Source organism: Macaca mulatta, chromosome 3 (genome assembly GCF_049350105.2).
Source record: "Macaca mulatta isolate MMU2019108-1 chromosome 3, T2T-MMU8v2.0, whole genome shotgun sequence".
Lineage (NCBI taxonomy): Eukaryota > Metazoa > Chordata > Mammalia > Primates > Cercopithecidae > Macaca > Macaca mulatta.
The window spans coordinates 139,246,198-139,390,376 of NC_133408.1; the positions used below are offsets into that span (position 1 = coordinate 139,246,198).

The window sequence follows — 144,179 nt, forward strand, 5'->3', positions numbered from 1 at the left end:
CTCGTTTAAGTGTCTTATATTTTTTTTTCCATTTTCCAAACCCTCAGATCCTACTAGCCCTTTGACATTTGGAGTACGGTCAGGAATTAACTGACTTCCTTAGCTTGGGGCCAACTACGAAAACCTACCCGCACATTTGTGCTACGTTGTATATTGGTGACTGAACACCATTTTCCCTCTTCTAGCCTCCAGTCTAGCTCCAGCTGCACCCAAACATTGTAACAGCTAGAAGCCTGGGAACTGCATACACCAGAATCTCTACCAGGAGTTTCCAGTTTGGGTTCCACTAATCAGAAACACCTGCTTGAGATTTGGAAGAAAGAAAAGAAGTAGAGGGCATATTATTGTTCTTAGACAACAGGAGGCAGATTGTGGGTTTTGGCAGAGGTATTGCAGCAACTTGTAGGCACTTTCCTATTAATTATCTGCTTCAGGACAGCAACATCTAGCCCAATTGTTCTCAAAAGTGTCATCCTTGAAACATCAGCAGCATTGCCTGGGAACTTGGGAGAGATGCAAATTCTTGACCCCAGACCTACACATTCAGAAGCTCTGGAGTTGGATTCTAACATTCTAGGTTTCACAGATCCCCTTAGTTAATCCTATAGGTCAAAGTTGAGAACCACTGAAACATATTCCGATATAACAGATCATGACGGGGCTTTCAAATTGGGTGAGTTAACAAAATCACCAGGAGTGATTCTGAAAACTGGAGATTTGTGTATCCCACCGTATATCTTCCCATCAATAAGACTCTCCAAGAAAAGGGCCTATGAATGTGTATTTTTACAAGTGATTCTGATTCTTGGTCAAGTGCGGGAAGTGAGTCAAAGGTACTGCTCTAGGGTCTTCCATGCTTCTTGTTTAAACAACATTCCCTTTTCCTTAGAGTTGACAAAGGAAGAGAAAAAGCAACATATTTGAATAAGAAAAAAAAAAAAAAAACAACTGTGAGTTGTTTGGAAAAGTGTGCTTACTCAATGTAAAATCCCTTTTTAGAACTTTAAGATTCTATAGTTCTGTATTTCCCTAGTACTAGCCAAAGATGACTTGCATCACAATCACTATGAGTGCCTATTGAAATTGCAAATACCTGGGTTCCATTCAGATGTATTGTATGGGATCTCTGGGCATTAACAAACAACACCAGCACACAAAAACGTCAAAGCCAGGAATAAACTTTTTCCAAGTTTATGCTATACTATATGAGAATGTGTCATCAGATGTGCTATCTGTACTTCAAGCGTAGATACGACAAAAGTATACCTACCAGCATTACTGGTACTAGCTCTGCGCTTCGTGGGTAAAATAAGAGTGTGGAAGTAGATTATCTCTAATTTCTCTTCCTGTTCTAAAGTGCTATGATTAAATTACTTATTTATCAATCTATAGCCACTTCCAAAAACCATAAATAATATTATACAGCTTTTCTTGGAACTCCAGCTTCACCATGCATTTGTCGTATTGGCTAGAGACAAATATTTCAAGTTTATCACCATTGTTGGCATAAATACTTAAAATATCAAAAAGTAATATCCAATAACATCCTATTTTGTCTCAATGTCTAATTCTAGTCATAGATTTTCTTTATTCCTTATTGTAAAAATGCAATCTTTACATTCTATTAATGGCTAATTTGGAAATATGTTTAACCATTGAGGCTTTCTATTATTGTTTTGAGTTAAAATATATCTTCTTAAGCTATGAATAAGTAATGATAAATAATGTATGTACTTAGAATGAAATTAAATCTATGTCGAAAAGTATCTAGCACAATGTCTTGTACTGGTACTGGTAGTAAATGTTTCTTTACTTGGCTGGCAATTAAATACTCCACAAATTCTGACACAAATAATAATTTAAATAATCAACAGTAATGTTTTCCAGGAGCTTACAGAGGCTACAGGGTTTTTGTCCACAATTTTAAAGTATTTTAAAATAATTTTCCATTACCCTGATATTTTGAAACTGCTCTGGATAAATTATGAGTTCTTAAGTGCATGTTTTCACAATAGTGAGAATGTGGAAACAATATTGTTTCTTTCATAAGGAATCTTGGAGGTTACAGGGACCAACTTATTAAAGACGGGAGTATCAAGAAAATTTGGGGTAAAGATGAAATTCGGCAAGCATCATGATGAAAACTTCTCATGTTGTTTGGTGAAAATCTGGAATGATAAGTAATAAAAAGTATTGGTTTGTTGGCTTTTCCTGTCAGTTTTTATGATGCTCCCAAAAACTCATATAATAGTTACCTTATTTTTAGAATATTCCAGTTTGGTAAAGTAATATGAGTTAACAACAAGAGAAGGGCAAAGCTATGGCTAATGGTCATGGTCCAATAAAGCCAAGTCTGTTGGCCTTGGGGCTCTCAGTACAGGATCCATCTGCTTAGCCAGATTTTTTTTTCTAATTGAGAAGAAGTCAGTTGGCTCTGGAACGTCAAAATTTCAACATTTCATTTTATTTTGAGAGTTTTGCTTTTATATCCATACTTCCTGTGATATTTCATATTGGTGTATTTTTAGAAGTAAAATCTATAGTGATTATTATGTTTTGGGGCATTGAGTAGATTTCATTTTGTTACTGCTAAAAATGATATTGGTAGAAAAAATGTATGGTATGTAAAAAACATGCCAAACTTATTCTGAAAAAGTGTATTTTTGGTAAATTATTCAGTATGAAAATTTCTTCCTATCCATAAGGCTTCATTCACCAATAGGCACAAGAAATGTTACATGCTAAGCAGAAAGGGTAATGTTAAGACCTTTGACACTGTGGCTCTTATATTCCTTAAGAATTAATTTTATGAAAAATTTAAATTTCTAATAATTCGTATTATAATTTAATATAGTCGTGTGCCACATAATGACATTTTGGTCAATGAGGGACCACATCCACAACAGTGGTCCCATAAAATTATAATGGAGTTGAAAAATTCTGTCTAGTGACATCTTGATGATCCTGACCCTGTGTGTAGGCCTAGGATAATGTGTGTGTTTGTGTCTTAGTTTTTAACAAAAAAAGTTTAAAAAGAAAAAAAAAAAAAAAGAAATTTAAATTTAAAAATAAGAAAAGGCTTTCAAAAATATAAAGAAAGAAGACATTGTTTCTACAGCTGTACAATGTATTTTAAGATAAATGTTATTACAAAAGAGTAAAAAATTATAAAATTAAAATGTTTATAAAGTTAAAAGTTACTTTATAAGCTAAGGTAAAATTATTGTGGAAATAAAAATATTTTTATAAATTTAGTGTAGTCTAAGTATACAGTTTATAAAATATACAGTAATGTACAATAATGTCCTAGGCCTTCACATTTACTCACCACTCACTCATTAACTTTTTTTTTTTTTTTTTTTTTTTTTGAGACGGAGTGTCACTCTGTCACCCAGGCTGGAGTGCTGTGGCCGGATCTCAGCTCACTGCAAGCTCCGCCTCCCGGGTTTACGCCATTCTCCTGCCTCAGCCTCCCGAGTAGCTGGGACTACAGGCACCCGCCACCTTGCCCGGCTAATTTTTTGTATTTTTTAGTAGAGACGGGGTTTCACCGTGTTAGCCAGGATGGTCTTGATCTCCTGACCTCATGATCCGTCCGTCTCGGCCTCCCAAAGTGCTGGGATTTAACTTTTTTTTTTAGATGGAATTTCACTCTTGTCGCCCAGGCTGGAGTGCAATGGTGCAATCTCTGCTCACTGCAGCCTCCACTGCCCAGGTTCAAGCAATTCTCCTGCCTCAGCCTCCCGAGTAGCTGGGATTACAGGTGCCAGCCACTGGTGCCTGGCTAATTTTTGTATTTTTCATATAAGAGACAGGGTTTCACCATGTTGGCCTGGCTGGTCTTAAACTCCTGACCTCAGGTCATCCTCCTGCCTTGGCCTCCCAAAGTCCTGGGATTACAGGCGTGTGCCAGGCCTCACTCGTTAACTTAGCCAGAGCAATTTCCAGTCCTGTAGGCTCTATTTATGGTAAGTGTCATGTATAGGTTGTAATGGTTTGGCTTTGTGACCCACCCAAATTTCAATGTTGAATTGTAATTCCCAATGTTAGGGGAGGAATCTGGTGACAGATGATTGGACCATAGGGTGATAGATTTCCCCATTGCTCTTCTCGTGACAGCGAGTGAATTCTTACCAGATCTGGTTGTTTAAAAGCGTGTAGCACTTCCCCCTTCATGCTCTTTCTCCTGCTCCAGCATGGTAAGGCATGCTTTCTTCCCCTTTGCCTTCTTCCATGATTCTAAGTTTCCTGAGGCCTCTCAGCCATCCTTCCTGTACAGCCTGCAGAACTGTGAGTCAATTAAACGTCTTTTTTTAATAAATTACCCAGTCTCAGGTAGTTCTTTATAGCAGTGTGAGAACAGATCAATACACAAGCGTACCATTTTTTATCTTTTATAACGTATTTATACTATACCTTTTCTATGTTTAGACATAAAAATAGTTGCCATTGTGTTAACATTGCAGTATTCACTACAATATTCACTATAGTATTCACTACAGTAACATGCTGTACAGGTTTGTAGTCTAGAAACAATAGGCTATACCATCTAACATAGTGTGTAGTAGGCTATCTAGGTTTATGGAAGTATAGTCTATAATGTTTGTACAAAAAAATCCCTTAACAGTATGTCTCTCAGAACTTTTCCCAATTTAGCAACACATGTTTGTATATAATTTCTAAATTATAATTGATGTGATTAATCCATGAACAGTTTTTTTAAGGTAGATTTTACTTTTAATTAAAACTTTGAAATGATTGTGTGCATTTGAGAAACATGTCAAACTTGACTATGAAATCAAATTTTTCTTGGTAATATTTTGCTGTTAAGAAACAGTCTTTTATAAACTAACCAAGGTTCCTAAAAAATCAGAACAACAATAATGTCACATAAAAATAACTAATTAGCACAGACTACGATGTAGTTGATTCTGTGAGTTGTGAGCCAGCCAGCTCGCCCCAGGTACTGGGTGTTGCCATAAGCTGTAGACTCATTTCAGAGAGAAACATAAGGCAGATATGCCACTCTAGTAACTATGGTGGGCAAGCTTTTGCTAAATCATGAACAGTGGTGAATCATCAGATTATTTTATATTTTCTCCCACTGCATATGCATCATGTTTAAAATGTGGGTTTCCTTCCTTATTTGAATCAGAATAAATTTTTCAAAAGAAATTTCAGCATAGAAAATATTTTGAGGAAATTCTTCTAAGCCCTGTATTTACTTCTCATGTCTATAATAAAATAAAAGCATATCATAGTTTCTCAATTTTGTTTCCATTTTGGTGTGCAGTGCACAGGTGTGAAACTGAAACAATTCCAAATATCTACATAAATAAAAGAATAAAATAAGAAAATATTGTTCCACTAGCAAAAAGGAAATTATGAAGTTCTTATTTCTGACTAGTGGTTCTTAGACTTATGGTTCTGAAATCTTGGTGTCTGGAATAATAGCAGCAGCACCTGAGTACTCGTTATAATGTATATTCTCAGGTCCCACCCAGGCCTACTGAATCATAAACTCTCAGAGTGGGGCCCATAGATCTGAGTTTCACAAGCCTCCCATGTAATTCTAATGCCTGCTAAAGTTTGAGAAAAACTATCTTTGACTATGGAATATAAATTAACAAAGCTAAAATAGATAGGTCTGAATTTATCTGTAGACTCATTGGTTCTTATTGGATCTCACTCATGCCCTCTAATCCTACCTGGGGATGTTTATAAGACCCCAAACCAGATAATCAGAATTGAATTGAATCAGAATCTCTGTCCTAGTATCAGAATTTTCAAAAGCTCTCTGGCTATTGAGCAGGCAGGATAGACAGACACTGGTATAAGCTACACGTATTTGTTCCACAGATCAACTACTTACTGTTGGGGTCCGCGTGTTTCCTAAACAAAGGAATGAACACACAAGAGAAGACAAACATGGCGGCCGCCTCGAATGGCGCGCTCTGCTTTATTTTATACAGTCGTTTGTGGAATGTTGCCAAGTCACAAGACACATTGTTGTTTTTCTGACCTTTCCCTGACTTTCTGGATTTTCAAGATGTTTACACATAAGCCCCCAATGCCCTGCTTCGTTTACAAGAGCAGGACTTAACGGGAATGTCTCGTTTGCGAGACTTACCATGTCTTAAGCATATACCAATGTGTGGTGATAACTGTTGCCCCTTTTTGTTGACCCTGCTTTCCTGCTGTTCCTCACTATTTTATTAGCTGAAGCTACGAGAGCCAGAAAGAGGATGAACATTAAGAAGATATTTTCATATATCTACTGTTACTTTTTCATTCCCACACCTAATTACTAGAGTGGCATTCATATGAATTGTTCCATTTTAGAAACGTGCATATTCGATTTAAAAATCAGCCCACTATTCCTTGGATTATTAAACACACCCCTACTACTGATCTGCTTGCTTTGTTTTATCCCTTTTCAACCCATTCTTCACATTGTAGAAAATGTTATCTTTCTAAAATGCAAATTTGATCATGTCCAAACTTTTTTAAATGACTTGCAAAGCACTACATAAGCTCTGTGTGATAGCCCTGCTTCATCTATCTTCTATCTACTATTCCCCTCCCTGAATCCCTTCAATGATGTAGCCATACTAAATGTTAGGTTTCTTGAACCCAGCATGTGTTTTCTCGCTTCTTAGCAGAACACGTGTTGTTCTCTTTCCTTGGAACGCTGCCTCTGACAGATGGTCACCTCACCATCACTCATTCATCTTTCAAGTCTTTGATACGATTTCTTCCAAGAAAACTTACCTGATTATTTGAGCTTGAGACAGCACTCTCTGGAAAACCCTAGCATTTTTATAGCTTGCAGTAATTACTTACTGAAATCCCCAGTGGGTGGAAAATTAGGGAGGTATTTTCACATATCTGTTGTTAATTTTTCATTACCACAGCAAGCAGAGAGGTTACATGTTTTCAAAAAATTTTATTGAGTAAATGAGAGGATGAATTTAAAACAACCTAAACACAGGTAATACAACCAAATAACAAATTAAAAATCATGAAGAAGTGAACCAAAGAATAAAATCAATAAGGTAATATGGGTCAGGAGTGAAATTGCACAATAAATGTGCTGTGATAGACATAGGGCCCAGATAAATTGATCTCCCAGGTAAATGTCCTTTTTCTTATATCATCCTAACACTTTAATCCCTTTCTTTCCATCATACATGAAGTAACTCTTTTCTGATAAAACAATTGAGATGCAATTGATGTATTTTAAAAAGTCTACATCTCTTAATATATTAGCACTTCTCATACTGTGCTCCTCAAGCACTAAATGTACAAGAGGTTAATACATGTTTCACATAAATTCATTTCTCTGGTGGAATAAGTCTGTGAGGTGCTGTGTTAAATTAAGTAGCTTTCTCTAACGCAGTCATATTCAGAATCTTTATTAGGGTAATGTGCTTTGTAAATCTCCCAAAGGGAGAAATAGTAAACATTTCTTTGGAAATACTTTGAGACACGTCTTGCGGAATTAATTGTCAGTGAAACCGTTTGAAAAGCATTAGTTTAAATGAATCAATAAATATCTCACTCCAAGAAAGTTGAGGAAAATCATGGGGAGTGTTGCAGGGAGCTTTCCTCTATCTCTCAGGAAATTGATTGGTCAGAATTATTTTCTGAACTATGTGAACTTGGTGAGCTTAAAAAATTTATATATAAAATGAGTGACCGACGTGTATATCTTCAAGACTATTGAAAAGTATGTATTAAACACATACAGTATGCAGTATTGTATGTATAATGTATGGCTCTTTTGATAACTACACATTCTTGTTGAACATACAATGACTGTGCTGGATGGGTGTTCTGAATTGTAAGGACTATAACAGCCTAACAGTTCAGGAAGACTGTATAGCAATGTCAGCTGAAATAAACAATGGAAAAGTTAAAGATACAGGAGGGATCTAAATGGGCCTCGGGAAAATAATATGGGACCTTATTGGAATTTTGAAACGTGGGGCTCAGATTATGTTAAACAGTGTTAAACAGTGAGGCACCATCTATTTCCAAAGCTAGGACTTGGGTGCTAGTGGGTGGATTTAGGAGCAACTCTACCCAATGTGTTCATTTATATTTAGGAGCCTCCAGGAGGGAAAGGCACTGACGCCTTGATCTCTGAGATTTAAATGCATAAAAGCCTAACTGACCCAAGTGGAACCTATTAAATGAGGTTCATGTTTCCTCAAGCTTCTCTTCCTCAAAAAGAAATTTACCTCAGAAAGGGAAGCTGGGCCAGTGAAGCATACTTAGTGCCAAGGTCTAGTTATTTGAAGAAAGCGACTTTTCAGGCACATTACACACTTAATTCCGGAACTTTCTAAACAGTCCTTCTAGCATTGAGGGAAAACTTAGAGAATGACAGTTTGACAAGTCCTACTGTAAGAAAGATAGAGCTTAAACCATTAAAAAGCTCTTATACATAGGGCCATGGAAGTCTGTAGTGTAGGACTCCTAACTGGGCTTAGTCAAGAAGACTCCATGGGACATTGTGTGTATATGTGTCTGCATGCACACACATGCATGCACGCATGCTTCATTCATCACCATTTCCTTAGGAAATGTTCCTCTTCCGTCTGGTGTGATTCTGAGGAAGTCTGTCAATTACATAGTTCACCAGCTCTAGCCACAGGACTCTGTCCCAGACCTGGCCTAGTTTATCACAATAACTTACCTTTCTGATCAGCAAGGGGGATAATCAAGGGCTAGACATATGATCCCAGAAATACCTATCTGAGTCCCTCATGAGATTAGCTAGACAATGGGAAAGAGAGAGACTCTCTTTTGGTTAGTAAGTTACAGAGAATAATGACTTGAGGCTGACAGGAACCATTTTTCATACCATGTGGAAAAAAAGCTTGCATAAGAATGAAACCATCACACAGAGGAAAGCAGAGCCCAGAGTCATAGAAAAACTGAGTATGAATGACAGCTTTGTTAGAAACTCTAGATCACAATGTGCTCAAAGTCTAGCTCATGCTCAGACTTGCCAGTTACAGGAGTCAATACTTACTTATTAAACTGTCTTGAATTTATGTTTGGTTTCTTTTACAAAGAGGGTGTTGACTAATGGATAATCACCCCGTTTTCACAAAAAGGAGCCAGGAAATGGATGGAGCCACTGACAGAAGTTTGCTTCAGGATCCTGGAGAGCATGCAGGACAGTAGTAGTACTAGAAATTCAAAAAGAGATGATTGGTGCTCAGGTGAGTCAAAGACTTGCAGAATTATTAGGACTTCCAGCAAAGTTATCAGTGATAGTTTATGTCCAGTTTCACCACTGGGAAGAACGGCAATAAATCATTGGCAATGCCACATGGATCATGGTCACCTGTTGGAGGAAAGGGGTTTGGAAATGAAGTTTGACCTCTGGGAGCTTTGAGGTACTGCTTCTTTGGAATCATGAAGTGTAAGACAAATGAGAAACATTTCATAATTCACCACAAGAAGATACTGGGAATATCTAGAAAAGGAAGGTGCTTAGATCTATTAGAATTTCTATAAGCAAGGTTGGTGAAGGCTTGCAGGTATTATGATTTAAGGAACAGTTGTTAAGTATAACCTCAGACTACTTACATCAGAGAAGGAAGTGACAAGGTCATGCCAGAAAAAGGAAAATCTTGACAATAAGCCTTGGCATATTCACAAGGCTTTGAGACCAAACTGATGAGACAGGATGAAATTTTGGAGGGTGTTGTGAGAAATAAAGCTGGCTGGTTATGAGAGTTTTGGGTTAGGGTACAGTTTATCAGAGAAATTTAAATTGGATTTAGTATGAATGAAATAGGAAGCACAATAGACTTGGAAACACTTGTTAAACTTGTCTGCAGCATAAACACAATCACACTTCTTATTTTTCAGATAGTCGCTTAAGCTTTCAAGTTTTCTTCCTTATACCTCGTGAGATTCTCTATTTACCTTTTTGAGATAGTCCCCTATACTCCCACCCACACTGAAATGTCCAAAAACCAAGGGGCTAACTCTCTCTCTCTCTAAATATATATATATATATATATATGGAGATTAGTTCTGTTTCCAAATACCAAATAGGAAAAGGGAACGATAAAGTTAGATGAGTCCCCATCCACCATTGATTTGATCATGTACATCTCATACAGTCAGAGGTTTCTCCCCGTCTTGCAGATACCTGCCCAGGTTGGAGTGGTGGCTATCTTTCAACTTCAAAGATACATCTTAAGCAAATCTTTCTGTTCTCAAACATTGTTTCCTAAGACAGGACACCATACAGAGACTGGCTGGGGCTGAACTCATGCTGACTCACAGAGACGGAGTGCAGATGTGTTTTTAGAGAGTATGCTCAAAATTTCACAAGCTGTCTCCTAGCAGCTGATCATGGCGCAAATTTTGCTGCCCTGCTGCAAATTGGATATGACTTTAACAATACCAAGTGTTCTTGAGTGTAACAATAAACAGCAAGTTTTATAAAATGTGGGTAGGAGTATAAATTGCTATGTCCACCTTGAAAAGTAATTTCACATCTAGCCAAGTTCAAGATATAAGTATGTTTTATCAAATAATTCCATTCCCCAAGTATAAGCTCCAGATGAGTGGATTCATGGCAGTATTGACCAAAGCAGGGGAAATGATCAAAATGTCCAATAATAGAGAATTACCAAATAAATTATGATATGATCATGCAATCAATTAAAATTTACCAGTGAAAGTATATGAAAAGTAAGACATGCCAACATGGATAAATCTCACAAACAATGTTGAACAACAAAAAAAGCAAGTTGTAGAAGGACACCTCCAGTTGGAGGTCATATATCTAAAGTTCAAAAATGAATAATAGGGCTGGGTGCAGTGGCCCACACCTGTAATCCCAGCACTTTGGGAGGCCAAGGCCGGTGGATCACCTGAGGTCAGGAGTTCAAGACCAGCCTGGCCAACATGGTGTCTCTACAAAATACAAAAATTAGTCAGGCATGGTGGTGCATGCCTGTAGTCCCAGAGGCACTTGGCTACTCAGGAGGCTGAGGCAAGAGAATAACTTGAACTCAGAAGGCAGAGGTTGCCATGAGCTGAGATCACACCACTGCAAGACAGCCTGGGTGACAGAGCAAGACTCCGTCTTAAAAAAAAAAAAAAGAGAGAGAAAGAAAAATATATAAAGAGTATGTAACTATGTGATAAATTTTAAAAACTCACAGAGGAATGATGAACACAAACTTCAGGATCCTGCTTAGCTCTGTAGGGAATAGAGTGAGCTGTGATCAGGGACTGATCAGGGACAGACACATGGTGGGCTCCAGATATTGTAACTTTATATGTCATAGAGAACACAAGTGTTTGCTTTATTCTTCTTTAAGACCTACATACGTATATTACATTTATTCCATATGCACACATGCATGCATATCTTATATTATGTGTTGTGCATACAGATTCACAAATACACATACAATTTCATAAACAATTTTTATAAGGACTCACTTAGGTGGGGTAAGTTATGTAAGTGCAAGTCCATAAATCTCCATGGCTGTCCCTTAACTCTCTGGCTGACAAAACTCTAGGGGGGTGAAGACTCATTTGGATAAGAATCCAAGAGGCTTTCTGAGAGGAAGGACCAAAATACCAACTCTTTCTTAGCTGTTCTCTGCAAACAACCACAGACATTTATTACCATATCCTTAAACACTGGATAGCTTCCTCCTGAAAAAGCCTTCCTGTGGATGACAACCACCCACCTCTTCTTCAGCAGTTTTACTGTCTCTCCTCTCCCTGCAACCCTGGCTCCAGAGCACGGCCTCTTGTTCACCCGTCTGTATTTATTGAACATTTCCACTCTTCCATCTTTTTTTTCTCTTCTTTTCTTCACCTACTTTTCTATTTTTTCCCTCCATTCTCTACTTGCCAAGTTCTTAAAACTCAAAATAATAGACATGGCGTGGGAAGAGGCGAAAAATTCGGGAAGTACTTAAAAACGGTTCTAAGTATACTCATTGTGTCCTTGTTGGTATCTGGGGGGCAGGGGGAGTTGAGGTCTCCTTATCAAATAAATATAGCCAATGAAACATTTTTCTTTTTTTTGCAGCAAGACTTAGAGAACTTTAAGAGGAGGGTATAGTATGTTGTTTATTTACAAATTTTTTGATGAAACAATTTCCCTGTTCTCCAAATACCTATCTTGGATAATACTATGTTCAGTGGAAAAATATGGGAAATGCTGAGTTTGAATTACCACCAAGAACGTTCTTCAAAGTATAAGGAGAAGAAATTATACTTCTTTCTACATTAAGTCTTAGTGACCAAATATTTTTATTGAATTCTCCCACTTTCTACAATGAATTCTAGGCTCACATGGATATAACAAGTTCTCTATAGTAAATATTATAGCTATAAGTGAGTGCTTGCTCAACATAACCATCTTTTAGAACAATTTACATCTTACTTCCTGCTTGAAAATTGAACGACTGTCTACTCTATAACAGTATCTTAGTGTTTGGGACAAAATTGTGAATATTATATACATAATTACTGCCATCATGGAGTTTATAGGTAAGGAAAAAATTGTCAGAAATTGATCACCACTCTATTGAATGTAATTATCATAATAGTAACATAAGAAACATAATTTTGACAAATTAAAAGGAGTTTTTAGTCCCAACTTTTTTTCCCCCAAATTATTACATCTCTACTCAAGTGAAAGGCTAGATTGATTACCTGGGTATTTATTATTTGATTTACCCATTATAAAAAAGATTGCATGGGGAAGAAAAAAGCATCATATAATGAAAAATTCATTTGAAACTTTGAATTTAATCTCTTAAGCAGTCCTCTTCTGTTAATAGGAGTACACAGCCCTAGCAATGACAGCAACATCTTTGCCCATCCAAGTTTTAGTATCCTATTTTCATTGTGTGATTTGATGTTCAATGCAAATATGATTTCAAATAAACTATTAGTGAAATTACAAATATTGTGAATATATTGTTAATGTAATTGATGAAAGTAATATTGGAGAAATTCTTTAATCAAAACCCATAAAAAATGAAGGCACAGAATGAGAATTGTTAAAAAATAAAGAATATAATAAGAATGACAACAAAATTATTCAGAGGTGAATTGTTAAGAGAGGTCTTTGAAAAACCTGGAAAGCCCTCAAATGTATTTTCAGAAATAACTCTTTATGATCATTCTGTGAAAGCCAAATACGAAGGCAGTCATGATCTGTCATTTTTGAAAAAATACCATACTAAAAGAATCAACTTACTTTACTCTTTGTTCAACAAATCAGAGCACAACTGAAATTGTAATTTAAATGTTGTTAAGCACAGAAAGCATATTTTTAGAATGTTACACTTCATTTGTCAAAAAATGAACCAGTCAACCTTGTTTATGATTATTTATTGTGAATTTCTCTTCCTATTTTAAGGGGTCTAACTTTAAAATCCTTTCCATTACCAGCTGCTCTCAGATAATGAGGACTTCTTGCACCGATATTCTCCTAAACATACAGCTAAAAACTCACATTAAAGTTTGGAGCCCTGTTTTCTCAGTTAGTTCCTGATTCTGGTTGGAAACTGCAGTTAGCTGACAGCACTGTGCCTGAGATTGTTAAAATATTGAACCTTTCATCTTTAATAGGATGACATTTGACATTAAATATTGTACTGTTGATACCAGAAAAATGAGTCTCGGTGGTAGGCTGAATAACACACCGCCTCCACCAAAAGATGTCCATGTTCTAATTTCTGAAACCTGTGGACATGTTACTTTTAGGGTGAAAGGGATTTTACAGATGTGATTAAATTAAGGCTCTTAAATTGCAGAGATTATTCCGGATTATTCAGATGAGCTCAGTGTAATCAAAAGGGTCCTTATAGGAAAGAGGCAGGAGTCAGAACATATGTAGAGAAAACGTAAGGACAGATGCAGAGATCGGAGAGAAGAGGTTAGGCTTTGGGTCTTGAAGACAGCGGAAAAAAAGGCTTATGAGCCAGGGAATGTGAACAGCCTCTAGAAAGAGGAAAAGGCAAAGAAACAGATTCTCCCCTAGAGCTTCAGATGATGTGCAGTCCCATGGACCCATTTTTGACTTTTGACCTCCAGAATTTAAGTGAATAAATTTATATTGCTTTATACCAGTAATTTTATGGTAAATTGTTACCATGGCAATAGAACACTAATATAGTCTTGTTTGGAATTCTTTTCTGATCTGCTGAAAACTAAAGGAAAACGTAGCTTTCACCCTTCTAGCTCCCCCTTCACGAAAAGCCAGGCAATGGACAGAGAAATGACTTTCCCTCTCTACCCCTGTTCCTTTTATGGGTCAGTTCAGAAGTCTTTTCCTTCATGAAGCCTTAAGTCCGTCCTGTGACCTCTCATATCAGGTTGCTCTTATTTACAGGACCGTAGATCCATTTTGAGACTGCAATGGGATGAAGTTAATAACCATGCTGTGACAATAGGGGTAAACTGGAACTGTGCTGGAACAGACCGTCACCAAACCCATTTTGTTTTGCCTTGAATTACAATTAGTTACTTAAATGTCTACCTCCCTTTTCTTTTCCTCTCTGTTCTTCATAATATATTCATCATCATCACCAACATCACTATGATGAGAATTACATTTAAAAGTTCCATCACACTTACCATGTGTCTGGCACACATCATGCACCTTACATTAATAATTCATGAGTCCTTGCAACAGCTACGGGAGGACAGCACTAATGTTATCCTCATTTTATAGAGAAATCATTGAGGCATAGAAAGGCCAAGTAACTTATTCAAGGTCACACAATCGGAGGCAGCAGGGCCAGGATTCAGTTTCAGACAGTCTGGCCTCTTCATTACTATTCCTGTTTTGTGTCCCTAAATAGGACTTTTCACAGCAAAGGTGCTAAGTTGTCATTTGAAAAGTAAATGACCCCGGGTGCACACACTTACACTCCTGTCCCTAAATACTAGCGGAAAGACAGGGTTTGGAATACAAATAATAACGTCAATATAATAGTTTTTGTTCTGTCCAAATCTCTGTGGCAAACTTTTTAAAAACCTATCCACACCAAATGTTGTCCTTAGTCTTTTCAGACCTAAATTAAAGTATTAAACTGATTTGGTGAAATGAGTTATTAGAAGAAACATATACATTTTTAAAGTTGCTTTTTCATTAGAGCTTTGCCACAATGTCTATAAGTGGAGCTAGCAGCTGTATTTTCCTTAACAGGTCAAATGCTTCCAAACTGTCCTTGACAGTAGCTAAACACAAAGGGCATTTTTGCCAAAGGTTCATGGAAAAGAGAGATAACACTTAATTAGAAAAGATGAAGCATTGATGTGACTTAAGTGAACTTTATTGCTAAATTTGAGATAAGTCATGTTTAAAACAGCCCTGGCCTGAGATTGCCAAATATGTGGTACTCTGTTACTTAGTAAACAGAATAACCATTGATTTTGATTATCCACATACTTATGCCAAGAAAAATCACAGTCCTAAAAAATAAACTTGGATTCTAAGAAATTAGGTAGCAGGACTGATGCTGCTTTTCTTCCATGTAAAGCTCTGCTTTCCATGTGAACCATAATGTATTTAAATAAAGATAAATGCATTTGACCAACTTAATACAAGAGTTATAAAAATAGATAAAATTACCTTAATGATGTGTATAGATATGAACATGATGATTTGATTAAAAAATGATTTTTTAAACATTGGATTATTAAAAATAATATGGATATAAATATACTTTTTAAATGCCTTTATTGGATACATAATTTTTAACCAAATGACAAGTTGATATAAGAATCTAGTTTTTTTCTTCATAATTGTCAGAAAGACTTAAATCAGGTTTAATCATTCAGCAACTTCCAAACTTAAAACAAAAATGAATATGTTTTTCTAAAATATGTGTCTGGACAATTTCAACTAATTATAAATGAGTTTATTCTCATATTCAAATATAGTAAACTTTTATTTGATGCACATTGTACCAAGTAGAAAATAATCATTTTCACAGATATGTGTGTGTGTATACATATTTGAAGGATAAGGATAGCTAAAATCTGCATATAAATACAGTTTTTCACAGATTGATCCCATTAAACTAATGAACTCAAATCTTGTGGAAAGTTTGAGAATCTAGTAAACTTCAACTATATAGATTAGTAGATATGATTTTATTGACCCTTAAAGAGCAAGTCATTTGCAATCTTCTATCTTTATCAATAAATGAAATGGGCATAGAAGGCCTTGGAATATTTGATACTCTATCCTGATTTAAGTCCTACAGATAGCAAATTCCTGTCCTCCTCCACACTCCAGGGAGCTACTCTTTCCAAAATAAGTTCAGAAGCTTTTTTAATGCATGACTGTGCTCAGCCCAGTCCTGTGGGAGGTGTGGAGAAAGAAAGGAATTTGGCTGGGGGAATTGAAACATATTTTAAAAACACAACACAACACAATAACAACAATAAAAAAAAAAAAACACTAATCTTTTGATTTGGCTGCAGAACACTAAAGAGATGAGTCTGTAAACCAGGATTTAATAATTTTCCAGTATCTTGAAGGGTCGACTCCCACTCCATGTATTGGAACTAAAAATAAAGAGCTGCTAATTTCAAAACCCTGTTTTAGAGTATAGATCTTAAAATGTGTATGTCTCTCTTTTATTATAGCTGACATATTTAAAGTGAAAATGAGATGGGTTTTCCCCCCACAGGAAAGGCTGTATTACACCAAACTCAACCATAGCATTTAAAACTGGAATAGTCCAAGTCTTTACTGAGGCCCACCATTTCCCAAGAAAGTCACTGAAGGTGTGATTTATTCAAGACACCAAGACCCAGATCTTCCACATTCAAATTTTAGCATTTTATCCTTTTTATTTTTTGTATGTGCTTCTCTAAAACTTGGGAACATTTCCACGCAATGCAAATAGAGTTGTTGTGGAAGAAAAACAAAGCATTTCATTTCCCAAATACAAACATAATGCAAAGACACAAGAGTACCTATTTTCCAGTAACCCATTAAAAATGTAAAAAAAAGGTAGAATTTTAAAATTATATAACCCACTATATGAAAAATCAGTTCAACATGTAATTTTTTTATTCTGCATATCTGAACTCTTGTATTTTACACTAATAGGGCCACTCACTTTGGACTAGCTATGTTTCAAGTGCTCTACATTCACACCTGGGTAGTGGCTGCTATGTTCGTGCAATTGCTATGTTTGTGAAATGGAGGGTTAACACATAGAGAGCTCTTTACTTCTTTACTGCACTGGCTTTTCATAGCCATTGACATGCTAATGTGCATCATGCATACTTATTAACATCTGTTCAGGCCATGCTGTTGGGCATGCTGTACTACACCATGTGGCACCCTTGGGAAAAACTTCTTTATGCCATTGGATTTTGAAGATATGGCTAACAAATGACACTGGATTTTGAAGATATGGCTAACAAATGACACTGGATTTTGAAGACACGGCTAACAAATGACACTGAATTTTGAAGATAGGGTTAAGAAATGACACTGGATTTTGAAGATATGGCTAACAAAGGTCTTAACTCTAGATTTTACTCCCAGCTCTGCCACTTCCTAGGTAGCCAACATTGCACAAAATACTAACCTCTCTTGAATGTATTTCCTTATATAGAAAATGGAAATTTTACCAATATTGCAGGACTGCTCTGATGACTAAATGAGAGCATTAGTAATGTACCCAGAAAAGTACCTAGCACACAGTAGGCACTAAATAAATTACGTATGCATTTTCTCTATATATTTATGTATTTCTAACATATTTTAAATAATGTAGGAGTTCGTGGTTTTGAGTAAATCTTACTACATTAGTACATCTTTCAAGGTCTTGATTTAGAACTATTGTATAAATCTGCATCTAGAAGCCTTAAGTGTAGGAGGATCAGAGGTGGGGGCTCTCAGAAAGAAGAAAGGGCACTTTTTATGGCCTTCCTTATGCCAGCTTCATACTGAAGCTTTCCATTGCAACTTCAGCCAGAAAAATGCTTTATTAGATTTAGACAAGATTCCTTTTGAAGAAAAAATTCATCGTTAAAATGTGTAACTTACTATGTTAAGGAATTCAAGAATGGTGTAAATCATTTAAATGTATGCTGAAGTCTGCAAAAAAGTTCTATTTATTATAGATAAATTGCCTTGTGAAGTAGATTGCTAGGACAATTGGTCACTTAAAATAGATAATTGCTTATATTTGTAAACAGGAAAACATGTTATACTAAAATGGAATACTGCAAAGTGAGTCCTGTACAAATCATATTAATGAATTTGCTGCTGGGATAGTCCGCATTGAACAAGCTACAAAATTGATACCTCAGTACTATTTAATAGAAATTAAAGATAGAGCTGTTTAGAAGTAGCTTTGACTTACTTCATTCTTGATTTTCAAAAGTGAAGGAAGGAACAAAGTTAAAACTCTGTGAAGTTTCCACAGAACATAATTAAATTTCAAGAGTGAATAACAGAAAATCCAAGGTAATATCCAATCTTCACAGTGGTTTATTTTGAAGACTAGCTTTACATTGAAATTGTACAAACATTTGTCAATTTAGTAAAAAATAACTGCAAAATTGTATGTCCAATTTAGCAAAAACAAAAAATCCTGGTAAAATAGAGAATACACAGATAGTGTGTTTGCACAGGAATAAAATTAATTATAAGAATCCCTCCATAGACACTGCAGCTGGAAAAGGAATTTCTGTGGCCCTTAGGCTCTCAAGAGTCCTACTCTATGTACAGGTGGTCCCCAATGTATGATGGTCCAACTTAACAATTTTTCAACTTTACGTTGGTGCGAAACTGGTATGCATTCAGTTAGAAACCATATTTCAGTACCCATGCAATGTCTGTTTTTCACTTTCAGTACAGTATCCAAGAAAATTACATGAGATATCCTTTATTGTAAAACAGGCTTTATGCTATTCTGTCCCAACTGTATGCTAATCTAAGTGTTCTGAGCACCTTTAAGGTAGGCTAGGCTAAGCTACATTTGGTAGGTTAGGTGTATTAAATGCAGTTTCGAAGTAAGATATTATCAATTTACAGAGGGTTTCTCAGGACATAACCTATGGTAAGTCAAGGAGCACCTGTACTTTCTTCTAGGTGACACCTTCCTTTACTAAAAGGGGCACTCTTATCTGCTAAAAATAGTCTCTGCCTAGTATTCTATGCATGTTTCCTCAAATTATCTCATTTTTAATCAATTAAAAATATTTTGGCTGGGCGTGGTGGCTCACGCCTGTAATCCCAGCCCTTTGGGCGACCGGGGAGGGTGGATTACCTGAGGTCAGGAGTTCGAGACCAGCCTGACCAACATCGAGAAACCCCGTCTCTACCAAAAATACAAAATTAGCCGGGTGTGGTGTCGCATGCCTGTAATTCCAGCTACTCAGGAGCCTGAGGCAGGAGAATCACTTGAACCCAGGAGGCGGAGGTTGCGGTGAGCCGAGATCACGCCATTGCACTCCAGCCTGGGCAACAAGAACGAAACTCCATCTCAAAAATAAATAAATAAATAAATTTAAATTTGAAGAACTAGCTCCTTCAATGACAGTGTTTCCATCCACTTTATGGATGGAGACCTAGGAAGATGGGCAGTAAAATCAAAGAAGCTGGAAATATTTGACCTTATACACAGTTCTCAGGAAGATTTATTACATGGTGGGACTATTCCAGTTGAGGCCTAATCAGCTCTGGCTTGGACAATTGCAGCCAATTCCTGTCTGTGAATATTTGGGTGTCTCTAGCCTCTGGATGTGATGAAATGTGAACTTTCATAACTTTTAAAGTAACTACAAAATCCAACTAAATAAGAGAAATCACAACAGACACCAAAGCAAACACAAAAAAAAATTGGTTTAAAAAAAAAAAAAAAGCCTGGGAAACAGGCCAGTGGGATTGTGAAACGTAAACTTCTTTATATAACTACATTTCAACTGTTAAGAAAGGGTTTTGAAAAGAACTAAAAAAGAAAACTGGCTGGGCGCGGTGGCTCACATCTGTAATCCCAGCACTTTGAGAGGCCGAGGCGGGCGGGTCACAAGCTCAGGATGTCGAGACTATTCTGGCCAACGTGGTGAAACTCAGTCTCTACTAAAAATACAAAAATTAGCTGGGCGTAGTGGCACGTGCCTGTAGTCCCAGCTACTTGGGAGGCTGAGGCAGGAGAATGGCTTGAACCAGGGAGTCAGAGGTTGCAGAGAGCGGAGATCACGCCACTGCACTCCAGCCTGGCGAAAGAGCGAGACTCCGTCTCGAAAAAAAAGAAAAAGAAAATTTTCCAACCTAACATTAAAATATCGAATCTCTCATATTATTGGTTACATTAAAATGACAGAAGTGTCAAGTTGATTAGAGATTGCATTGTTTTTTTTCCAGTATCAATATCAATGTGAGACACTTAGTTTTAATTATGAAAATGAATTATGAGTTTTGTTTTTGAGGCATTTCATTCAAAGCTCGTATCAACAACCATTTGTTAAACACTGATTATGATTTTAAAGGCCCATTAAAACTATTATTTGTAATCAAATAACAGCAAAATTTATTGAGGGCTTATACATTCCACACTCCCTTCTAGGTACTTAACATGTACTGTGAACTTAATACTGACAACCACCATTAAAATTAATGGTTGGATTATTTAATCCTTATTTTTTTCAGATGATATAAATGGAGGCAGACCAAAACTAAATTATTTGCCCAGATTTTCCCAGTTAATAAGAAATTGAGCCAGGATTTGAAGCCAGACTGGGTGCCAGAGCCTATGATTTCCATCATCACTTTCTACTTCCAACATAACACACTAAGCAATGATGATGCTACCATCTGTAATGATTACAGTATCAAATTCATTTAGGTAAGGTAGTTCTGCAAACAACAAATGATGTAAAAAATGGTAACTGTTTGTGCTCTAAGTAGCTTCAAATCTAAGGAGTAAAAAATAGCTCTGATGAAAGACATTAATAAGTATCTTTTTTTAAATCTGAAAAAGTATTATGGCTCAGAGGAACTCAGAAGGGCAGAGTGGGACAGGTGAAACACTACTTACACATTTTCTGGAAATAAGGTAGCCTCTTTGGGGTCCTCTGACAGACACGCAGTCAGAAGCCCTAGGTTTAAAACCTTGATCTGGTCTTGCTCAAGTTAATTCACCTCTTTGAGCCTTTTTTGATCTATCTAGTTACTGTATTAAATGAGAGCATATGGATTTTAATCAGTACTTTTTCAGTAACAAACTGAATTTGATTAAACTAGATTAGGCATAAAAGTAGACTTAAGAAGGGTACTGAAATGAATGAAGGAAATTTTAGAAACCACAAGCGCTTTAGGGACTTTAAGAACGGCAACTGGGACGACGATTGGCTCACTTGTCCAATGCTGGAGGACTCGGATTGGTCAGGTCTAAGCCTACAGACTGAGAAGTGAGAAATGCGATTGGCAGCTCTATCACAATCATGTAGTTCCCCAAAGGGCACCCTGAAGAACAGATGCCAGAGGAGTCTAAAAGATACATCACAACCAAATTTCAAAGTGCCAATGAATTTTACATGCCATTTTACAAGTCCTAATAAAAATAACATTGACAGACACAAATGAACACTTAGGCACTGCTCTAAGCATATCACATGTAGTAAGTAATACAGTACTTGGAGGAAAGCCCAGGCTATGCACAGGACACTATTTGGATACAGTGTAGAAAAGAATAAGAAGTAGTGAAGAGGCCTCAGGTGATGAAGAGCATTAAATGGGAGGCTAACATACTTAACTTTATTAAATCAGAGTCAATGCAGATCAAGGCACCGAAGGAGATAGGGCCACAGTTCTGTATTAGAACAACCTACCTAGGTTTTTCAAGAAGAGAGAAATGGGAGGTGGGGAATTTAATTAATAAGTCATTTCAAGAGGAAGTTTAGCAAAGACTTGAATAGGTAGTAGTAGGAATAGAAAGGAAAACAAACAAAAAACAGATGTTAAGGCTTTGTAGAACTGTCAGTAAACTGAAATGGAGACGAGGAATAACAGTTCCACCTGATGCATGCAGGGCTTAAAACCTAGATGATGGGTTGATAGGTGCAGCAAACCACCACAGCACATGTATACCTATGTAACAAACCTGCACGTTCTGCACATGTATCCCAGACCTTAAATTAAAAAAAAAAAAAAAAAAAAAAAAGTTCCAAATGGCTAAAAATTTCCCCATTGAAGGAATAAATGATGATGGTACTTAGTAGAAAAAAATGGCCAAGTCAGGGATGAGAACTGGTTTAAGGGGAGAACGATGATGAATTTAGTTTTGAATATAATGAGTTAAAGCAGGCAATGGATTCTCAGAAGGGGATATCAAGAAGGCAATTCCACAAGTGGCATCACATCTCATAGCTTGGAGCAGGGAAAATTTGAGCTTCTGAAGTAGCTGAAATTGTAAAGAGCACAGAAAAAGAAGAAATGAAGATACAAGACTGATACTTAAATTCTAATCCAAAATGTACTTAGCCAATAGGTTTGTAAAATTTTAAAAATTTAAATTTATTAGGATTTATTAACACAATTACACAAAGTTCAGGATTTCATTAATGATGGTCACCAATATGTGCTTCTTTGTGGCTTTTTAACCCATAATTCTCATGATTCAAATTTATTCATATTATAGTTGAATTTCATACATAGCTTCACAATGTGGATTTACAGGTCCATCAGTAAAATTAAAGAAAACATATCTTTCATGAAAGGCACATAAAGAATCTAAGCTAACACATTTAAGGTACTTCGATAACTTTGAATTTCTTTACATTACAAAGAAGAAAATCCTCCAAATGAAACAGATACGAATATAGTTTATGGTTACACACACACGCACACACACACAATTCAACAAATATACTTCAACCCAGGGACAACATATAACTTGGAAACTACTTACCAGCAACATGTACTGAAAGACTAACTTTTTCCAAGATGAGTAAAAAAAGGGGGCGGGGTAGGGAGTGCTGTTTACTTTGCTGAAACAAGGTCAGAGATGACACATCATGAATAATCAAAAGAAAATTATTCTATCAAAGCTCAGTATCTAGTGATATGTAACACTTATTTGAGCATAATCACTGACTTATTAAATACTAGTACTCATTTTCTAAGTGTAATTGTCCATTTCATTCTCAGAAATAATAGTATAATTGAAAAAGAAATAATATAAACTCAAGCAAGTGGAGAAATCTGAACATCTAAGGGAAAAAAAGTAATTTTAACATAATGTGATAATCACATTTGAAACTAGTTATATGTATAAATTTAAATCTTGTATTATATCAGCAATAGAGTATTCAAAGATCCTTCTTGTTACCTTCCCAACGAGGAGCTATCATGTATGCTAGGTACAAGAGACGCCTCAAGGGAAATACACAAAAGCCTCACCAATGTCTCAAAATTCATTATGCCCACAGGTTTTTTTTACCCACAAAAACGCTCTTAGGATCCCTCAAAACTTAGTTATAAACAAAAATGTAGTTATTTAAAGTGTATAAAAATGAAGATGACATCACCTTTGAGGCAATGCATTAATATCAGCCAAATATTAAAATTCAGAGTGAAAACAAGTGAATAAAAACTAAGTGTTTACAATAAGTCTAAGACAGTATATCCTCAAAAATCTGAAATTTTAGTTTTTCAAACCAAATCTAATGTGGAATCTAATGTAAAATTAAATTATTTTATTTTCTTAAAGTAGGAAAAATCAAAATGCACACAATGTTTAAATAATTGATCCAAAGGCAGGTGTATTCATCTTAAGAACATTTCAATAAAACACATAAAATTTAAAGAACAAATCATGTTATTAAAATAGTCTGTGCAATGTTTGTACAAATAACATTTTTATTAATACAAGTATACATATAATCAAGATAAGGGTTATGTTTCCTAATATTAATTACTGTACTTAAAAATTTACAGGACATGAACATAAATAAAGCTGTTTAAAACTGGCAAACATAGTAATAGTCTGTCATTCAGTACAAGGTATTATTTATGTTATTTCCAAAGCCATCACCCTAGAATCCTAAGTTGCCACTCTAAAAACCTAAAAATAATGTCAAAAACTAAAGTCATAAATACATGTATACATACATTTGCATATTTACACTTATGCAGAAATCATCAATATACTAGAGCCCAGCTTTAACACTGTCCTTCAGTTTCACACTGCAGGACCATCTGTCACATTTAAGAAAGGTCCTTCTGTTACTTTCAGTTAAAAAAACAAAACAGAACAACTTTGGTCAGGTCCCAGATGCATTTGCCTTATATTACATTCTGTGTTGCTGCAAGACTCTAGTCTACAGAGATCCATATATAAGTACTCATTTGGTTTGAAAATGCATTTTACCATTAACTGCAAAACTTAGAAGAGACCACAATCTTTTAGATTATTTTTTATGATGACATCTGTTACAGCATCAAAAACAAACTGCACATTCTTAGTATCTGTGGCACATGTGAAGTGGGTGTATATTTCCTTTGTGTCCTTTCTTTTATTGAGGTCTTCAAACTGACATTGAATATATGCAGCTGCCTCTTCATATGTGTTTGATCCTGAGATGGAAAAAGGAAAGAAATATAATGTAGAAAGTTAAAATAACTGCTTAAAATACTGAAGTCAGTTTCATACAGCTTCATTCATGGACTCCTTAACTGTGCTTTCCCTTCTAGAATGGGAGACACTATTTCTTCTACATGAAAAACACTCCATGTTAATTACCTTTAATGACTGTAAGTTATCCCTAAAATTAAACAAAAAATTTCCTCTACATGGCATTCCGTGTTCATCATGATCTTTGTTCCTGCCTCAATCTCCAAAGGCTAGATCTTTTATCCTCTTATCTTCTGTCCTCTACACCCCAACTCAGATGCTTGATGACGGCATGCTATTTCAGTTCTGGCTCAACGGTGGATCAAAAAATGTTGGCTGAATGCTGATCAGTATTTTTTCCTCCCTTTTCTATATATACATTAATTAGCATTCTTCACTCATTTTTCTTTATTCAAAAATTGTACCAAGGTCTACAATGATGTTTAGGAGTATGAGGTTACAAAAAAAGTGAATGACACACTCCAGCTTTCAGGTTACTGACTAAAAAAGACTCCCTCTGAGTACAAACACTCCAGAAATTGTTTGGCAATATCTAAAGATAATCACACACACACTCTGACCCCGCAATTCAGTTTCTAGATATACACTTGACAGAACTGTGTATCACTGAAGACACAGAAGAAGTGAGAATGAAAGTACTACTGCTATACTCAATAACTGAGTTCACTCATAAGTGAACTATTGAGCAAAAGCAGCTAGATGCAAAAAGATCATATACTGTATGATACAACACTGTTTGAAAAATGAATTGGTGAGGACAAAAGTCTCACCAATTAATAGAGTCTGTGGCACATGTGAAGTGGGTATATATTTCCTTTGTGTCCGTTCTTTTATTAAGGTCTTCAGTGATTATCAGTGAGTAATCAGTGATTACTCTGTGTATGGGATGTGAGTGTGTACGTGTGTGTTGCGGGGAGGTTTTGATTGGTTAAGACTCGGAGGAAGCATGATGGGACTTTCAGGGGTCTTGAAACTGTTTGGTTTCTTGACCTGAGTGGTGGATACTGGTATGTTCACCTTTAAAAATGCACTTATGCTGAGGGTGTGTGTGTACATATGTACGTACATAATATACATAATGTATACAATGTAATGCTATATGTAATGCTTCAATAAAAAAAATTAATCATCCAAAATTATCTGCCAGGCTTTCAAGGTCTTCTACTATCCAGCCTGCTCTGCAGTGCCATCATTCTGAGATCCTCTCCTCCACACTGGTGCTCAACCCAGGTCCATGTCATGAGGACCCAACATGCAAACTGCCACCTGTGGTACTGCAGTACTTCCTCTTCATTCTACTTTACCGGCTGAGATCTCTGCCTGCCTTCACATTTGCTCAAAATTGGCACTCCATCTAACTTTTCCTAATTAATCAAATCTAGCTGGGTTCTCTATCACTTAAAAACTTTTGTCTCCTCCTAGAAATAACTATTTCAGTTTTTGTTATACTGCTTTAAAGTCTTAAATTCTTTTTCAGTGTTGAGTCTCCTAAACTAGAATGTGAACTCCTCAAGAGTAAACATCACACCCCACCAGCCCCATACTCCTTTTATATCTTACAGAATCCAGTATAATACAATGTGACAAATGCCCATAGGAATGTTGTGTAATGTGCTATGATACAGATTATGAGATTTTTATTAGGGATAAAAAGGTAATAAAGTTATTGTCTTTAAGTTTACATTTTAACTATTTTATATCACTAGAAATCACATACTTTAAAAAATCAAATTTTATTAAATCCTAAGTTTCGTTCTCCAAAATTTTAAAGCAATTAACAGCATCTTGTTGGCCCACAGAAGCTAATGCAACTGCTAAATTAAAATATATTTCAGCCAAACAGCTTACATTGAGTGCCTACCTCAATTTGCTCTACATATCCTAGGCAGCTAGCTAGATTACCCTCAAAGTACAAACACATATGAATGAACATTCTTCATTCTGATTTTAAGTCTTAAGAAAAGAATGGCAATGCAGGGACACGAGAGCAAATATGGTATTTTTTTTTATGTGAGATAGAATTATCCTGAACAAAGGTAAGCACAGGTGATAACCAGGTTCAAAAATGAAGAACTGGGAGGCTGATGACACAATCAAAAAGGAAAGAGAAGAGATCTGCGTTTAAACAAGAAGAGGAGTTCTGTTTGAGCTTCGGGTGCTAAAAAACCAACCAACCAACCAAACAAACAACAAAAAAACATGTATGTTCAAGCAGTTGGTAATGCAAATCTAAGGCTCCAGAGATAAATTAGGGCTGACCATAAAATTTAACCTATTGAGAATAGCTATGACTACGAAAGGATAGAGAGCTAAGATGACATGACTGCAGATGAAACTGGTAAAGTGGCAACATACAGTAAAAAGAAGAGGAGGAGAAGGATGACACATGAGCAGACAGACAGGAGATAAATCAAGCAAGTTGCTTAGGCGCTACACAGGGTTCTTCCATAGCCATAGGAAATTGAGAGTTGCGGCTGAAGCAAGAAGCAACTGAATCAATACTTAGGGCATGCCATGGAGATCTTAAATAATAATCTTAACTCTGGAGATGTGAAAGAATTATGTAATATTCTTTTTGTGCAAAGATTCTGAAGTCAGGGATTATTAAGCAAAACACAAGCAAAAATTCCTAAACACACTGTCTACTTGGCAAGGAAAGAGCTAACAAGTATATTCTTAGTTCTTCTGAAATCCCTGTAGCTATACAATATTTATGGATTCATTTGGGGCTCTGGTACTATGAATTAATACAAAATGGCTACATCATAGAATATGATAAAAATAAACTAAAAAATATATTCAAATAAGGGAAAAAATAAGCCATCTTGACTCTGGATAACTTATTTCTAATAAGCACAAAAAAATGTTCCTGAACACAGTGATTCAGGACTATGACTTCCAAAAAGAAAGCAAAGTTTTAAAGTAACTGTGTGAAATTAGTTTGAACTGAAGTATAATTTCACAGTACGCAAAAAGAGCTATAACAATTAACATGATTATATTTACCAAAGAACCCTCCCCTTTTGGTTTCAGTGAATGTTTAATTAAATGTAGCCTAGCCATGAATGGTCGAGGAGCAGGAGGACAATGGATTTGGGTCTGGAACTGCACTCTGGCTTCACTAAGCCTCGCTATTCTCATTTGTATGGGTAGGGATACCCGAGCACTGACATCACAGGGTTGTCTTAACATTTCCTGTAAAATGGCAGTGAATACTCATCGTACAATTGACTCAATACAAGACTCAGGAAAACGTTGTTTATAAAAAAACAAATCCTTGAGACTTTTTTAAAAAAAACAGGAAGAGTGGAGTGACGGTAAATAACTAAACTCTTCAAAGTAGATTTGGAGATTACATACACCAGTGGTAGTCAAACTCCTGTTTTTTAAGGCATATTGAATGCTCTTCACTAAAATAAAACCTTACTTGATATGGAAACCAGATGAAAGCTGAGTTCCTCTGCTTTAATGAAAAAGTTATAAGGTGGCGGGTGCGGGGGGCAGTAATTAGTTCTGTTCCCTCTCCCATCTCCACCTTCAACAGCAACCCAGGAGGTGCTCCAAGGAACTAAACTAAACCAAAACTAATGTTTTAGCCCAACTCCTGACTTCACAGATGGAATACTGAGACCTAGGTGAACTAACTGCCTTGCTCAAGATCAAAGAGCTAATTATGGAAAAGTCAGGACTGTACTTCAGGTCTACTTTTCTCACTCCATGGAATTTTCCACTGTAGTAAAATTAAAGCACTATTAACAGTCTCATTACCAAAGCTTAGGCTTCTTGCGAAACCTTCCCTGCCCTTCTGGAAGAGTTAGCCGCTTCAATGATCCCATCTTCATTTTCCCCCTTACAATAATGTTCATGTTCCTTTTTAGCAGTAGGATGCACTGCTATTGCTTGTTGTTTAAGTATGTCTGTCTTTGAGATTAGATGGTGGGCAGAGACATGTCTTATTTATTGTACATCACACAGTACTGATATGAAATCTGTTAACTTGGTTTAAAAACAGTATTTTAACTTGGAGTCATCACTAAACATTATCTAACAGCTTTTCCATAAAATGAATACATTATTTTCAGTAATTTCCTCCACATCTTAAGGAAATTTCTGTGCTCAACTGCAGTTTGATAAATAATATCCCTTAAAGGTCTAAGAATCACTAAGCCAAGAGATTTAAATTAACAACTGAATTCTTGCCTTAGGGAAAGTTTCAATTAGAAATATGTAACTTGACAAGTGATTCCCAGAAAAGTAAAATACCTGCATATTCTGGATAGCATATAGTGAGAGGGCTCTTCTTGATTTTTTCTTCAAAGAGATCCTTCTTGTTGAGAAAAAGTATAATGGATGTATCTGTAAACCACTTGTTGTTACATATGCTGTCAAACAACTTCATGCTTTCATGCATTCGATTCTATAACAGAAAAAAAGAAAACCAATGGTCACTAACAGCAAGGACTTTTAAGGAGTATTTTAAAAAATAATAGGTGTTGTAATAAAACAGAGTTTAGTCATTGAAAAATACATAACATATCACAAAAATACATTTCTGTCATTTCAGAACACACTTTCACTTTAGGTGAGAGAAGTGTCTAACCATCTTTCATCACTTTCTGCATCCAACTTTTACTTGCTAAGTGCCCACTATATGTCATGCTCTATGCCAGAGAACATCCTGCTACAGGACAGTATAATCTAGGATGTGAAATGTGAACTTGTGAAAAGAAATGACATCGTCATAGAGCTTATTTCATCTAAGTTTCCATTAAAAGATAAACAGAGGTTTTTAAAGATTAATAAAATTGAATTGAACAAGCTAAGACCCAATTAGCCCATTACTCTAAATATTACAATAAATATAAATACTGGAAGAACACTTCCAATTCCTGTTTCTGGAACTTCTAGGATCTGTGCTCATCAAAGAGGGCACTGATACATTTTGTAGTGCTGAAATAAGAGAAATGAACATGTGGTGTTGCATTGCACTATAATTTCATAGACTTGATTTTAAAGATATAATCGTCTCTCGGTATATTCAGAGGGATTAGTACAAAGACCCCCAAAGGTACCAAAATCTGCATATACTCAAGTCCAGCAGGCGGTTCTGTGGAACCCACGTACAGGAAAAGTTGACTTTCTGCATACTCAGGTTTTGCATCCCATGAATGTGCTTGGTTGAAAAAAATTCTCATATATGTGGACCCATGCAGCTTAAACCCCTGTTGTTCAAGGGTCAACTGTACAAAAGACATTTCTACTCCTTTTTCCCCACTTCGTAATAAAGTTAACTTAAAGTTTTACATTTCTATTTAAAAATACTTCCCCCATATTAATGGTACATTGAAACCTATCTGAAAATTACAGGGCAGCAACAAAGTATAACATATATTAAAGATTTACTGGCTGGGTGTGGTGGCTCAGGCCTGTAATCCCAGCACTTTGGGAGGCTGAGGTGGGTGGATCACCAGAGGTCAGGAGTTTGCGACCAGCCTGGCCAATGTGGCGAAACCCCATCTCTACTAAAAATACAAAAACCAGCTGGGTGTGGTGGCACGTGCCGGTAATTCCAACTACTTAGGAGGCTGGGGCAGGAGAACTGGCTTCAAACCGGGAGGTGGAGGTTGCAGTGAGCCAAGATCGTGCCACTGCACTCCATCCTGGCAACACAGCAAGACTCCATCTCAAAAAAAAAAAAAAAAAAAAAAAAAAAAAAGGATTTACTAAACTAATAGAAGTAACAAATTAAGAAAAGGGATCTTGAACTACTATGTAAATATATTTCCATGTGCTATGTTGATATCAGATACAGAAATGCATAGTTAAGCTTACAGGCTTGAGGTGAGATTGACTCTCCATACTTTCCTTTTCCTCAAGATCCACCTGTGCTTCTCTAGTATATTTCTCTTGTATTAGGCAAATAGAAAAGTTAGAGGAAAGACCCTGTACTTTCAAATTGTTATAGACATTAGAAAGAATTTAAGAATTTTTCTCAGAAAAATTCTTGGCAACACCTTCAGCTCTTCATGTTTCAAGCTCAACTCTTAAAGTAGTTCTACTTGCCATTTCTTCATCTTCAGCTAGAACCAGATCGTAGTCACTCAGTGCTACACAGAAGATGATCGCCGTCACTCCTTCGAAGCAATGAATCCACTTCTTCCGCTCAGATCTCTGACCTCCCACATCAAACATTCTGTTAAGAGGAGAAATGAGTTAACATCATATTAAACGTTCAAGAAGTTCTGAGAAGTTCTTTAACAAAAAAAGCTCTGAATAGTTGTGGAAATGTGTGATGAAAAGGAAGGAGAGAAGGACTTTATGGGAGGAAAACAATGTCACAAACTGGACTTCTCAAAAGGGGAAAAAATCTGCTAGTTTTTAAAAGTTTTGATTGAAGGGAGGGTATCTCTAAAACAAAAGCAAAAACAAAAGTACCCTCAAAAGACAAGACGTTAACACATGGAAGAACACTTAGAACATTAAAGCAAACAAATGAATGGACTGCACTGTGTGTAAACACTGAGAAGTCACATGAAGCAACTGGGGAATGCAGAGATCAAAGAGTAAATATTCCATTTGCCACAGTCACGGACATCGAAGGCAGAGAACAGAGAACCCTCCTCCTACTAAAACATGTTGTTTTAGCTCAGAAGTAATAAGCAAGGCTTTGATGTAAAGAAGAAGCCATTTCAGGTAAGAAAATGTAGGGCAAGCAAATAAAACTCAGATAGGGTAAAATACGTTTGCATAAAAAGTAAAATCAGGATACATTACAAAATGAGAGAACTGAACTATGACATAAATGAGTGATCCTACTGAATGGCCTCAAAATTTAGAATGGAAAAAAACTCAATTTTTATACAATATACAATAGTGAACCACTGTAGGTTACTGAACAAAGTAGTAGCAAAATCAAACAATATAAAGACAATAGTCTATTCCTTTTCTAAGATCTTCTAAAGTTAAGCAAAAGTTAAAATTTGCATAGACTACATTATACAACCTAGAAATAACCACTTATATAATGAAAACACTATGCAAACTGGTACATTTTTAAAGGCTCCATTTATCTAGATGGTGCACTAATTAAAATAGTCCCTATTTAATTCCCAGGCAAAAAGAATTTTCCCTACAGAGCAGTACTGGCCTATAAACCAAATCTGAGTACATCAACTAGTATTGTTACTTTTATGATCATTTAAGCAGCTTCATTCTTTTGGCTTAGCTGATACCATTGTTCATTAAATTCAGGTAAGTTATATAATAAAATGTTTCTACCACAAAATAAATCAAAGAGTTAAGATGTAAAACGCATAGCTGGGTAATAAAGATCAAACAAGAACAAAATAAATGATAGTAAATTAAAATGATTTAAATTGGGTTACCATTTGCAAAAATGCCCAGGAACACAATTTGAAAATAACTTTACTGAAAAGATAGCATATCTCAGTGATGACCACACTCAAGAGTTCCCAGTAGAATTATTCTAAATGCATTTCTGCTCTCATTCATCTGAGGCTCATTTAACCTATAAAAAGCAAAGTTGAAACCATATGCTAGCAATGATAGTAATTCAACAGAATTCAAAATCCAAAATAAGACAAAGTTTATCTGAGGTTCCTGACAAACCTGTGTTTATCTTTAAGTCACCGAATAAAAACAGCAACTAAATACATCAATCTCAACCAAGAAGCTTAAATGGAGTACGATAAATGAACCTCGTGGAAGGATAATGGTGAGAGTCAACTTTACTCAATCCCAGTATTTGCTGGATGCTGAAATGACAGGTTTGAAAAACCTAGGAGGGAAGTGAAAACTATGGTCCTGAAATAAATGTTTAAGAGTGCACCTAAACAAGATGAAAAGTGAATTTTATACAGTCAGACCGCCTTAAGTACCAAATAACTGATTTAGTATTTGCCTCTGCCACTTATTACTATTTATAGAGTTCTCACCTTTACAGCATTTTTCATAGGTAATAACTCATTTTATTTTTAAGCCTCTAACAGAGCAAAACTGTAATAGAATGTTAAGAAACTTAACCAAGTTTACCCAACTACTTATTAGGGGAACCGAGGTCTAGAATCTTTACTTGCTAACTCCAACACCACACATTTTCTCCTCAGACAATATTGGTTAGAAATACAGTAGTTCCCCCTTATTCCTGGTTTCACTCTCTGCAGTTTCAGTTACCTGTGGTCAACCAAGGTCCAAAAATACAACAGTATTTTGAGAAAGTGAGACTACATTCACATACCTTTTAATTATAGTATGTTGCCATGATTGTTCTATGTTATTATTAGTTGTTAGTCTCTTACTGTGCTGAATTTATAAACTTTATCATAGGTATGTATGCCTACGAAGAAACACGGTGTATACAAGGTTCAGTACTATTAGCAGTTTCAAGCATACATGGGGGGTCTTGGAACATATCCCCTCAAATAAGGGGGGACTACTGTAAGCCATTAGCTGAACATAATTTAAGTTTGCTTTAGAACACAATCTTTAAAACAACGTGAACAAAAACCAAAATCAGAATCTAAGGTATACTAGGTTAAAAAAAAATTCTAAGTCCCAATCTATTAGTGAACTTCCTTGTCATTAAAATCACTTCTTAGTTTTAAGATAAAATGATTATATTCTCTGGATCAGACATACCTGATTATTTGAAATCAGAGTACTCAGTTTGTTTATTTAATATTATGGAAATAGTAATAAGCAGACTAAAAGAAGTTAAACAATTTCAGTAAGAGATAATGACAGCAGTATAAAATGTCCACTGAGGGCTTTTTTTTAGAAAAGAATGAAAATGAAAAAAAAAAAAAAACCCTATGCAAAACCATAGCATGTATTAAAGCACAAAGCTAATGCTGCCAGATAAATTAATTATGACCTATATCTTTGTTTAAGAAAGCAGGTCAATGTTTGTTTCTTGGGGAGAAGTAGCCATGAAAATTGAAATAAAGCTTTAGTTTTCTGGAAAATTCAATTACATGAACCACCTGTAAATCAGTGACAAGTGATAGCAACAAATGTATTAAATATAAAATATTTATGGAAGCAATCAGAAGTATTGTTGCATATAATTTAACAGTGCTCACTACTTCTAACAGTGAGATTTCTTTATGAGATGAACCGATAACTATTTTTTCTCTCACTAGGAACCTTTATTCCAAGATGATTTTAGAAATTCTGCTTTATTATCATGACCATTTCAGAGCAATAAAGTTAGATGAAGCAAAGCCTAATCCGTAATTCACAGTAAAGATTTATTTAGAATGATTATGTTGAATCATATAATTTTTAGTGAAAATAAAAAAGACAAAATAATTTCAATAACGATATGGGACACTCCGTTTGCAAACCAAATGCAGACAAATTACTTTTTGGCAAACAGAATAATATAAGTTTATTGTTCTTTTGCTTGTGTAATCTTTTAAAAAATTCTTTTTGGTATTGTGGGGATAGAGTTGGGTAAAAGTTAAGGAGATATATACACAGTCTTGTAAAGTTTGAATTTCTACAAAGACACCAAAAACCTCCACTAAACATAATCTTAAAAAAAAATCACAAACTGATAACAAATGATTTATCTAACCCTTCACTGTATTTAAAAGTTGAAATTTAGAAAAACATGAAATATTAAAATTTTCCTTAAAAAAACAGACCATAAACACCTTTTCTAATCCAATCTCCTGCAGTGACAACTGGAGTGTGCTCAATTTGGGTCAACATATCTATAAAGCTCTGCAGCTGTGCGATGATAGCTACTTGATGCCCATGACTACAGTGGCAATCTTAAAATCAATCTTAACCTTGCTGGGTTAAAAACAAACAAAAATATCCCTATCTGTTAAATTTAAAAGAACAACAACAATAAAATCCCTATAAGTCTACAACTCACTTAATTCTAGCATTTTTATTATTTTCATTTCCAGGAATATTTACTAGTGAATATGTGGTGTAGGACACGCATAGGTTTTAATACTGTGTGAATAATGTGACTCTATTATAGTCATATAAATTAGTCATTGACTTCAGAAGGGCCTCCCAAAGCTATTGAACAGCTTTGTGTTTGGTGTTCCTTCAGCTGAACACTCAACTGGCACTTGGGACATGTGACATTTTAAATGAATGTGAATTATAAGAAACTAGCAGATTTTAAAAAAAGAACTTCTGCCTCTTTATTTAGCTTCAATGTACTGAAATAAAAAATACTAAGAAGGAAAAAAGGAACATCTGTATTTTTTAATGAGTATTTTTTAACATCAAGTAACACTACAGTGGTCTTAGATGTCTATGACAATACAGAAGTTTTGTTTCAGTAGAATATCCTGTGATGTTATCTTATTAATGTATATATCTTTACATAGGCTACATACTTTCTCTTTTCATGATTTTACTATTACTTTAATAGAAATGATGAATAACAGTACAGACTTAAAGGCAATTTTGTTTGAGTGAACAATGAAATGAGTAAGTGGAGCAAATTTTTAGAAGAAGTCATGGTAACAACTAGCAGATGACCTGGAAGGGAAACAGATGAAAGTAACTGACCAGGAAGGCTGTATAATAAAACAAGACTCTGCAAATGAAAACATCATATTCAGTTGTGTTTAAGTCCAACAGTTTTCCTCATACCTTGGAAACTGTTATTTACTGGAAAAAGAGAAAAGTAGTTTTGTAAATTTGAATATGATGTTTTACTAAACTTTCCTGAGCCTCGTTCATTATAAAATGAGGGAACTGGGAAAACATTCACTCCAAGACCCCTTGCATTTCTAAAGACTACAATTCAGTGCTCTTCTGCTCAGACCTCAGTAAGCGGATATTCAGTACACTTTAAATGTGTATTTCTTATCATGAAATAGTGCATAAGGACTACCTTCACAGGGACGGCAAGTTCCCTAGGAAGAAAACTGTTCATGAAAAAATTTTTAAAGCTGCTCTTAGTATTTCCATAAATAAGCATTTATACTATCAGTAAAACTTGCTCTCTTTTTACCTAAAAATAGATGGCAACACTTTCCGAAAACACAGTAGATTAGAGCAGAATTTTCTGTTTAGAAATAAAAGCCAAAAACTATTTTGTTTGAATCACTGTAAAAACTACAGGCAAAACAGAATTTGCCTGGATAGATTTTCTTAAATAAAAATATTCCACTTAGGAATGCTTTTTTTGACTTCACCCAAAAATTATTTTGTATAATCATCTGAAGAAAGTTTTTTTCCAATTGTAATTTCCGACTGTAAAAATGTTGTCAACTTTTATTATACCTTTTATTTCTAAAACAATGTGTTTTATATCTAAAATTAGAAAGCTACTCACTTAAAATGAAGATCTTTGAAAGTAAAATGGGTTTCAACAATTCCTGTAGTTTTCACTCTAGTTCTGAGAACATCTTGTTGAGTCGGGATGTAATTTGGCTGAGCTATTCTGTCCAAGTCATTCAAATAGCTGAAAAAATTAAACAAAACAACGTATTAAATATAGCCAATAAAGATCATCCAAAACAAAAATTAAAACACACTGCAATATAAGCGATAATCTGAAATCACTAAAAGTTTTTAAAATTCTGTGTAAAGATACAAACGAGTTTAAGTTGGTATCTTCTTATATAACTCCCATGGAAATAAAAATGTTTACACCTCTGCAACCACAAAGCTCTTTTAGTATGTTTTAAATATATTCTTTATTTCTAAGGGACAGTTAGTAATTCAAAGGAAAAAGAACAACTTAAAAAAAAACAGAAAGCTAGTACACAGCATGAGTTTGTTTCTTAGAATTCTTTATCACACTTTTTGGATATAGCACTGTGTTTATGATCCAGACATCACTCTTTTTTATTGAAGATTTTTAAAGTCTTAATTTTGGAGCAAGTAGTGATGAAAGCTCTGCCCAAAGGCTGAATGAGATGTTTCTTTTCAACCACTCTTACGTTACATACAGGAAAACAGCAAATACTCCTCTACGCTGCACTTTACTGCTCTCTAAATCAATACATGTTTTAGTCACTCATGTAATACTCTGCCACTGGTGCTACATATGTTGTGATATAAAAATGTAGTGGTATCATACCATGCAATGTAAAAGAGTAAGTTATTTTGTGTCAAATTATACGGTATAGTCAATAATTCACAGAAAGTATAGGTATGGAGAGATTAATGTGGATCTAGGTGATTAAAGAAGGATTCATGGATAGTGAGGGGTGTAAACAGAATAACGGGGATGGAAGAAAAGGAATGACACTGCCCCAGGAGAAGCTGTAAATTAGTATGGAGATGAGAACAGTTGCCTGTTCTTTCTTGGAGAGTAAAGCCACTAGTAAGCTATACAAAGCCTTAAACGAGGAGTTATGGAATGAGTCCTAAGGTCAGCTGAATGTAGAGAGCATCACCGCAGTGCTTTTATTACGAGAGCTATAAGGTGACTGATAACTTGGAAATAAAAAATGTTTTAGACAGTCAAGTGTATGTATGTGGTAATTATACTAGAACACATAGAGAGATGACAGCCTGAGTTACCTGTATTGTATTTACTGAAGTTAAGAGAATCTTATCACATTGGTGATAATACTCCAGTACTTTCTCTGTGCTTTTAATTCCAAATGTTCTACTTTATTGTAAGAAAATCCGACTTAACAAATCAAACAAGCCATGGCAAGATTTTACTGCCTCTTTAAAATAATGAGCTACTCTTATTTAAAATGTTCTTTGATTACTCACAGATTTCTTTGCTTAAAACTGTTATAGTTTGCTGGGCACGGTGGCTTGCGCCTGTAAACCCAGCACTTTGGGAGGCCGAGGTGGGCAGATCACGAGGTCAGGAGATCGAGACCATCCTGGTCAACATGGTGAAACCCCGTTTCTACTAAAAATGCAAAAATTAGCTGGACGTGGTGGTGTGTGCCTGTAATCCCAGCTACTCGAGATGCTGAGGCAGGACAATCGCCTGAACCTGGGAGGCCAAGGTTGCAGTGAGCCAAGATCATGCCACTGCACTCCAGCCTGGCGACAGAGCCAGACTCCATATCAAAAAACCAAAAAACAAAAACAAAAACAAAACAGAAACAAAACAAAACAAAAAACTGCTACAGTTCAAAAAAATCTCTAAAAATAATATTTCAATAAGACAAAGAAGAAAAGCAGGCACTGCGAAAAATTCTGATTGTTCTAAATGATTACAAATTTAAAGTGTGAATTGGTGGGGAGTCAGCCCTAATGGGCAACTTGACTGCATCTTAGCATCCCCAGTCAAGAACTCATAGATCAAGATTCCCTCTAATAACTATGGAGAAAAATGTTTCTATGACTTTCTTCATTCCTAAAAAGCAGCCACATTAGTGCCATCTTAAGGTCACGACTATTAGAATAAAATAATGTAAAACTAAAGCAACATATTTTTCATTTTATAACTTTATTTTTTTTCTTTTAGATATGGTCTTGCTCTGTCACCCAGGCTGGAATGCAGCTGCGCAGTCATAGCTCACTACAGCCTCAACCTTCTGGGCTTGGGTGATTCTCCTGACTCAGTCTCTCAAGAAGCGAGGACTATAAGGGATGGGCCACCATGCCTGGCTAATTTTTTTGTTTTTACTTTTTGTAGAGACAAGGTCTCAGTATGTTGCTCAGGCTGGTCTGGAATTCCTAGGCTCAAGTGATCTTCTCACCTCAGCCTCCCCAAATGCTGGGATTACAAAGCATAAGCCACCAATGCCCAGACTATGTTTTTGTTAACTCATTTTCAAGTAGTGTGCACAGGAGAGAGTAGTGGACAAGAGACTGAGGGGGTCTGGAAGTTCCCACATATAGTGAGAAAGAGAACTTCAATCTGTCATTCCCAAGTAGCACCCCTTAATTACTGAAATAGCTCCTTTTGCTGGGCTCCACTCAAAGCAATCTTCTCATAATAGTGACTCCCACTTAAATCTCTGCAGATGCTGGTGGTGTCAAAGCAAATATGGTTTAAGACTTGTGTTCTTCCTATAAGTATTTTTTCTAATTTGTCTTCTAGCCTTTGTGATGCCTGGTTTATGAATTCATTCATTATTAAACAAGATCATATTGAGTGCTGACTGTGTCAGGCTGTGGGAATACATTAGGTAAAAACACATTACTGAATTTACAATGTAACGGCAGAGACAGAAAATAATCAAATATTCACAACATAAGCAGAAATAAAATAACCTCAAAATAAAAGGAAAGCTGAAGAAAAAGTAAATTAGGAGTACCTAAAACTGGAGAGCAAGGACCAACTCAGTGAGTCAAGGAATATTTCTTTGTATAGGATATGATACCAGTTGGAGAGATGGGCTACATATTCAATGTGTTTATGTTATATATACATGTATAAACCACATAATAATACATAAGGTTAATACAAGTGTAAAATGTTAAAAATATAGATTAAGAAATACAGGGTTATAAAGATTGATGTGGGTGATACAATACTATTTCTTAAACACACTAAATCACACAACATATAGTACCTATGCTGATGCTGAACAAATAATATAATTCGCTCTTCAGGAGCCACACCTCATTTACTTATTCATTGTGGCAAAGTGTATGCATTCACCTAGACCTTTCAAAATCTGTCATCTATCTAATCCTTACTTGTGTCCCTAACAGCCAACAGCTGTGTCAAGAAAATGGAACAATCCTGGAAAGTAAAACAAATGCACAACATAGATTTTAAGAGCAATTAATGCCTAATACATATCATATAGGACTTTTTGAGTATGTGTGGTAAATTATAAATTTGTTTTTTTTGTTGTTTTTGGTGTTGTTCTATGGAGATCACCAAACAGAAAGCTCCCTGATTAGGTTTTTATTTTTTATTTTTTTGAGACAGGGCCTCGCTCCATTCACAGGCTGGAGTGCAGTGGTATGTTCATGGCTCACTGCAAACTCAAACTCTTGAATTCAAGCAATCATCCTGTCTCAGCCCCACTGAGTAACTGGGACCACAGGTGTGCACCATCATGACTAGATAATTTTTGTATTTTTGTAGAGATGTGGGGGTGGGTCTCGCTAAGTTACCCAGACTGGTCTCAAACACCTGGGCTCAAGAGAGCTGCCCACCTTGGCCTCTCAAAGTGCTGGGATTACAAGCAATGAGCCACCTCACCCAGCTTCCCTGATTAGGTTTTATCACAACTTGTTTTGCAAACTTTCTGGCGCCACCACCTGAAAATTTAGGGCAGATTTTTCTTCTAAAAAACTGAACTTAAGTATCTGGAAACTGTATCAAATACAACAGGGCACACACACAACTGACAATTTTCAAATACAGAGCTATTTTACTTACTGAAAAAACATCTTGGAGTCATTCTGCACTCTTTCAAAAAAATCCCTAAAGTACCTGTCATTGAACAAGTAACTCTTCTCAGGCACTGCTAGTATAATGAAAAGAACTCAAATCAGTTACACTCTCAAGATAGCTCCAAGTAAACTTATACACCCCAATTCAGAGTGGATTCTGGAAACTTCCAATTACTTTCTTGAAAATATATTGGAAAAGGTACCATTTTGCATGTTTCAATTAGAGTTACATAGCATGAGTCTCTTGAGACACTATTGAACACACAGGAAATAACACTGCTATCTACACACACACAACACACATAAGACAGATAAAATTTTAAAATATTGTCATCTTGAATATCCTAAGTTGTACAAGAATGTGTCAGCCAATTCTGCAATAAAATTGACTTGGAAGTATATTTGACTTGCAAGTAATTATTCATGATAGTTTAGTTCTGAAGTTATGATTACTTACTATGCTGCAGAATCATTAAGCTGGTACTCTCGGGATCTGTTGAAACAGGCTTGTACACCACTATCTTTCCACAATCTCTTTATAACTCCAGCAAGTTCTGCAGTCATAAAGCCTTCTTCAGCAGCTCCAGCTAGCACAAAGAGTTGGCGTGCATCATCCTGAACATTCAAAGGACATTTTTTTTAAGTAAATAGGGATATGTTTGAGATAAAAAGTACAAAGGAGACAATTATAGAGTTAAAAAAAAATGGCAATAGTGAATTTCCTGTTTTTATTAATGTGTCATTACTTTTCTTTCTCTAAGGCACCACTTAAAAACTGGGTTGACCAAAAGACAATAATCATACATCATACGTCTATGTTTTGTGGTGTCAGTAGTATCTGTCAAGGCACTAGGAAGCTGGAAGAATAACTAAGGTTCCAGCTCATAAAGGGGACATTAACCAATTATGCACTCACAGTTTTTTGTGTACTGAAGATGGTCATTTTTGAGAAAACAGAAGAAGAACCTATGTCTTCTTCCTCTCTCCTCAAAATGTTTTCTAAACTAAGAAACACAACTTTTAAAAATTAGAGATAGAATTGAACTAAGTGTTAGCTTTCTGATATACCTTATAGTTGCAAAACAAGTTCAGAGCAGGGAGAAATCAATGTGGAGTGGGCAAGACCAGAAGACTAGTTTCATACAATGGTCTGAGATTTTCAGGAGATTTTAAGTATGGCCACATTAAAATCAATGGGGCAGAAGTTGGGAGCAGGTGTTTTGCTAATCCAGGCATAGAAAACAAAATAAGCACAGCTTTGGAGTAGAAATACTCATGATATATATAGAAGACAGTATGTAAAAATTTCTAAATGAAAAGATACTTTATATAAAGTTAATTAAACTTTGCTTAAAATTTGAGGCTACTCATATTTGGTTATTCTGATCCACAAGTAATCAACCACTCTAAATCAGTGTGGGGTCCAAGAGAACTATAACGTGCACCACTAATACAATCTAAATTTTCTAATAGCTACATTTGTAAAAGCTTTTTTTAAAGCTATGTGAAATGATTTTTAACAGTATTACTTAACCTATGTATAAAAATATCAATTCATTTATATGTAATAAATATACAATTATATTTATTATGAAATTTATTATGTATATTTTTTCACACATATTACAAAATCTGGTGTGTATTTTATGCAAACAGCCCATTTCAATTCAGAGTAGATACATTTTAAGGATTCAGTAGCCACATGCAGATAGTAGATACCACACTGGATAACATAACTCCAGTTTTCAAGTAATAACACAATTTTTAAAAAACACAACAATAAACAAACAAAAAACCCAGATGTGAAGTTTCTTTCTTAACCAAGATTCTCCTTAACTTTAAATATGTAGCTTTAAGTTAACTGGGTGGACAATTCCTAATTTCTCTCAAGGGGCATTCTTCCAAAGTATCGTAGCAGATGCTTACAAAGTGATGGCACACATTATTAAAAGGGGTATAGAAGAGAAGCAGCATTTGGTGACACAGGCTAGCAGAGTGTACTAGCTGACAATATAAATTCATGCTGTTGCCAATTTGTGAAACATTTTCTTTTCAGCTGGAACCCATCATGAAAAATAATTAAGTCTCTCAGCATGAGAACATATTATTCAAGCATATGCTTCCCTTTTTAGCAAATCACAAGAGAAATGCATGCAAGCAAGCGACACGTGCATAATATCCTTAATAAACCTCACATAACATGGTTTCAAGTCATTCTTAGCACCATTAGCCTAATTCCAGTAAACAATTATTCAATTATCCGATTACCTATACATGAGAAATTTCTGAATCTGACCATTTTTATTTATTAAATTACATCAAACATAACCTATTTTAGTAAAGTACTTTCCGTATAAGTAGGTTTTTAAATGAGCTTTCATTATGACGTCTTCATTCAATTTCAATAGCGTTTTTTGACAAAAAAGGACTAATGCCCTCCAGTATGGGTTACAAGATCACATTCTTCTCAAACTTTCCAGGGACAGGCCTGAAGAAAAGCCTTAAGAAACTTTGGAAGCTGTATTTATAAACTGCATTCTCTCTGTAGCATTAAAAAAAATGTTTCTTTTTCATAATTCCACATATAAGTAAGATGATGTAATATTTTTCGGTGTCTGGCTTATTTCACTAAGCATAATGTCCTTCAGGTCTCAAAAAAAATCCACAGAAACAAAAATAGGTCAAGGTCAAATATACAAAGGTAGAGGACAAACCAGTAGTTATGGCTGTGGGGTAGGGGAGGAGAGGAGGGAGGAGAAAGAGAAAATAGACATATTCAAAGAATACAAAGTAGCAGATACGCAGGATGACCAAGTCTAGAGAAGTGGACACTGAAGTACAATATGAGGACTGTAGCTAATGAAAATGTACCGTATTCGAGATTTTTGTTAAATAGGTTTTAACTGCTCTTGTAGCCAAAAAATTTAACTATGTGAGATAATGGATATGTTAACTTGCTCCACTAGAGTAACCATTTTACAATCTATATGTATCTCATAACATCAAGTTGTAAAGCTCAGATAATTTTTTCAAGCCTCTTTTCTTTAAAAAAAACCTTTTCTTTAAAAAAACCTTTTCTTTAAAAAAAACTTACTGGGATTATTCACTTCCACATCATTACCAGGACATTCAGGTGTGTCTGTAGATGAGCTTTCAGGTAATAAATCTGAGCAGAAGAACACTGCTGAAATTATTCTACCTAATCTTCTGTATAAAACGAACCCAAGGCACAAAGAGCTTAAGCAACTTACTTAAAGTTCCATGGCTAGTCACCCAATCATACAAAGTAGGGAGTCAACAGTTCATAAGTGGCTGTATCTAAAACAGGATAAATTTTAAAAACACAGAATGATGACAATGATTTTATCTTGCCATGGAATGAGGTCTTTGCAAAATTTATGAGAAGGAAAATTACTTAACATTTATAAATATAAATGTGAGGGTACCAAAACAGTGTGATGCGGAGTAGAAAAAGAATAGAGATTACTTAAGAGAAGACTGGAGTTTGGTAAGGAGGGTTACAGGTTAATAAAGCAGTTTACAGGAAGTCTTTGTGGTGGTGAAGAGAAAGAAACATTATTTGACAGGCAATTATTTGACAGAAAAATTCCTCTCATGTAGCAAAGCTAAAATATTTTCAAATTACTAAAAGCTAAATAAAAATAAGATGATTTAGAGAAGGTAAATTCCAGTTCATAAAACCGTGTGCTCTGAGAACTCAGAAAGGAGCTATGAAGCACTATTTTGTCAAGAGACAAATAATAAGTCCTCATTCCAAGCAGTGATCAGGGAATATCTAGCATGCTGTACTTATTCAGTGATTACATGTTTTATTTAAAGCTATCACCCACTTTATGAAAATTCATAAGAGTCTGCCTAGGATAGGAGGAGAAGACTTTGAGGGAGCATGATGGCTGTAGTCTGACATAATTACAAGGTAACAAAGAACAGAGTTCATGTTTAGGCACAGAGCAGAAAAAGGAGCATTCTTAGAGCAAAAGATATCAGAGTTCATCTCAATTACAGGATTTTTTTTTTTTTTAATAAAGCCACCTGAAAAACAAAAAAGGGAAGGGGAATGAGAGACTGAGGTTTTAAAGCAAAGTGGTATGACTATTCATTGTAATACAGCAGGTAGAATTTATGCATAAGATTAAGAGTTTACATTTAAAAAGATCAGCAAACCCTTCTAAAACAGAAGCTAAATAATATGGTAATGGAGTGTTATTGAGAGTTTCTAGCACGAAGGGGTGTTGAATTTTACTGAAGGCCTTTCCTTCATCTATTGAGATAATCATGTGGTTTTTGTCTTTGGTTCTGTTAATGTGATGGATTACACTGATGTGCGTATGTTGAACCAACCTTGCATCCCAGGGATGAAACTGACTTGATCAGATGTTAAAGAGTTGCTTTAAGGAATACATACATGTAAAATACATTTTTTTCTAAAAGCACAAATATAATCAAAGTAAAACTGACTTGAGGAAATGAAATGGGAAGTCATTTTTCTTTTTTCCCCATAAATTTATCTCTGACATATAGTTAAAATTAACTTAAAAGGAGGAAAAAGCCTAAAATAAAGTTAATTTTAACTATATGTCAGAGATAAATTTTTAACTAAATTGCAGTGAATTTAGCATGAATTAGGAGTTTCATTAAGTCAACAAGGGAAATTATCAACAAATATATAAATATACATATTTACAAATCTTATACATGTGTATTTTTTCAAATTGGTAAAATGGAGAAATACTGACATTTAAGCGTTCTTTGTACTGACAAGAGAACTTGTCAAGAGATACAGAAACGTGAGATAAGTGAAATGAGAAGAGAAATATACTATATTAGAAGCACACATTCATTTCAAATGGTAGCTAGTAACATTTTGCCACATATATATCAACATTTTTCAGAATCAAAACAAAAACCGTAAGTTTCTTCATCTTAGTTCTCAAACATAAACCAGAATACTACTAAAAATGATACAAACATTCATGAGGAAAAAACAAGTAAAAGTAATAAGGAGCATTTTGAAAAAGACTAGGAGCACAGGGATGTTTTTATCAGATATTGAAAGCCTACAATATGTAGAAACAGTCTACTATGAAGGCAGATCCATAGGGGGAAAAAATCCCAAATCTGAACTTATTATACGATAAATGTGGCAAGATAAATCAGTCAGAAAAGATATGATTAATCCAGTCACACTGGTGATAATTAGATAGCCACCTGAAGAGAAATAAAATAATGTACATCCTTCATGCATACTCCATGCTTCAGACAGATTAAAAAATAAACACAGAAACAAATGGTAAAATTCACTCCCTTGAAACTCCTCTTGCTTTTAAAAGAGCATCAATATTTGCTAAATCTTTTGTTGGGAGAGGATGTTCTACATTTAAACACAATGGAAGAAATAACAGGTGAAGATTTAAACACTTTTTAAAATATAGTATTACCATAACATTAATGGCAGTTAAGTAAAATGTGACTTACTAAACATTTGTATTAGTGGACAAAGGGTTAATACATATGTACATATAAACAAGCAAATAGATCATCAAAACACGAAGATTCCAAGTGGTAAATGAATAAAGTGTCACAAACCACATAGAAAAATAAAAATATAATCAATTGACACGGAAAACTGGTCAGCTACATTAAAAACGGAAAATTCAAAGTAAGCTGATACATGATTTACTAACAACAAATTAGCAAAGATTTTTTAAATACAAGACTCCTAAATTTTGGCTGTCCAGAGTGCTAAGAAAACGCATTCCAAAAACTGCTGCAAGGAAAGCAAACTGATAGAACCTTTCTAAAAAACAATCTAGCAAATCTGGCAGACAGACATAGACAAACTAACTAATGAAAGTAAATAACAAAGTTATTGGAACAGAAAAATGGCCATTATGCAGAAACATACATGAGGCTTGGGGGGAAAAACTTATGTAAGTCAATTCAAGGTGAGGATTCCTACTCCTCATAGCCTGAAGTATTCTAAATAAGTGCTTCTCAAGCTGTCTGTGATGAAGAACCAGTGTTGGGTTTTATTTCATTTGCATTTGTTTCCAATCTATTCCAGAATAATAATAGAAAAAATTAAATGACATACAAAATATAAATTAATTGTTTTAAAAACTCTCAGAGTGAACATATAAATTACTCTGTCAATTGCTATAAACCCAATGCTTACGTTTAATTTCTATATCCACTTTGTGCACACTCTTGCGGACAGGCACTGGCCCATGAATCACATTGTGAACAGCACTCCTGTAAGTGCCCAGTGCCTGAACAGGCGAATAGGCCCCTCTGTAAAGCTTCTAAAATTTTACTTCATTAGAAACATAATCACCTAAATTATCAATATATTATCACTCACAGATGGACCATCCTCATTCTGCGAAAGTTCTGAAATGATATTAGGCATAAAATGTGATTGCTCCGTGCCAGCCTTGAAAACAATTTTGTTTCTTCTCATTTTCTTCTCATTTTAAATAATCAGTGTATAATCTGTTTTGGAAATCTGGTAACTGCCAAATACGAAGCAAACCACAGAAAATTACTCACCACTTATTAAGATTTTACATCTTCTTACTCAATTCTTACCAAATCAACCTATATACTAAGATGTAATCCCAACGAAGTCAACAAGCTGTTTTGGTTTGTTGTGTTTCAACAGGGTTGTGGGGGAATTAAGTTGGCTCTCAAGTTCATCTGGGAGAGAAATTATGATGGCATTGTTAACTGGCAAAAGAACAATGGAATGAAATGGGGTGCACTTACTCTACCTACCAGGTGCCATGAAACGACAGAAATTAAAATGGCGTGACTCTCACAAGAGTAACAGTAATGTAATAATAATTACTTAAAAAAAAAGAAAAAAGGCTGGGCATGGTGGCTCACGCCTGTAATCCCAGCACTTTGGGAGGCTGAGGCAGGTGGATCACCTGAGGTCAGGAGATCAAGACCAGCCTGGCTAACATGATGAAACCCCATCTCTACTAAAAATACAAAAAAATCAGCTGGGTGTGGTGGTGGATGCCTGTAATCCCAGCTACTCAAGAGGCTGAGGCAAGAGAATCACTGAACCAGGAAGGCGCAGGTTGCAGTGAGCCGAGATCGTGCCACTGCACTCAAGCCTGGCAAGAAGAGGGAAATTCTGTTTCAAAAAACAAACAGAAAAAAAGCAAAAGACAACAATAGCAGTAACAGACATTTATTGAGCATGTATTATGACGAAGGCATGTGGGGAGTGCTTAATATTCATAATGTCATTATTCCTCACAACCCTACAACACAGATGTTATCATTATTTCCCTTGTATTATAAGGAAACAAGCTTAGGGAGGTTGAATAGCTTAATACGTGACAGATGTGGGGAAAAGGAATACATCAATAGAAAGAAAAACTGGAGTCCAGAAACACACTCAATTTAATGCTAAGGGTAGCAATTTCAAGTCGCTGAGGAATAGACAGAATAGACTTGATTATTTAATATTTAATAAATGACTGTTAGGCAAAAGATATGATAAAATACACTTAGATCCTAACTAGCAACAAACACAACATTTAAAGCTGTGTGAAGCGATAACGAGATAAATATAAAAAATAAAACTACATTCTAAAAAATAAGAGAATTTAAAAAATTATAAGATGAAGAATGCCATTCTAATAAGAAACAAAACACAGAAGTGAGAATCGACTGTAAAAATCTTAACGGTTTTGTAATGTACTATTTCAAAAACTAAAAGAAATATGCTAGGCAAAAGTGTTTGCAATATGCAAGGAAGGGTTAATATCCTTAATACTTAAACAGAATCAATGTGAAACGATAAGTAATTGAACAGAAATGAGTAAAAACTAAGGATTTTACAGAAGAAATACAAACGAAAAAATGTTTTAAAATAATCCTCAAATTCATTAAAAATCAGAAAAAAACTAGAAAAAGACAATAATTCACATTTATCAGATGTTAAAAATTGAAACGCTGATAACATCTAAGTTGGTGAGACTACGGTAAAACAGACACTGATGAATGGTTACTAAAACAGATTATTTATGTTGCTTTTCTTCGGAAAGCAAACCTGTGGTACCTATCAAAATTCAGTATCTGGTTATCCTTCAACTCAGGGTTAATACTTCCAGAAACAGAAATACATTCAGACTTCTTTTGAATATATTGTTTGTGGCTGGGTGCGGTGACTCACGCCTGTAATCCCAGTACTTGGGGAGGCCAAGGTGGGCGGACAACTTGAGGCCAGGAGCTCAAGACCAGCCTGGCCAACACAGTGAAACCCTACCTTTATGAAAATACAAAAATTAGCCAGGTGTGGTGGCACACATCCATGGTCCCAGCTACTTGGGAGGCCAAGGCATGAGAACTGCTTGAACTCGGGAAGTGGAGGTTGCAGTGAGCTGAGATTGTACCACTGTACTCCAGCCTGGGCTACACAGCGAGACTCTGTCTCAAAAAAAAAAAAAATAATAATAATAATAATAATAATAATAAATATAATAACAATGTACTGTTTCTTATTCCTAGAATGGTTTTTCTATTTTTGTCTAGAAAACTCTTATTCATGTTTTAACACTCAGCTTCAATGCCCCTTCCTCGTGTCCAGGCCACGTTTAATTCATCTTTGTATTCCTCAGCACAACTGCAAAAGTCCAGTAGTTTTGAAAGCTTATGTAAAGACAGGCAGCACAAAACATGGAGTAGATCAATGAGAAGCAATGGGAGGACATGAGGCATTTGTGTGAATGAGTTAATGATGATGGAGAAAGCAAACAGAAGTAACAGTCCGAAGGCAGGAAGAAGACAGTTACTGAAGTATGGCTAGAGAGTCTAAAAAGAGTGGGTCAAACCAACAACAGTGAAACAAAGATGAGCAAAGCAGACCCACATAAGATTCCAAAGCATGAGAAAACTGGTTAAAAAAAAAATAGCGCTTGAGAGTAGTTATTTCCAGTCTTGAAACTAAGCCCAAGTTATGTTTAAAAAAAGAAACAGAAAACGACAACATTCCTTGAGAGAAAAACTTGAAAATAAAAAGAACTCATGAAAAGCTGTTTGTATTGACCCTTCATGATCTCCTAAAATGGAGGCTACAATGCTTTTTTCTTTCATAAGCACATACAAGATCCAAATGCAGAATGTCGTATATGTGAATTTGGTAACAGGTTTAAATTAAAAGTTTATAATTGGAATTGGTGTAAGGTATTAATTCTTTTTTCTTAATCGAAGCATAGTTCTCTACTGTAGAGTCTTTTAAACAAAGATTAAAACGGCTTAGTTTAATTAGTATTTCCAAGTAGATTTCAACATTATTTTCAATAATAATGTTCTTTTAAAATGTCTTTTCTGAAATAAGATTTGATCTTCTCCAGAATATTTATTGCTTGGAATCACTCTAATTTATGAATTTATCATTTATTCATTCAACAAATGCTTTTGAGTCAAAAAGTTTGCTGAATAAATGATAAATGTATAAATTATTTAAAATGATATTGAAATCTTGAAATTTTTAATTTATGATACTAACCTTTTTAAAAAAGTTTGAAAAACAGTAAATTAATACGGCTCAGTAACTTGTAAGAGAATTTTTAAAGTAACATTTTAAAAACTAGATTTTACAGAGTTTTCCAGAGTGCATTCCCTAATGTTGCTTTCATTTTTCTTCCCTATTAAGCATGAATTGAGCCTACATGTTTAAAAAATAAAATCTAGCCGATACTAAGACAGAAAGAAAAACGTACAGTCTCTATACACAAAATCTTCATAGTATTAGTAGGGAGACAGCATGTATACTGAACACACAGAAATATAAAGGAACCATAAAAATAAATATTAGTAAAAACAATACAATAATATACAGAAGATGAGAGAAGAAAAGAAAAAAAAAAAAGGTGCTTTATGGATTGGATCTGGGCTGCTTCCAATCCAACTGAAACAAGTTACTGGGGCAAATGAGGAGGCATAGGCATAGTGCCTTGGTTACCACAAGCTGTATGGCAATCTCTGTACCATGTAATTTCCTGGGTGCTAGTTTCTTTCTTGGCAAAATAAAGAATTGGAACTAGCTCGTCTCCAAAAATCTCTTTTAGCTCTCAAATTTTGATACATGGTTTTTAATAGCCGATATTTTCCTATTCCAAAGATAAGCAAACTTTTATACTGTTTTCACTATTTGAGATTAGATTGCTTTTCAGTCTAGGCAAGAATACAAATAACTATATCACTTCATTATTCCAAATTACAGAAACAGATTCTGAAGAGGGCCAGGGTAAGCAGTTTACTCAGTACTAAACATCATTATGGTATTACAGGGGTACCCAATACAGCATGCTATACAGAAAGCACCGTGATGATTATTCAGTTGTCCAAATCATCTAATGGAAAAGGAAAGCATAAAGGAGAGATTACACAATCCTATATATTTTTATTTCACTCACTTCTAACGCTCCTGACTCTTTTCACTCACTTCTAATCTTTTGATTCCTTTTATAAAATGGTCCTGATAGTTGACAAGCCTGTGTAATAACATGGTATGGTATTAGCACACAAGTTATTCTTTTTACTCATCAGGTCGGCTCCAACAAATTTATAACTTACCGCCCGGGCTGAGTCACCAAAGTCTATCTTCAACCTCCCCATGGCCCTAATGATAGCAATAATCGACTGGATGGTGTTACTGTAGACGACTGCTTTGTACTGTTTACACTCCTCTTCTGAATAACCAGCTTCATGGATAATTCTTATGAGACAAAAGGGGGAAAAAAACCAAAACATTTACTTCCTTTGGTAGAAGGGTACACTTACTTAAACATAAACAGCAAATTTAATGTTTAAATCTACTTACTTCATCTGCTTCACAATTGTACTTTTACCAGATTCACCAGCACCTAAAAAAAAAACATAAATAAAAGGTTTCTAACTTCATCATAATCACTTTATAATCACTTTATGTTGGGAGTTGAGTAAGTATATTCAACTCCCAACACACACACCCAGTCTTCTCTCTGTGTGTCTACCTCTTAGAGCTGAATTTTGTTTTATACTAAAATGAGATACAAGGCAGCAAATATGTAGGATTAATAAGTATAAAGATCTAACATACAACATGAGAACTGTAGTTGTAGAGTAATAATACTGTATGGTCTCAAGATTTTGCTAAATGAGTAGATGACAGCTGTTCTAGCCACAGGTGACAAACAGGTAACTACATGAAATGATGTGTATGTTCATCTGTCTCAACATAGTAACCATTTTGATATATATATTTTGTAACATCAGGTTGTATGCATTTAATACACAAAATTTATTTTAAAACAAATAAATAAAATGAGCTTCATCGGTTTCCAAACACACAGAAAAGTTCTGGGAAATAAGTCTGCTCTATCTGTTATTTCATAAAGTCAATAAACTCAAATGAAAAAAACATGCTTCTACTGTTGTTTGTGTGTATTCTGTAAAGCATTAAAAAATTCAGTCTTTTCTAAGTTAAATAAAACCTGTATAAATTAGTTTTATTTAAGACTCTGTTCCCCACTGGAAGATGTTTTAACTGCTTGACCAATTATCTTAATTTTAACCCGTGGCTTTTGTGAAATAGGCAGTAGTGGCACCAAGAAGCCACATGAAAAACTATTCTAAAGTATCAGATGTTCAAACAGCTATGTCTCATGCAGTATGTGTTCAATCACCATTATTAAAAACGTAATACAGAACCAAGATGATCTGCTAGCCCTGAGGATTCAATGTTGTGCTGGACAAAAATAAAATAAAATAAAAAGCGTCTTTTCATCTTCAGTGTCATGCAAGTCGTAAGGCCAGAAGCCATTCTCAAAACTCTCCTTCACTCTCTATATATGCAGGGCCTCCTCAAGATTTGAGTTCCTAGGGCTATGCTATCCTAACATGAAAATACTACTAAGGAAATGACAGTTTACAAAATCAGGCCCTTCTTAAATACCCTTTCCACTTTACAACAGCTGCTATCTTTATACCAAATTAGATCAATTATTTGTCAGGCTCCCCTCCCTTGATTGCTGGGTATTGAGAACATCCGAGCCAAGGACACAAGACATGGAAGATATGACAAGTCTATCATTTGGTTTCACACACTCTTTGGCCAATACTACAATATCCTGGAGGAATTTATGACTGTTTGAGAGACAGGGCCCAGGATTTTCACTACATTTTCATTCCATTTTAGGCTCCATATTCCCATTTTCCCTGGGCCATTCCTACAGTTTTATGTTCAGCATTACTGAACAACTTACAGTTCCAGGAACACCCACTGCTGCTCATGCCACACATCTTCAAACACTGTTTCCCCTGCCAAAATGCAATTTGCTCTGGTCTTGCCACCCTGGTGATTCTTTATTAACCATCGAACTTATCTCCTCTGTCAACCTCTCCTTACCCATTCTGCATGTGATTCCTGCTGCCTCTCACTTTGCACATGTATTTGAATTTTCAGAAGCTAGCTTGTGCTATACACAAAATCAACCAACTAGAAATGTACTTGAATTTATTTAAGCTATTTATGACTGATACAACTGATGGTCAACTTCTGGGCCTCATCTCTCCCTTTACCTCTTTTCTTCTCCAGATACACACACACACACACACACACACACACACACACACACACACACAAGCACACACAACCAACTCATCAGAGACATCTGAAAAGAGGTTATAAACAGCCTATTTGAATATCTGAGGATAAAACTCCCTAAATTTTACTTGCTGTTTGATATTTAAGAAATTTTCCCAAAATACCCTCACACTGAATAGAAAAGCAGGCACTGAATAAACAATAAAAGCATTCTTCATTTACAGACAGGCTTTGAATCTTTCAGGGCATCTGCCAATAAAAACAAGTCCAAGATAAACAACCCATTATTTATTAATCAACAACAGTGTGCTTGGCTCTATGAAAAGCACAATGGCAGGCATTCTGGCTCACACATTTCTCTAATCCTGGGGGTCCACACAAGTAATACAACCTAGGCAGTTTCCAGTGGGGCTGTCTTTAAGAAACCAGTCTGGGTTTCTAGAGTACTGTGAGTGAGTCAGCGGCTGCCATGCTGTGACGATGGGACACTCTAGATTCCAGGATTCATACACAGGGGTGGCGATTCCACAGATATAGCCAACTTTGATGAATAGCCACCTATGGTCTATTTTGTTAGTGAAACAACTCAAAAGCCCAGAGAAAGGTTCAAGTGACATAAGCTCGTTGAGTTTCGAGATCCACGAAAGGAAGAAAATCAGAAATCGTAAAGAATAAGTTTGTTTCCAGTTGAACTGGTCTTGCCACCCTGGTGATTCATTTGAGTTTATGTATGTACAAATGAGAATGTTTAAACCTTAAGAAAAAAACAAATTTTCCTGCTATTAGACATTATCTCTACATTCTAATTCACTTTTTATCTCTTCAAATAAATGGGAACATGGAACCCTTAGCTTACTTTGCATTGCACATCCAGTCAATGGCTTGTGGTTCAAAAAATCCTGAAATCTGTTTGACATTAAAGAGTGGGGGGGGGGGGGCCGGCGTGGTGGCTCATGCCTGTAATCCCAGCACTTTGGGAGGCTGAGGTGTGCAGATGACAAGGACAGGAGTTCGAGACCAGCCTGGCCAATATGGTAAAACCCCGTCTCTACTAAAAATACAAAAATTAACTGGGCATGGTAGCAGGTGCCTATAGTCCCAGCTACTCCAGAGGCTGAGGCAGAAGAGTTGCATGAACCCAGGAAGGGGAGCTTGCAGTGAGTTGAGATCATGCCACTGTACTCCAGACTGGGCAACAGTGCGAGACTCCATCTCAAAAAAAAAAAAAGAATGGGGATGGGAGTCTTATTAACTGGATTTGTACTTTCTTTACTAGTCACAAAATACTCTTTGTGGAATAGATATCTACAGGCAGAAATTTTGCAAAAATGTTTCAAAGCTTAGTAATTTACATAATTAGTTTTCAACTCTCACTTCCATACAGAGTCTCCTAACAGGAAAAGTACAAATGTCACGTGGTTAGGGTTTCAACATTCTGAACACTGGTATTTTCTCCATATAGTATAGACAAAAGAGTAAACAGTTGTTCTCTACAAATCTCAGGCAGCACAGTCACTTCTGAGAGGCTGGGGGTGTAACGCTGCACATCGTTGCCTGATGTGCATGCCAAGTCAATGTGCTGAGACCCTGGGCTGCAGTAGAGAAAGAGGTTTAATCGTAGTAGGGCCACCGAACAGACAGAGGAAACCACAAATCCATCTGCCTGAGGAGTTTGGGGCTAGAGTTTTTAAGGGTTTGGGAGTCGGCTGAAGTGTACAGCTTGAGTGGTCAATGAAAGCAGGGTAAAGTCATAGGACAGGGAGATGAAGAAACTATTCTTAGGCTGATTCAGTTCTTCTGTGAGGGTCTTTAAACTGGGTGGCCTTTAAACTGGGTGGCCTCAGCTGTTAAACTGGAATTCAGGATCCACTTAAATAATTCTTAAACAAAAGCCTCATGATTCTAATACCAGAGATCCAATTTAAGGCCAGAAATACAATCTATAGGAACAATGGAGATGCAAATGGTCAGTATCCTGTTAAGTGACTTTCAGCTACAAGGAAGTGGGTCCAAGCACAGACTGATTAATGCTTAATTATAACTATATTTCTGTCCAGAATTAGTGTTAGCCCTATGAACATGGCTTCAGCAGGAAGTAATATTGTAAGGAAAAAAATGGGGTTGGGGGGTAAATTTTTTCCAGTAGTACTCAGCCAAGATGCTGTTACTTTTCACTGAAATCCAGGGTGGGATGAAAAGTGCTCCCATCTACCAAGAGCAGCTTCAGAAGAAAAGAGAAATATGTAACATGTGTCAGTCAAGAAAGATCAAAGTGTGTAACCATTTGCAGTCACAAAACCTGGCTGGTCAAGGTGACTAAGTGGCCCACACAGGAACTATCAATAAGGTAATCACTGTGGAGTGAATGAGAGTTTAGAGGGGAGAATGTGACTCCCAGAGGGCTGAGAATGTGCGTGCTATGGTTATTGTAGGCCAGTGGCTATAAAGTCAAAGTTGTGACATTACAGCAGGTAGCTAGTCAGGCATGAGCAGGACAGGAGAGGGCTCCACCCGTCCAGGAATGTCAGGCGACCATCAGATGATGGACAGGATGTTGTCAAATGTTTTTCTAAAACAGTAATTGGTCACAGCCAGTAAAAGGGAAAGGCAGTCTCCATATAGACAGAAAGAAACCTGCAAGTGGCCATCAGCAGCTTCCCAATAAGATCCGGAGAAATGGGTGAGTGAGCTCAAGCATGCACATTAAGAGGCAAAATGGTGGAGTTTAACTGGTATGTGACCTTCCTCTAGGAATGCTAGACTGGTAAGGGAAGAAAGCCTCAAGTAAGCATGGGCACAATTCCTGTAAACACACTGCCAGGCTCCTCTCCCAAGCGCTAGTAGGCCACTGCGCATGTGAACAGCCCACCCCAAGGGAAGAATCAGGGGAGACGGGACCCAAGATCCCGGAAGTATGCCAATGGATAAAATCCCAAGTCAAAAGGTCAAACTGCACACTAACCATTCGAGCCACCAGCCTGGCCCTCTTCCAGGTACATATTCCTTCCTTTTGTTCCTGCCCTAAAGCTTTTTAATAAATTTTCACTCCTCTAAAAGTTGTCTCGGCCTCTCCTACCTTGTGCCCCTCGGATGAATTCTTTCTTCTGAGGAGGCAAGAATTGAGGTTGCTGCAGATGCACTGGATTCGCTACTGGTAACAGGCACACAGAGAAGTCCTCCCCCTCCGCCCACTGGTCTCCTTTAAGGAGGAAGCGGCTAACGAAAAACTGCATCTCTGAGAGCAAATATGGAGTCCAGCAAATAAGACTGCACTGAGGGCAAAGGAGCACCACCATAGTAACAGCGGGGAGAGAACTCACGGGCACTTTGGGGTCTCAAACATACTGCAGCCTACCGGTAGGATCCAGGAAAGGGAAATGCATCAAGTCAAGATGGTGGAGGAAGGGAGAAAAAATAAAAACAAATCAAGATATAAGGTAACTCTTTGCTAGATTCTAATTCCTTTAAGAGAGTTATATAATTTATCGCTATCAATATGATAGCCAAACAGTGTCTGCCTCTGATTTGGTTGGGGGTAGCATAGGAAATTTTAGTTTTATCTGCTGATAAAGTTTAAAACAAAACAAAAAAACACTTCTGACCTCAGAAAACAAGTATTTTTATTTTTCTTTCAAAGAAAAAATCCTTTGGTCTACTTTCTGCTTAGGGTCACATTTATATCATTTATTTCCTGGCTTCAAGGATGGAGGGTGTTCAACATCACAGGCTGTTCAGCTACAACATAGGGATTTAGCCAAGTTATCTTACACTGAAGTCCTCATACCACTACACTCCTTTTAAGAAATCCTAATTTTTATGTTGAATTTACTGATTTAAAATGTTAACATCGAATAAAACTAAACTATAATTTAGTTGAAAATGAAATAAAACTAAATTACAAATGCATTTAAAATCCCTTCTCTTTATTATAATGCTACTGTAAGATTAACAAGATCAAGGTCCTTATGTTTAAGATAGAAGCAGATAAAGTAGGGGTGCAAGGGCAAATACAAATCAAAAATAAAACGTTCAATCCTCCCTGTTGAAAGGAAAAACATTTCCCTCCCTTTTTCTTAGAGCATTTACTTCAGAAAAATTATAATTGGAAATACTTTTCTCTCTCTTTGAAATGTATATAATATATTCTTTTGAAAACTAAATAGGCCTTTTGCCAGCTTTATGATTCAGGAATGTGTTTCTCAAGGACCTGGGAGCCATCTCTTTGAAATGCAAATATCAAGGGAGATAGCATCCCTACCTCCCAGTTTCTGTGGCAGGGTAGGAACTTGACTTCATGGGCACCTTGCTCCAAGATGCAAAATTACCTTCTGTCCTAAAGATAGAAGTTTCTTTTTCTCCTATGAATAAGGCCAATTAGCTAACATGATGGTCATCCCAATGACCATAGTAAAGGTACGGTAAGTTATGTGTGACAAAGGTGCTTTGAAGTCCTCTTACTTGACGACTTACTGTTTATCATGTGAACATGCATGTAATGGGTTGAATAGGCTGCAATGTATAAGAGGGTGAGGGTCTTTTGTCTTTCCAATCTCTTAGCAGATGTACATCACAATATGGTTTATAACACATATTTAATAATGAAAATATTTTCTATCTCTGCTATTTTTGTAAAGAGGATTTCTGGGTTGGGAGAAGGTTTTGTTTTTAATTATCATTCTCCAACAGAGGTAATTATCTAAAATATTTTCCATTTAGTTCTAAGAAGCTCTGAACTTATATTTAAATAAATATTTACACATATATGGGAGACATCTGACATTCTGGGATATAAGAAAAATTTAATAATGACTGTAAACATGAAAATCCAAAATCTAGAGCTTCAAAATGACCCACTTTCCCCAATCTTTACTCCACTTTACCTATCACTTCTGAGATAGGTATCATACTATAATGAGCAACAATGTATGCACACAAAGGAAATGAAATCAGTATACTGATATGTTCACCGCAGTATTATTCACAAGAGCCAACTTATGAAATCAATCTAAATTATCTGTCAATGGATGAATGGATAAAGAAAATGTTGTGTATATATACACAATGAAATATTATTCAGCCTTAAAAAGGAAATCCTGTCATTTGTGATAGTATGGACAAACCTGGACAAATACCACATAATCTAACTTACACAGTACATGTAGAATCTAAAAATGTCAGACTCATAGAAACAGCACAGAACTGTGATTACCAGGAGGATTAGCTGGGGGAACTGAAGGGGAGGAAGGGAGATGTGGGTTAAAGGGTACAAAGTTTTAGTTAGGATGAATAAGTTGTAGAGATCCACTGCACATCACGGTGACAACAGTTAATAACATATTGTATACCTGAAAACTACTAACAGAGTAGATCTTAAATGTTTTCACCACAAAAAATGGTATGTATGCAAGATGATGGATATGTTAATTAGTCTGACTTAATTATTTATGTACCCATATAGTAAAATATTACCTTGTATACTGTAAATATATATAATTTTTACATATCAAAGGAGTGAATCCCGCTGACACTTTGATTTTGAATATTTAGCTGCAGAACCATGAAAGAATACATTTATGTGGTTTTAAAAAAATGAATGAATGCACACACAAAGCTATCCTAGAAAGGAAGGACAAAAGAAAGAATTGTGTGCAGCACTGAAAGCTCTTTTCTGAGATTCCCGTCAAATAGACCACTCGGCTAACTGAACTGACAGACAAAATGTTTCTAAAATTTGAATCTACACACCCACTCGATGAGGAAGGGTGGAGGACCGGAGGCCATAGGCATATTTTTAGGTGTCTATAAGTTTTCTGTGAAAATTTTTAATACAGTGTTCTTATTTGTATAGTGATAAAATAAACTCCAAGTCACTCTAATCACACCATATGTCTGAAGGGGGTCATACAGTTTCAAGGTCTATATTTGAGTTTGTGTTTATAAGTCCCTAAGATACTCAAGCGAATGTCAAATGTTGTGCTGGAGGGACCTTTCCATCCACCACTCTATCTGGTTTGACTGTCAATCACCCAATTGGTCAAAGAAGAAGTGTCATGTGTTTCCAACTGGCCAATGAGAGTGGTGTCATTGGGAATAAAATTCCTCACGCTTCTAGGTCTTATACCAACCAGCAAACAAAATATTTTACAAATTAATATAAGATATATACATGTAATATATATATACATAAAACTTACAATCACTTAAGATGCAGTGATTTTTTCCCCCCTATAAAGGAAAGAGCCAGTCTCTTTCCTTTTATATGAAACTTATCAAGAAAGATCACAGCACTGAAAAGATGATGCGAAATCTGGCCCACAAAAGCCATTTTCAATGATCACATAATGGAGGATGCCATTAAAGGATGGGGCCAAAACCTAGAGTAGCAGCACTGAATGAAGACCAGGAAACGAGAAGCCTGACAGTACTGTTTGAACCTTTACATGAAGCCACAGTCAGGAGAACATATAATTTATCTTCCAAGTAGGGACTTTCGAGAGTTAAAGCGGACACAAGGTCAACCAGACTGACCTGGGCCAAGTAGGAAATATATCACTCTAGTTGTAACTGCAGACAAATCCACCTTGATTTCCCAGCTATGAGAGCCAGGTATGAGGTTGCTTTCTGTCACATCGACCCAAAGAGTCTTGATTACCCCTGTGCCAAGTAGTAATACTTTAATTATCTTGAGCTAATGAGGGAGAAACAAAGGAGGTTAATGATGCATCTGTACCAAGTGAAGGCCAAATAAATACTGCATGCTGCACAAAAGAAAGTTACAGAATTTTAGGTAGAAAAATATGTGGGAAAATTTGATATTATACAGCCCATTGCAGAAGAGGTATGCCAAATCAAAACAATCAAATTGCACGTGCAATTTATTGTAGCTAACATACCATTACTTCTCATACTAATTTCACATTTACACTTTATACATATATACACACACACACACACACACACACATATACACACACTTTATAAGAATGTTTTGTTTTACAGTTCATGTAAGACCTAAAAGGGTAAGAAACTTTACTTCCTATCACAATTATACATACACATTTATGAAAATAATTTAGAACCACACAAGAGGAAGATATTTTTCTTCATCAGGAAATCATACACTGTTTTGTCTAAAGCTCAAGTCTAATTGCTCTCATGTTTTTCCTAAGCTGTTTTCTATTAAGGACTGGCAAATAATTAACATATACAAACTTTTTCAACATTTCCTCTGCTAAGCTACAATTCTCCATGGGCCTCTCTCACATTTGTGAACATTTGTGAGCAGAGTCATGGACTACCTATTCCTATCTTTTCAAGGGTATTTGTAGAGACAAGACACTGATAATGTCTCCCTCTGTGGCAGAAAATAGGTTTACTGTCCAGTATAATAAAGGCAATATATCCTCTAGGACAAAGGTCAGATTGACTTATTTTTAAAAAATTGTGATCCCTAAAGTCAGGGTTCATCTACTATAATATAACCCACTGCTTGTGCACCTATCACCTGGCACTGTTCATGCTGTCCTTACGGACTGGGTAAATCACCACCAATGCTGATTCTCTGGCATAACTGCTGTATTAAAGTCATTTTTCATCTCTAAATGAGGAACTCCTTGTTTTTTCACAGCATTCATGAAATGGTGGTATGGTAAATTGTTAGCTTGTATGTAGGGGAAAGTCTCAGACACTGAATAATTCCTGACAAACTATTCTGCTTAATTTTTTTTAATTCCCAAATTTCTGGCAACTAAGGATACTACACTTCCAGTATCTTTATACCCAAACTACATACATGTCTTTTAAAAATTCTAATATTTTTCCTTCCCAAATGGCAGGTAAAACAAGGTTGCCTAATAAACCAAAGAAATAAGTAGAACAGTGGTTCTGAAACGATGATACCAGTATCTGCATCACCCGGGGATTTTGTTAGAAATGGACATCTCAGGCCCCATCCAGTGTTTACTGAGTCAGAAACAAACTCTGGAGGTGAGGGGTCCAGTAATCTGTGTTTTAACAATCCCTCCAAGTGATTCTGATGCATGCTAAAGATTGAGAGCCACTAAGGAAGAAAAAGAAAAAGGTCACCTCCTTTTTTCTTGATTAGTTATCATAACACAGTCATTAAGTTGCTAGTTATTAAAAAAGAATACACAATTCTAATGAAATAATTATATTTTGCCTTCCCTCCCCAAAATAGTAAGACAAGTAGCACTGTTTTGCATTTCTGCAAATAGCACAATAAAAGGCAGCTAGATTCTAGTATCTACTTCTGCATTTAATATACTGTAATACATTACACTTTGGTTGAAATATATGAAGAAAATCCATTTTCACATAATTCAGTTAGAAAAGGGAGGAGCATTCAACAGCATTTTAAGTATAATTATGGATAGTCTTATTCTATGTCGTAATTTGAGAAGTGGTAACTTCTTAAAGTTTGATTATTACAGTGTAGAATCTGAAACGATTTCTACGAAGTTTTATTTTTGTACAGGCATACCTCAGAGATATTATGGGTTCTATTCAAAACCACCGCAGTGAAGAGAATATTGCAATAAAGCAATTCATAGGAATTTTCTGGTTTCCCAGTGCATATAAAAATTATGTTCACACTCTACCATAGTCTATATTAACTGTGCAATAGCATGATGTCTAAACAATGTACATACCTTAATAAAAAATACTTTATTGCTAAAAAACGTTAACAATCATCTGAGCCTTCAGCAAGTCATCATCTTCCGCTGGAGAAGGGTCCTGCCTCCGTGGCAATGGCTGCCAGCTGATCGGGGGAGTGTTGGGGAAAGCTGAAGTGTCTGTGGCAATTACTTAAAATAATACAATAACGAAGTCTGCTGCATTGACTGACTTTACCTTTCAAGAAAGATTTTTCTGTAGCATGTGATGCTCTTTGAACAACATTTTAACCACAGCAGCAGAACTTCTTTCAAAAGTGGATCCAATCCTCTAAAACCCTGCCACTGCTTTATCAACTAAGTTTATGTAAGATACTAAATCCTTTGTTATTTCAACAATGTTCACAGCATCTTCACCAGGAGAAGACTCCATCTCAAGAAACCATTTTCTTTGTTCATCTACGAGAAGCAATTCCTCCTTCCTTAAAGTTTTATCATGAGACTGCAGCAAATCATTCACATCTTCAGGCTCCACTTCTAATTCTAGTTCTCTTGTTATTTCCACCACATCTGCAGCTCCTTCCTCTACTGAAGTCCCAAACCCCTCAATGAACCCAGGCATTCTTTCAAATGCCTGTTAATGTTAATATTCTGGTCTCTTCCCATGAATCACAAATGTTTTTCATGGCACCTAGAATGACTAATCCTTTTCAGAAGATTTTCAATTTACTCAGATCTATTAAAGGAATCACTATCTAATGGCAGCTCTAGCCTCACAAAATGTGCTTCTTACACAATAATACATGAAAGTTGAAATTACTTCCTGATCATAAGCTGCAGAACAAATGCTGTATTAGAAGGCATAAAAACAACACTAGGCTGGGCACAGTCGCTCACACCTATAATTCCCTTGGGAGGCCAAGGCAGGAGAATAGCTTGAGGCCATGAGTTTAAGACCAACCTGGGCAACATAACAAGACCCCCATCTCTACAAAAAAATAAGAATAAAAAACACTGGCCAGGCATTTGTAGTTCTAGCTACTTGGGAGGCTAAGGAGGGAGAATCACCTGAGCTCAGGAGTTAAAGGCTGCAGTAAACTATGACCATGCCACAGCACTCCATCCTGGTAACAGAGCAAGACCTTGTCTCTAAAAACAGCAGCAACAACAATAATTTCCTTGTACATCTCCATCAGTGCTCTTGGATAATGTGGTGCATTGTCAATGAGCAGAAATATATTGATATATTGAAAAGAATCAAATGAGCAGTAAGGTCTCAACACTGGGCTTAAGATATTAGGAAAACCATGCTGTAAAAACATATGCTGTCATCCATGGTTTTGTTCTTCCATTTACAGAGCACAGGCACAGCAGACTAATTTTTTTTTTTTTTTCTTGAGACAGAGTCCCCTCTTGTCACCCAGGCTGGAGTGCGGTGGCGTGATCTCAGCTCACTGCAGCCTCAGTCTCTTGGGTTCAAGAGATTCTCCTGCCTCAGCCTCCCAAGCAGCTGGGATTACAGGTGCCCACCACCACCCCTGGCTAATTTTTGTATTTTTAGTAGAGATGGGGTTTCACCATGTTGGCCAGGCTGGTCTGGAACTCCTGACCTCAGGTGATCTGCCTACCTTGGCCTCCCAAAAGTGCTGGTATTACAGGCATGAGCCACCACACCCAGCCAAGATTTAGTATAATTCTTAAGGGCTCTAGGATATTTAGAATGCTAAATGGGCAATGACTTCAACAGTCACCAGCTGCATTAGCCCAGAACAAGAGAGTTAGACTGTCCTTTGTAGCTTTGAAGCCAAGCACTGACTTTTCCTCTCTAGCTATGAATGTCCTAGATGGGACTTTCTTCAAATCGAAGGCTGTTTTGCCTACATTGAAAATCTGTTTATCATCTTCATCAACGACCTTAGCTGGATCTTCTGGATAACCTGCTGCAGCTTCTACATCAGCACTTGCTGCTTTACCTTGCATTTTTATTTAATGGAGATGACTTCTTTCCTTCAAGCTCGTGAACCAACTTTTCTTCTGCAGCTTCCTCATTTCTCTCAACCTTCACGGAACTGGAGAGGCAGGGCCTTGATCTGGCTTAGGCTTTGGCTTAAGGGAATGCTGTGGCTAGTTTGCTCTTCTATCCAGACCACTAAAACTTTCTCCGTATCAGCTGGTTTCACTTTCTTATCATTCGTGTGTTCACTGCAGTAGCACTTTTAATTTCCTTCAAGAACTTTTCCTTTACATTCACAATTTGGTTAAATGTTTGGTGCAAGAGGACTAGCATTCAGCCTATCTCAACTTTGGACATGCCTTCCTCACTAAGCTTAATCGTTTCTAACTTTTGACTTAAACTGAGAGACTTGTGACTCTTCCTTTCCTTTGAACACTTAGAAGCCACTCTGTAGGGTTATTAAGCCCAATTTCAATACTGCTGTGTCTCAGGAAATAGGGAGGTTTAAGAAGAGGTGGAGATATGAGGGAACAGCCAGTCCAGTGGAGGAGAGAGAATACGCACATTTGTCAACTAAGTTAATTGTCTTATATGGGCACAGTTTATGGCACTCCAAAACAATCAGAATAGTAATATCAAAGATCACTGATCCCAGATTACATTTGAAATACTGTGCGAACTACCAAAATGTGACACAGAGCTACAAAGTGAGCACACACATTAGAAAAATGGTGTTGACAGACTTGCTGGATGCAGGGTTGCCACAAACCTTCAATTTGCTTTTCGTTTTTGTTTTTTAAAAAGGCAGTTATCTGCAAAGTACAATCAAGTGAAGAACAATAAAACAAGGTATGCCTACACATTAAATCCACTGGTCTATCTCATACTTGGAATTAATCTTTTAACCCACGTTTGATTTGCAAATTGGTTGAGTTTTGCAGGACCAAATGTTGACATATTTCATTATTTTTACACACACACACACACACACGTATATTTTCTAATTTCCTTTTCAAAATTACTCATAATCTCCTCAGAAAAGGATTTCAGTCTTGAAGATGCCAATATCCCAGTAGCAGGAACAAGTTTTTAAGTATTTTTATTTTAAAAATTTTATTTGGCTTGAAAGTTCAAATTTTATAGCTGTCAACAAATAAGAGTTAGCTATTTTCCTTGAAGTGAATGGCTAACTCTGCCAATCCCAAGTTGGACTAACCGTAGTTTGTCTATCAATTAAAAATGGTTTTCCAAGAAAAGAGCTAGTTCAGTTCACAACTCAAACAACTGTTTTCCCTCACGATAACCAACCGTCATGCTTTGGTATACAGTAAGAGTACTATAAGTGTATTTCCCATTTGGTCACATGGAATAATATTAAAGAGATAAATATTTATCGCTCAGGTTTAATGAAAATAATAATACTTTTTGCTTATTTAGCTTTTTCTTTTATTATAGGTGCACAGTAGTGAAGAATCAATGACTGACTACTAGTACTTGGATCCCTGAATGACCACATGGGGTAGAGCACCTCAGGACTATTTAAACTTATATTTGTGACATGGGAGAAATAAACATCTGCCTTCATTAAGCCATGGTCAGGTTCGCTTTATTTGATCCAAGAGCCTGGTTTTTACACTGACAATTTTTTTAAAAGCAGACTAGATTTAAATATATAAACAAATATGTAAACATAATACACAAAATAAAATAAAGAGTCCCAAAACGTACTTTAAGAAAAAAATGTAAACCCATAAATAAAATGGAAAGGGAAATTACAGAACAGGACAAAAATATTCATAATTAATGACCAGCAAACTAGCTTTCTTTAATACATAATGAACAATAATTGACAAGAAAAATATCAATATTCTAAAAAAAAACCAGCAAAAGATACAAAAACAATTCATAAAGGGAAAATAAGCACATATAGTATATTTTAGAGCTATATATATATATGTTTATTCACACAAGACAAGTACACGTGAAAAATTACATCAAAGAAATATTTTTTAAAAATTAAAAATCAGAACAATGATCTCTGAGGGAAAAAAGTGTTTATACTGGAGTAATGTAATTTTACTTCTTGAATGTTTCTGTAATTTCCAAATTTTTACACTAAATCAAAATTATGCAATTTATTTAGAAAAAATTGGTATCTCCATGATTAAAGTTGAATAAAATCATCTTCTTTAATTTCCTTTGCATCTACCCATCTTCCCATCTCATTACTCATATACATAAATCTCACTCCTAGTCAAAGCAAATTACTTTTAACTCTCAAAAGTTTCCTGATAACCCCTACCTCCATTCCTTCCCCACACTTTCTCTCAAGTTGGGCCCCTTACCAACATGGGCCCTAAAAATGACCACACCACATTTGGGCAGGAGAGCCTCTGTGGTTGATATTTCCCAACCAAGGCACCTCTAATTTTCAGAGTGTGTGGTAACTGAGTTGACAGACACTGGGATGCTACACGGACCAATATAACGGTAGGAGAGATGACCAAGACCTAGTAAAAGACTAACGACTGCACTTAGGGGGAACTCAAGCAGGTAAGCTCCAAGTAAGCTATGAGTTACAGCACCAGAGATTTCAATTGTGATGCCAGGAATACCTAGGTGGAAGCCATCACCTCTGAGACTAGGGAGGCAGAGAACACTACATCTATGGGATCAGACAATTCCTGCTACAATGAGTTTAAGTCACTCTTCCCACCCACCTGCTGTCCCCCACACCAATTGGGGAGAACAGCAGGAGGGGAGCATGGCAAGTGATGAAACATTTTTATCTGAACACTACATAAACGGACTTTTTAAATTATCGGGCAGGACTAAGGCTTAAGCATTTTGCAGTTTTGGGACGTTCTGTAGTTTTTCCCTACTTATCAGAACGTAGGGGCTCAGCAGGAGGTAGGCTGAGTACAGGATAAATTTTTTTTTTTTTACTTGACATCTAATGTATAGTCCAAATTAATTACTGTAATCCTATTAAAACATAAGCAACAGATTTCTAAGCATATTTTAAAAGTATAGACAAGATCTAAAAGACATATATTTTTGTGCTGCCATCTTCATTACATGGCTTCCACCTCAGATGTAAGATATCTGTCCAGGATCCCACCTGTACATGAACCCTGCCATCAGCAGGAGGGAGAAAATGAGTACGGGAAGTGGAGGAGATGCCCTTTCACCTTAAGGGCACAATCCAGAAGTGGTACCAGTACCCATCACTTCCATTCACATCCCCACAGGCAGAAGCTTGTCTTCTGGCCTCATTCTGCTTCAAGAAAAGCTAGGAAATACAGTCAGTAAATGTGTGGCCATATGCCCAGAAAACAGATGCTGAAGGACACTGGGTATTGGGGGATAACTGGCAGTCTCTGTCATACTCCATAAACCTACTCTTTCCTTTACCCTCTGTTCCATCTTTACATTTTAGAAAACTTTTAATATTATGCAAGTAAACATGCAAGATGAAAGTTTTTTTTAAAAATTTTGTTTTGGTTTTCCTCGTGAAAACTAAGGTGAATGTCATCGCAAGAAAATAAATAAGGCAAGCTGCTAAAAAGTGTTGCTGAACACGTAAAGGTGAGGTAATTGTTAAGTAGAGAGAAAAAAGGATTTTACAATCTGGAAGGATTCTTCATTCAAGTTGCTTTGCAAGTATCTTTAAATTCTCACTTGAAAGAAACAGAAACTGGAAATAAGAAGTCCATTTTGGTTATGTGAAAAAGACAACTCTGAACAATACTTCAAGGAAAAAAAAGGTCATGACTCTACATCAAAAGATTGCTGAATAAAAGTATATGTTTTTGATTAAAATAAATACTCAAGGTATGCTGGCAATTTTTATTTTGTTTTTAGAAGTTCCCTTAAGACAGGTTGGTTTGACAGACAAAATCTGATCCCATGAGACAGAGGAAACTTCCCTCTGCATATTAACATATTCAAAACTTAACTACCTTCATCTCCCAAATTAAATACTCCTTACAGAACTATTTTTCTAAAATGTTTAAATCTGTAACAACTTTTTAATACAAACTTCTTAGCATGCCATTCCAGCTATTTCTAGAACTAGACCCAAAGGTCTTTCAGTCTCACCTCTTTTTACGAACCTCCAACTAGTCACTAGCCATAGAAATTTACCCACATAGCCAGGACAATGTTAAGAAATCTAGTCAAAGTTAAAGAACACATAGGTCCTAATTCCAAAAAGCTCAGATTACAAGAAAATGACAGCAAAAAATTACAGAAAGGCTGATATAAATAAAATGTGTACAAGTTCATATAATTCTAAAAGTACAAGTATAGTATACTTTTCATTGGACCACTAGCTTTCCAAATATCATTTTTGAAGACATTTTTCCAGAAAGGGCACACAAATAGGATTATATACAGAGATGTGGTGTACAAAACCAACTATTTCATTTGAAGAAAAGCTGAGGGAGGAAGAAATGTTTAGAAGGAAAAAAGACTAGTGGAAATAAGATGTCTGATAAATAACTGAAGAGCACTCATATGAAAGAGAAGTCACACTGTGTAACCAAGAGACTGAAATTTAAAATCAAAAACAGAAGTTATACAAAAGCAAATTTGGTTCTGGAAAATATATAATCTAACAATCTGACGCCAGAATCTATAAAACTACATCATCTGTCAATAGGATTGTTGCCCCCTGCACCCTAGTTTTCTATAATACTATAGGAAGCACACAGTTTCGCTAGATGCCATTTTACATCAAGATGTAAATTAAAATAAACATCAATAATAAAAGATGACATTGAGTTCATACATTCTGGCCGTAGTCAGTTTCTGCAAGGGTCAAAGTCCAGTGGAGATCAATAAAAGACAAGCCTTCAATATTTTTCTTTGTCAGCTGTCCTTGCCAGACAAGAGTGAGTCTAACAATGATAAATGATGGTGTGGCTTTCACTAAATCCCTGCACTACTTCACACACATTGACACACAGAGACCTAAAGTTTATAAAGAAGAACACAGAAAAACTTATTGAGGAAATACCCAATAAATTAATAATTTTTTTACAAGGAAATAGGGAATTATTTTTAATGAGGATAAATAATACATCAAATTTATTATTGCCTATAAATTGGTAAGTAAATACTAATCAGAAAAGGCTTACGTAGGTAAAGAGGCATCACACCATAATTTTAATCTGATGAGCTGCAAGAGAAAAAACTATTTTGGTCCTAATTTAACAATATACTTTAGTTTCTAGTTGAATCAGTTGCTCTAGGACTAAGAGAACCAGAAGTAATAAACCTCAACTGTCAACTGAAATTTCTTTTTCCTAACTGTCTTTACTAAAGCCATAATATATTTACTGTAAAATGCATTGATTTCAGGGATGTCAAATATGAAAAATGTGTATCTTAGAATTAAATGAAATACGCTATGTCCCTTTGATCCATCATCACTAATGAAGCTAACTGCCAGGTTAGAGCTTCTATGTGGTTTGGGTCTGTGTCCCCACCTAAATTTCATGACAAACTGTAATCCCTCATGTTGGAAGTGGAGCTGGTGGAAGGTGACTGCATCATTGGGCTAGATTTCCCCTTTGGTGCTGTTCTGGTGATAGTGAGTGAGTTATCTGAGATCTGGTTGCTTACAAGTATATATCACCTCCCCGCTTCTCTCTTCCTCCTACTCCAGTCATGTAAGAGGCGCCTGCTTCCCCTTCATGTTCTACCATAACTGAAAGTTTCCTGAGGCCTCCCAGTTATGCTTCTTGTACTGTCTGCAGAACTGTAAGCCAACTAAAACTCTTTTCTTTATAAACTACCCAGTCTCACGTATTTCTTGACAGCAGTGAAAGAATGGACTAATAGGAATTTTGTACACTTAAGTTTTCAGAGTTAATAGAGGTTAATAAACATGAAAAGATGTTCAATAACATCAGTCATCAGGGAAATGTAAACCAAAACCACAATAAAGGTACTACTTCACACCCACTAGGACAGCCATAAAAAAAAAGTAGACAATACAAATATTGGTGAAATGTAGAAGAATTACGGAATCTTCATACACTGCTTGATAGGAATGTAAATGGTACAACCACTTTGGAAAACACTCTGGCATCTATTCAAAAAGTTAAACATTCAATCCTACATACATACGTAATAAAAATGAAATATACTCACATGCAAAAAGTTGTACATGAATGTTTATAGCAGCACTACTCATAATAGCAAAATGGTGGAAACAAGACAACTGTCCATCAACGGATGAAGAGGTAAACTATGTAGCCCATCTGTACGATGGAATTATTCAGCTATGAAAAAGAACAAAGTACGGATACATAGGACAATGTAGAGGAACCTTACAATGCTCAGTGAAAGAAGCCAAAGATCATATTATATGATTCCATTTACATGAAATGTCCAAAAATGTCAAATCTATAGAGACAGAATGTAGACCAGTGGTTGAGTAACGGTGTGGGTTTTGGGGGAAATGAGAAGTGACTGGTAAAGGTCACGAAATTTTTGGTGGTAATGTAAGTATTCCAAAACTGATTATGGTAATGGCTGTACAACATTACGCCTACACTTAAAAATTATGGAAATACATACTTTAAATAAATGATTTTTTGGTGAATTGTATCTCAATAAAACTGTCTTTAAAAGTTAATAAAATTTGGTAATCAATAATCAACAAGATAATTTGGGAATGATATTTAAAAACTTGATTATAGACATTTCAATGACTTCCCTTCCATGAAGTCATCCTGAAACACTGACTAACACCTGGTTACTTGCTAAGGGCAAACTGTTCCTAAATGGAACCTTCATTCTACCTCCTCTTCTATTGTATAGCATTTCTGAATACACAATTTGCTGAAAGATTAGTGATTTCATATGAAATAGAAGTCCAAAGATTTTACCTAACAGGTAGGGGTGGTGTTTGATTCGAGAAAATTATACATGTCTATTACTTTAAAATGATACTAGATATACAAAAGGATTCCCTCAGGAGGAAATTTTAGCCTGTAAGTCTCCAAGTTACAAACGTTAAAAGGTTTTAGGCCTTTTAACAGTCACAACAGAACTTTATTAAAGAGAGCAGGGGCAAATGGATGGAAAACCACCACAAAAGCCACGTGCAGAATATGGAATCTAACTCTAATTGTCATCTGTCAAGGCATGGTTCTTACTTCCTATTTTAAGTCTAAGAACATTTTAAAGGGCGAAATCATAGATTATGACAAAATCAAAAGAATCAGGGACAGAAGTACAGAAAGAAGAGCAATGAGAATATTATTATTTACATTTAAGGGACAGAACAAGCAACATTAAAGAAACAAAATGAAGCATAAGTTTCTGGCAACAGAGGAAATATCTAGGGTCCTGTAACATAAAAAGACAGTCAATCTCACATTATCAAAAAGGAAAAACCTGTAATAAAATATTTTTAGTCAAACTAGTAGGGTAAATTTTTAGAAAGGTAGAATAGTGGTTATCAGGAGCTGGGAATGAAGAAGCAATGGGGATTTATTATTTAATTGGTAAAGAATTTTAATTTGGGATGATGTAGAAGTTCCAGAGATGGACACTGGTGATGGTGAACAACGTGACTGTACTTAATGTCACTGAATTGTACACTTAAAAATAATTAAAATGGTGAATATTAGGTATATTTTGTCAGAATTTTTAAGTGAATCTGATGTTCTAGTTATGGCCTTTGTATGCATGAGGGGCTTGTTTCTAATAAATTTCACAGCAATCTTTTAAAAACCTAGTAAATTAGTAAAAAGAGGGTTAAGTACCTGACTAGAGATTTCCAGAGCACCTGTCAAAGGCAGTTTCTTGTATACTCTCTAGTCTGAGGCAGCACCTAGGGCTTCAAGTTGCAAGCTGAAGTTCTCATGGAGTCAGCTAAGGGCAATGATTCTGAAAAAGGATAGCGCTAACCCAGGAACAGTTTAATGGGAATTTGTGGGAGCATTTTTGGTCACTGGTGTGGCTGGGTATACTACTACGATATACAGAAGAATCCCTTCAATAGAGTACTTTCCATGTCCTGCACAATTTTCTAATTACCTATATTCTGTTGGTGAAAAAAACAAAACTTTATATTATCTGAATCCACAACCTAACTCAATTTTCCACATAAACACAAAGATTTTTTTGCATGATTTTAGTATGTGTTGACTTTTTCCAGCAATGCAACTACTGCATAAAAGAGAGAAGACAGTAATCCTTGTCATGTGGAAATTTCAGTAAAGTTGAACACCATTTCTGCATGTTATATTCTCAATGGCACGTCTATTGCAGTTTGCATGTATAGTAAAGTATAAATGATTCTATATAAGGAAACAAGTATTCAACTTTTATAAAGACACAGTTGTGGCTGAGCATTTACATGCTGAAAAACATGGGATAAATTTCTTCTATTTCTCTAATATATTGCAATTGGGCATGTTTAGTGGTTTTTAGTAAATACATATAAATAGGTTACTATTATCTACAAATTTTGTTTCAGAATATTATAGGGGGCATTAAAATTAGGTGGGCATCTGGTCTGGCAGGATGGGAGCTACTACTCCAGGCAAGTAAAACACGAAAATCTTTTCCTTTGCCAGACTCCATCTTCACTTCTGTGACACTGACCACCATCTTAAGCACAAAAAAGTGAACCTAACTGCATACGCCTCCTGCTACACACTACAGATGCTACAAATGTCTACCTTCCACAGAATGCTGAGCATTGCAAGGAAAAACTTTCTTGTCTTTCTTCCATGCATCCATGTGCAGTGTTCGAGTCTGGATGTCCACTAGTCAGAGATGCAGAAAAAGGTCATTCTTATCTTAGCTGTGAGGCTGAAGGGGTGACTCCAAGTTTCTTTCCAACTCTAAGAAGTCTATGAAACCACCAATGGTTCTCAGGTGACCTTAGCTTCTAAAACACTACCAGGAAACAGCAATCCATTAACCCACTCACTCTCACTGGCTATTATTTATAATGATGACAGTCACCTCATCAGCTCTCACAGGCTGTTTGACGTCTCAGGCAATATACCCTAATCGTGACAATCGTTTTTAAGAACCATAGGTGTACACATGTATTATATGTAGAAGATTTATTTGTAACATTTCATCCCCAATCTATGACAGTAGTATTAGTGAGAGGTGGGGGATATGAAACTGAAAATAACTTTATAAATATAGATATTGCCAAAGCACCCATGTTATTTTAAGGGACTAAAAGTAAATTACCGCATGTAGAGTTAAATAAACAACATTAGAAGATAAATTAAATGTGAGTAATCCTAAAATCAACTTAGAATATTAATATCAGTATGTAAATGGAACTAAGAGGCTCTCCACTTCCTCCAACTGTCTTCTAAACACATTTATATTCAAGTAAAGGAAAACTGTTTATTTCTACTTTATGATTATTTGTAAGAATAATGTATCAATCTATTTTGCTAAAATTAGAACAATCTAAAGAAATAGTAACCTCCCCTGTGTTTTTAAACAATTTTGAAATTCTGTTTTCTCCAACGATCAAATTATTATCCAACTCTACTTTCTGGAAAATTGCATGTCTATGAGCACTCATATCACAATTACATGTTTCCACCTATGTTTCCAATACAAGGAAGAAAGATTCCCCAGCACAAAGAATGGAATATTTTTGTCCTTACATGCTCATTACTTAGCATAATGCCTAGTGAACGGTAGTAAGAAATCTGTAATCTGTTGTTCTTAATGAATAAAACAATAATCTTTATAGCTCTTACTATGTGACAAGCACTATGCTAAGGATTCTGTATTTATTTTTCCAGCAATCTAAATAAGCATTGTGCCATTACCATGCTAGATTATAAATGGTAAAACTGACGTTTGATAAACAAAGATTAAGCAAATTGCCCAAAGTCCCTATTTGTAAGCTGAGATCTAGGAGTCCAAGGTTTTATATTGATTTACCCTCCCTGTATTTAGTTATCAATGAAGTAAAAGTAACAATGGTCAAACGGGATAATACTGTCCAAATGGTACAGTAACTGCTATGAAAGTATTTTACATATTTGCCTTGATTTTTTATCTATGATTTATTTCCAAATCAGAAATTTTGAGAGATGATATTCTCAAATAGCATTTGTTGTTCTGGTAATCTAGTTTTTAAAAACTATTATACTAAAAACTACTTTTAGTTACAGAACATGTTAACTAAAAGAACTAGAAATAAAGTGCTTGAATGAAAAAATAAAAATAAATGCATAGCATGTTCAATTTCACAACAGAAAGAGAAAAGAAGGTAAACTGAAAATAAAGACTGTCTTTAAAAATAATTTATCAAATAGCTCATGTTTTTTAAATAACTGAAATACCTCATAAAGTATTTATATTTTACATAAACATATAAAGTGGAGTTTTATTTTTACACTGAGAACAGTATATTAAATGGCAGGGTCACCTTTCCATTAGCAGATCCATGATGGAATGTTAACAGCCCTTTAAATGACAAAGAAAGAACAAAAGTGAATCTAATGCAACAGATCTCTAGCTGTGGGGTGAGATCTGTGAAAAGACAGAGTCACTGAGCAAGAAAGGACTTGAAAGGTCACTTAATATCTCTCTTAGCCTTTGGGAGCACTGTACAACATTACTGAGAGATGAAAATTGATGTTATTTTTAGAGATTTAAGAGAGGAGAGAAATCACAACTTCTACCAAAAAGTCCCTCCAGAGATGAGCAATATTCAGAATCATAAAATTCCTATTAATACTCAATATACATCCCTTAATAATGCAGCCTAAATCAATTCCCTTCGGTTCGGTCTTGGTGGAATGAGAAAAGAGCTGGCTACTACTACAATACATCCTCATGTATGAAGTCTGAGCTTTCTCTTTTTTGGAGAAAAACCATGCCATCTTTAGCTTTTTCCTCATAGGCTTATTTTCTAATTTTTCATATATCCTTTTTCCCAATGACTCTCTATTACTATTAAAAAGGTCAAGTGAAGAAGTGGTATACTAATGCTCTGAAATGCCAATCAGCTATTACTATATCATCATTTTTGCTTCTCCAATTACTGGTATCTTTGTAAACTAATCAAAGGAAATTTGAGAAATCATGAAGATGTTACAGAAGAGCAGAAATGGACAAATGCTCCAGATTAAAAGAGGCAGTGATAAAATTAATTAAAGTCTAGAGTCAACTTCTGCCAATTTTGAAGGACAAATGCTCCAGATTAAAAGAGGCAGTGATAAAATTAGGTAAAGTCTAGAGTCAACTTCTGCCAGTTTTGAAGACAACTCATTAAAAGGTAAAATGTGAGTACTCAAAAACAAAGTGGGGAGGCCGAGGCGGGCAGATTACAAGGTCAGGAGATCAAGACCATCCTGGCTAACACGATGAAACCCTGTCTCTGCTAAAAATATTAAAAAAGTAGCCAGGCATGGTGGTGGGCGCCTGTAGTCCCAGCTACTCAGGAGGCTGGGGCAAAAGAATGGCATAACCTGGGAGGCAGAGCTTGCAGTGAGCTGAGATTGTGTCACTGCACTCCAGCCTGGGCGACAGAGTGAGACTGTCTCAAAGAAAGAGAGAAATAAAGAAAGAAAAAAAGAAAGCAGCTGGGCACAGTAATCCCAGCACTTTGGGAGGCTGAGGTGGGTGGATCATGAGGTCAAGAGATGAGACCATCCTGGCCAACATGGTGAAACTCCATCTCTACTAAAAATACAAAAATTAGCTGGATGTGGTGGTGCACACCTGTAGTCCCAGCTACTCGGGAGGCTGAGGCAGAAGAATCACTTGAACCCAGGAGGCGGAGGGTGCAGTGAGCCGAGATCGCACCACTGTACTCCAGCCTAGCGACAGAGACTCCATCCCCCTTCAAAAAAAAAAATAATAAAATAAAATAAAAAATAAAAAATAAAAAATAAAGCATCAGTTTGATAAAGTAGCATAGGTTCACTAAAAAAGGTCAGTTCTGTTTTGATAAGACTATTAGACACAAGAAAAAAGGCATGGACCATATCTGAGGCCTAGAGTAGTATAATTTCAGTGATGCTTTTACAATATGCCACATGATATTCTTATATTCAATACAAGAATACAAGGCCGGCCTCTAGTTTAGGTAGGTTTGCATCTGGTGGGACAACTCTAAAGAACATTGATTAATGAATTAGTATCAACATGTGGATTACATGCTACAGAATTCATACTCTGACTATGAGGTAGGCAAAAAGACAAAAGGAAAACCAGTGTCTCTAAATATCTCAAAATTCAACAATAATGGGCTAAAACTCTCTTCACATATGTTTAAATTAATGTAAAATACAGAACTTGGACTCAAAATGTTCAGTTTCTCAAATATGTGCTACTGGTTTGAGCTAAGTAGTTATGTAAGTGAATTTCAGTTGAATATAATTAACGTGTCAACAGTGAAGAGTTCGCTAAACACACAATGGAGTGATGGAGAATCTACTACAAACATCTTATTAAGAGGACATGTAGAGATCAAGCAAGGTTTAAGAACTCACTACTGTTCAGAATACATCTGCATTTGGTAAACAGGTATGAGCCTACCCACAGAAGGGCTAGTACTATGCATGCTGAGGTGTAGGATAAAGATGATTACAAAATTAAAATTATGTAACTTAAATAAAATACTGAGGGATTCTGGTGGATAGGGACCATTCTGTATTTCAAACACATAAAACCTTCAGATGCTATATAAAAAAGAACTGACACATATACTGCCAGAGGAAATCAACGCTAGTCCCAGATAGATGAAACCCAGAGGTGTCAGCCTCCCTTGGGTGTCTCAGCAAGTCCTCTAAGTCTTCCTTGAAGCTATCATCAGTACTTGGCCACATTCCCTAAAACAAATCCAGTTTTACAAATTATTTTTTAAAGCAAACACTTTAAAGATTTTGTGGGAAGACAAGAATAAGATTAACATCAAACAATGCAGAGCAGAAACCTATCAATATTACCCACACACTTCCATTCTTCCTTGCTGTTTCTCTTCACTGAAGGCCAACTCAACTCTCTTAAATCTCTTCCCACAGGATGTCTCAAAACCCACCCATCATGCTCACCCACACCAAATCCTAGTGTGTGGCTGAATAAGGACCGTTTTATTACTTACCCCAGGTATGTATCTTAACCATCTATCCCCAACCTCAAGGAGCTATTCAAAGTATGCCTTCAATCCATGGAGGGTTTCTTCGTAGGTGGAGAGATTTTCCATTGGGACTGAAGTGGTAAGTTCCAAAAACAACTTTCTCTTTGAAAACATAAAGCTGAAAAGAATTCAGCTGATTTTGTTTGTGCAGCAACAAAGCCAAATTCTAAAGATGCAGGACAATTCTTTTCCTGTTGCTTGTATTAACCTTGACATACAGCTGTGTACCTTCAATTTGAGAAGCAGAAGATTTCTAGAAGAGTATCTGTTTCCTCATCTATAAAATTAGTAAAAGAATACAAACTTCTTCAGTGAGGTGCTGTAGAATTTCATAAAATGCCTTAAAGACCAGGGTAACCACCTGGCACAGGAGCAGACTATCTTAGTCTGGGTTGCTATAACAGAGTATCACAGACTGGGTGGCCTAAACAACAAGCACTTATATCTCATAGTACCGGAAGCTAGAAGTCTGAGGTCAAATTGCCAACATGGTCAGGTTCTTGGTGAGTGCTCTCTTCCTGGTTTACTGCCAGTCACTTATTTGCTGAATCTTCACATGGTAAAGAGAACTCAAGGTCCCTTCATGCCCATCATGAGGACTCCATTTCATGACCTCATTCCAACCTAATTATCTCCCAAATGCCCCACCTCCAAATGCCATCACACTGTGGGTTAGGGCTTCAACACAGAACTTTGGAGGGACACATTCAGTCCACAGCACAGACACTCAATAACTATTAATTAAATAACCTGATATTTATAGATCCTTTAGGACATAGGGCGGGAAATGGTAAGCACTGTACAAGCATCTACCAGTAAATAAAAAAATGAGCACCCTTCCATTGACTTTCAAGCATACTGTATAGTTCCATGATCCAGTAGTTTCAGGGGTAATTTCAGCTTTTTGAAGAGGAGGATAAACCAAGGGATGCTAAAAAAAAAAATCTGCATGGACTCAATTTCCTATCAGTCTATGATTCAGAGTATTCTGAGTTGTGGAGCTCCCACTTTAGAAACAAGCACAGCATTAACGATAACATTATAGGCTAACACACATTTAAATTTAATAAAAACTAAGAGAGTTTATATTGCACAGCCATAATGCATAATGCACTGCTAAAAATACATGACATTTAAAGAAATTCTTTGTTGTTGACACAAACATAACTGAGTGGAAAATTTCACTAGCATGCCCAGTGGTAAAATAGTTGACATTTTTAAACTCTCATTCTTTGTGTCAACATTTTCTAACAGATTTCTCTGTAATCACCAGAGCTGTACTCAATTAACTCCTCAAACGCTTATCAAAACAACATACCGTTGCTGATTTAAGATTCTAATTTCCTTCTTAACACAAATTAATCTCCAAGTAAATAAGTATGTGCCTTCAATATGTAGCAACAATTTCTCAGATGCTCATGTACCTGACCAGTAAAACAACACCTAAATGGGTTGTGAGAAACAAATAAGGTAATAATGCAAGAGTACTTTATAAACTATAAAGTACTATATAATGAGCTTCTCACAAACTGTATCCTTGGAACACTAATATTATGAAGAATCTCAACAAGTGTTCTTTGGATACCAGGCTACGTAGTTTAGTAGGTGTATACTCTACTTTCTTTTTGAGGATTCACAATTCGCATTAGTATATCAAAGATCCAAAAGAGTACTACATTTCAAAAGTCTGTTAACTGACTTTCATTCAGCACTTATGAGATATGATTAACTAGGGAGCCACTTGGTTTGTGGAAATTTGGTGTTCTGGAGAAGACTGCAAGATATCATACTTCACGATGCCAACTATTACTTTAGTTACATTTTATTTTTCTAAAAATTAGAACTAGTACCAAATAATGGAATTAAATGGAAGAATATAAAAAATATACTTTTTGCCTTCCTTAGGAAATATTCAAATTGTTTTACCAAAATATTCTCCTTAATAAAAGAGATTTTCATAATGGTCTGAAGAACATAACAGGCTACATAACAATTCAAAGTAATATTCTTCTAAAAGGTTACAACTGACAAAATCACAACAGATAATACACTGGCAAATAGCTTAAAATGAAGAATTTGATTTACAAATGGATATCCCAAGTATTCCTTTGTAAAATGTAATGAAAACCTTTGCAGACCAAAATCAAAAGGGGCTGAAAGCTGCTTGGTTAATTTCCAAACTTTGACTTACACTGAATTTCTCCTGGATGCCTACTTAATTCCACACCAGAATACAGAAATACCAGAAACCATCCTAGATATATGGAAGCCACCTGCCTAAAATACAAAATTGAGCCTAACAGATCTTCTCTTATAGAATAATGAATTTTTAAAGCACAAACGAGTTATTAAAAGACCACCCGGCTCATTACTTTCACTGTTTTTAGTAACCAAAATGAGGTCCAGAAAATTTACAGAGAAGTTGGGCTCCATGGGATGCTTTGTTTTGTTTTGTTTTGTTTTTTAAATCTACACTCTTCTGACGGCTGCATTTTTAAGAAAAAAACTGTCTAAAATAACCTAACTTAGAAGAGAGGCTACCTAGAGTATGCAAAAGTCACTTGTAGAGTGTTGATGTGATATTTACAGAAGAAGCAGGCATCTTCCCAGGGAGACTTTAAGGAAATTGATCTGCAACAGAGTTGCATCTGAGCACAGATCTATGAAGTCAAGTAACAGGAGAGATTCCTTTATTTACTGATAGATAGTAAGTGATACGACCAACTCAGAGGTCAACATTACTGCCACATAACTCCGAGTATCTAGCATGTGCCCAGTAAACTTAACATGTATCTCTAATCCTCACACAATCCCTATGAAACGAGTTTTCTGTCAATTTCATAGATAAGGAGATTGAGTTCCCCAGAAATCTAGAAATGTGCCACAATCACACCACCAGCGAGGAAGCTGAGATTCAAACTAAATTCAGCCTGCTTGAACACTAGATTCTTAATATAATACAAAAAAGTGAAATCAAGAATATCTACCTGGAGAGAACCACAACTAAAGATTCTCCACCATCCAAACAGGAAATAAAGTATATTTTTAAATGTTAGTATTGTGCTGAACATTCTCAGCACAAGGAAATAATAAATATTTAAAGTCATGGATATGCTAATTACCCTGATTTGATCGTGTACACAATGTATACATGTATTGAAACATGTTGTACCCCATAATTACATTCAATTATTAGGTGTCAATCATAACTTTTTTTAAAAAAAAGATGACAGTAAATTGAAATATCTAAAGTGTCTGCTCTTGGCCAACAAGAGTATTGCCTGAACTTCAGATGGGCTCACCTAGAAATTAGGCTTTTCTAGACACCTCTCAAGGTGGGGGTAGAAGTTATCAATGTACACAGCTTGGATTAAAAACAAAGTACAAGCCTCAGAACTATGTTTCTGAATATGGTGTCACTTAACCCAGCCCATCTGTACTTGGACTGAAATAGGGCACAAGGGCACTGCAAATAAACAAGTAAGTCCCCCAAAAAACTGTTTCACAAAAGTCTCTGTGGGACTGTGAGAGCACAAGCCACCAGAACTTGAGCCAGCAGCACAAAATATATTTACTTATTATGTGGCTCAGGATGGTACCCTCAGCTTGATATGGAGAACATCACAAGGAACTCTTCAAGGCCACAAGACAGACACAGCAAATTCAAGCCTGGGCATCAGCAGTATCAGCATGTCTGTGGTGGGTGGTGGGTGGTGGGTGGTGGGCAGTGGCAGAAGCTACGCCACCTTCTAAACTCAACAGCTTTAGAAGACATCGCCACTGTGAGCCTTAGTGAGAAAAGAGGAAAATGGTAAGCGTTTCTATGGAATCCAGAGCCACAGGTCACAAATTGTAGCTGAAAGGTCCTCCCTATATATCCCAGGATGAATTGCGAGGAATTTGAAAGGGATGGATTGCCTGAGGTTGGCATGATTAGTATGGTGCAAACTGAGAAAACAGTATTTTGCCATTTATACTGTGACTATTTATTTAAAGATCACTGGATTAGCTTCTTCTCATGCTGTTAAAGACATACCTGAGACTGGGTAATTTATAAAGGAAAGAGGTTTAATTGATTCACAGTTCGGCATGGCTGGGGAGGCCTCAGGAAACTCAGCATCATGGCAGAAGGAGAGGCAAACACATCCTTCGCATAGCAGCAGGAAGAGAAGTGAGTGAGTAAAAGGGGGAAAGGCCCCTTATAAAACCACCAGAGCTCATGCGAAATCACGATCCTGAGAACAGCATGAGGGTAACAACCCCTATGATTAAATTACCTCCCACCAGTTCCCTCCCACATGAAGATTATGGGAACTACAATTCGAGATGAGATTTGGGTAGGCACTCAGCCAAACCATATCAGTCACCCTTCAGAAAACAAGAATTTCGTAAATATGTGGAAACACTACTAAATATTAGAATACTGATTAAGCAAACAAACACCTCATTAAGAGTTATGGAATTAGCCACCCAATTATTTTGTAGATGTCAACAAAATGATTCTAAACTTTATACGAGAAAAGATCTAGAGTAGCCAACACAATACTGAAGGAGAAGAACAAAGTTGGAGTACTGACACTACTTGTTCTCAAGGTCTACTTTAAGCCTATCATAATCAACACAGTGTAGCAGCAGTGAAAGAACAGACAGGCTAATCCATGGATCAGAACAAACAACCTGGAAACAGATCCACATAGATAAAAGTCAACTGATCTTTGATAAAGGAGCAAAGGCAATACAATAGAGAAAAGGCAGTCTTTTCAACAAATGGTGATGGAACTGGATATTCACATGCAAAAAAAAATTAACCAAGGCACAGACCTTATACCCTCCACAAAAATTAAATCAAATGGATCACAGATCTAAACGTAAAATGCAAAACTATGAAACTCCAAGATGATAAAAAGAGAAACTCTCAATCACCTTGGGTTTGGTGATGACTTAGATACAAAAAAGGCACACTATCCATGAAAGAATGAATAAGCTAGACTTCATTAAAATAAAAAACGTATACTCTGTGAAAAACACTATCAATAGAATGAACAGACAAGACTGGAATAAAACATGCAAAAGACATAGTAATAAAGGACTATTATCCAAAATATACAAAGGTTATATTTCTCAATTCAAAAAATAATGTATATTTTTTAAAATATAAAATACACAAAGAACTCTTAAAACTCAACAATAAGAAAACAACTTAGTTTAAAAATGGGCTAAAAACTTTGACACCTCACCAAAGAAGATATGCAGATGGAAAATAAGTGTATAAAAAGATGCTTCAGGGCCGGGTGCAGTGACTCATGCCTGTAATCCCAGCACTTTGGGAGGCCAAGGTGGGCAAATCACTTGAGGTCAGCAGGTCGAGATTAGCCTGGCCAATACAGTGAAACCCTATCTCTACCAAAAATACAAAAAAAATTAGCCGAGTGTTTTGGTGAGTGTCTGTAACCCTAGCTACCCAGGAGCCTGAGGCAGGAGAATTGCTTGAATCTGGGAGACAGAGGTTGCAGTGAGCTGAGATCATGCCACTGCATTACAGCTTGGGTGACAAGAGTGAGACTCTGTCTCAAAAAAAAAAAAAAAAATGCTTCACATCATATGTCATCAACAAAATGCAAACTGAAGTACCAATGAGACACCACGATACATTTATTAGAATGGCCAAAATCCAGAACACTAACACCACCAAATGCTGGTGAGAACATGGAGCAACAGGAACTCTCACTCACTGGCAAGTGCAAAATGGTACAGCCTCTTTGGAACACAGTTTGGTAGTTTCTTACAAAATTAAACTTACTCCTACCATGTTATCCAAAAACTGTATCCCTTAATATTTACACAAACGAAATTAAAACATGTCCAGACAAAAATCTACACATGGATGTTTACAGTAGCTTTATTCATAATTACTATAATTCAGGCAAACTAAGATGTCATTCAGTAGATGAACAGATAAACTATGGTGCATTCAAACAATGGAATATTATTCAGCTATAAAAATAAATAATCAAACTATGACATGGAGGAAACTTAAGTGCGTATTATTAAGTGAAAAGGCCAATTGGAAAAGGCTACATACTACATGATTCCAACTATATGACATTCTGGAAAAGAAAAAACTATGGAGACAGTAAAAAAGATCAGTGGTTGCTTAACATTAGGTAAGAGGGAGGATAAATACGAGGAGCACAGAGGATTTTCAGGGCAGTAAAACTACTCCGTGTGATTCTATAATGCTGGATAAATGTAATTACGCATTTTTCCAAACCCATAGAATGCACACTACCAAGGGTAAACCCTAATGTAAAACTATGGTCTTTGAATGATGATGTGTCACTGTAGGTTCATCCACTGTTAACAAATGTACTATTGTGGTGGGAGATTTTGATAATGGAGGAGTCTATGCATGTGTGGGGGCTGGGATATATGGGAAAGTTCTGAACCCTCTCTGCTCAATAGTACTGTGAACCTAAAACTGTTCTAAAAAATAAAGTCTGTTAAAAAATTATAGAATTACAAAGCAATGATTCATTTCAGTACTCAAAAGCCCTCCTTTAGCTGGGCACAGCAGCTCACTCCTGTAATTCCATCACTTTGGACTGCTGCTAAAAGTGGGTCATTTGAGGTCAGGAGCTTAAGACCACCCTGGGCAACATAGCAAGACACCATCTCTACAAAATAAAAAATTAAATATTTGGCTGGGAGTGGTGGCACATACCTGCAATCCCAGCTACCTGCGAGGCTGAGACAAGAAAGATCACTTGAGTCAGGAGTTTGAGGTTAGAGTGAGCTATGGTTGCACCACTGCAATCCAGCCTATGCAACACAGCAAGATACTATTTCAAAAAAAAAAGGCTTTCCTTTATGATAAGGGTAGACATGACACATGACATGACATGACATAACATGACATAACATTACACACACTCGGGGTGTTTGATTCACCTTGCAAAAGGAAATCTTAAATCTCTTATCCACTGCTACATCCAGAGAATAAGAATCTTTTCTTTCCATATTTTCTTTCATGTCTTTTAACAGGACACATGGTACATGATAAGCACACAATAAATGCCTAATGAGTATGATATATTTTTTAGGACTGGAAAAGTGAGACTATGCAAATGAATACTGCATCCTCAGAAAACTAATACCTGCTCCAACAGCTCTTAGTTTTGAATTTCACAAGGAAGAGAGGCAGACTTGCTTGTTGATATGTACATTAGCTTGCTTGCTTTTTTTTTTTTTTGAGACGGAGTCTTGCTCTGTCGCCCAGGCTGGAGCGCAGTGGTGCGATCTTGGCTCACTGCAACCTCCGCCTCCCGGGTTCAAGCGATTCTTCTGCCTCAGTCTCCTGTGTAGCTGGGACTACAGGCACACGCCACCACACCTGGCTAATATTTTTGTAATTTTAGTAGAGACAGGTTTCACCATATTGGCCAGGCTGGTCTTGAACTCCTGACCTCACGATCCGCCCGCCAGAGCCTCCCAAAGTGCTGGGATTACAGGTGTGAGCCACTGCACCCAGCAGCTTTCTAACTGTCTGCTCGGTAACACACTGTTTTTTTCTTAAACATCTAACTGCCTAACTCTGCTATCATTCCTCCTGGAATGCTATCGCTACTTAAAATTTCAAAACTTCAATTATAATCACTGATCTTCAATAATAAAAGAACCAGCCTACTCATTGACTTTGACACCTTAATGACTAAGAGTACAAAGTCTTGAAAACTAGACTACATAAAATATATTTAAGGAAGGTAAGCACACAGAAGTTTGTTTAATCCTGATGAAATCATTTCAGAATAAATAAAAACATGACCTCTAACTACCTAAATGAAATCACTGAAACCTTTATTTAATATTATTGACTTTACAGAGGCCCAAAGAAATCACTTTTATGCATCATGTATGTAATATTGGATAGAAATACAGAATTTGATATTACTGAAGTTGATAATGTATCAATGAATGTTTACTTTTTATGTAAGAAAAAACAATTCAATACTGATTAAAATATCCAAAAACCAAAATAATTTCTGTGTTTGGTTAATATCAACTCAGAATATTCTGTCTTCCTTCATGTAAGGAGACTATAAAAAGTATTAAACTTTTTATTTTATCAAGAAGAGCTCAATACTTCAAAAATTGCATAATCCCACATATTGAGTCAGTCATCTTGAAAAATCACTTCAGTTAGAAATACATTTATAACAAACAATATATTTAAACTTTAATTCAAAAGCAGGCTATAATGGAAAAAATAAACAATGTATCATTTTATTTTTTTCTGAATATGTAATAGGTAACTTTCCTCTGGTAATACAGCTCACGAAAGATGAAACTATATTTTATACAAAAATAATCTACTTTAAAAAATATTTTATCTATAACCTAGTAAGTTGTAAATCCAAGTCTTTCACAACTATAGCTCTCACATAATTCTGGAACACAGCCCAGAAAGCTATTGCCGAGCCCAAAGCTCCAGTGACAATAATCAAAACCAACTTCTTGCAAATGTAAATGCCATTTTCAAGAAAATATCATTTTCAGGAAAACATTATAGTTTTCTCTTAAATATAGAATGTACACATCATTTCCTTTAATATAAAGAAAACCAACTATAAAAGAGGATGTAAAAGTTAAACTGTTATTTGTCAACAATGAACCTAAAGTTACCCTAGCAAATAACAGAAAGTATGCTAGAGGCTTGTTTATGCAAGAAGCATCCAAATAAAAACTGGAAGCCCCAGATAACTTCAGCCTGGAGATTAATGTACAGAGTGTTCAAAAAATCATGTTGTCACCTCATTCCTTCCACTCTTTCCAGAGCAAACTCCCCAAGAACTTGGGGAAGATTAGGGCTTTATATCTAAAATCCCTGTGCACCAAATTTAATCCTAGTTTTACATAACTACACCAAGTACAAAATTCACCAAATTCACGCAGAAGCTAAAAATACACCATTAACAAAATGTTTACAAGAACTCTATTAAACACAAGATATTATAACCATAAAATAACAATTAAAATAAAAGTGCACCTTCTATTTCTTTTCTAAATAAAAGTTAAATGGCCATGCACGGTGGCTCACACCTGTAATCCCAGCACTTGGGAAGGCCAAGGCAGGCAGACTACTTGAGTACAGGAGTTTGAGGCCAGCCTGGGCAACACGGTGAAACCCCGTCTCTAAAAAAAATACAGAATTTAACTGGGTTTGGTGGTGAGTGCCTGCAGTCCCAGTTACTCGGGGGGCTAAGGCGGGAGGATCACTTGAGCCTGAGAGGTGGAGGCTGCAGTGAGCCGAGATCATGCATCTGCACTCCAGCCTGGGTGACAGAATGAGGCTGTCTCAAAAATAAATAAATAATTAATTAATTTAAAACATAACCAGTTCAGTGACTATATAAGCTTGATTTCCATAGAAATGTATGTAAATTGCCTGCCTGAAATATTTCTAGGAGTTACACTCAGAGACAAAAGTAGACGTTACAGAAGATATAAAGATTAAGAAAACTAGGCAATCGCCAAAGTGCAAGAAAAAGAAAGTATCACTTTGTGTTACCTTAATTTATTTTCTCCTTCTTGACTATGGCACAATGGATGTTAACCTTCTTGATGACCTCAGGAAAAAAGTATTTTAGGGCCATGTTTCAGATTGTTAAGGCCGTTAATACAAGTCCTCAAAGCAAACTCACCAGAAACACTCTCTTGTATATTTACACTATTTAAGCATTTCAGATGGAATATGCATTCTACCTCAGCCACCCGTGTCTTGTTTATTAACCACCTCACTGCTTTTCTCCTACTGTATTAGAGAAAAGATATCCCTGACATTATTCCAAGTTAACTTGTAGAATTGGAAATAGTTTTACTTCCAATTTGGTAATTAGATAAATCAGTGTTCAAACATACTTTAAAAGTTATTAGAGAAATACAAGCATTAACTACAGCTTATTAATTTTTAAGATGCACATTGTATAATCAAAACTAAGGATGTAAAACTACATTAAGGCTATATTAATGGGGAAAAAAAGAATACAAAGTTAAAATGAACCCTTTGATCCTTCTTGAAGACTATCTCTGACATGACAAGCTTTAGTGATTTAACTGCCCTCTTGGAATCTCTAGCACTATCATGCAGGGGCTGGTCTGTCAATGACAGGAATATTTTTACACTGTGACACGTTATGATAAATTTAATATTTTAGTTACTTTGGTTAGTGGGAAAGTAATGATGTTAAAAAATCTTTCTGAAATATAGAAGTCTACATTCTTCGGTAAATACAGTGTATTAGATATAATTACCGCTCTCTTCAAAGATTCAGGGTATTTAATTGCCTCGGGTTTTTTTTTAAATAAATTTCACTTTTCATTCAAAATCTTTCAGCCATAAATAGTGTAGGCGTAAGAAATGAGACTGAATCCAACCCCAGATTATATCCTTAAGTTGATTTCTTTAACCTCTTTTTGTAAAAACAAAACACCAACCTATTTCGATGGGTATGTATGACTTAGTCTCCCCTTTTAAATTATCTAGTTAAAACACCTGTTGGGTACATCAGTTAATAATGGTGTTGTAGTTATTAATTCTTTCAACATAAGATATAATTGTTCACTAAGTTATTCAACAGATATTTACTTTGACCAGGCCCTGTCTCCCTAATAGAAGTAAAAATACCATTTAATTGCATAATTGCAAATGCGCACATGAAATAACATAAGGAAAGAAGCGTAAGAGAGGACATAAGGAAAGAAGCGTAAGAGAGGACTGAGAGGCAGTATACAAGGAGACAACACCCAGCCTGGCCACTTACTAGCAGTATGTCTTAGGCAGATTCCTTATCTATCAAAACCTCAATTTCCTGCTTTGTAACATGAGATTAATACAACCTACCACCTTAGTTCTAGCAAACTGAAAGAAATAGGGTATATTTAAAAAAATGAAAAGATGCCATGAAAGGAGAATAAAGTGAAAAAATTAAAAATAAACATGTGAACTTCACATTCTTGCTTGTGCCCTTTAATAGCTGAAGGGCTATGCATTAACAGCTCTGAACTTGAAATTCAGATGTCTCCCAATACAAGCTCAAATCACACCCCCTAGCATTTATCCCTCCCGTAAATGTTTCCTTGGTTTCTTTTGCCACTAAACTCCCCAAGGGCAGGATCTATGTATGATATATGTTTGGATCCACACAACCTTTGACACAGCCCATAGCAGACAACAGCTAATATTAAATAAATCTGCACTTAGGCATTAGAAAGTTAGAGGCAGATGTATTTTTTTAATGTAGTAATGCAGCCACTTGGTGGGGAACACTACTGAGCCTTTTCATTCATGAAGATGCTTCACTGAGGCATTTATTCCACTGGAGGTGGGAGCACCCCAGGAATGAGGACTTTGCAATTAGAGAAAGAGGACGCAAGAATTAAGACATCTTGTGGCATTTCATAGTAGGCATGCCACATGTGAAAGCAGTTGATAGCTGACTGACATCACAACCAGCAGAGAACAAGTCATGTTAATGACAACTCTACTGGTTTGTGGTTTTCTGTGTAATTTTTTTTTTTTTTTGGCTTTGTGGCTATCTAGAAGTGAGAAACATTTTTATACCTAATTATATGTTTTCATAGTTTTATATATTGAAATGATTTTGCAATACATTTAAATCAATATTAGGAACCCATAAGAATTGTTTTATTAGGGATCCAGATACTATTCAACTTTGAGAAAAGTTCTCCCAAACTCTGCTCATGAACATGCCTGGGCAGGACTGGAAACAGGTAAGGGTAGAGGGGCACTCCCTGAGACAAGAACAACATAAGCAAGGTTATCAAGATGGAAAAGCAGGGGAAGTTCTCACACTGTGGCAATGGAGAATCATGGGAAATATGGAAATGCAGGGTGGAAGCCAAACCACCCAGGCTCCCAAATTCCATGCTAATAAAGAGAACAATATTCTGTAAATAACCAGAGCTACTGACGACTTCTGGCCAGTTACTGATACAATCAAAGCTGTCATTCTGGAGGACTGATATAGACTGAAGGGTGGGAAGTACGCAGGGAGGAAAACCAGGTAAGAGGACATTACAAAAGACTAACTTGTGTAAAAATGGAAAAACGGAGGATGATGGATGGACAATGCAATGCAATAAGGAGTAAACAAGGCTTGGGAAATAACCAGATGTGAAATCACAGGAAACTATGCCAAAATTGAGATGAATTAGCCTACGATAACAAAAGTTCTGTTTATTTACGAAATATTTCAGTCATATAAAAATATCCAGAAAACAAGATAATAAACATCTCTGTGTCCAGCATCCAGCTTGAGAATTAAAACACTGCAGTACCCTGGATGCATCCTCCTGATCCAATTCCCTCTCCGCCTCCTCAGAGGTAACCAGCACTCTGAATTTGATGTTTATGCTCTCCTTGCATTTATTTACACTCTTCCTTTATGTGTTTGTACCTATAAACATATGGCATAGTTCTGAGGATTTTTTTTAACTTTATACGAATGTGTCATAAAGCATATCACTTTACAAAATGCATATTTAACTTAGCACTGTTATTGAGATTTATCATACATTCACTTTCTCTGTATAGTACTTCATTTGTGTAGTTCTAACACAGTATTTCACTTTCAGTATATACCCTCATTTATTTATTCATTCCTGCTCACATATTTATTCACTCCTATTCACTCCTGATGATTAATAATTTAGTTCTTTTGAAATTTTGCTGTTACTAACAATGTTATAGTAATTATTTTTCCTGGTACATGTACAACACTTTCTCTGGAATCCATACCTAGGAATGGGATTATCAACTCAAAGGTATGTATACCTTTACTAAGTATTGATAAAGCTTTACCTAAAATTGTTTTACCAATTGATGCTTCCAAACAAGAGTACATTTAAGCTGTCAAGTCAACATCTGGTATTGTCCGGTTCTGAGGGCATCTCACTGTAACCTGCACTTCCATGAAAATAGGTGGTATACAGATGGTATGCTGTTTGGTCCCACTTGGTTTAGGGTATGTAGGTCTTCAATGCTAACATGAATTAATCAGTCTTGTCTATCGTAGTTTCCATTTTTTCTACTCGTGTAACAAATTCTTCTCTACTTTAGTTTGTACATCCTGAAGGCATATAAAATTAAGTGAATTTTAAAATGCCTTGTTAAAACCACTCAAGGAATAGTTATATGGGCCAACAATTTAAGGTTTTCTAAATCCTCTCATTAACATGAAGCAAAACAATCTATCTAGGTGAAAAAGTAACAAGATCAAAAAGTACACGAGGAAGAGGGAATATACAAACATGCAAGGTATTACAAGACAGGTTCTGATGAATCTCAAAATGGAGCACATTAACTTCTCTAGAGTATATAGTCCTTCTACTGCCCCTGGGCAAATTTAACTTCTTCAGAGTATATAGTCCTTCTACTGCCCCTCAGCAAATCCAAAATTGCAGATTACAGCAACAATGGGAAGCCATTTTTACCCATCAAGTTAGTGCAGATAATTACAAGAACACTCAGTGCTGACAAGGGTAAGGTGAAACACAGCAGCTTCACATGCCTCCTGTAGGGACAGAAACTGGACCATTTAGGGGGAGAAAATCTATATCTATACACATCATAAGCCTTAACATGATTCAAAACTATTAACCCAGTAATTTAAGGAAATAATTAGGAATACAGGCAATGATACATGCATAAAATTTGACAATTCCAGCACAGTACATGACTGTAAAAGTAGGAGACATCAATTATCAACATTAGTGTGATTAAATAAATTATGGAATATCTGTAAAATATTATGTAGCTACTAAAGTTGGGATTTACAGAAAATTTTTAATAAGTAAATACTGAAGCCAGAAAAAGTGTAAACTTACATTTGCAATACATCAACCATTCAAAATATACTGAGAAAAGAAATGTACTCAAATGTTTGCTTCCCTAAATGTCCACAGTATAGCTGTAATATTTTATATACAGAGAAGCAGCATTTGAAAATAGTTAAATACCAGAACAAAAGAAAGCAATTCCTGTATTTTTCCTACACCGATACTGCATATAATTAAGACTATTGAGACTGCATTGGTATTAGTAATACCACATATCAATCTCAAGACTCAACACCTCAAAATATGTGGGAAATATATTACAAGGAAGTTATAACTATATTTTTACCTCAAAAGATCTATCAAATAAACTGGAGATATTAGTTGTAAACATCCACATAATATTTAGTTATTAAAACTATCATAAATCTAAATAGCTAATCCTAACTATCAGAAATAAAGACAAACCTTTATACTAAATCATTTCTAGAATACAACTATTCAATTCTAAAACATTAAAGTTTGGTTATCAACTTATTTCTCCATGGATATGAACCCATTCTAGAAATTCTTCAAACTGGTTTTTAGCTTATACTTTTAAAAGTTAAGTTGCTTATATGACAAAATCATTCAGATGCTCTAATTTTCTAAGTTTTTTGTTTTGTTTTAATTTTAAAATAACATTTTTTTTTCACTGATGGACATAAACATCAACATATACCCAAATACAATGCAAAATCTACACAATTCTATGAATTACAAAGCCTAAGTCCTACCGATTCTCCAAAGGGGACCACTATTAAGATGTTTTTGAGAGTTTTATATTTTTCAGAATTGCTCTTTCTATACTACTTTTTAAATTACAGTTGAAGTTATTTCAGATAGGACTGCTAAGTCTACAATGGACATTTGTCAGCTGACAACCTTCCAGAGAATTAATTCTAAAATTCCAAGCATCACCATGTGCACAGTATGAATTACTGTGGAGTCCATTTACTTAGTGCTTAGCTCTGAAAGTCTAAAATAGTTTTTGGCAAAAAGCAGTAAAACTCAACTTGACCTATAAACTGCATTCATCTAAAACATCGTTAAGATGATTTACTACAAAGGCATATTAAGACAAATGAGAGAGTAAACCTACAGCCCAATTTTTACATTTAAACATAACAACAACAACAACAAAACATATTGTTTCACCTAATGGTGAAATGTTCCAATAATGTGTTATGTACTTTAATATATCAGCTTCCCAAAGACTTCCATTCCCACATATTTAGAAAATGCAGGCCACAGAACTGGCATTCTATAAATATTTGTTGAATGAATTTACACGTTTCATAAGAACCAGATGTCATAACTGCAACTAAACCCAACCAGCAAATGATACTATGATGAAAGCAGAAGCTATAGGACACATGCTGTAATCACAAAATAGTTCTTATTTTGCAATTACTTATCACTAAACATGAAGGATAGTTTTCTAAGATCAAAACTCCCTTTTAAAAGTAATGGAAATCATGTTGTATGCACCACCTACAGATCAGAAGAGCTGAAGTGAAGGAAAGCAGCATGATTATTTCAAGTCCAATGACTGTAAACTTAATCAGAGTTGGCAACTGTCTCAGTCAGTGAAGCCTGCTATAACAGAAAACTATACTGGGTGGCTTAAACAACTAACATGTATTTCTCATAGGTCAAGAAGCTGGAGATCACATCAGGGGACCAGACTGGTGTGTCTCTTGGAGGGCCCTCACTGAGTACGTCTCATACGGTCACTTCTTGGTACAAGCAAGAGAGCTCCTGTGTCTTTTTTTTTAAAAATAAAGACACTAATCTCATCATGAAGGACCAGCCCTCATGACCTAATCTAAGCTTAATTACTTCCCAAAAGCCCCATCTCCAAATACTATCATATTGGGGGTTAGGGTTTCAACCTGTGAATTTCAGGGGCATACAAACATTCAGTCTGCACCAGCAACTATATTTATTTATGACAAAGGAGTTTTGTCACAAACATTACCAGAGGAAAACAGTCAGAGAAACATTATTATTGGGGCTCTTTCAGCCTGACCTGAATAATCATATCATCAAAAGAACTCCACTTAAAAAACTCTTGCCAAATCATAAAAGATGCATTATAACTAATTATAGTTTTTGGTCATTCCTAAGGAAGTGGATGTTTCCATGTAAGATGATACCGAATGGTTTCTCTCAAAATGCACTACTAAAACAAGTTTCTAGACTAACATTAGAAGTTTAACTATAAAACAGCAATAATAAGAAGTGTGATATATGTGTATGCATGTACGTGTGAATATCTGAAACATGAATGTTTACGCTGTGCAAGGCACTGTTTTAAATACTTTACAGATAAAGTGATAGTTTTCATGAATGTGGCAAAGGCCAGATAAGACGTGAGAAATGCTTATGAAATGGATAAACGGAAAAGAACCAGAGAAGATCACCTCCTCTAGGACGGTGAGACGGACTGGACCGTGGCTCAGCAATACAAGCACCCCGGGAGCCTGTGAGAAATGCAGAATCTCAGGCCCCACCCCAGATCTACTCAATGAGAATCTGCATTTTGAAAGTTTCAAAATTACTTCTATGCATAGTAAAGTTTAACTTTAAAAAGAACGAGCTCTAAAAAAATAAGGTCAGCACATGGATTGCAGCAAGGACATACAGTAGGAATAACTGTGGGAAAAAAAAACACAAAAACCTAACTTCAGAGCCAGACCCAATAGACAATGTAATATGAGAAATTCTTGAAAATTATTAAAGTGCTTTTTTTCTCTTTTGCATTTACATGAATAATGGGAGAAGAGGCAGACACTGGTGACATCCAGACAAAAATGGAAGAGTACAAGTGGCTTACTTTCCTAGGCATCCTGTGGCAGAGCCTGCAAGCTTGGGAGCTATAGGGCATTCAGTTAGGAGCAACTGCAGAAGGCAGATGGGGAAAAGAGAGGCAGAGTCAGACCGGTATCTTAATCTCCTCTCTGGGCCAAAGTTGAATTGTATGTCAGAGACGATGAAGAAACTGCTAAAGGCAGGGTGATCTGTTTGGGTTAAGAAAGTCTCCTAGGCAGCAACACGTATCCAAGCAGTATGATGAATTGTGGCTAAGCAGAGGGAATGCCTGAGCTGACCTTTCCCCAACACCATGGGACCTCTGTGGAATGTATGCAACATATAATTTTCCTGATGCTCGAGATAACCAGGGAAGGCAAAGCATTCAAAACAGCTGAGAACCTGGCTACCTCATATTGACTCTACAGGAAAGGGCTGCCTGGGAAAAACCAAATAAGGCGGCCACAGCATCCAAGAGACGGAAAGGAAAACTGCAGCCAACGCAGGGTGTACAGGATTCACACAGACAATGTACTGCTTAATACATGTTCACAAATAAAAAATTACAAGAGGACACAATTTACCGCGAGGCAGAGTCAAGACACCAGAAATAACTGAAGCTCAAGAACTTCAAAAACAGTTTTTCTGACTATGAAATAGGTAGAGTATAATGAAAATGGCTTTGAAAAAGCCAGAAAATAAAGTAGAATAACAGATACTTTTTCAAGCTAAAGATGAGAAATGGTTTTTAGACATAGAAATTTCACCACTAAAATGTAAAGCTCAATATATCAATAGGCAGATTAGTTACTACCAACTGGATAAAAATGAACCTAGAAAATGTGTAAGTAGCACAAAAAGATAAAAACCACAAAGAAGTTACAAATAAGTTCGAATGAGAAGCCCGACCTTCATACAAAAGGAACTCCAGAAGGAGAGAAGTACACAGGAACAGACACCACATTACCTCTTTAAAAAGTATACAGATTGATATAGATTGATAAGGTTACATGACTGCCTATTTCTCAATACTTCTGTATCAATCAGGAAGTCCATAATTTAAAGCAGAAAGTAATTCAAAGAGTGATTAGAAAGTGAAAAAGGAAAAATATGAATGCTGCCTATTTTTCTGAAGATTCTGAAAAGTTTAAATTAAAAAACAATAGATTAAAAAGTACTTAAGGGGTGTATTACTTGGATTTTATCACTTTTAAAGCTAGGCATGACTTGAGACCAGGACACAGGAGTCTTTAAAGCAGTGTGAAGACGCTAGAGAATCAGGTGGATGGAAAAAGGTGCTGGGGGCAAGAGAGGATGAATGGATGGAGGCAAGTGCACAGTGTTGGTCTTGAATTAGAGGAGCACCATCTTATAGTCCCAGCAACTTTACTGACCAGCATTACTTTTTACAGTAACAAAATAACCCTTGCATACATTTCTTGATCTGATTGCTGATTAATGTGCTCAGTTTGTGAAAATGTAAGTGAGCTAGTACACACGGACCAATTTTAAGCTATACTGAAATAAATGTAATTCTTGGAATTAGATTAACTTCGGAACCACATAAGAAGGCAGTTTTCTTTTAACTCCTACTACATTATATTGATTTTAACTGTAGGTTTACTTACAAGTTCCATCCCTCTTTTGTTCTTCTTCCATCAAGAACAAAATTAGTAAGCCTTCGGCAGCAGCTGTCAAATAAGATTTATGTGCCCAAACAAGAAAAATACATAATATAGATTAGTTACTAGAAAAAATTCTGGACTGTACTTTAGTGAGGCAAGGGTAACAGGAGGAGTTTCATACAATTCAAGACGTAAGTCTTAAGGAACTCCTTTTACAATTTGTTAAAAGGCACAAATACTATCACAGATTCAATGATTCACTGTTTCTCTACCAAGGTTACCACCACTTTTCAAGAGATGCTTCTCCTCAAAGTAAATCCATTATAATCCTGGAGTTCTATCTGGAATCTCTTTGAGTCAACAGTACAGAAAGTTGTCATAAATTCCTCTGAGAAATAGCACCATCTTTTGAATGAACTCAATGTTTCATAATTTACACGAACAGCTTTATTTCCCCCAAAAAAAAGAAGTTTGCAAGAAATCACTTCACTAATTCTAAAAATGGATCATAAAATGAAGAGAAAATTACTTTTATAACATTTGTAAAGTCTTCTGATTACTTAAAGTGCATTCTCTATGGAATTCTTAACACAGCACAAATATTTACCTGGTCTAATCCCAGTAAGGAGGCTGTTAAGATAAATCCAAGTCCCTCAAGGAAGTTACGGTGGGATTAGAAACTAATGTTTAAAACTGAATTTATACTTCTTGAAGTCTTCACTATATATACATATACATGTACACACACACACACACACACACACACACATATATACATCCTTGCTAAGAAAAGCCAATAAAAAGAATTTAATGTCTATGACCATAAATGGATGAAACTGCAAGGGAGGGCTGATTCCAGAGAGTTTCTAAAATATTTATAATAACAGCCTATAATTATTAAGAACGTATGTACCAGGTAGTATTCTACGTACTTCAGATGCATTAGCTGACTTTGTCCCTAGCCCTATGAAGCAGATATATTTATTATCCAGCATTCATAGAAGAAAAAAACAAAGCTTAAAAAATTTGGTAACTTGCCCAAGACCTCATGGGAAACCTTTTACCATCAGAGTTCGAAGTCAACTCCCCTTTCCTATCTGGAAAGTCTTTCTACAGAGCTAAATAAACCTTGGAGGGGAAAAAAATTCCTTAGACACGGAAAATGTTTGAAAACTAAAGACATACATAGCAAAGTCTCTTCTAAATTATAAGTTTCCAGACAACACAAAGCTTATAACCAATCGGGGTTAAATAGTAGGTTCAGAAATACACGAAGGAAATTGACAGATTTATAACCAAAGTAGTATCTGAGAGGCAGGCTACCTCCACCTCCGCCCCGAAAGATCAACAATGAAGTCCCAATACTGACACTCACCTCCCCTACCTAGTATCTATTTTATTCTTTTTCTTCCCCATTTGACATTATGAGGACTTATTTTTATGTATATATTGTACTTCCCCAAGTAGACTGTAAATTCTCTTAAGGATCTGGGAAGGCTAAAGCGTAATTGGACATGAAAAGCATAGAACACACTTTACAAATGTCACCAGTGACCATTCTCACCACATGAGAACAAGCAAGACATAAAGAAGAGATTGGTGGTGAGCTTCTGAGCAGCCTGCTGGCTCCTGAAAGCTGAGGTTTACTAGATTCACATCATCCAGCGTGAAATATAGAGTTGTGAGTATATATTAAATGCCTCATTGCAATAGTGTATGCATTTTAAGAAAAAATCTAAATAACACGTGAAGCAGCAAGGCAACAATACTGTTAAAAATAAAGTTCCCAAAATATACAAATATGAAAATCACATTTCACTCTACCACTTATTTACCAAGAATCATATTTTTTTGATCACGTAACAAGATGGTACCCAAAATTAATTTGCTTTTTAGAACTGTTAGGAATAATGTAGTAGGTTTTCATTACTCTAATACAGCAAGAGATATATATATATATATATATATATATAAAACTCAAAATACCCAAAGCACAAAGAATATGTACCAATTTTTTCCTTTAAAAGAAAACTAGTCAAAATTAATATTCAACAATTTATCAATTCATTTAACCGACAATTATGAAACGGCTACTATGCACCATCCCATCAGGTGATAAGTCTGACAAGATTCATGTTCTGATGGGGCCAATGCCATAGAGAAAGGCAACAGACAATAAAAAATAAAAGTACAAGATGATTTCAATATTATTAGGAAGGGAGAGGAAGGAAGACTAATTTAGACTGGATGATCAGGAAAAACATCAATGAAGAAAAGGCAAAGAAGAGCTTTATTCTTTCACGTTACGACCTGAGTAACACCATGGGTTCCATATGACATGTAAGAAACTGGTGCTTTTAGTGTTACCATGATAGTCACATAAATTATGAGGGACGGGAGAATGTAAAATTACAATCATTTTGTACTCTCAAAAGTTATATATATCCATGAAGATAATGGGAAGTGTGGTGCTGCTATAACACCTAAAAATGCAGAAATGGGCAACCGGCAGAGGCTGAAAGAATTCTGAGGAGCGTAACAGAAAAAGTCTAGGTGGCCTTGACACACTGTTAGTAGAAATACGATGTTAATGTCTCTCCCAGTGTGGGCTCAGAAGGAAGTGAGGAGCCTGGTATATGAAACATTATCATCTTAGAAAACATGTGAATTATCATGAACACACTATTGCTAGATGCATGGACCTTAAATCTGCTGCTGATGAGGACTTGGATAGGAAGAAAGGTGAAACATGTTACTAGAAACTAGAGGAAGGGGGATACTTGTTATATACTGGCAGAAAGCTTAGCTGAATTAAGTCCAGCAGTTATATTGAAAGCAGACCTTATAAGCTATGAACCTGGACACTAAGATGAAGAGATTTCCAAGCAAAGTATTGAAGATGTGGCCGGTTTCTTGTTTTTGTTTTTTCTTACTGGTTACAGTAAAACGGGAGAGGAAAAAAGTGAAGTAAAAGAATATGAAATGAAATAATGTTGTCAGACCATCATAATTCCACAGGCAAGAAACAGGCTGATAAAAGTAATAAGCAGCATACAAGTGCTACCACCCTTGATTAGAATAGAAGGATGACTCCCAAGAGTGGAGAAGTTCAGTACCCAGAGGGTGGAGCAAAGAGTCACATAGAACTATCCCCAGCCCTTGAAACCTAAAGGAGTTTTGAAAGCGCTCAAAACTTGTGACTCCTTTTTTCTTTCCATTTAATGATAACCTATGCCTGACTCACCATATTCTGGGAGCAGATAACTTGTTTGCTAGTTTCACAGGTCCACAAACAGATAGGAATTTTGTCCCAGTATGGATTAAATCCAGAATCTCACCCATTCCTGAGTTAGATCAAGAGCCTGGTTGAGATTCTGCAGTCAGATGTGGCTGTACTGGGTTGAGACTTTCAGAGATGTTGGGAGAGGGTGAATGCATTTTGCATGCAGGATGGACACCAACCTTTGGGAGCCAGAGGACTGACTGTGCTCAGCAAAATAATGGTCCCCAAAGATAAATATGTCCCAATCCACGAAACCTGTGAATATGTCACCTCACAGGGCAAAATGAATTTTGCAGATGTGATCTTGAGATAGGGCTATTAACTTGGATTATGTGGGTGGGCCCAATGTAATTACAAAGCTCCTTCCAAGTGAAAAGGGGAGGCAGGAGAGTGATGCCACATGAGAAAGACTCCACCAGCTATTGCTGGCTTTGAGATGGAGAAGGCACCATGAGCCAATGAAAGCAGGCAGCCTCTGAAGAGGTTGAAAAAGGCAAGGGAATGGATTCTCCTCTAGAATCTCCAGAAGAAAAGAAGCCCTATGGACAACCTGACTTTAGCCCAGTGGAAACCTTTCTTGGACTTCTAACCTCCACAACTGTATGACAATAAATTTTGCATTAAGTCATTACATTTATGGTAATGAATATTCATTTTAAAATTACTTCTGCCCTATTTCCATTAAGGTTTTTAATTGGCACTCACAAGTTAGGACAGAAAGCAGTCCGAGCACTAAAAGATGAGGTAGAGCTGACCTTAGTTCATGAGACTCAAATGGAGTTTGGGATCTGAACTTCACCGTGTCATACTCTGGGGAGTCATACATTGGTTAACGGCACGCCAGAACATGTGACCAAGAAATCTGCAAATACACTCAAATACACTCAAGTCTTCCCATGTGAATTTGTTGTACATAGAATTTTCCAAGGCAGCTAGAAATTTATTACAAAATAAAAATTAAGGTTGTGGTTGAATACACAATTTTTGTTTAAAAAATTACAGCAGTCTTTTTCAGGTTTAAATAACATCTATTAAACTCTGTAAGACAGGCATATTTCCTATCACTGAGACATTCAACAAGAGTCATACTTTTTATGCATCAAAAATTGGGGCCAAAAATAAAAATCAGAAAATGAGATCCACCTTTACAAAAAAAAAAAAAAATTTGCAGGGCAAAATCCCATAATTGCAACATAGCAGACCCTCCTCCAATGAATATCCATTATCATTTTCACAACTTTAATTTATCAAATATAATGACTGTGAAAAGCTCTTATAAATATGAAAAAAAAATCTTAAACCAAACAATTTGATTTTAGATGCCATGTGTTCACTGTGGTCATCACATAATTTACTATTCCTTTTTTGTTTACATAATTTGGCTGGGCAGTTATTTGCTCTCATTGATAATGAAAACAGCAGAGCAAAAAGTTTATATTCCAGCAAGAAAATTTTACATAATTAAGAAGTCATTTTACACATGATAAAATAGAAGGGTTGTTAGGAATTCAAAGAAAACCTACAAAAGTTCTGCCTTTAAAGTGCTCACAGCAGTAGGAAAATAGGCTGGGCAGAAGGCTAACCACCACCAGAAATCAAGTGCAAATATGCTTTAATATATGCCAACAGTTTCTGTTTGGAGGAGAAGGGTGCCCTAAGGAAAAAGTATAAGGGTAGAGGGAAGCCAAGTCTAAAAGATTTTATTCTGCAGGAAACGGAAAAGTCAACAAAGGTTTTTGAGCAAGGAAGCAGCATGATACCTACAGTAGAAAGAACAGGCTAGAGGGAAAGACAAGAAGCAGGAAAGCCTACTGGAATTAGGCTGCCAGAGGCAGTGAAGGAATTGAACTATGAATATGAAAATGAAAAACGGAAGGTACAGAAAAAATCACCAATTCCAAAATACACTCTTAAACCACCTGTGGCTTCTTATTAAAGTAACTGCTAATATAAGGTACACCACGAGAGAGAAGCACACAACCCATACTGAAATACCGGGTCCATTTATTCAAGGAAATGGGCTTTCTGATATCTAAGATCCTAAACCAATTCTAAGAAAGTCAAAGCAATGAAAAATCAAAAGCCCTGCAATGCCAAAATTTCTCAACTAGGGGAAGTCACAGGGCAAGTTCAAAAGGAGTGAAGATTAAAGATGCAGCATCCCAAAGAGCTGGCCGGTGGTCGCAATAGAAAAATATCCACCAAACAGAAGAAATCCAATCCCTCAGCTCATTTTCTCCTAAACCTGGAATATTCAAACCAAGCTAAAGAAGGAGACAAGGGTGTCCAATTTTGTATATGAGGGTGAGTGGAGCGGAAGGAAGGATAGTGAGGTGGAATAAAGGAGAATACTGCTCAAAGCTTTGGAAGAGAAAATTAATTGATGATCATTTATTTGTATATCATCTCTTATGTTCTCAAAACACATAAAACATTTAGTAAGTACCAGTAGTACACTACAGTTACCTACTGAAATAAAGCATAAGCTTAATCTTACTGCCCTTAGAAGGATGATGTATTAAAACATTCTCAAAGATATAATAAAAAATAATTTCCTCAACAAGTAGGCATTATTAAAAAAAATTCATTATTACTTACTTCTTTAAAATAAGTTTCTGTATTAAGTACTGTCATCCTAATAAGCATAAAAACTAAACCAAAAAGACAAACAACCCAAACTCTGGCCTAATTTCCTTAGTGCCAATGATTAGATTAGGTCCTCTTTTTTTAAGGCCTAGTTCACTGCTCAGTATATTGAAATACCTCTGATTTAAATCATATAGACACTCAGTGCCAAAATCTTTACTAACAGTGTGCAAGTCTCATATCTAAATTACTCAGCCCCACTGTCTAAAATGACAATACATTCCTTAAGAAAAAAATACAATATATTTACAGACTGTCTTTAACTTTAGAGTTTTTATGCCTTAAATTTAAAAAACATCATTTGATGAGAAAAACAGAATAAGTGAAAAGGAACAAGATCTGATGTAAATGGCTGTGATACTGGTTATACGTTACCTAGAAACGTTTTTACATTTCTAGTTGATTCTGTTGCCGTGTTTTACATGGAATTATTTCAATGAGCTGCTTATACATATGCTTTAAGGATTCAAAAAAGAACCAAAGGTCACAATTCACTACTAAAGTCAAATTAGGAAAACAATGTCTTCAAACATTCCAAGAATTGAATTTCTGGAATAAGTAAGCCAGCATTCTGTTTACAGGACTAGGGTGCTGGAACTCTGGGCAAAAGGGTAGAGTAGACCGGGGATAAGACAGAGCAGAGTGCTGGGCCAGCAGGACAGCCAGGATTTCCCAAGAGGTAGGGAAAAGCAAAAGACCAAAGCTAGAAAAGACAGCCGAAAGAATTCAGTCACCTAGAGATTGCTAAAAATCATTCTGAAGTATTTCTAATGGTGCTAGTACTGGTTTAACGAAATAAGAATTCTGGTCAGGCGAGGTGGCTCACGCCTGTAATCCCAGGACTTTGGGAGGCCGAGGCGGGCGGATCACCTGAGGTCAGGAGTTCGAGACAAGCCTGGCCAACATGGGGAAACCCGGTCTCTACTAAAAACACAAAATTAGCCAGGCATGGTGGCACGCACCCGTAGTTCCAGCTACTCCGGAGGCTGAGGCAGGAGAATGGCTCGAACCAGGAGGCGAAGGTTGCTGTGAGCCGAGATCGGGCCACTGCACTCCAGCCTGGGCGACAGAGCAAGACTCCGTCTCAAAAAAACAAACAAAAACAAAACAGAAATAAGAATTCCATAATTTCTTCTGAAAATAAGGCCTCTGCTACATCTCTCTCCAAACTCACTATGATGACTGTAAAGATTCACCTTCTGATTCTATATTATACATTCAATTATATTTAAGTGTTAATCTAGAACAGTGGTCCTTAACTAAGGCTGTATATTGCCCCCAGAGGACTTCTAGCAATATGTGGAAACGCTTTTGGAGCTCATAGGTTGGGGGACTGCTACTACCATCTAATGAGTGGAGGCCAAAGATGCTGCTGAACATCCTACAATGCACAAAAACAACCTGCACAACAAAGAATTTCCCGGCCCCAAATGCCAACCGTGCTAAGGTTAAGACACACTGATCTCTTCTGAACACAAGCAAAAGCCTCCTCCTGGGACCTTTATTCTAGTCCATCCCTAACAGTCACCTAATTAAAGGACAAAACACCACGACCAGATGATTCATTTCTCAATTGCTTTAAACATGGTGGATGGCTGGCTCAAACTAAGAGTCACACAAAAATACACTGAAACAACATATCACACCAGGAGAGCAAAAACTGCAAGAAAAAAACTTTTTAATCCTTTCATTTCATATCTATCTCACATTCAATTCACAAGAGAAGCAGATACACTAACCTCCTCAAAACACAGTATTTCTTAATAATGTAAAAACTTAGGCAACAGCATTAACTGAGAAAGACTTATGTTGGGGGCGAGAGGGTGAAAAAAGCCACGCAGGTCTTTAAAATGCAAAGTTATTTCACAGTTTACTTGCAAAATGACTCAGATCATTATTACTTTTAGTCATGCCAACTTTGCTGCTCCCAAGCCTACTAGTAATGGAGAAAAAAAAACCACCATTTTTTCTGCAGTCATTAAACCAATGAAACAGAAGCTTACTGAAAACAGGTTTGTGCAACATTTCTTTTTTATTATAACTGGTATAAAAATAAAAGCAGTCCTTGGAAATGCAAATGAAGATTCTGAGAAATTTTTCATCTAAATACCTAGAGTGTGAGAAGAAAACATGCAAACAAAAGAAAACCCTAACTCACAAATCTTAACCTGTGACTATTTTCCTACTGCTTCCCTCAATGAAAACCCTGGTTTACTCTTTTTTATTTTCTTCCCTGTCAAACATTTGGAAAAGACCTCCACGTAGCGTTTCACGAACAGAACAGTGCGAAGAACAAATAAAAGCCTTGCGTGTACCTGGCAAATCTCATTCATCAGAAACGGTGGCAGCGGAGGGAGAACCGTGTTGTCTGGCGTGACCCTCTCGCTCCTTTCACAGCAGTTTTCACCACTCGAGTCTTGCCTACTACTAAAGCAAAGCTTCCCAACCCCACTTGGGTGGCTTCCATGCCCCTACAGCAAGAAAAATCAAGCATCCAGCGCAGCCTTTCCCCAGCGCAGGCGGAATGTAATCGATGCTCCTTGACCACTTAAGGAGTCGCCATAGGAAGTTAACAGGAAAGACATTTCAGCCCCATCTCAGAGACCCCACAAAAGGTGCACTGATTTCACCAAACGTGGCACTCTGGGCATGAGAAAACCACAGTCGAAACACAACCCACACCTCACACGAAGAAGGGTTTTCCGGGAGGGGGCTGGGGACGGCGTGGGGGGGTGGTTATTTTCTAGCCACGAATGCCCCTTCGTCTTTGTAAGGCTGAGCTAAACTTCAAAGCAAAGGGTTTCCACAGGACCCGCCGCCTCGGACTCGCGCCTGGGCTCTTTGCTGGGTCGCCGAAGGCATCCGAGAGAAGTGACGCGCCCGCCCCACCACGGGGAGTCCTCGCCCGCCGGGGCGGAGGGAGGCCGGGCACCCGGAGAGGAGGACCCGCCTCGGCTGCGCACCGCCTGACCTAGCTCCCGCTCGGAAGCCTCCTCGGGCGCTTCCTCCCCTTCCCTCCGGGTTTCCAAACGCCGAGGGCCGCGCAGCGGTCACCGCGGAGCGCCGCGCCCGGTCCCCCGCCGACCCGGGGTCCCCGACCCGGCCGCCCTTACCAAGCAGCAGCAGCTTGACCTCGCGCGCCGCCTTCTCGCCGTCCTCGCGGAGGTTGCGGTCGATCATCTTACTCCGCTCCACCGCCGCCTTGTCCTCGGCGCTCAGCGTGCAGCCCATGTTGCCGAGAGCGAGAGCCTGCCGCCGCTCCCTCCGCGCCCGAGTGCGGGCTCCAAGCACAGGGGAATCCTTTCTCTCTCTGAGCGGGCGTTCGAACGCCTCCCGACGGGGGCCACGCCACCCCCACCACTTCCTAAGCGGAGTCGAGAGAGACGCCGTCCGCAGAGGGGCAGACAGCAACGCGCGGCTGTTCCTCACGGCCAGGCTCTGCTTCCCGGTGCGGCTCAGCGCCCCCAAGTCTCCGGTTTGGGGTTTTGAAGCTCTGGGTACAGTGACTGCTGCCCTCCCGCCGGTGGCCGCGCCGCAGCCTCGCCAAGCCCAGCCGAGCTCGGCCTCCGCGCGCCGCCGCGGCCCCGCCCCTCCTGCCACCCCGCGACCACTCCCAGAGCGCGCGCCCGCGCACGTGCCCTTGGACAGCGCCCACTCGGAGGGGCGCGCGCGCCCCCCGGCTCCCTACCGCGGCGCCGCGACACCCCCGAGGGCCCGGCGCCCCCTGGCAGCGTCCCCGGAGCACAACACTGACCCGCGGGCCTGTGGCCTTCTGCCCTGGGCGGGAGTGGGGTAATTTCTTTCCGTTTACTCACACCAACGGAGCTGTGCGTACCTGCCCTTTCGGGTAGGGGTGGGAGAGCTGCCAAAGTTGCCGAAAAAAGCCAGTTCTGGGCGTTTGAGCATGCCCAGCGCCGGCAGCCACACAAGGCTTTTCAAAATGCAAATCCCTGTCGGCTGGCTTTCAGGGCCGTGGGAAACAGGGAGCTGGGGAAGGAATGGAGCCTGGTGAAACCAGAGATGGACACAGTGGAGAACAGGAAAGTCGGGGGAGGAGACTAGGAAAGGGCAACAAGGTCAACTTTCTTCCTACCTTTTGCTTCTCTTTCCTTCTTCCTATCCCTCCCTCCTTCCTTCCATTCTCAGGTTTTTCACAAGAACTCATTTTGAAGGATTTCCTTGTAACCTAAAAAAATGGGAGACAAATAATCAAAAAGTACTTTTAAATGATAAGAGCAATAAAATACACCCACAACAAGCCAATCTCCACATCATAGCAGATCTCCTCTAGAGCAGCACATAAGCTTCCATGCCAAATTTTGAGCCAATATTTATTACCGTGTTTGTAACTCCTGTACCACTGGGCATGTCGTTTTTACAGGCCTTAGCTTCTTTCCCCATAAAATGAGGAGTGCATTTATGGGGCTATGGCCCCATCCTTCCAGCTGTAACTGATCCGCCCGAGATAAGTTCCTGTGGCCTGCAGGAGGCATTACTACTCAGCACCCAATGAATGAGCAGAGGCTTAAGATCTCATCTCTCCCTGTCAATTGCACTACACCTTTCCCCTACAGATATCACAGGAAGCGTTAACTGATTAGAAAATGGGACTGGTAGCAAGGAAAAACATCTTCCTTGATGTATTAAAAATTGGGAAATGCTCCCTGGTTTTCATCTGGAAATCTTATTATCTAAAAATCATTTGAGAAAACTGGGCTTGAGTTTTCCAAGGTGAGGCTGAACTGATGATACAAGCAGAATAGCTTTCGAGTAGGTCACTGAGACCACGCTTGTGAGCTAGCAGAGACTCTGAGTTACCTCCTTATGGGACATGTCCTTTCCTGTTCTCCTATGGGAGTCACACCACCTGCTGGGCTGATGAGATGCAATTTCAAGATCTGCCTCAACTATAATCTTTTGTAATATAACAACAAAAAGGAGCAATCTTTAAATGTACTTACTCACCTTCTACACTGTAATTCTTGGCACTCTAAATGCTAATGTGTATCAGAACTCTGGAATTAAACTTAAGGAAATTAAATTTCAACATACTGTGTGTTAGCCATTCTTGATTATCTTTCATGGTGAGTCTTTCCTATTAAGTTTGGACCAGAGTGTGGAGCCAACAGTTTCAGCAAAAAAAGAAGCAGTGGTGGCTGAATATTGGTAAAAATTACTACAAAACTTATGTTTTGGAGAAATGAAGGTGTAACAGAAGTTTGTCAAATAGGTGACGTTACTTCTGTCCTTTGAAGTTAGTCAAATAGGTGAGTTAAAATGTAATACATAAATGAATAAGAACAGCAAATTAGATTTATATGTAGCAAAATTCCTAAGAGGATGCAGAGTAATGAACTGATCAGTATGGGGGGAAATTCTAAAATAAGAAAGTTTTGAAAAAAATGTTTGAAGGAGGTGATAACAGAATATTGGTGGGGAGTTTAAAGAAGTATGTATTAGTTCAGGCTGCCCTAAAAATACCATAACCTGAGTGGCTGAAACAATAGGAATATATTTCTCACTGTTCTGGAGGCTGGTAAATCTAAGATTAAGGTGCCAGTTGATTCAGTTCCTCAGTGAGGATTCTGCTGCGGCCTTGCAGATGGCCTCTTTCTTGCTGTGTCCTCACATGGCAGAGCAAGAGCGAGAGAGAGCTTGAAAGCATTCTGGTCTCTCCTCTTCTTATAAAGCCCCATCTTAAAGGCCCCACTCTAAAGACCTCATCCAAATCTAATTACCTCCCAAACGTTCCAACTCCAAATACCATCGTATTGTGGGTTAGGGCTTTGGAGACATTCAGGTCATAGTAGAGTATGTTTTGTTTAAGGGAACTAACCAGCTAAGCAGTTAATATGCAAGATACATGAAAGAGAAAACAATGGTTTTATAATTGTAAGTAGTTTGGCTGTTAAGAATGATAGGATGTGTGGGTCAAAGTTGGTGTAAAGAATGATGGGATGTGTGGGACAAAGTTGGAAGACAGCTTTAAATGCTAAGGGGAAGAGTTGGACTTGATAAAGTGTGTACTAAGTGCTAGTACATTGGGTCCTTAGTACTAGTACTAAGTGGATACTAATATAAATTCTTTCCTGAGTTGGGTAATACATGTTAAAAAACAAAAAAATAAAAAAACCCTCTTACCACTACATGCAAAACAAATGGGTTACCAGCAAGTAAAATGTGTTAGTAATCCAAATGTGAGGTGGTGAGAGTCACTCAAGCTAATAACTTACATAATTATGATGTTGCAAAATATGATTCAACAACCTTGTCAAGGAGGAGGTAGAGCAGATATTATTTATTTATCTATTTTATACAGAGTGAAATTGAAATTATAGAGGTTAAAGCACTCTACTTCAGAGTTTCACTCTTGTTGCCCAGGCTGGAGTACAGTGGCACAATCTCAGCTCACTGCAACCTTGTCTCCCGGGTTCAAGCTTTTTTGAGATATAAGTCATATGCCATAGAATTCACCTAAAGTATACACTTCAGTGGCTTTCAGTATATTCACAGAGTTGTGCAAGCATGATTACAATCAATTGTAGAATATATTCATCACCACAAAAAGAAGCTCTGCAATCCTTAGCCATTATCCCCAATCCTTTATCTTTCCCCAGTCCTAGAAAACCACTAATCTAATTTCTGTCTCTTTCGATTTGCCTATTCTGACATTTTATAAAAAAGGAATCATATAGTATATAGTATTTTGTCACTGGCTGCCTTCAGTTAGCATAAAGTTTTCAGGGTTCATCCATGTAGCATCCACCAGTACTTCATTTCTTCTTATTTCTGAATAATACTGAACATTATATGTTAAGAGAGTTAGAGACATATGTTAAGAGACAAATTAGAACACATCCAGCTGAGAGCCTCAGGATTCAAAGTAGCTACAAACTATGTCATAAGGAATAATTGAAGAAATTGGGGATATGTAATGTAGGAATGAGAGATACAAATGACTGAAGAGATGTCATAAATCAAAAGGAGTAGACTTTTTTAGCTGGCTTCAAGGTAGTGTTGAAAGCTGTAGCAAACAAAATTTTGCCTTGCTATGTTGTGAATGGGAGCCTTACCATATGGAATTAAGAAATAAACATGGAGAATGCAGAAGCTGAATAAGGAGACTTTTTCAAGAACCTTAACCATGGAGAGGGGTTGACATACGGGATGGTAGTTGAAGAGGTAGGTATGGAATTTGTTTCATTTCACTTGTAACTCTTCTCAAATATTATTCAACTGAGAAAAAAAGGATTGCTATTGATATGGTTTCACTGTGCCCACATATAAATCTCAGGTTGAATTGTAATCCCCATACGTCAAGGGTGGGACCAGGTGGAGATAATTGAATCATGAGGTCAAATCCCCCCTTACTGTTCTCCTGAGTGAATAAGTCTCATGAGAGCTAATGGCTTTATAGGTAGGAGTTTTCCTGCACAAGCTTTCTTGCCTGGTGCCATGTAAGACATGACTTTGCTCCTCCTTTGCCTTCTGCCATGATTGTGAGGCCTCCCTAGCCATGCTGAACTGTGAGACAATTAAACCTCTTTCCTTTATAAATTACCCAGTCTTTGGTATGTCTTTATTAGCAGCATAAGAACAGACTAAAAGAGTTATGGAACAAAGGAAAAAACATGGCCACCCTACTTTCTGACCACCACTTCAGACATTTTCATCTCACCCTCTGTTACATTATTACCATCAATTCTTCAGTCTCACAGAGACCTTCCATCTACCAACCATATGCCTTTTCTCTTTCTGTCATGCCCCACATGTGCTAATGTCTCTCCTTGTGCAACTTATATTCCATCTTCCATCAGGATAATTATTCATTTGCAATATCCTCAAAACACTCCCACCATTGTATTCAACAGGAAAAACCTTGAATCTGGTTAAGTCTACTCTGCCTATGTATGACTACACCTGTTCAGCTGATCTTGACTGGAGGAAAACACAGTAACCAACAACTCCACCTTTCTGTTTGCTCAGGCCAAATACTTGGAGTTATCCTAGATTCTTTCCTTTTCCACAAACCTTGGTTATTCAATTTGTTAGGAAATCTTACTAACTTTGTCTTCAAGTATAACCAGAATTTGGCCAAATATTGCCATCTTTACTGATAGACACTAGAGATATTTATGAAATATTAACCAGCTTTCTGCTTCCTCTAATTCTACTTTGATCTCTTACTGTTTCCCACCTAGCAGCCAGATGCATCCTTTTAAAGTGTCAGGGAGAACTATCCATTCACTTTCCGTCTCACTTAGAGGAAAATCTCATCTAAAATCCTTATGATGGCACACAAGGACTTGCCATTTTTTTACCATGTGCCTCCCGCATAGTGTTTTCTGCCATTCTCCTTGTTGTCTGGTTCAGGCTCACTGACCTCCAGACTGTTCTTTGAACCTGCCAAACACACGCCATCATTGGCCTTGGCATTTATGCTCCCCCTGCCTGGAACACTCTTGAGCCAGGTATCTGCTTGACTCACTCCTTTATTTCATTCAAATCTCTGATCAAATGTCATCTCATCAGAGAGATATCTTTCCTGACTACTCAACAATCATTCTTTATTCCCTTATTATGCACTATAATTTATTTATATTTCTTATCACATAGCATACATATGTTTGTGATTATCTGTTTGTTACCTGTCTTCTCTCCTTGAATATACATGAAAAAGGGCAGAGACTTTCTCTTTCTTGCTTACTGTTTTATGTCCAAACCTAGAACAGTAAAACTCACAGTAACTGAATAAAGAGGAACTGCTGGATCTAAAGCATAAATCTAGCCTTCTAAATCCATTAATTCATTTATTCAACAATATTAACTGAAGATCTATTATAAGCCAGGTACTGTTCTTAGCACTGGGAATAAGGTGATGAATAAGACAGATTACATTGACGAGGAGATGGTGGCAGTGGTAGGAGGGAGACATTAAATAAATACGTAAGTGGATCAATTTAATTGGATAAAATAAAAATAGTCATAAATGCTATAAAAGTAATCAACCAGTGTTTTACAAGAGAGTTCAGGTCTTCTGAGAAGCAGACATCAAGACAGAATTAGATAAACAATAGATTGGGAGAAGATACTGTGAAGGATAAGAGAGAGTGGGAGCAGGAGTAGCTGGGGAGCACTTCAAATGGGATGCAGCTCTGACACCTGGACAAGGAGAGAAGGAAAGAGGGAGTTTGGGACAGGTTATGGTGCAGCTCGAAGAAAGTCTTGACCGACCTGATGAGATCTCTGCCCCAGAACCCAGTCCTGAGTAGATATTGTTCATTAGAGGAGTCCTGCACTGGGCAGAAGTGGTGAAGTGGGCTGGGTCTAGTACCCCTACCTTAGTCATAGGCTCAGGGCAGCCTCAGAAGAGAGAGCCTCGGGTCTAAGTGTGAACACTGCAATGGATCTAAATATGGGGCAGTTGGAGGCTATCAGCCAACTATGCTCCTGTATAGGGTCATCTGAATGGTCACAACAAGGAGTTACTCTGAGGGAAAGATTAGGTACTTTCAACTGAACGTTCATGAAGATTACTCTAAGAGATGACACGTTTGAGCAGAGAACCAGATGACTAGAAGGAACCATGGTTGGAGGAAGAGGATTCCAGTGCCTTTCAATGGTGAGTACAAGGGCAACAGCCCTAGGGTAGAATGTAAGTTGACTTAATCAAGGAACTCAAAGGTTAGTTTGACTGAAGTGGAGAAGAGAGGGGTAGGAGATCAGGGAGGTGAGGGATGCAAGGTAGGCAGGAACCAGATCCTATAGAACTGTGTAGGCCATTCAGGTGCAGGGAATTTATTCTACATTGGAATTTGTAAGCCTCAGTTTCTTCTTCAACACTGGAGATATTAGAAGTATTGTGTTAAGTAAGATAACTCATAACACAGTTCCAGGCACATCATGTGCTCATAATTATAGTGCATTTTTGTTTCTGTTTTGTCAGATCCAAGAGTAAGAACAAAATAGCAAAGAGAAATAGATTAAGGTGACAGAGACAGTTGAGGACTTTGAGGGCCAGAAGGAGGGATGTAGTTAAGATCCAAAGAGGAGAAATTGCCATCAAATTCATGATGCATCCATTTGTATCTTGATGGGAAACAATAACATTTTGTTCATATTTTGTGATTCCTATCTGCCTTGTGTTTTCATGGTTCTCAAGCTTCCTGTTTTCCTTTTTAAGAATAAAATCCTAAGAATGAGGACATGTCTCCCCCTGCCCCAGTGTTTGTTTGCCTTACCAAAATTTCAAATATGCTGTTCTAATAGAGGATCAAGCAAACCTTGGGCCAAGCCTGAAGCATAAGCTAGCTTCTCAAGAAAAGAGCTACCTGGCTTTATTAAAGTCTATGAGTTTATTTACTACATTGGCTTTAAAAATAGCTATCTTGACACCTCCCCCTCTGTTTATGCTTCCTGCTGGCTCAGCTGTTTTTCTTTCACTGTAGCTCTTTGTTTAAGCTGTGAGGCTGACATGTGTGTCTCTTGTTCAGCTCAGCAGGAACTGCAACAGAAGGGTTGACAGAGGACTGGGAGTAGGAGGCAGGCCAAAGGGATTCAGGGAAGCACTGAGTGCTTTTCTGTTCTAATTACTATCAGTGGCAATATTATTCCAAATAATTGTATTAAAGGGTTTAGCAAACGTGTTGTATATCAGTAGTTTATTAGACCACATATAGAGTAGGGGCTAAAAGGAATAAAATATGTTTTAAGTTTTTAAGAAATTATCTCTTTGTAAGAGTTCAGGGGCCAGGGGCATTGGCTCATACCTGTAGTCCTAGCACTTTGTGAGGCCAAGGCAGGAGGACCCATTTAGCCCAGGAGTTCAAGACCAGCCTGGGCAACATTGTGAGACCCTGACTCTACAAAAAAGTTAAAAATAAGCCAGAGATGGTGGCATGCACCTGTGGTCCCAGCCACTTGGGAGGCTGAGGTGGGAAGATGTCTTGAGCGTGGGAGGTCGAAGCTGCAGGGAGCTGTAATTGCACCACTGCACTCCAGCCTTGCACCAGTGCACTCCACTTTAGTCTACAGAGTGAGACCCTGTCTCAGACAAAAACAAAACAAAACAAAATGAAACAAAAAGAATTCAGGGCCATTGAATGGGGGAAAATATTACACAGGAGGAACTTTAAGACATGCAATTATCCAGATCTTCCATATACCCATCTATAACATTATACAAAGTGGAGAGTCAGGCAGCAAAGTGCTCAATATCAGATCCTAAATCTCTGAGAAAAGTGACTGGGGAAAAATGTATGTAATGAAAGAAAATCTTTGGTCACCTCTCCTGTGCCTGGCTTATCTTTACCCCCTTTGTTCCCAGCTCACTGTTACTCTAACACTGAAGAAGATACATTAAAAATTCCGTAGGCAGAAGTTTCAGACATAGAATGAGCCTCAGAACATTAACTTTATCTTAAAAGCAATGTTCTGCTCTCCGTGCTTTGCTTGCCTGTCTATTTCCAATCTCTGGGTTATAGGTAGAACCTCGCAGGAGCTTCTTTTTTCAATTCAATGCACTTGGATGGGTTAATGGGTTCAGGACCTGCCTGAGTTAAACGTTGTTTTTCACAAGCAAGCCTGAGCACACTGGCTCACCAACTTTTAATTCATGTTAACTGGAAAGTGCTGCTTAGCTCTCAAGCTTCAGCTGTAAATTCAACCTCATTCTTTTACGAAGGCACTTCTTTGGATATCTGGGGCTGCACAGCTATTGATAAAGTGGTGCTTTAATTCACAAAGTGCTCCTGTCCCCTTTCTAAACAGTTCTGTGTTAGTCCACTCTGGCTGCTATAACAAATACCTTAGACTGAGAGACTTACATACAACAGAAATTTCTTGCTCATAGTTCTGAAGGCTTGAAAGTATAAGATCAAGATGCCAGCAGATTCACCATCTGGCAAGGGCTCATTCCTCATAATTGATGGCTTCTATGTGTCCTTTCATGGTGGAAGGGGCAACCAGGCTTCCCCAGGCCTCTTTTATGAGGAACTACTCCATGCATGAGGCTCTACGTTCATCACTTAATCACCTCCCAAAGGCCCTCCCTCCTAATGCTATTGAATTGGGGATTAGGTTTCAACATACAAATTTTGCAGGGACACAGACATTCAGAATACAGCCTTCTCATTGGGAACTTTTGGATGAGGGAGAATGTTTAGGCTGGCGGAGCACTTTCCAGGCATTTCTTGATCTTAGAAAGGAAAATTTAAAATGATTTTCCTGGATTGTATGGTAATTCTGTATTTAACTTTTTGAGGAATTACCAAGCTGTTTTCTAAAGTGCTATACCATTCAGTTCCCACCATCAGTGTATGAATATTAATATGGTTAGTTGCGGATTCATAATTAGGTACTTCTGGTGCTGAATCTAGGTCAGACTTTGTGTCACTGCAATTTCAAAAAGTACCAAAAAACAAACAAACAAAAAACCAAAAAAAAAAAAAAAAAAAAAAAAAAAACCAGGATGCTGTGGATTTCATGGTCCTCCTATTCCTTTTTTTTTTCTTCTCATAATTTTAAGATTCCCGTTGGTCAAGGCCGGGTGCGGTGGCTCATGCCTCTAACCCCAGCACTTTGTAGGCCAAGGCGGGTGGATCACTTGAGGTTGGGAGTTCGAGACCAGTCTGACCAACATGGAGAAACCCCGTCTCTACCAAAAATACAAAAAAAGTTAACTGGGCGTGGTGATGATGCCTGATTACAGGCATGCCTGTAATCCCAGCTACTCAGGAGGCTGAGGCAGGAGGATCACCTGAACCTGGGAGGCAGAGGTTGCGGTGAGCCGAGATCTCACCATTGCACTCCAGTCTGGGCAACAAGAGTGAAACTCCATCTCAAAAAATAAAATAAATAAATAAATAAAAATTTTCAAAAATTCACTTTGGTCAAATGATTCTTACTTATAAGCAAAAGGGTATTACCTATCATAATGCTAATTACAGAACATGAATTCAACACATATATATTAAATGAATGGAAGAATGGCTAAAAGGTAATCTTAGTGGTTTCACTAAAAGTATTAAGAGCATTTCATTTAAAGAAATATCTTCTTGATTCTTTCCACTAAGGTATGCTACCATTGTCCTGTCCCTATCGTAACATTTGACGGAAGTTCAGTGTAATAACCTGAGTCCAGCGATAAAACATACAGATTTTAGTTCGGCTCCAAGACTAATTTGCTGTAAGACATTCAGCAAATGATTGTCTTCAGTTTCCTTATCTGTCAAACAGTAACGATATCTGTCTTAATTACTTGGCAAGTTATTGGAGGGAGCATAAGAGATAATGTGTTTATAACTCAGAGTCAGTTGCTGCCTCCGTGCCCTTGACATCTTTGGTGGTATATGCTGTGCCTCCACCTCTGCTTTAACACACTTTCCCTCTGTTCCACACCACTGCAGGCCAGACATACTTAATTTAGACACATACGCACACACACACACATACACACACTCTTACTTAATTCTGATAATGTCTCAGAATGAACAAATAATTCAAATTGCACAAAAACAACTAAAAATCACATCTTGAATATTTTTCTTCTAGAAGAGTTTGTGTAGGGTAGAGGTGGTAAAGGTGAAGGGGTGGGGGCCACCGTACCACTAGGGAGATTTTTACAAGTTCCTTGCCTCATGCCGCTTTGACACACCACATTTCTTGGGCTCTTTGCCTCCCAGTCTCCTCCTCCTTTTCTTTTTTCTCCCCAATCCTCTTAAGAGCAAAATCCAATGACTTTCATTTTCTAAAGCAGAGCACCCCAAGCTGCTCTTCTGTTCTTGGGACTCAGCTGGCACCTATGCCCTCTAGATCTCTCTTCTCTTTCAAATGGCTTACTGAAGTATCTTTTTTTCCCTTTCAACAAAAATAGTTCCATCCCTCAGAGAAATTCTGTTTCTATCTGTTAAGATAATACAATGTCTCATTTCATTCACATGTGAAAGTGCTTTGGAAAGTTAAAGAGAATAGTGGATACCTAAGGGATTTTATATTCAACAACCTTTTTTTCTGGAGGAAAAAGAAACAAAAGGTCTGTAATATATTGGAGAATAGCAGTATTCACCCAACAGCCATTTTAAAAATTTTATTCTTGATCATTCATCACAATTTATATAACTGAAGGTGGGCACATAATCAAAGCATAACCAGATTCCCAGTGAATTTGTAGTTGGAAATTACATAGAGATTGGTGTCTCAAAGTGGTTGGATCTGGAAAATACATGCTCTGCATATGCAAGCAGCCAAATTTTTACTCAAGGATAGGCAGAGGAAATATACCTTTAGAAATTAGAAATAATATTTCAGATAAACCGAGAAAAAATACAAGAGAAGAGAGGAAAGGTAACTGGTTCCAGTTCTTTCCTGAGATCTTGATGTGCTCCTAGTTTCAGATACCAGAATGCTATTGAATCCTTATAATGCAGTCCTCTCTCCAGTTTTTGCCCCCTCTTAAGCTAGTTTGAGTTGATTTCTATTGATTGCAATCATAAAATTCCTAATACAAGACATAGTTACAAAATGAGGATTTGTTATTGTTATTGCTGTTAAAGTTGTTCTGGGTTTCCAGAAATGGTATCTCTATCTCTCTCTCTCTTTTTTTTTTTCCAAAATGTATTTATATGTTTTACCCCATTTGATTCTCATTGCAATCGTGTGAGGTTGGTAGCACAGGATTTATTTTCCCCAAATTATAAATGAGGAAATTGACTTCCAGGAAAATTAATTGGCAGATCCTTGGTTACATAATCAATATGTGGCAGGGCTGAAAGAAGGCAGACCTTCTGGATGTTTCTGTGACACTACAAAGATTATGTAGAGAGGAATGCCTTCTAACTGAATTTCCAACCTAGTTATATAAAAGTGTAACTGTGAGAATGTGAACAATGTTTACATTCCACTTATTATCTATATAAATTGAATGAAATTATAGTAAATTCCAATGTAGGACATAGAAGGCAAGGCCTTACTGATGAAACAAGCAAATGAAAAAGACTAAACTGTAATGCTCTTACCCAGGAAAGTCATATGATTTTATGTGTAAGGTAAGTAGCATAACTGGTTCGAACTCTAAAAGGCTTTCTAGAATTATTAAATATGGTAGTTTTTTCATATATTATAAAATAATTTTTCTGTATCTCTAATTTTCTCTATATTAAACATGAATCTTTGACTGTCTAGGAACCTAATAGTGGCCTGGGGACACTGGGAATATGTAATTCGTATAATACTGAAATATTGAGCAAATGGTCAATACTCAGGTCAAGTACTCAAAACGCTTGGAAAATCAAGACAGTCCTACTTTATTTCCTCTAATGTGGAGTGTATTATGATTCTCTGGAGACAATATTGTTATAGATTCTGGCCACTTGGAGTGGGTCTAACAGGTTGGCTCTCAGAAGGTAAAGACCTCTTTGAACTGGACTGAGAACAATTCCATTTCTGTTTGCAAACCCCTCACTAGAGCCTAGCACAGAGAGGACACACACTTTCCCAGGAGGGCTGCTGGGGTACCTGTCTTTTGGCTTTTTGTCTTCTGAGGTTGTACTCAAGGCATCTCTGCAGAGACAGGCAAAAATGGCAGAAACAGACCAGAGATTTCGCTCCCTTATATCCAAGGGCTTGTATTCTATTTTTAAAAATAGCAGTATTTCATCAAAAATTGTATGATGTTTTCAGGGAGGTGAAATAGTCATAGAATGTGTTTTTTAAGAAAATTATAAATGTTGTAGCATTTAAATATTTTAATTGTTCCTCATGGAAATCTTTATAATATACATTATGTTAATGTATATTGATTATAGTTTATACTCTGTATAATGATTATACTTTATCAAAGTACAGTTGGCCCTCCGTATCAGTGGGTTCCACAACTGTGGATTTAAACAACCTGTATCAAAAATATTCGGAAAAAGCACTTCCGCAATGTTCCAAGGGAAAACTTGAATTTGCTAGATGCTGAGTACTATGTTGAAACCATGTGAAGGAAGTGATGTTGTAGACCTTGTATTAGGTGTTGTACATATAGAGATGATTTAAAGTGTACAGGAAGATGTGTGTAGGTTATACGCAAATACTAAGCCATTTGACATTAGGGACTTGAGCATCTGTGAATTTTGGTATCCTGGGGGTTCTTGGGACAAATCCCCTGTGGATACCAAGATACAACTGTATGTAAAATATATACCTTTATAAAGTATAGAAGTTTATGTACTTTTATATGCTTTATAAAAATGATTTTCTAAAAATTTGCCATGCCCTTCTCCAGTTCTTTTAAAATTCAGCATAAAAGATACTTGGTCCTTATAACCATCCATCAACAATAAAAGTTTTGCTTAATGCATTTATCCTAGCATTGTATACACAGATGAAAATTTAGAAACCATCTAAATTCTCACTAAGAATGGCTCTAATATTCCACACAGTGAAATACTAAACAATTACTCAAAAAGGCTAAATATTCAGTGCTATTCAGTAGAAATATAAGCCACATCTGTAGTTTAAATTTTCTGATAGGCACATAGAAAAAAAAATTAATAGATTAAATTTATTTTAAATATATTTTTAATCCATTATATCCCAAATGTTATTTTAACACGTTATCCATCAAAAATTTATTAGTAATATATTTTTCTTTTTTTTTTTAATTAAGTCTTTTAATAATCCAGCATATGGACCAGGCATGGTGGCTCACGCCTGTAATCCCAGCACTTTGGGAGGCCAAGGCAGGTGGATCATCTGAGGTTAGGAGTTCAAGGCCAGCCTAACCAACATGACAAAACCCTGTCTCTATTAAAAATACAAAAATTAGGTCAGGTGCAGTGGCTCACACCTGTAATCCCAGTACTTTGGGAGGTCAAGGAGGGTGGATTACTTGAGGTCAGGAGTTCAAGACCAGCCTGGCCAACATGGTGAAACCCCATCTCTACTAAAAGTACAAAAATTAGCCAGTCGTGCTGGTAAGTGCCTGTAATCCCAGCTACTGGGGAGGCTGAGGCAGGAGAATCACTTGAACCAGGGAGGAGGAAGTTGCAGGGAGCCGAGATTGCGCCACTGCACTCCAGCCTGGGCAACAAAGCGATACCCTATCTCAAAAAAAAAAAAAAAAAAGCCAGCATACAAATCCAGAATTTATATGTCTAAATTCACACATTTTATTTTCAGTAATTGAAGTAAAATGTAGTCATACTAAACAATAAAGTGGTGTTTATTGGAAAAAACAGCTTATATTGCTTCAATTTTACTTTTAGGTTAATAAAATAAAAAGTCAGCTCTTCATTTGCACTAACTACATTTCGAGAGTTCAGTAACTGTATAGATCTTCATGGGAAAAATTTGAAAATTATATAATAAAATGTTAACTCAGGTCGTAACCAAATGAAGGATTTTACGTATTCTTGATTATTTTTTCTTATAAACATATTCTAAGATTCCTATAGTTATATATGCATTTCTATGTAACTTCTCGGAAAAGGAAAATGATGGTCCCTTCCAACTTAATATATTTGTTTTACTTTTATTCTCTTCAGATGTGCTGTTGTTCTGTGTCTCCATGGATTATTAATATTTTCTGGATTTTCTAGACAGTTGAGGGTGTTGGACCACTTACCTTGAGTTAGATTGTGATGTCATCCAATTTCAAAATCCCTGACCCTTTGTATATAACAAATATGCTATACAAATAATCTATTTCTTTAATTGTATATTTATTTAACATTTACTTCTCAAGTGCTATACAGGGTGAGCGGTGGTCTAGGTCTAAGGAAAATCCAAAGTGACAATGTTCTTGTTGTTCAGGAGCATCCATCCAAATGGTCGTTTAAATAGATCGATGGTAAACAAGAAAACAAATAGGGTGTTTTCAGATGGTGATAAGTGTAGAGCAAAATAACCAGGGTGAGAAGATAAAGGATAGTAGGCAGAGCCCACTTTAAATCTTATAGGAGAGGGGATGTTTGAGATGAAATCTAAAGGATATTTTCATGAGAATGAGCCTGGTGATGGGTAGGGATGGAAAGAATAGCATTTCAAGTAGAAAAAGGTAAGGTGGATGCTAGAGGAGCAGAGTGGAGGCCAGCGGGCTGAAGCATGGAGTGTAAGCAAAAGAGGATATAAAGAATCTGGGTTTGCAGAAGAATTAGGGGCTTGATTGTGAAAAGACACAATGGCAACCATTAGATGGGGATAAACAGAGAAGGGATGTAATCTGATTTATTTTAAAAGATCGCTGTTGTCACAGTTTGGACAACAGAAAAATTGAAAATGAAAGCAGGGATTGTAATTAAGAAGTTATCCGCAGTATTTTAGAAAAGATAGGACGATAACTTACAACAGGGCAGTGGCAGTTCAGTTAGAACCAACAGGACCTAATGGTCAATTGGGCATCAATCAGGGATGGTGGCGTGGAACAAAGAGGAATTAAGCATGATTTTTGTGTGTGTGTGTGTGTGTATGTGTGTGTGTGTGTATATACACATACTGTATATATATATACATGTATACATATGTGTGTATATATATACACATACATGTATGTATGTATGTGTATATATATACACATACATGTATGTGTGTGTGTATATATATATATATATACACACCATTTTTAACAGGAAGAGGAATGTATCAGTGGAGAGAATCACCAGCTATGGTTTGAACCTTTCAACCCAGTTAGGTATCTAAAAGAAGATGTCAGACAGGCAGTTCAACACCTGAGTCTAGAATTCAGACCAAGGGGATAGGTCTGACCTCAGAATGAGATTTGGAACATGGGAGCACAAGAGTGTGATCTAAAGCCATAGGAAAGAAAGGGACAACTTAGGAAGAAGATGTGGACAGTAAAGAGGAGGAGGGAAAGCTAAATCTTGAATCAGAAGTAGCAGGAGGATGCAAATCAGAGACTGAGTTCAAGAGATAGTGAGGTAGGAGGAAAAGCGTAAAACTATTAGATCCAGGAATCCAGGAGGGAAGCTTTCTCGAAGAACAGCATTGCCAAGTAGGTTAAATTCCTATTGAAATTGGCAACTCTGAGGTAGTTGGTGACCTTGAAAAGAATAAAGTCAGTGGAAAGGAGAATAAAGTCAAATATGTGTAGTTTGATGGATGAATTGGACAAATGGAGTTGGAGAGAGTAAGTCAGGCAACTAGATAAAGGATTTTTGCTGAGGAAAGGAATAAAATATAGGACAATAACTGGAGGAAATAGGGATTAGGGAAGGGATTTTTAACATAGAAATAGTAGAGAATATCTGCATGCTGATGAGGGTAGATTTGATAGCACAGTTACTTCTTTTATACTAGTAGGAATGGTGGAGAAAATGAATAGATTTGCTGCAGGAAATGTGAGGAAGTTTCCCTGTATCCTTTTTTCTCAGTGAACAATGAGGTCTAGTGTGTACCAGCTAAAAATTAAAGGGAAAGGAGAGGTAAATATGAAGTAAGAGAAAAACCTGGGTAACAGTTAACTGGGGGTGGGGTGGGAAAAGGAATATCCTCACCAGGAGCAAGAAGCGGATGTTTCTGTTGTATTCTAATGTTATAATGAATGTGTTATTTTTCAAGACATGAAAGATTGAGTTCGTCAAGTCGTATGACTGACATATTTTCAAAGGTTCAGGAAATTAAAGCTTCATATTAATTTTAGAATTAGCTCTCTAGTAATTGTTAGAATCTAGTTGATTCTGTTTCCACTTAGCTCTTGTTTTTCTGTTCTGTTCTTAGTTATCTGTGAAGCACTTGATTATCTACACTTACTGACATCTAATCAGACTAAATATCTAAATGTCTCCAATAAAAAGAGGCGTTAGAGTTTTCTTCAGATATATTGAGAGGTCTTAGAACTACCAATTCCTGTCCTATAAATTTAGATGTTATATTACTGCAGGATTCTATAACATTTTCCACAAAGATTTTTCAAAATATACACATATGCACACACACACAAATTTCATTTCAAGATTCAAATAGCTGAATAAGATCTTGAAAGATCTTGAAAAATCTTGAAAGAGAAAACACAAAAACATGGATTTAGTCATTATAAGATTATGCAAATGAATAACCTAGTTTGTACTAAAGCAATAGGTAATGCCTTACTAAACATATCAGATGACTACAAAGTGAACCATGTGAAAAATTTGAAATAGTCTTTTTTAAACATTAAAAATGCCAGGTCGCCTTAGTTTATCTGCTGTATCTGTACATTTTCAACTGGTGTATTATATGAGCTGGAATTTTAATGTATGTAGTATTTGTTTTTTTGTAAATGACAACACAGTGTTTTCTCATGAGTAATAAAATACATCAATATAGAATGCAAATATATTAATTTTTAGTTTCATCCATGTACTAAATTCCAGTGGATTCATTGTGTATTGAATTATACATTATGTTTGCTGGGTAAATGGGATTATGAAATTACCTTCCTCTCTATTATCTTACTGGGGGCTTCGTTGATTTGCCTTGATATCACAGAAAGCTAATATGTAGTGAGTATTTTTTTTTTTTTCTTGTTCACTAACTTGTTACTGGTCTATCATAATAAGACAAATACAGAATATGTTATCTTTTACCTAATATTTTTTCAAAACACTTAAAATAATTACATCCAGAGATCTCAAATGAATTGAACTCTGTACATTTGATAAGAGAATTGCCTTTAATATGGTATATTAGTCAGGGTTCTCTAAAGGGAGAGAATTCTAGGAGGATAGATGAATATATGAAGGGGAATTTATTATGACTCACAGCATCACAAAGTGAAATCCTGCAATAGACTGTCTGCAAGCTGAGGAGCCAGGAAGCCAGTCTGAGTCCCAAAACCTCAAAAGTAGGGAAGCTGACAGTGCAGCCTTCAGTCTGTGACCGAAGGCCCAAGAGCTCCTGGCAAGTCATTGGTATAAGTCCAAGAGTTCAAGCTGAAGAACTTGGAGTCTGATGTTTGAGGGCAAGAAGCATCCAGTACAGGAGAAAAACAGAGGCCAGAAGACTCAGCAAGTTTGCTCTTTTCATGCCTGCTTTCATGCTGGCAGCTGATTAGGTGGCGCCCACCCAACATGAGGGTAGGTCTGCCTGCCCCAGCCCACTGACTCAAATGTTAATCTCCTTTGGCAACACCCTCACAGACACACCCAGGGACAATACTTCGCATCCTTAATCCAATTAAGTTGACACTCAATATTAACCCTCACACTATTTAGAGGAAGCTGTCCCTTCAATTTATATTGATAGCCAAGACTTCTGTAGGCTTCAGACCTATGCATCAATGTCTCTTGAATCTCTCCACCGGAAAACTGGTTTCCAGCCAAACTGCCTATTTTTGTCTCTTTTGAAATTTTCATCCCATGAAGGTCAACACCTTCTACTAAACGACTAGTTCCGCACATCAACGTATAAAACCTAGCATTGTCTGCTTCATATCCTATTGATTTTATTTAAAAACAAACTCTATCCACATTTCTCTCTGACAACTATCATCTGTGTAGATTTTGCTGCTATTATGTTATACCTAGACTGCTGAAATATAGGTTTGACCATTTATTTAAATCTCAATCTAGGAAATACATGAGAATGAAAGAGGCCCCCTCCAAAATTACATATTTTTAAATATCTCTTTACAAAAAATTATTTTTATGCTGAAACTGTAAAATAATTTCTAAAAATAAAAAGTGGCATGTGTCCATGTTCATAAGCAAAAATTTAATATTAATGTTAAAAATATAAGCAGAATAATTATTCTTGAAAATTATTCATATTATTTATTTATTTATTTATTTATTTTTTGAGATAGAGTTTTGTTCTTATCACCCAGACTGGAGTGCAAAGGCATGATCTTGGCTCACTGCAACCTCCACCTCCCAGGTTCAAGTGATTTTCCTGCCTCAGCCTCCCCAGTATCAGGGATTATAGGCACTCGCCACCACACCCGGCTAATTTTTGTATTTTTAGTAGAGACGTGGTTTCACCATGTTGGCCAGGCTGTTCTCGAATTCCTCACCTCAAGTGTTCCACCAGCCTCGGCCTCCCAAATTGCTAGGATTACAAAGGTGTGAGCCACGGTGCCCAGCCCACTATTTATGTTCTTTAAGCAGTTTGTTATACGTGTCTATATATAATGCCACTGAAATTTTTCTTAATAATTTATTTTTTCAATACTGTTTAATTATTTTCAGTTTTCACAAAATTACGTACAATTTTTTTCAAAGTTGTGTCTTATGGCTAATAAATTTGGAATTTTTGACAATTTAGGTTAATTTTCTATGTGGACCATTATATTTTGAGTTAAACAAATATTCTCTTGACCGGGCACGGTGGCTCATGCCTGTAATCCCAGCTCTTTGGGAGGCTGAGGCAGGCGGATCTCCTGAGGTCAGGAGTTTGAGACCACCCTGGCCAACATTGGGAAACCCCGTTTCTACTAAAAATACAAAAATACAGCTGGGTGAGGTGGTGGGGGCCTGTAATCCAAGCTACTTGGGAGGCTGAGGCAGGAGAATCGCTTGAACTTGGGAGACGGAGATTGCAGTGAGCCGAGATCTCGCCACTGCGTTCCAGTTTGGGCGACAGAGCGTGACTCTGTCTCAAAAATATAAACCAAGCAAGCAAACAAACAAAAAACAACAAATATTCTCTTTACAGATGTAAGATGCCCAGTAAGACCTGAGCAAATTTTGCTAAACAGAGGTTATTGTTTATTTTATTTTATTTTATTTTATTTTTTCGTGTTCAAATGTACAAATATTTCAACCTAGATATTTTGACGAGCTTTATCATATTGTCTGCATTTTAAAAACCTTTCTTTGATATGTGTTTCATAAGAAAATAACTTGGCCAGACGCGGTGGCTCACGCCTATAATCCCAGCACTTTGGGAGTCCGAGGCAGGCAGATCACGAGATCTGGAGATTGAGACCATCCTGGCTAACACGGTGAAACCTCGTTTCTACTAAAAATACAAAAAATCAGCTGGGCGTGGTGGTGGGCACTTGTAGTCCCAGCTACTTGGGAGGCTGAGGCAGGAGAATGGCATGAACCCGGGAGGTGGAGGTTGCAGTGAGCCAAGATCGTGCCACTGCACTCCAGCCTGGGCAACAGAACAAGACTCCGTCTCAAAATAAATAAGTAAATAAATAAAGAAAAGAAAAGAAAAGAAAAGAATTTGTCAAATAAATGTTCTCTTTTTTATTCTTTTGTATATTTCACCAAGTTTAAATCTATAGGTGTTTTATTCAGTTTTAGTAGAAATTATAAATTAATTTGTTAAAAAGAAGACCTACACCAAAAGGTTCATTCCACGAATTTAAGTATTTCAAAGTACAATTATAGTATTCCAAAATTATGTACATCATTTGATCTCTCATTTCTTAATTTATTCAGTCTCTACCTTGGATATATAGATATATTTTAATGCCTTTCTGTGTTAAGCATTGTTTTCCACTTTACTTTTCTAAAAGCCTGAAAAGCTGCATTTTTTATTGCTCTATTTGCAGAACATTTTGATTGAAGATTTCCAAACTTAATTTTGAAAAAAATGAACCAAAATTTAGAGGCCTTGTTTTTTTTTTAAAGAAGTTCAATTCACTGTAAGCCCTTTAGGTTGTTTTACAAACTAATTCTTCCAAGTTTCAAATATTTTTTTAAAATCCAATTGATGATGAGCAGCAAAGAGAAAAAAGCATGTACTGCTAAGCTGAAGTGTGTTATAACTTATTTAAGATCAGCTTTATCACAAAAATTTTGTATTTGCCTACTCTGTACACATATAAAAATGTGTAAATTTTGACACCTACATTCTCTATGTTGATTATAGAACATTGTACTTTCTCAGTTTGCAATTAATTGTGTCTACCACAACCACTTCCAAATACAGCATATGTCTGTTTTTGAGTTCCTTGTTGCCAGAAGGGTTTGTAGACTGAACTAGATTAGCCCAAGTCTTTGCATTCTTCTTTGTATCCACACCCTTGGCATCCTAAGCAGATTGTACTTTCCTATCCTTTAGTTTATTTTGGCCAGTGGCATATAGACAGATTTGATAGTGTGCTATTAATATTTCTGAGCCTAGGCTTGAAAAGATCTTCGGTAATTGTGTTTGCCTTCTTAAGCCTTTGTTATCACCATGAGAAGAACAGGTCCTGGTCTAGCCCACTCCTACCATGAGAACAGTGACAAACACATGAACTATTATGTCAGCTGAATGAAGCTCACATCAATGGATTCAGCCGCTACAGTCTAATGCAAAACTTCTTGTGTCCGGAGTTTATTTCTTCCGGTGGGTTCTTGGTCTTCAAGAATGAAGCCGCGGACACTCACAGTGAGTTTTATAACTCTTAAAGATGGTGTATCCAGAGTTTGTTCCTTCAGATGTTCAGATGTGTCGGGAGTTTCTTCCTTCCAGTGGTTTCGTGGTCTCGCTGACTTCAGGAGTGAAGCCGCAGACCTTCACAGTGAATGTTACAGCTCTTAAAGGTGGCTCCTCCAAGTTGTTTGTTCCTCCCAGTGGGTTTGTGGTCTCGCCGACTTCAGGAATGAAGCCACAGACCCCTGCGATGAGTGTTACAGCTCATAAAGGTAGTGCGGACCCGAAGAGTGAGCAGCAGTAAGATTTATTGTGAAGAGCAAAAGAACAAAGCTTCCACTTTGTGGAAGGTGACCAAAGCAGGTTGCCTCTGCTGGCTTGGGTGGCCAACTTTTATTCCCTTGTTTGGCCCAGCTCACATCCTGCTGTTGGAGCCATTTTACAGAGTGCTGATTGGTCCATTTTACAGAGTGCTGCTTGGTCCATTTTACAGAGTGCTGCTTGGTCCATTTTACAGAGTGCTGATTGGTCCATTTTACAGAGTGCTGCTTGGTCCATTTTACAGAGTGCTGATTGGTGCATTTTTACAGAGTGCTGATTGGTGCATTTACAATCCTTTAGCTAGACACAAAAGTTCTCCATGTCCCCATGACCCAGAAGCTCAGCTGGTTTCACCTCTCACTATCATATATTTAAATTCAGTTACTTCTCACTATCACCCAAGGCCTCACTCCTGTCCTCCTCTGAGCTACCATCATCTCACTCTTGATTATTGATCCAGATATTAGCTGGCCATCACATAGCCATGAAGATAAATGTTTTAAACTGTTGAATTTGGGGGTGATTTATTAGGGAGTGTTATTGTTAATGTGGCATGGCCAATTGATACAATAGGTTTCTTAGCTGCAACATTGTGTTTACCACAATCCTGGCTCCACCAAAATTTGTATTCCTATTATCACTGTAAAAATTAACCTTTAAAAACTGTGTCTTAATGTATCTAATTGTACCTTAAATGTTGAACTTCTAAACTGATTTTATATTTATATAATGTTGTAAATGACAGATGTTCACCTCCTCTAAATTGTTTTATTGATTTGATTTTGATTCCATGAATTGGGTGGAAAAATATTCTGAAGCATTATTGGATTCAACTAACAAAATTTCATATTTAAAGCATATAATTACACTTATATAAAACTGGCATCAGAGCTACTTGCTTCACTTTTTATATGTGCATAAAAATTCGGATTGAAAATAAATTATTTAGAAGAACATTCATTTGTTTTAAATGAAAACTCATACTTTTCAAAATGGAATGTAGCAGCTGCAGGTATTAAGTTGTTGTCTTTGGAAACATTCTTCTTAAGATAATGATTGACTTTTGAACAGATATTGATGGTTTCTCAGAGATTCGTGTTTTCTGGTTTTCTAGTGACTACTGACTTTACTGTTGTCCCTATGGTGAATAGTAATCATTGATAAACTTTTTTGTGCAAATTTATATTATTCACTTGTTTTAAAAATGGAAATGGATGTTCAGTACGATTTTTTTTTTTTTTCTCTCTGCTGCCCAGGCTGGAGTGACATGGCTTAAGCATAGCTCACAGCAGCCTTGAACTCCTGGGAGTTCAAGTGATCCTCCTGTCTCAGCCTCTTGAGTAGCTGGAACTACAGGCACCCAGAACTAATTTTTTTATTATACATGTTGTGTTAGACCATTTGTGTTGCTATAAAAGAATACCCAAGACTGTGTGATTTATAAAGAAAGGAGGTTTATTTGGCAGGCTGCACAAGAAGCCTGGCGCCAGCATCTGCTTCTGGTGAGAGCCTCAGATGGCTTACACTCATAGTGGAAGGCAGAGCGGTGCTGCTGTGTAGCAATCCCATGACGAGAGAGGAAGCAGGGGCAGGGAGGTGCCAGGCTCTTTTTAACAACCAGCTTTCCTGGGAACTAATAGAGTGAGAGCTCATTTACTACCATGATGATTACACCAAGCCATTCATAAGGGATCTGCCCTGAAGACCCAAACATCTTTCACTAGGCCTCACGTCCATTATTGTGGATCAAATTTCCACTTAAGGTTTGGAGAGTCAAATATCCATACTATAGCACTTGCTTTTCATGTTTTGAGTTCATTGCTACCAAAATCTATTGCAAACTAAAAAAGCTTTACCAAACAATAAAATATTTATAGATTTACAATAAATGATGAAACTACTGTACCAAGAGGTTATAAAGTATTCTTTATGTTATACAGTAGAAATATCATGTGTAGCTAACCTTTCATTTGCCATATTTCCTGTTGACCCTGCTGACTGTTGACTGGTAATTTCATGCATTGTCCAGTCTGTGGCATTTGCCATGACAGAGCTGGCTAGTTTACCAACTGTCTGGCAGAGGCTGTGGCTTCAAAACTTCTCCCTTCACCACCTGAAACTGCAGAGTTGACTGTCCTAGCCACTCACTTCCAAATGTACTTGGTTTTCTCAGTGGGCATATTATATGCTGTTTGAAAGGGAGATGCTAGTGTTACTAAATATGGAAAAGCACTAGAAAAGGTAGCTATTGCATATTGTTTTAAAGATATAACCATATGCCTGACAGACTGACAGAAGCTGGGAATACAAAGAGTAGATCTAACTCATCTCTGATTATTTTAATGCAAATATTAATACAAATACTTTGATAAAAATAAAAAAAGTCCTGGACAAATGCTAAACAGGAGTAAAGGAAGCTTGTCTAAGCCAAGTTTTTACCTGAGGTCACTTGTATGCACGCGTGCACACACACACACACACACACACAGAGGCAACTGGCTACTAATTGGCCTCCTTTAATCCATTCTTACTTTCATTCCAAGCATTTTTTTCCAAAAGAAAGAAACAACAAGAATCAGAAGGGCAAATAGTAACAAAATATCTCTATAACTGACCACATGAAAAGGTGCCCTGAACTCACAAAAACAATCATCTATTCTGTGGGTTTAAGTATAATCTTAAGGCAAAAAACTATTTATCAGTTTTTCAGGCATGATGGCAGTAGCCATTATAATCATCCATCTAATGTTTCGGGTTCACAGTAACTTTCTGATTATAACATTGCTTCTGACACAGATTTTCCCCAGGAAGAGAATGTGCTGATTAGCAAACTTGAGTATCCTGTCTTCTTGATAATGCAATTCTCTTTTTTTTTTTTTTTTTTTTTTTTGAGACAAAGTCTCACTCTTGTTCCCCAGACTGGAGTGCAGTGGCACCATCTCGACTCACTGAAACATCCACCTCCCAGGTTCAAGTGATTCTCCTGACTCAGCCTCCCGATTAGCTGGGATTACAGGCGCCTGCCACCATGCCCAGCACATTTCTGTATTTTTAGTAGAGACAGGGTTTCACCATGTTGACCAGGCTGGTCTCAAACTCCTGACCTCAGGTGATTCATCCGCCTTGGCCTCCCAAAATACTGGGATTACAGGTATGAGCCACCATGCCCGGCCGATAATGCAATTCTTATTTTAAAAACATGTTGGCTCTCTGGATTAATAAACAGTCAAAAATATTTTGAATATATCTTCCTTTGGAATATTGCCTTCTATCTTTTCCCGTTACAGTACATTCTAGAAAGAATAGTCTTTGTCTCTGATTTCTCACTAATTCATTTATTCAAAAAATGTTTACAGAGAACTCAATACCTGATGGTAGGAAAACTTCCAGAACATACATTTAGACAATTGTTGAAATAGGACCAACTCCTGTGTACTTTCCATTACATTACAACTTCTTTAGCTTTGGAAGTCTTTTCAATTAATGCAATGAAAGTGAATGGAGTGCTTAATCACTTCATTATTTAGGGATTTTTGCTTTTGATTCAGTGACAGATTGAATATTATTGCAATTGTGATTTAAAATGCTGAAGAAAACATATTGCTAATCATCCCTTCATATTCTACTTTCAAAACAATTTTCCAAACTACAGTACTTTATAATAAAGTCTCTTATTTCTACAAAATCCTGAACTGTGCCTGTTTGTTTAACTGACTCACTCAATGGCCAAATTGCAACATACAGATTCTAAAGAGTATTTAAGATGTGAAAAAGTAACATTGAGTATAATTTGAGCTGCCTTTCTTTGGAATTTATTTATTTTCTACACCACCTGCGACCTTTAAACCTTTCAATATACAAGGTTTTTAATTCCTTGAGCGTCTCTGCTCAAACTCTTAATGTGCACACAAATCACCTGGGCTGGGGATCGTGTTAAAATGTAAATCACAATTCAGCAAGGCTGAGGTGGGGCCTGAGAGTCTGTATTTCTGACAAGCTCCCAGGAGTTGTAGATACTGCTGATTCAGGGAATGCATTTGAATAAGAAGACTCTAGAAGACAAACCAAAATGCTAATAATTTGGAATGTTTTATGAATGTACCAAAAACATACAGATTTTGATAAGTACCCTTGGTAATATATATTGATGTGCTCTTAGGGGTAAGCAGTGGGCCCAGCATTGCCCAGGAATGTAGGACCATCAAAATGAGCTTTCTGCTTTAAAAACTGAGAGTATACCCAAATTATTACAAACCAGTAAGTTAATCATTTTATGTGCATTATTATCAGGTATTTAGGTATGTACAACTGTGTTAACATAAGCGATACATTTATGGATTATCTAGGTTTCTTGACTGTGAACACTAAACTCAGTTTGCATACCATGTTTGTGAAAATATTTTTAAACATGGAAAGTAGTCAAGAATTCAAAAACAATAACATTAATGTCCAATGTGTATATACTCTTGTATGGTTGCAAATTATTTAGTACTATAAATATTTGTTACTTTCCACTTGGTTTAATATTTGGATACTTAACAGAAATTTTCTATTATGTAACAGTTTAAAAATAACTTGTTATATTTTTCTCTTTTTAAAGAAAAACAATGTAGTATGAAATGAAAATTATAAAATATCATGAATGTAATGTTTTATTATCAATTAATATGTTGAATGAAGTATATAAGTTCTGTCAGCCCACATACTGCTTCTTCCAGCTCCCAACAAACATCAAAATGCCTTGATATTACCCTGCTATTTTAAGAAAATGGGCACTTAGGAAACTCAGTTCTTCTATTTCTATGGTAATCAGAATGCTCAATTTCTATTTGATTTTTAAGTTAAAGCAGTCTCATTTGCATACATACAATAAAAGTTTTTAAGTGTGGCTAGAATCATTTCCATGATTCTATATTTTTCATCTTAACATTCTTGAAACTGACATTGTGCTATAATTTGCAAAACTAAAATCCATTAAGAAATAATCATTGGTAGAAAAAGTAAAAACCAAGAAGACATACCACATTTAATGCAACTTTACTTTTTCACAGTAACCCAATGGTCAGGAAGAAAAGCATCACAAAGTAGTTTAGCATAATGGTAGGATTGATTAACTTGCTAGAAATAGAGTTTTTATCCAAGTTTGGATTGGCTCATACCAATTACTGTATGATTTCACTTGGAAATGGAACCAGCTACAAGTAGCTATGTGCCTAAGCTGAATACATAAATTGTACCTGTGCCATTACTCTCTCTTTTTGTCTAGAATACACTTATATACATAGTAAAAGCAAGGATAAATAGAAACAGCAATACTTATAAAAATACTTTTTCAATTCTTCCTGGAATGTTTGTGTTTTACAAATGTCTCTATACATTTTTTTTTCTTTTATTGTAAACAAGAGTCTTATTCTGTGTGTTTCTTAGTATTCTAGCAAACATTTGTGCCATGTTCAATTATGAATGCATTCCTTTAATTGAGAGGATTGAATAAATTATATGCTTAGCTGATGAAAGCACTTTCTTTTCTAAATAAGCAGTTTGATATAAAATACTTCAGTAAGTAACTGATCTGTATTTTACTGAATTTAGAAATTTATATCAGGAACTTTTATCTACAGGAGCTACATACTTCTTGTACTAATTTTTTTCTGGAATAAGACAGTGTGACCAGATGAAGTCAAATATAATTTCCATGTAGCTTTTTCTTACACTCTGAAGAGCAAGCACTTAGGCAAATAAAAGCAAAATTGTGCCTCAAAAAGCCACATCCTCAATGGATGTCTTTTAGAGGAAGCACTATTTTTTTTTCCAACCAAAACAGGATACTTACAGCCTTCAGAGATAAAATAGCAGAACCTACCAGTCTCTCAGCATCTGAAACCACAGTCTGTACCTGTCATTTATTGTTTTGTAAATGAACTAAAAATAAAAGATGGATGGGCTGTGTGAAATCCATAAATTCTGTTAATGGCCTACTAAGAAGCCATGTTTTAGGACACTTGATGTTACTCAATGATTCTATTTCCACGTTGTTTTAAAGAGAGCTCTCAAAGCACTTGCTTATTTTGTCATTTTATTCCTACTTTGACTTCAAGGTAAAATAATGATTTTAGCTTATGTAATTGCTTTCTATAAATGCACTCAGCACATGATTTTGCCTTCTAATTCCACAGAAAGTCAAGAGTTCTCAATTTGCTGTCCCTCCTCACTTAATTCCATGAAAACAAAGCTGCATCCACATCAGTTATTTCTCTTTCTAGTCTCAGGGGCTGTGCTTATGTCCAAAGCTAATGCTAACTGATACTGTTCTCTGGATATTTGTACACCCTCCTACTCAAGAAAATCCCTCTACCAATTCTCTCTCTCCCCTCTTCCTTTTCTGTCTATCAGCTCTCTAACTCTTTATTGCTATCGTTCCACCTCCTTATCTCATCTCTATCTTTCCTTTTGTCCTATATTTTCAACTTCCTCAGCTCCACTGGCTCTTTCAGACCCTTTCTTTTCTGAGTGTAAGCACTCTTAGTCACTTTTGTTCTGAAAGTATTATAACTGCCCCTGTTTCCTTCCTTTTGAAACAAAACTTCTTGAAAGAGTAGAGCACTCTACATTTCCTCACTTCCAGTGCAATCGTGAGTCTGCTGCTATTTGGCCTCTCACAATATTTAAGACACCGAAGATGACATTAACTCCCTCCACATAAAACCGTCTCTAGGTAATATTTAACTTGGATTATGTGGCATTTACTAGACAGTTGAGTATTTCCTTCTTAAACTTTCTTTTTTTGGCTTTCTTTTTTGTTTCCTACATTTCTTTCTTTCACTAGTCTTGAAACAAAAATATTTAAGTAAAATTAGTAGCAGAGCTGAACAAATTCTTAGACATAAAAGAAAAATGAATGCCAATCTGATTTAGAAAAAAAAACCATCGAACTGCCCAGATCCTAAAATTATATATGAAAAGCAGTCATTAGCTACACTTCCAATTAGTTAAATACATAAAACTATAATTTTATTTTCAATTATCACCATAGGAAGAACTGTTTTATTCTACTCACATGTCATTGGGTGGAAAATATTGCTAGTACTGCTTGAGCTGAACAGGCCAAGAGAAACCACTGAACAGGGAGAGGCAGCCAAACTTTTACAACATTGGTAATGATTATAGGGAAGAGGTGCTAGACTCTGAATTGTCTCAGTTTTCTGTTTCTCAAAAAAGAAAGGTTTAAAAGGAACTAATCTGAGACTTTTTTTAAAAAAAGCAAGTTAGTATTTCTGTTCCTGCTAAATTCTCCATCCAAGTTTAATGAGGAAGAGTGCATTTGTTGCCCAAGACTGCCTTAACAAAGTACAAAAACCAGGTAACTTATAATGATGGGAAGTTATTTTCTCACAGTTCTTGGGGACAGGAGCCTGAAATCAAGATGGCAGCAGGGCCGTGTTTCCTCTGAGGCTCTAGGGCAGGATGCTTCCTTATCTCTTCCAGCTTCTGGTGATTGCCGGCAATCTTCGGTGTTCCTAGGCTTGTAGACATATCACTCCAACATCTGCCTCTGTCTTCACATTTCTTCCATTTCTCCTGTGTGTGTATCTATCTATGTGTTCCAGTACCCCTCCTCTTTGCCACCTTCCTCTTCCTCTTCCTTTTCGTCTCGCTCTGCCACATAGGCTCTGGAGTGCAGTGGCATGATACAACTTACTGCAGCCTCAATCTCCTGGGCTGAAGCAGTCCTCCTGTCTTAGCCTCCTGAGTAGCTGAGACTACAGATGCATGCCACCATGCCCAGGCCTGGCTGATTTTTTTTTTCTAGTAGAGACAAGGTCTCCCTATGTTGCTCAGGCTAGTCTCAAACTCCTGGGCTCAAGTGGCCTACCTGCCTTGGCCTCCCAAAGGGATGACAGGCATGAGCCACTGTGCCTGGCCTACCCTCTTTTTATAAAGGCACCAGTCCTATTAGATTTAGAGATCACTGTACTCCAGTATGACCTCATTTTAAGTTGATTACCTCTGCAATTTCCAAATAAGGCCATATTCATGGGTTCTGAGGAGACATTTATTATATGGGGATACTATTTAACCCAGTAAGTACATTTTTTTTAAATGACTGATCACACATTATTTTTCTTCCTCTGCAAACCTCACTAAAACAATTAAAAAAGAGCTACCATAACAAATAAAAAACCAAAGATACCCATTGGAAACTGACAATACAGGAAATAGTTTTTAACATTTGAAAATAATCTAATATTCTCAATGAGATATTACAAGAGTAGGATGCTATGGAAAGGAAAAGAAGAGAATAAAACTATGATAGAAATAAATAACATTATAAAAGGACTGAAAGATAAAGCCAGGGACCAAAAGTTAACACACACACACACACACACACACACACACACACACACACAGAGATGCAGACACACAAAAATGTGAAAATAGTAAACATAGAAAAGAAAGAGGAAAAATTCATGAGGTTCAGCAACTATTTTATACAAAATATATAGAGAAAAGAAAAAAACAAAATAGGTTAACTATCAAGAACTATATAAAACAGTTTTTAGAAAGACATAAATCTCCAAATTGAAGGTGTCCAGCACAAGTGGCCCATAAAAAAATAAAGGAAGACCTCACAAATCACATAAAATGTGACATTTCAAAATAGTATCAAGAAGAAGAAGCTTCTAGAGAAAATAACAAAGGTCACCTACAAGAGACAGAAAATCAGAATTGTATTAGCCTTCTCAAAAGCTATAATGAATGATAGAAGACCTTGGAGCCATGTCTTCAAAATTATTGATGAAAATGATATTTGATGAATAATTTTATAGTCAGCCAAATTATCAATCAAGGATGAGAATAAATTAAAGTCATTTTTAGAAATACACAAATATATGTCAGTTACTGATTCATGGGAAGCTACTAGAGGATATACCTGAACAAATAAGGAAGTAAATTAAGAAAGACAGAGGTAGTATTCAGCAAAAAATGATCAATCTAGAAAAATGTCAGTAAAATTTTAAGGATGACAATAAAAGGAAATACCAGGACAATTGCTGTGCGACCTTCCTGGAGAGCAACCTGTCCACAATGGATCAGGAGAATGGAGAGCTCCAGTCAAATATTCTTGATAGAGACAATTTTCTAAACCTGATAAAGGGCATCTACAAATATCCCACAGTCAACATCATGCAAAATAACAAGAAAGGATGTCTGCTCTCACCACTTTTAGGCAGTATTGCACTACAGATTCAAGCCGTGGCAAGTCGACAAGAAAAAGAAAAGCATCCACACTGGAAAGGAAGAAGTAAAACTAGTTCTTTTTGAAGATGACGTGATGTTGTGTATGTATAGTAAATCGTAAGAAACACACTAAAAACTATTACACATTTATGAGAGCAAATAATAAACAAGGTTGTAGTATACAATATTAATATAAAAATATCTATTTTATTTCTATATACTAGCAATTAACCACCTGCAAATGAAGTTGAGAAAATAATTCCACTTATTCTAGTATCAAAAAAATACAATTCTTAGAAATAAATAATAGAAGTACTAAATGTATACTTTGAAAACTACGAAATATAGTTGAAAGAAATTTTTAAAAACCTAAACTTACAGGTTGCAAGGTTTACTTATTGTTTGGATTATTGGATTATGTCTTGTTTGGATATATAATAAAGATGACAATGAACGTTTGTTATTCATTATTATTTATTAAGATAGCAATTATTTATTAAGATAGCAGTATTGTTAAGATAGCAGTACTTTCCAAACTTATCTACAGAATCAATGCAATTCTTAACAGAATAACAACAAACGTTTTGCAGAAATTGACAAGCTTATTCTAAATTACATATGAAATTGCAAGAAACCCAGAATAGCCAAAATAATTTTAAAAATGAAGAGCAGAGTAAGCGGATCCACATTTTCCAATATCGAAACCTGCTGCAAAGCAATGGTAATTAAACAGTGTGCTGGCACAAGAATAGACATATACACTAATGGAATATAATTGAGAGACCAGAAATAAACCTATATATCCATGGTCAATAAGTTTTGACAAGAGTGCCAAGACCATTCAATGGGGAAAAATATTCTTTTCAACAAATGGCGCTGGGACAACTAGATGGTCATAGGCAAAAGAATGAAGTTGGATATTCACTTCATACCATATGCAAAAATAAATTCAAGATATTATATATCAAAGGCTAAAATGTAAAAGTTTAAACTCTTAGAAGAAAACAAAACAGTAAGTCTCGTGACCTTGGATTTTTCAATATGACACCAAAAGTATGAGCAACAAAAGAAAAAATTGCAAACTGGACTTCAGTAAGCTTTGTGCTTCAAGGGATACTATCAAGAATTTAAAAAACAAACCACAGAATGGGAGAAAATATATGCAAATTATATACATGATAAGGGACTTTTATCTAGAATATTTAAAACACTCTTACAACTTAATAATAAAAAACAAATAAACCAACTAAGAAATGGCCAAAGTACCTGAATATACACTTCTCCAAGGAAGACATACAAACAGCCAATAAACAAATGAAAAGATGCTCAACCGCATTAGCCATCAGAAAAATGCAAATCAAAACCACAGGAAGATGCCATTTCACACCCACTAGGATGACTACGTTTCAAAAGTCAGATAATAACAAGTGTTGGTAAGAGTGTACAGGAATTGGAACCCTCATACATTGCTGATGGGCATGTAAAATTGTCCAGTCACATTAGAAAACTGTCTGGCATTTCCTCTAATAATTAAACAGAAATACCAGTAATTCCATTTCTAGGTATATATGCAAAAGAAGTGAAAACATGTCTACATAAAAAGTTATACATAAATTTTTATTTGTTTGTTTCAGACAAGGACTCACTCTGTTATGCAGGCTGGAGTGCAGTGGTACGATTTTGACTCACTGAAGCCTGGGTGACAGAATGAGTTCCTGTCTCAAAAAGGTGGGCTCAAGCAGTCTTCCCACCTTAGCTTCTAGAGTAGCTGGGACTACAGGTGCACACCACCACACCCCATGATTTCTTTTAATTTTTGGTAGAGTTGTGTTTTTAATATGTTATCCGGGCTGGTCTAGGACTCCTGGGCTCAAGCGATCTTCCTGCCTCAGCCTCCCAAAGTGCTGGAGTTTCAGGCATAAGCCACCATGCCCACCCTTGTACATGAATGTTTATAGCAGCATTATTCACAGTAGCCAAAATGTCTGTCAGTGGATGAAAGGATACATAAAATGTGGTATGCTTATAAAATGAAATATCATTTGGCTATAAAAATAAATGAAGTATGACACATGCTACAACTTGGATTAACCTTGAAAACATTGTGCTAAGTGAAAGAAGCTAGTCCAAAAGTCCACATAAAAACAAATTCTATTTATATGAAAGTCCCAAATAGGAAAAGCTATGGAGACAGAAAATAGTATAGTGTTTACTTAGGGTTGGGTGCCAGATGATAGGGGTTTACAGTGGTGACAGCTAAAGGATATGGGGTTTCTTTTTGAGGTGACGAAAATGTTCTAAAATTGACTGTAGTGATGGTTGTGCAGATATGTGAATATACTAAACACCATTAAAGTGTACATTTAAAATGGATCAGCTCTATGGCATGTGAATTATATTTTTTAAAAACTTTTTCTAAATGATGGTTTATGAATTCTGAGCCTAGATCATGGAAGATACCATGCTTCTGCCTTGCTATTTCTTAGAATGCTCCCTCGAGGGAAGCCAGGCACCATATTGTGAACATGCTTAAGCAACGCATGGAGAGGCTCCTGTGGGAAGGAACTGAGGCCACTCGCCAACGACGTGCCCCAAATGAGTGAGACAATTTGGGAAAATATCCTCAAGCCCCTGTCAAGACTTCAGATAACTTGCAACCTTAGCCAACATCTCGACTGGCACCTCATGAGAGATTCCAAGCGAGAACCACCAAACTAAGCTGCCTCTGAATTCTCAACCCCCAGAGTTCATTGTTGTTCTAAGTAACTAAGCTTTGGAGTCATTCGTTCAGCAGCAATAGACAATGAATACAGTGCATTAGAAAGAAAGAATAATCAAAGTGTAGTACTTTGGAGGGAAGGAAGATTATTTGTGTGAACATATTTAATCTTTATCCCTACTCTGCAGAGCCTCTGGGGTACCATTTACATAACATGTAATGTAAGAAAGCACTAACACTTGGTTTAACTAAAATTTATGGGCCAGGTGCGGTAGCTCACACCAGTAATCCCACCACTTTGGGAGGCCAAGGCGGGCAGATCACTTGAGGTCAGGAGTTTGAGCCCTAGCCTGGCCAACATGGTGAAACCCTGTCTCTACTAAAAATACAAAACTTAGCTGGGCATAGTGGTGCACGTCTGTAATCCCAGCTTCTCGGGAGACTGAGGCAGGAAAATCACTCGATCCCTAGGAGGTGGAGACTGCAGTGAGGCGAGATTGCACCACTGACTCCATCCTGGGTGAGAGAGTCTCTGTCAAAAACAAATAAATAAATAAAATTTACAGTACATCTATGTTAATTATGGGGGCAGGAGAAATAGACAGTTATGAAAGAGCTAAATTCTAATTTTCCATGATGTGAAATCGATAGGTAATATCTAAAATTGGTAGCTTATAAAATAGCTGTGTAAGTATATTCTTTATAAATACAAAGCTATAAATTTCATAGTTCATAATTTGTGGAGTCAGAGCCTGCAAGATGGATAATATTGTAGTGAACTACTGATGTACATTGTAAGTCTTGGCACTATCTTTATAATATGTCCATAAATTATTTTTCTGAAGAATAAATATAATTTCAAAAATTCAAAATATAATAATAGCACACAAAAGTTTAAAAAATTAAAATTGGAAATATCATTTATTTTCTGGAATTTCTAATATATACCATACACTGTGCTCAGCATTATCATACATTTGTTAAAAGATAATTTTCTGCAAAACACAAAATCACGACTCATATAGATATAAAAATGAACCCATGCTAAATAATTTATTTGCCTTATATGATATGAAGTTAACAGGTAGATGTTATAACTAGTTCAGAAAAAAAGAGCAAAATAGCAAAAATTATTATGGAACAAAGGAACGTGGAGATGAATTGCAAATGGAGACAAAACTAATTTTCCACAGAGGGGAGGAACTCAATTAAATCACTACCAGATAGTGCAGAATTTACTTATCTGTCAGCTACCTATAACTAAAAAGAGTTGCAAAATACCTGAAAGACAATGAACAGGGCTAGAATCTAATATCCCAGGAAGGTCTCCTGTAAAAGATGCTTAGTTTTCCACTGTAGCATAAAACAATTATTTAATACAACATGTAAACAAACTTTGTGAAGTAGGTGTTCCTTCTTTGTAGAAGAAAATGAAGCTTAAAAATTGATTACATAACTTGTTTATATTCCCACAGTTAGCAAAGGCCTAATAAGGAATATAAATTTTGTGTATATGTGTGATACTGAAAACTGTGATTTCTTTTCAATTTCAAAGGATAATTTTATCAGGTTTGTCTGTGCCTTTCTTTTTTTTTTTTTCTTTTTCAAAGCTGATACTGTCAGTTTACTTCCTGGGATCCAGTCAAAGTAAAACAATTTTGTTTCTCAGGGTTTTTACCTGCAGTGAACATGGCCATATCTCTCTAGTTATTTCTTAGAAGGCGAGACAATTTCAAAACAGCTAGGGAAGGAATGTGGACATCCGTCAGGCCTTGAAGTGACTATGAAAGGGCATAACAAAGATTCTTCCTTCGTCCTAAAGCAATGGCCTCCCTCTTTATATATATTTTTTTCTCTTGTATAATTACCACAGCCCCATTCACATTTTTCCTCTTTTATATTTTATCTCCCGCCCCCCCACCGTTTCTGTAAATTTTGTCTCATCCCTGGTGTTTTTCCTCATTAGTCTGAATCTGCCATCCTAGCTCTGGTCTGAACCTGGCTGGACTTTGCTAACTTTGGGTGCACATTTGCCGTAATTAGCTTAGACAAGGGAGGCAAGGAGCAGAGGAACGGTGCTGACTCTCCTCGCTTTTGCCTAATTTAGTTTCTATATTTTAAACTATGAGGCAATACCTGTGACATCCAGCAGGGTCAAACTGCATCCCTTCCAGCCCATACCCTTCCCCGGAGGCCACAAACACTCCACCATCTTCGCGTGCTGCAGGGGCTGTTCGGATAACCCCAATACTTCCAGTAAGACGGCCTCTAAAACGAAAGTAACTATCAAACAAAAAAGCATAGAGGATGCTTTTAAAAGGACACCAATGGATCTTTAAAAGAAAGGGAAGGGAAGGGTACATGTGGTCAAACTGCTCTTGAGGTTTGCATGTTCAGTCATTCTACAGAATTATTGTGTATCAATTATATGCCGAAGTGATAATTTTGTGAGGTTACTCAGAGATTATTAAAATCTTGAGAAATTATTTCACATGAATCACCAGAGACTAATATAATAAAATATGAAGGTTTTAATTGGCATTTTCTGGAAATATCATCTCCTTCAATCCAGGTCACAGCTGGAGGAGGTAGACACTTGGCATAGCCAAGGAGCAAACTAGTCTGATGGGAGGAATTAATCATGGGACAACACATAACACAGCCAGATCACCTTCACATTCTAGTTTGCACTAAGAAAACTGTTGAACACTCACATTTTAAGAGGGCTCATCAGGAATTTTTATATTATTCAGATAAAAGACAAATATTTAGACAGGTTTGGAATAGACCCTCACTTTGTCAAGATTATATTGTTTGTATGTAATATATAGAATCAATCATGGTAAGGAGAACAGTGATTTCAGGAAATAATGTAATCAAACAATTATATCCTAATTCAGGGGGTTATTTCTGTTAGGGAAACTGCTTGAGTAGTATAAAGAAACAATGAAAGGATCTATTCACTGTTTCTTTTTATAGACTCTGTGAAATCACTACCTTTGTGCTATGACAATATTACCTTGAATACTTAAAAATATCAAATTAGTTGTTTAATAATCAGATGAAAGCTTATTAGTCAATGTTAGCTTTAGAAAGCCTTTAGTTACTTCAAGAGGTACTGAAAGGGTATCTTTGACTGCAGTGTTGGTGTGGTAAGCAGCTTCTAAGATGACTGTCAGTGATCCACACCTCCTGATATTTATGCTATTTTGCAATCACTTTGAGTGTGGGAACTTAGTGGTGAACTTCTAATGAATAAAAGATGGTATGTCACTTAAATGAGATTATAAAAGACTGTGACTTCTACCTTGGGTGTCCACTCTCTCTCTTTCATATCGCTCACTCTCAGGCCAGCAACCTAACATATTATAAGCCATCTTACAGAGAATCCTACATGGTGAGTAATTGAAGTCTCTAAACAACAGCCAGAGAGAAATGCAAACTTGCAAACAACATGTGAATGAACCTTAAAATGGATCTGATTCCAGTTGAGTGTTGAGGTGACTACAGCCCTGACTGACAGTTTAGCCACAACCCTCTAAGAAAACTAGAACCAAAATTATCCAGCTAGGCCACTCTGGATTCCAGGTTCTCAGAAACTGTGAGATAATTATAAATGTTTGCTATTTCTATGCTGCTAGATTTTGAGATATGTTATACAGCAATAGAAAACTAATAGAATATCCTGTGTTACAACAGTATATTATCTTGAGTATCTAAAAAATTAATCAGACGATAGCTTATTAGACATCATTTGTCTAATAAAATGATGATAACTTGTTAGTCAACATTAGTTGCTTTAATTATGGCGGTTAGATTTGGAAAGCCATTAGTCTATTCAAAGGAATACTTTATAAATATTTAGATAGTAGCGTTAGTTGAAAAGTATAGGAGTGCACTTTCTCTTCCATGCACTGGCGAAGTTCCTGTGTTGCCAGGGGCCACCATCCTGCTCCTTGTTATTGGTACTGTAAGAAACAGCCATACCCAAAGTCTCGTTTCCACCGAGGTGTTCCTGATGCCAAGATCCATATCTTTGGGTCGAAAGAAGGCAAAAGTGGATGAGTTCCCACTCTGTGGCCACATGGTGTCTGATGAATATGAGCTGCTGTCTTCGGAAGCCCTGGAGACTGCCCGTATTTGTGCCAATATGTACATGGTGAAAAGCTGTGGCAGAGATGGCTTTCACATCTGAGTGCAGCTCCATCCCGTCCATGTCATCTGCATCAACAAGATGTAGCCCTGTGCTGGGGCTGAAAGACTCCAGACGGGTATGTGAGGGGCCTTTGGAAAACCCCAGGGTACTGTGGCCAGGGTCCACATTGGTCAAGTCATCAGTTTATCCGCACCAAGCTTCAGAACAAGGACCACGTAATTGAAGCCTTAGGCAGGGCCGAGTTTAAGTTCCCTAGATGGCAGAAGATCCATATCTCCAAGAAGTGGGGCTTCACCAAGTCTAATGCTGACAAATTTGAAGACAAAGTGGCTGAGAAGCACTTCATCCCTGATGGTTGTGGGGCCAAGTAAGTTCCCAACCACAGCCCCTTGGACAACTGGCAGGTTCTGCTCTCATGAAGGCTTTTGGCAGCACTGTCTCCTTGGGCCATGCCAATCTGACTTATGCTTACTAATAAATTCTTTTTACTGGCCAAAAAAGAAAATAAAAGAAAGAAAGAAAAATAAAGAAAACAATAAATACTCATCTATTACAACTTTCCACCAAACATCCATAAGTGCTGAAAAAAATGTTGTATCTCTGCCTGACACTAAAGGATTGTGTTAATGAGTTTGCTTACGTTCATTTTGGAAAACAAGTAGAATCATCCTTTAAAATGGAGCGTATTTAAAAGAAAAGGGTCTTCTGTATGTATTTTAATATCAGTGGGTTGGTTACTTCTTTGTAGTTTTGATGTGGACTCGTTTAAATTTAATTTGAGATCAATGCCAGTTGATGGATTAAAGACAGCTGCTTTCAAGAAATTTTCTCACACTACCTTATGGGTGGTGCCATTCCTAAATTTCTGTAAGCAATCATGTTTCTTTTTCTAAGAAAGTATTTTGGGCCCAAGTAATATGCCACAGTTTAAATATGCTTATACAGCCCTCTTATTACATACAGTCAAACCACTTAAGCTTTCAGTTCAAAATCACTGTCTCCAGATCAATGATGGCTCAAGTTTAACAGCCAAAAATTTACATTGATAATGATAAATTTTGGGCTTTATAACTTATTTCAAATACCGTATTACTTTCATTTGGCTGTGAGTTTAATCCCAGAGACAAATAAATTTGCTCATTTTAGAACTATGATATAGCAACATCCCAATTCAAGATGTGATTTTTTGAAAAAGGAATATAAGTTAGAGTTCCATTACATCATTTAATAAATTTTTCACAAAACAGTGGCACCTAGTGGTCTATACAAATCCTTCTCCCAACTGTTTGTAATTTGTCTTTACTCTTTAGTTTGAATCTGGCATTAATTGGCTACAGCTGGTTCAATTGCTCGTTAGATTCACTAGGATCTCTTGCTTTACAGATTCAAATTTTTGCCGTATTAAATTAATCTTTTATTTTTTATTTGTGTACTCAGCCTAATGTCAACAGCACTATTCTTACTATTTTGATGTCATTCTACCAGAAATATTTGTATGTAGTTAGGGCTAATGAGTTACTGCCACTAAAATAGATGAATTACTTTAAAACATCAAACAAGAGACTACCTTAAAACAACAGTCTATAAAAAGAGATTCACTTGGCCGGGTAAGGTGGCTCACGCCTGTAATCCCAGCACCTTTTTTAGGCTGAGGCGGGTGGATCACCTGAGGTCTGGAGTTCGAGACCAGCTGACCAACACGGTGAAACCCCCATCTCTACTAAAAATACAAAAAATTAACCAGGCATGGTGGCAGCTCCCAGCTACTTGGGAGGCTAAGGTAGGAGAATCTCTTGAACCTGGGAGGCGGAGGTTGCAGTGAGCTGAGATCACGCCATTGCACTCCAGCCTGGGCAAAAGGAGCAAAACTCCATTTCAAAAAAAAAGAGATTCACTTTTGGAAGTAATAAAATTTGCCTTTTTTGTTTCTATAACAGAACTGAATAGTGTAAGCTATTTTAGCACTGCTTATCACCACTTGGTATTATTAGTATATGAATATTCTTTAAACCCACAGCCTAATAAACCTGTCTATAAACCTGACCACAATGTATTCATGTTGAGAACTTCCTGAATTCTGCTCACGAGAAGAAAGATGTTGATATTATCTTTACTTTTATTTACTATGACCAAGTATGGCATGCACCAGTTTGGTTTAGGAAAAGCAAATAAAATATTGTCTTTCATATATGAAGAAGTTATTAGTAATAATTAAATATATTTTCCTATCAAATTGATACCCTTATAAAAATTTATCTGCATGATCTAGCCAATACAAGACACTGTAAGACTACTTTCAAAATTTGTTTGAGAACATTTCGTTCCCTCATGAACATTATATGTGAAACTCAGCTCTCACTATTACTGTACTCTAAAAATTATTTTAAATAAATCTGATGGAAACGAACTCAGAAGGCTATTGAATGGCAATTATTAATTTAAACAAATTTATATTCACACCTAGTTAGGAGGAGTTCTGTAATATTCTCTTTCTTAATATGAAGGCTGGTTATACTTTATACAAATTTATGGAGCTATATAACTTATTTGTATATGTATATTGTACATAATATGTATATTATATGTAAATAAAATTTACATTAAATGACTGATGGAGGTGAAAATGGAGAATTTTCTAAAGAAAGTTCTTCATATTATGAGCACTATTTCAAACCTTTGGGCCTAATGGATGATATTTATTGAACTAATGGTATTACAATCACTTAAAAAACATATCAAAATTTTTCCTGTCGGTATAATTTAAATAGATATTAATATTTATTTTTGTACTTTTCTTAAAAGAGCTCAATTATTTGTACGTAAAATAA

General features: G+C 36.7%; 1 protein-coding gene and 1 pseudogene across 2 annotated transcripts; one reads left to right on the forward strand and one right to left on the reverse strand.

Moving 5' to 3' along the window:
• Positions 1-22,533: 22,533 nt before the first annotated feature.
• On the reverse strand, positions 22,534-104,191 carry GNAI1 (G protein subunit alpha i1). 2 transcript variants are annotated; one of them, XM_015134189.3, is made up of 8 exons: positions 103,738-104,191; positions 50,863-50,905; positions 50,616-50,757; positions 40,459-40,616; positions 36,007-36,135; positions 30,741-30,870; positions 28,941-29,094; positions 22,534-24,619 (listed from the first exon to the last, which is right to left on the reverse strand). In XM_015134189.3, exons 1-8 carry the CDS (start codon positions 103,853-103,855, stop codon positions 24,429-24,431), a joined length of 1,065 nt encoding a protein of 354 aa, XP_014989675.1. In that variant the 5' UTR covers positions 103,856-104,191; the 3' UTR covers positions 22,534-24,428. The 2 variants fall into 2 exon arrangements, with proteins under 2 accessions (XP_014989675.1, XP_014989676.1); XM_015134190.3 differs by lacking the exon at positions 103,738-104,191 and adding an exon at positions 102,940-103,599.
• Positions 104,192-141,104: 36,913 nt separating this feature from the next.
• LOC100424185 (large ribosomal subunit protein uL16-like) lies at positions 141,105-141,770 on the forward strand (annotated as a pseudogene).
• The last annotated feature ends 2,409 nt before the right edge of the window (positions 141,771-144,179 follow it).

Excerpts from the sequence above, each read along its gene's own strand:
- GNAI1 (XM_015134189.3), bottom strand. The coding sequence starts at position 103,855 with ATGGGCTGCACGCTGAGCGCCGAGGACAAGGCGGCGGTGGAGCGGAGT. Across the intron at positions 30,871-36,006 it reads TTCAAAGATCTTCATTTTAA|AATGTTTGATGTGGGAGGTC; the intron begins GTGAGTAGCTTT and ends TCCTCTTAACAG. Across the intron at positions 24,620-28,940 it reads ATGCTATCCAGAATATGCAG|GATCAAACACATATGAAGAG; the intron begins GTATTTTACTTT and ends TTTCCATCTCAG.